The sequence below is a fragment of the Pleurodeles waltl genome, chromosome 7 (assembly GCF_031143425.1).
Source record: "Pleurodeles waltl isolate 20211129_DDA chromosome 7, aPleWal1.hap1.20221129, whole genome shotgun sequence".
Lineage (NCBI taxonomy): Eukaryota > Metazoa > Chordata > Amphibia > Caudata > Salamandridae > Pleurodeles > Pleurodeles waltl.
The window spans coordinates 654,884,252-655,028,430 of NC_090446.1; positions in this window are offsets into that span (position 1 = coordinate 654,884,252).

Sequence of the window (144,179 nt, forward strand, 5' to 3'; positions counted from 1 at the left end):
CATCAATTGCCCCAATGATGTTGAGGATATGTCCCATTACATAGAAGTCATCCTTCACTGTGGCCAAATCCTCCACCTGGGCGAAAACAATGTAGCTGCACTCCAGCACTCTTGTCAGCACTAATGAGAACATTGGCTGTGACATTCTTCCTGCCAAGCCCACTGTCACTTGGAAAGAACCAGTTGTCAAGAAATGGAGCACAGATAAGACTTGCACTAGAGGGGGGATCCTAGTGGGGTGACAGATATCAGATATCAGGTCAGGCTCCAGTTGGGCACACAGCTCTGTGATTGTGGCCCTGTCAAGTCTGTAGGTGAGGATAATGTGCCTGTCCTCCATTGTTACCAAGTCTACCAGGGGTCCGTACATGGGTGAGTGTCTCCATTTCCTATTCATCAGCAGCGGTAGCAATCTATGGGGCGAAAGAGTGAGGAGCCGGTCACAAACTGTACATTGTAGCCACAACAGTACAATGCGTGATGTTAATTTGAAATGTATAAGTGGCATCTGTCCTGTAGGTACAATTGTGAAGTGTGACGCAGTTATAATCCAGGGCCTGGGAAAATAGTTATAAGGGGATTCCCTGGACGAATAAGCGTAGCTCGAACAGGGAAATAACCAATGTAGTAAAAACTACTATAAGAGCTACTCAAATAAACATGAAGATACCATCAACTTCAAGAAAACAACACTATAGTTATAAATAATAATTCCTATATATGACAGACCGATTATAAACTCATGATATCAGGCTGCTGTACTCAAGTAATTAGTCACAGATAAAATGATCCTATTACATGATTTTATATGAATTTGTTATTATTATTATTCAATGATAATACAATCATAAGAAAATATACATTATTTCATGAAAAACAGACAAAGTACCTAAATCAAACATACCACATGCACACTAAACTAAACGAATGAAAAGAGGTGTCTTATCTACAAGTGAAACATGACATCAGTGAAGCTAATCCTAATAACATAATAAAGCTAAAACAATTCTAGATAATAAAGATATATAAATGTAATTTGTTCTAATACATTAATATTGGTAATCTAATACACAAAAAGAAAGACAATGCTGACGTGGTTCTATCGAAGTGGTACAGTGGGGACCAAGGGCCTACGCGCGTTTCGGTGTTTTATGATATTGTGAGCCACCTTCCTCAGGGCCGTTCCCAGTGGTACTTGTTTGGAGCAGACACAGGGCTCCATGCAAAAAAAGTGTTACCTTCATTTTTTCTCTGTTATGAGGGACAGTTACATTAAACATGCTTCATTTGAAATTGGGTCATGTGTAATTCTCCGTCATAAATGCGAGTAGGATATGTATGCCCTATTACTGGTGACATTGCATACTAAGCATTTATGATACAGTTGATGTTTCAGACTTTTCATTAGTAAGTTGGTACAATGACCAAATAATAATTACCATCTAGTCCAAAAGGGCTAGGGATATGAGTGCAGTGGCATAATTACTGAAGTGGATTAGTAAAGTATGAAGACATATGTATCTACTCATCCGGTTGAAGCCATTTGGCAATCCACAACAAAAATATTTGAGTAAATATTGTCAACAGAATAGGTATGTACATGGCGTTTAATACATTGCTAAGCTATTTCAGTACAAATTCCATTCCACATGATATGTGATACAATTGAAATACACTTTAGGTTCTTGAAAGAAGTGTTACCATTGTGAAATGGTCAGACAAAGGAAACAGGCTTTCAGTTCACAGAGATTTTGGTACAACATTTCTGTATTTGCGTACACCCATTGATACCTATGTAACGTTTGGTGAATGTACACAATGCAGAGTATTTGAGCTAGTAAACACAATGTACAGATGTATTTCTGCTTACTGTGAGTTTTAGGGACATAAATTCAGTATTCTAAACAACAAAGCCCTAGAAATTAGAAGTATGAAACAGTTCATGCAGAGAACTAAAAGTGGATAATAGACAAAGACATCCATGATATAGGAACTAGCAGGGGGATTTTCAAGACTGTGAGCAAGTGGTTTGTGGAATTCTACCCTACATGCATGAGCTACTGATGATAAAGAAGCCAGGTTTGGTAGCCTTGAAGCTGGTTAAATATGTAGACTTGGCAAATGTTTTGTGAGCAAAGTTCATGTTTAGTTCTATTTACACAGATACACTCAAACTGTTGTATCTGTGTTTTCAGCATCATCTGGGCAATGTGAAGGTGACATTGGCCCTGTTGGCACGGAAGAAGCTGGGCACTGTGGTTCTGGTGCAGACACCACCAACACCGAGGGACCCCTTGTCACAGAGAGTGAGGGGACTGGCATGGAACCCACCAGAGACTCATCACTATCTTCAGAGGCCTGCACAGGTGACCAGTCCCTGGTGGTGGGGGGCTCTAAAGCAACATTATCACCTGCATCATTGTCCACTACCCACTTTCCCATCTCCACCTTCCCTCTTGCTCTCCCCCCACTTGACATACCCGTTCCCCTAAAAGGGGTGGCGTCACCATAGCTACAGGTACCTCCCCTGCCCTTGTCTCCCAAACTGCAATCAGTGAGGAGGCTATTGACCTCTTGTGTACTATCTCTGTAGGCCAGACTTCACTTCTGAATGCCATTCAGGAGCTTAACGACCAAATGACACAAATACTAGCTTACTTGGATGGCATTTACAGTACCCTGTCTGGCCTACAGAGGTCGTTCCAAGGTCTGGCCTCCTCACTGGCCATAGCGTCCCACCCATCCCAACCTCATGCCCCAACTCCCACCCCTTCCCCATGGAAAATCCCTATTCCCATCCCAATGCATTCACACTTACTCCTTTACACGCACCCCCTCTTACACACACAAGCAGCACATGCACACATAACACCGACACAGCATAAAACACAGACACGCACACACATAAACATACAGACACCACACCCACCACGTAAACGTCCACAACCACTACCAGCACACCTGCAGAAACCACACCCTCCAGCATACAAACATGCACAACCACCACCACACTAGCAGACACCACACCCACCACCACACAAACATGCACAACCACCACATACACACATGTATCAGCACATCCACAGGCACTACAACCCCACACGTAAAAAAATAACATAAAAAAATATAAACAAGTGATGGACGGAATGCTGAACAATGTCAAACATTCACCCCAGTACAGAGATCTGGGCCTAAATCCATCGTTTTTTTGCCACCCATGCCATTCCAGTTTGGACCCAGCTATATGCAAATCAGTCTTGACCCTGTTCCCAGTGGGAACAGTCCAGCCCGAACTGCCAAGCCAGGTCCTCCATGGACTGGAAACAAGCATCCTAGGACTGGTTTCAGGGTACCACTCTTCATCAGCCAGGTTAGCTTGATTCTAGTGGCATGGGGAGCATGGGACAACCACACACACCACCTCTACAGCACACCTATCCATAACCACATACGTCAGACAATACACACACTGTACAGAAATGCCAAACACTCACCTAAACAAGACAACCAGAAAGAAACACAAACCAAAACTTATACCATATACACCAGACCCACAGGCAACAGCACCATCAATAGACACATGTACATAATGCACTGCCACTCCCTCTAACTCCCAACCTGAACTCCCTGCCAACCACCTTACCCATTTTCCCATTTAAGACCTTCTGTTTGCACTGGCCCTGACCCCATTTCACATTCCTCAAACACACCTCCCAAAAATAAACCCACCCCTTCCACACCCCAAACCACCCCTCCCAAACCACAACCCTCCACTCCCAAATCCAAACCCACAACTCCCAAATCCAAACGCACCCTTCCCTAAATCCAAACCCATCTCTCCCAAAACCAAGACTACCCCTGCCAAACCGAAAGACAACCACCCCAAGAAAGATCATGGAGGTGCCTGCTTTCAACCCAATAGACGCCTTTTCCTGAGGAAGTTGTATTTGGCAGTGCACATAGAAGGCAAGCTCTGGGCATGCAACCCAGAACTGGGACTCTTAACAATATTTCTCTGTTATGCTGGCTTGTTGGATTCAATACATATATAGAGAGACATAGCTCAATGTTTGATAAAGAATGTATTGTCTTTAAAATACCTTTGTCCTGGCATTATTTTGGAAATTGTTACTAAATGTTTGCTGATAATGTAATTTCTGCTTAAGTGTGCACCATGCCTGTGGTGTGCCTTAAGTGTTACCCTCATTTCTGACAGTGACTAGCACAGGTTTTATTTTTTTAGATCTTTTTTATGATTTATACATTTGTGATGTACGTGTTATTTTTGGTCAAGCATCCATCATGTTGCTAAGCACTTTCACCGGAATTGCAAATGTTTCTCTTATTTTGCCTAGAGATTTTAGTCATTTAAACCGGAGATCAACCCCTTGTAGCAAAGGCACAAAGCAGACAGGTGTAAATTAAGGCAAATGTGTAAAGCAGTTAGAGGTAACAAATAGGTAAAAACTCAAAGACACAACACAATAGAAATCTCACTCAAATTAATAAAAAAAGAAAACAATTTAGTATTCAAAATAAAACCAAAACGATGATGTAAAGGGAACCCGAGGTATGATCTTTTGTAAAGATTTACGTGAAACAGTGCTAAGAAAAAGTAAAGCTCCAATAATTGTCTATTGTCACAGTTAACCTGGACATAGGTGTGATTTCATGGTAGCCATGATAGAGTGTGAGTTGGATACACTAATAGGTCCACCATGGTGAGAGATTTTTCCTTGGGACTTTTCCCCATACGTACGAAAAAAGGCTTTGTGATTTCCAAATAGCGAATATGTAAAAATTGCTATTAGGGAATCACAAAATGAGATGCACATAGGAGTGTATTCCACTAATAGCGATTCCTACAAATTTACAGTCACAAATAGGAAATAGCTTTTTTGAAAATCAGAAAATTCGAAATAAATCACAATCTAGGCAAAGTTGCATTCTGTATGCAGAATGATAATGTCAGACCAGGAATTTAAGAAATACAGAGTTTGCCAACAACCTAGAAGCCTAGGAAGGTGCTGGAAGGAAGGAACGAGTGTTCACCTTTTGTGGTGGAATGCCTATTCCTGAATTACACCATGTCTAAGGATGATTGGGACAAGTATTCTGGCAGCAGGAAGCACAAAGTCAAATGGAAAAGGAGTTAGAGGTGTTAACCAAACAATGTGTGGCACAGATGGACCAGCTCTTTAGGAAGGCATCATTCTCTGTTCCTGGGTGCCAGAAGAGCAAAATATAGAACAGGATACTGGAGAAGGTGAACTCCGTTGGTGTCACTCAGAAAACCAAACTTAAACTTAAAATCCTGCATCAAAGAGAATGTGGCCGGCTCGATGGCTAAGGGTCGTGGCAGAGGTGGTGCAAGTCAAACAAATTAAGAATGTGAATAGGGATATGCAACCTATATCAAGATCAATACTGCATTTGCAGGCCGTTAGATTGCTGCCATGGAGATCCGCAGCGGATCCGACTCGCAAAATGCATTTCTGCATACCGGAGAGGCTTTTGCACCTCGCAAACGGCGTTTTTCGCTGTTTGCGAGGCGCAAAACCCTTTCTACATCTGGCCCTAAATGTTTTCTAGGGAGAATATGAAAACAACCTTCAAACAGATAAATAGATTTAAACTTTCATTGCTAAGCAAGCTGTTCAGAAATGTCATGCCTACAATCGCAGGCATGGGGGTGAGGCTTTATCAGAGACGGTCTTGAAGACATGGTTACCATTACGCAGAGAGGTAGCTGCAGCAATTACAGTTAGGAAATGCAATAGTTTGGAAATTGTATATGTGAAGTTCTGATTGACTGAAGGGTAGGTAATCAGATTGGCTGTTTCATTAATTTGTATTGGACATTATTTTGACCACTCAGAAATGGTCTCATTGATGAGTCAGCTGCACATGTGCTCCAGGAAGAAGGCTGTTAGATATGGCATGGGAAAGACCTTAGAAATTCTACAGGGAAATCCATCCCGTTTTGGGACTCTGCCCTGTTATTTTTCATTTCATTGAAGCAGGCGCAGATGTAGATCCTTCTCAGTTTCAGATCTCAGACTGAATCTGAGATTCAGGCTAGTCTCAGGTCCCTGAATAGGAAATGTTGACTTCCACTCATACCCATCAAGTGCAGATTTGGGGGTAGATTTACACAAATTTTTCACTGGTTAGTGCCACAAAAGTGATGCTAACCTGCGCAAAATGTTTTTTTTCCTCGTTTACTTTTCAACGCAAAACTTGTTTTGTACTGGAAAGTACCCTAAAGGTAACGCAAAGCAGCACAGAGCACTGCTTTGCATTAATTAGGGCCAAGGGGCATTACATAGGTGGTGCATAGGCGTTCCCATGCAACCACCCATGCCTTTTGACACAAAAACTGTATCTACAAACAATAGTAGACATGATTTTGTGACAAAAGTTAACGCCATTTGAAAGCAGGCGTTAAAAAGGATAAATAATTTCAATCCTCCTTTCTTTTCTGACTTTGCCTTCCAGAACAAAACCTATGCTAGCCTCATGCATGCATCTTTTCACTATGTTGCAAAGGTGTGTGCATGGCGCACAGCAGCTGAAATCAGCCATGGCGCTAGGGAGAGGGAAGGAGAGAACCATATCTCTGTAGGTATGGCGCTCTCCTGCTCCCTCCCTGTAACGCAACCCAGTGCAGCCTTTATGGTCGCTGCGCTGCTTTTCATGCATTCTTTGTAAACCTGGGCTTTAGAAGCTAATGCTTTTGAGCTGCTATCTCAGGCATCGCATTATTTAAAATAATATAAGAAATATCCTGTTCAGCCTTGCAAGAGATAAACACCAAGACAATTGTTTACAAATGTAGCATTATATTCTTCATGACATTTCTAGATTAATTGTGAGATGATCTCAGTCATTTGAAGCTCGGAAGATCAAGTTATAATATTTGTATAACATGAACATAAGGTAGAAATGCACAAATCTCTTGTGTTCTTTTCCCCGTGGCAGTGTTTCCATAGGAACCATCCAGAGAGAGAAAATAACAATCTGTTTATCTTTTCACAGAACATGTACGGTATTGTTCATTTGGACAGTAGGAATATCTTTGCAATGGGCATGTTGACATTCTACACCCACAGCAATGTTCGTAACTAAGTGAACATTCACTGACAAAAACAATAGGTCTGGCTTAATTTGAGTTTTTTACTGGTCTAGCACGAGTATGTCAACCAGACTGGGCAGTGTGCTATGTACAGGGCCACAGCTATCTAAGTGCAGCAGTGCAGTGGCATGCGCATACTGCACTTTAGTTGTGGGGGGGGGAGCAGCCCCATTTTCCGTGCTTGAATGAGGGTCTGTAGCACTTTTGCTAGGTCTCTAGTTTTGTGAGATTTGTAATAATGTGCTTGACAATGGTGCTATAGTGTCCATGCTTTGCCTGTGACAGCTATTTGCTGAACGAGTGGTGAATTAAATGTATCAAAGACGTTTGGTGAAGGAGAGTTGTTCACTTACTTTCAGTGTGATCTTTGGTGATTAATGGTAATGTCCTGGCTATCATTTGGATTACGTTTTTGTTGAAGAAGGTTAGTTAATTTCCTTTGTTTGTTAGCTAGTGGATTGCATGTCAGAATTTCACAGTCAGACTCGTCCCATTGGGTATAGGTGTTCTGATGTCAGGTGCAAACTGGGCGATATTTTTCTAAACAATATTTAGGACACAATCTTTATTTGATAACATATTTTAACTTTAGTATTCTTATACCACACGATGTTGAGAATCAAATGTGGCTCCTCTTGCCCCATGTACCAAGTCCCTTGACCCATCACCCAGAATCAGCTGAGTTTTGCAATGCACACAATACTTGAACATGCATTGGCAAAGCCAACAAGTCTGGAATCCAGCATTCTGGTAAATCTTGTTTTGATTTTTGTTGTTTTTGAAAAACCTTGTTTTTTATTGTTCATGGGCCCTCATCAGTCTATAAAAATAATTTGTTACAGGCATAAATGTGTTTTTGTTCTTAGAAACCATATATTACCATATTGCTCCCTGGCACTAAAGGGGACTACTTTGTGTGTATGTATTCCTTGTGAAAGGGCAGCATGCGGTGCATCGTAGCAAAATCAGTCAATGGCTGAAGTGGACTGTTGCACTTCACCATAATGCATACTGGAGTGAGTGCAATTAAAACATGAATGACACCAACCACAGACTAATGTATGAAGTCTGTCTGAAAATCCCTGTACGTAACTGTGTAATGCACATAGTTTTAGTAAAATCAAAAGATATTAGCTAACACAGACCTGAAAAAGTCAATAAACCCGGTTGCCTCTTACCATTGAGAGAGAAGGAAAGAAGAGGAGAAGGAAGAAAAGAAAGAAAGAAAGCTAGGATAGCTTAATAAAGAACAGTTTCAAATGAAAACAATCCAGTATCCTGCTTAATAGCAGCAGTCTGAAAAGCAAAACAAAAGCATCAACTACACAAAATAGTTTTGCTGCACAGAGTATAAAAGATTACTAGGATGGTTCCTCGAGTATTTTAGGTGCTCATTAAAGGTCCACCAGTCAGTAGAGACCTAAAAACAAGGAAATGTGAACTATTGTGCATATGTAGGTCTTCGTGTTAGGACGCCTGGGGCATTGGACAAAGAAAATGATGCCGCACCTGCAGAATTTGATAAGGGGCCCCTGAGAATCCCATACTCCTCAGATATTAATTGACTTTGGCAGGAATGTGACCCCCTTGAAGGGGATTCCCTGGAGGGTTGGACGCAGCCCGCCCCACCCCTCCTGAGCCAGAAGGGCTGCAAAGTCCTGTGTTTCGCCCCAGGGGATGAGGTGTGGTGTGAACAGTGGGACTGAAATCCAAAGGTGCATATGTGTGGGCCTCCTTGAGGCAAGAACACATAAAAAGTAGGAATGACCTTGTTAGAAATGGGGTTTTTGGTTGGCAGTTAGGTTGCCCTCTGTCCAATCAAGAACCCTCACTCTAGTCAGGGTAAGTCACACACAATCCAAAATCAGCCTGTGCTCACCCTCCGGTAGCTTGGCACGAGCAGTCAGGCTTAACTTAGAAGGCAATGTGTAAAGCATTTGTGCAATAAATCATACAACACCATAGCATAACACCACAAAAATACACCACACAGTATTTAGAAAAATATATAATATTTATCTGGGTATCTTCAGGTCAAAACGATCAAAGATGCAATATGAATTTGTAAAGATATCACTGAAAAGTGATATAAAGTGTCTTAAGTCTTTAGAAAGTAAACAGAGTCTCTTTCAAACACAAAGTACCTGGTTTCTGGTGGAAAATCTCCTCAGAGGGCCACAAAGGAAGAGGTGCGTGGAAAAAGGGTGTGTGCGTCAATTTCTCCCCAGCACACACGGACTTGCGTCGTTATTTTCCACGCGGGGAAGTCGGGCGTCGTTTTCCGGCGCGCGGACAGTCTCTTTCTGTGGGTCGCGGGGATTACCAGTTGTCCCGGGTCTGTGCTGGATTTTCCTGCTTGTTTTCCGGCTGCGCGTCGTTCTGCGGGGCTGCGCGGCGAAGTTTCGATCTCACGGCAGGCGTCGCGTCGATTTCTCCTGCGGAGTCGGGCGGCGTTGTCCTTGCGAGGCCGTGCGTCAAAGTTTTGATCGCACGGCAGGCGTCGCGTCGATTTCTCCTGCGGAGTCGGGCGGCGTTGTCCTTGCGAGGCCGTGTGTCAAAGTTTTGATCTCACGGCAGGCGTCGCGTCGATTTCTCCAGGGAAGTCGGGCGGCGTTGTCCTTGCGAGGCCGTGCGTCAAAGTTTCGGTCGTCCCGAAGGTGTCGCGTTGATCAGCGTCGGTGTGCGGCGTTTTTTCTTGCCGCGGAACAAGCTGTTCGTCGAAAAGTTCGGCGCACGGAGCGTCCAAGAGGAAGAGTGAAGTCTTTTTGGTCCTGAGACTTCAGGGAACAGGAGGCAAGCTCTATCCAAGCCCTTGGAGAGCACTTTTACAGCCAGGCAAGAGTTCAGCAAGGCAGCAGGCCAAGAGCAAGGCAGCAGTCCTTTGTAGAAAAGCAGACAGGTGAGTCCTTTGAGCAGCCAGGCAGTTCTTCTTGGCAGGATGTAGTTTCTGGTTCAGGTTTCTTCTCCAGCAAGTGTCTGATGAGGTAGGGCAGAGGCCCTGTTTTATACTAAGTTGTGCCTTTGAAGTGGGGGTGACTTCAAAGAGTCTCTAAGAAATGCACCAAGTTCCCTTTCAGCTCAATCCTGTCTGCCAGAGTCCCAGTAGGGGGTGTGGCAGTCCTTTGTGTGAGGGCAGGCCCTCCACCCTCCCAGCCCAGGAAGACCCATTCAAAATGCAGATGTATGCAAGTGAGGCTGAGTACCCTGTGTTTGGGGTGTGTCTGAGTGAATGCACAAGGAGCTGTCAACTAAACCTAGCCAGACGTGGATTGAAGGGCACAACAAGTTTTTAGTGCAAAGAAATGCTCACTTTCTAAAAGTGGCATTTCTAGAATAGTAATATTAAATCCGACTTCACCAGTCAGCAGGATTTTGTATTACCATTCTGGCCATACTAAATATGACCTTCCTGCTCCTTTCAGATCAGCAGCTGCCACTTCAACAGTGTATGAGGGCAGCCCCAATGTTAGCCTATGAAAGGAGCAGGCCTCACAGTAGTGCAAAAACGAATTTAGGAGTTTCACACTACCAGGACATATAACTACACAGGTACATGTCCTGCCTTTTACCTACACAGCACCATGCTCTAGGGGTTACCTAGGGCACACATTAGGGATGACTTATATGTAGTAAAAGGGGAGTTCTAGGCTTGGCAAGTACTTTTAAATGCCAAGTCGAAGTGGCAGAGAAACTGCACACACAGGCCTTGCAATGGCAGGCCTGAGACAGGTTTAAGGGGCTACTGAGGTGGGTGGCACAACCAGTGCTGCAGGCCCACTAGTAGCATTTAATCTACCTGCCCTAGGCATATGTAGTGCACTCTACCAGGGACTTACAAGTAAATTAAATAGTCAATCATGGATAAACCAATCAGTAGTACAATTTACCCAGAGAGCATATGCACTTTAGCACTGGTTAGCAGTGGTAAAGTGCCCAGAGGTCAAAAGCCAACAACAACAGGTCAGAAAAAATAGGAGGAAGGAGGCAAAAAGTTTGGGGATGTCCCCGTCAAAAAGCCAGGTCCAACATGACCCCCTACCAGCCTAAAGCCAGGGGAGAACAATCACTATCCTGATGTACTTCCCTGTTTGAGGCGACAGAACAAGGACCCAGGCCCACAACAGCAGGGGCATGCTCCAGTTCTTCGCCTTCCTGACTCCAATTGGATCACTCTGTCCATACTCTCAGGGCCCACTAAGCCAACCCATGGGGAACATTTCTCCTTACCTGCGGATCCCATCTGTGCAGCACCTAACCTTACTTTGCTCACAGATGTATCCCAGGAGCAGGATAGTACCACCATGACCAACACAGTGGTGTTGCCCACTCTACCCCTGGGGTGTGACACTTGTCCCCTCCCCAGGGATAACTCTGTCCACCCGGACAGCAAGCCACAGTGATTACTGACAGCTGCCAGGGATGAGAGCCAGGCCCCTCAAAGCTCTCCAACCACTGTGGCTGTGGAGAGTGGGGGGCGGTAGCCCCAGGTGCTGGGCACCCTTTAACCACTCTCCCTTCCACCAGGTCAGGGATGACAGCCTGAACCTGGTCCTCCCCTCTGGGGCTTTGTACACTCCCTCCTGGAGCGGTACCCCCAGAGTCCAACATGGTCAGGGTGCTTACAGAAGTCACCCTGTACCATTCCTCCACCAGTGCAGGGCTGTTAACCTGCAACTGGCCCTCCAACCTGGGGCTTGTACCTTCAGGTTGGACTAGGGCCCGGGGTGAGGCTTCCCTCCCCCTGCCCTCCCTTCTGGGGTCCAGCACCCTCCAACTAGGAGTGGCCTCCTCAGAAGACAACATGGTGGGGGCACTGTTATCAGTAGCCCCTCCCTCCAGGTCCGGGGGGACACCCTGACCTGGTCTTCCAGCCCAGGGTCTGTACCCTCAGACTGGATCACTGCCTGGCAAACCAGGACTTCCTGGGAGGCACACCTACCCCCCACCAGGTCAGAGTTTAACCTCTGTACCTGACCATTCAACTCAGAGTCACCACCCTGAAGTTGAACAATTGCCTGGCACGCCAGGACTTCCTGGAGGGCACACTGACCATCCACCAGGTCAGAGTTTAACCTCTGAACTTGGCCATTCAACTCAGAGTCACCACCCTGAAGTTGAACAATTGCCTGGCACGCCAGGACTTCCTGGAGGGCACACTGACCCTCCACCAGGTCAGAGTTTAACCTCTGCACTGGGCCATTCAACTCAGAGTCACCACCCTGAAGTTGAACAATTGCCTGGCGCACCAGGACTTTCTGGGAGGCACACCTACCTCCCACCAGGTCAGAGTTTAACCTCTGAGCCTGGTTCCCCAACCCAGGGTCACCACCCTGAGGTTGGGCAATTGCCTGGCACGCCAGGACTTTCTGGGGGGCACACCTACCCCCCACCAGGTCAGAGTTTAACCTCTGAACCTGGTCATCCAACCCAGAGTCAACACCCTGAGGTTGGACAATTGCCTGGCACAGCAGGGCTTCTTGGGAGGCACACCTACCTCCCACCAGGTCAGAGTTTAACCTCTGAACCTGGGTATCCAAGCCAGAGTCACCACCCTGAGGTTGAACAATTGCCTGGCATGCCAGGAATTTCTGGGGGGCACACCTACCCCCCACCAGGTCAGAGTTTAACCTCTGAACCCGGTTATCCAACCCAGAGTCAGCACTCTGAGGTTGAACAATTGCCTGGCACGCCAGGACTTTCTGGGGGGCACACCTACCCCCCACCAGGTCAGAGTTTAACCTCTGAACCCGGTTATCCAACCCAGAGTCAGCACTCTGAGGTTGGACCACTGCCTGGTACACCAGGACTTCCTGGGGGGCACGCCTACCCCACAACAGGTCAGAGCTTATTCCCTGAACCTGGTTAGCCAACCCAGAGTCACCACCCTGAGGTTGAACCATTGCCTGGCAGGCCAGGACTTCCAGGGAGGCACACCTACCTCCCACCAGGTCAGAGTTTAACCTCTGAGCCTGGTTCCCCAACCCAGGGTCATCACCCTGAGGTTGGGCAATTGCCTGGCACGCCAGGACTTTCTGGGGGGCACACCTACCCCCCGCCAGGTCAGAGTTTAACCTCTGAACCTGGTCATCCAACCCAGAGTCAACACCCTGAGGTTGGACAATTGCCTGGCACAGCAGGACTTCTTGGGAGGCACATCTACCTCCCACCAGGTCAGAGTTTAACCTCTGAACCTGGGTATCCAACCCAGAGTCACCACCCTGAGGTTGAATCTTTGCCTGGCATGCCAGGACTTCCTGGGGGGCACTCTCACCCCCCACAAGGGACACACCGTCCCCAAGGGCCACACAAGAGTCTGGTTGGCGTAGGTCTCCCGACCTCTGCCCATCCGGCAGAGTCTGGGTTTCCCCCAAACCAGAAACGGTTTCACCTGGGTCATTCCTGGGGGGCTCTGCTCTCAGAGCTGTCCCCTGACTCTCAAGGTCCTCCACTGGGGTCTGCAACCCCCTCTCAACCCTATGTCTGGACTTCTGCACCCCCTCACTATGAGGGGTACTGCCAGACACCAGAACTGTTGGGATGCTGGCTACAGTCACCCCCCCAAGTTCTTCTGACACTGCGGGGCTTCCCTCAAAAGGTGGCCCTACGGTACAGGCTAGGCTTCCCTCCTGGTGTTCCCTCATGGAACCCTCTAGGACCTGGGACCTACCTGGGACACTACAATCCTTTCCCACCACACTCGGTTGGGAACCACCTAGACCACTCCCTTCAGGAGCACCCCCAAATGCCTCTTCAGACTCTCTGGTACTCACCCAGAAGTCTGCCTCCATTGTAAGCTCCCTGGGGTCAGAGAACTCACACTCCACCTGGTGTTGGCGTAGCTCTGGAAAATAAGGACCAGACATATGCTCTCCAGCAATTACATCACTCTGCCCTTCACATGTATTAACCACAGTACCCTTCACCCAACCACCCAGTAACTCAACCTTGGAAAAGCACTCTACTTCTCCCTCCTGAGACTGGTGAGACAGTATCTGTCTGTCCCTGACACTCAACCCAAACTCTTCTGGGATGTCTCTACACTCTATATCCAGGACGTCCACCAGGGGGGAACCCTTTTCTCTGTCACTCTCTGCTAGAGTCAGTAAAGTGTCCCTCCCCCCAGTAGGAATATGACTCCCTGTGCCAGTTCCCCAATCCTTCTCAGGGACCCTGTGCATAACGGGAACTACCTCATACCCTTGAACCGCCTGGGGTGTGTCAACTCCCTTCTTCAAGTTGGGCACCACATCTCTGGGCTTGTGCCCTTCTTCAGCAGTACTGGATGCAAGATTTTTGCTGCCACCATCTGAACTGGACTCAGCCCTTCCGGCCTCCAGTTTCAGCTCTTTACAGCTCAGCTCTTGAGCTGCAATCTTTTCTTCTTCCAGGGCTAAGAGACTTGCTGCCTCAGCCCTTTCAAGCTGCTCATCTAGCTCTTCTAGACACCGCTCTAGAGCTAGGAGCCATTCATCTCCCACTGGTTCTCTTTCCTCATCTGAGTAGTCTTCCTCCTCATGTGAGCAGTCTTCCTCCTCATGTGAGTAGTCCTCCTCCTCATCTGAGGGGTACTTAGTCATTTGGTTTCTTGCTGCCTCTCTCTCTGCCCATCTTTCCTCCCCCCAGACTATGTAGTGATGGAGCATCTCCGCCTTAGTAGTTCTCCTTGCTACAGGAAGGCCCCATTTTCTGCAAAGCTTCCTTAGGTCAGCCTTAGTGAGGTGGTCCGTACGAACAAAGAATGAGTAGGTACACAATCCCATTTTGATAAGATCTTATCAGCAAAAACCAAGATCCAAAGTCCAAAATATCAATAGTACATCCAGGAGGACATCAGAGAACCAAGAGCCAAAAAAGATGAAAAATCAAGTTGACCTTCAACTGTGGGTAGGTAGTGAAATACTTAGCTACTGTATGTCACTGCACAAACACAAGTCCTATCCTCACCGCTGATCACCAATGTTAGAAATGGGGTTTTTGGTTGGCAGTTAGGTTGCCCTCTGTCCAAGCAAGAACCCTCACTCTAGTCAGGGTAAGTCACACACAATCCAAAATCAGCCTGTGCTCACCCTCCGGTAGCTTGGCACGAGCAGTCAGGCTTAACTTAGAAGGCAATGTGTAAATCATTTGTGCAATAAATCATACAACACCATAGCATAACACCACAAAAATACACCACACAGTATTTAGAAAAATATATAATATTTATCTGGGTATCTTCAGGTCAAAACAATCAAAGATGCAATATGAATTTGTAAAGATGTCACTGAAAAGTGATATAAAGGGCCTGATTCAGACCCTGGCGACCGGTGACCGCCAGGGTCACCGGCCACGGGAGCACCGCCGACAGACCGGCGGTGCTCCAAAGGGCATTCTGACCGCGGCGGTTCTGCCGCGGCCAGAAAGGGTAAACCGGCGGTCTCCCGCCGGTTTACCGCTGCCCTTGGAATCCACCATGGTGGCGCAGCTTGCTGCGCCGCCATGGGGGATTCTGACACCCCCTACCGCCATCCTATTCCTGGCGGTTCGCCCGCCAGGAACAGGATGGCGGTAGGGGGTGCCGTGGGGCCCCTGGGGGCCCCTGCCGTGCCCATGCCAATGGCATGGGCACGGCAGGGGCCCCCGTAAGAGGGCCCCACTGTGTATTTCAGTGTCTGCCTAGCAGACACTGAAATACGCGACGGGTGCAAACTGCACCCGTCGCACATGCCCACTCCGCCGGCTCCATTCGGAGCCGGCTTCCTCGTGGGGAGGGGTTTCCCGCTGGGCTGGCGGGCGGCCTTCTGGCGGTTGCCCGCCAGCCCAGCGGGAAAGCCAGAATGGCCTCCGCGGTCTTTCGACCGCGGAGCGGCCATATGGCGGTTCCCTCCAGGCGGGCGGCGACCGCCGCCCGCCGGGGTCAAAATGACCCCCAAAGTGTCTTAAGTCTTTAGAAAGTAAACAGAGTCTCTTTCAAATACAAAGTACCTGGTTTCTGGTGGAAAATCTCCTCAGAGGGCCACAAAGGAAGAGGTGCGTGGAAAAAGGGTGTGTGCGTTGATTTCTCCCCAGCACACACGGACTTGCGCCGTTATTTTCCACGCGGGGAAGTCGGGCGTCGTTTTCCGGCGCGCCGACAGTCTCTTTCTGTGGGTCGCGGGGATTACCAGATGTCCCGGGTCTGTGCGGGGATTTTCCTGCTTGTTTTCCGGCTGCGCGTCGTTCTGCGGGGCTGCGCGTCGAAGTTTCGATCTCACGGCAGGCGTCGCGTCGATTTCTCCTGCGGAGTCAGGCGGCGTTGTCCTTGCGAGGCCGTGCGTCAAAGTTTTGATCTCACGGCAGGCGTCGCGTCGATTTCTCCTGCGGAGTCGGGCGGCGTTGTCCTTGCGAGGCCGTGCGTCAAAGTTTTGATCTCACAGCAGGCGTCGCGTCGATTTCTCCCGGGAAGTCGGGCGGCGTTGTCCTTGCGAGGCCGTGCGTCAAAGTTTTGGTCGTCCCGAAGGTGTCGCGTTGATCAGCGTCGGTGTGCGGCGTTTTTTCTTGCCGCGGAACAAGCTGTGCGTCGAAAAGTTCGGCGCACGGAGCGTCCAAGAGGAAGAGTGAAGTCTTTTTGGTCCTGAGACTTCAGGGAACAGGAGGCAAGCTCTATCCAAGCCCTTGGAGAGCACTTTTACAGCCAGGCAAGAGTTCAGCAAGGCAGCAGGCCAACAGCAAGGCAGCAGTCCTTTGTAGAAAAGCAGACAGGTGAGTCCTTTGAGCAGCCAGGCAGTTCTTCTTGGCAGGATGTAGTTTCTGGTTCAGGTTTCTTCTCCAGCAAGTGTCTGATGAGGTAGGGCAGAGGCCCTGTTTTATACTAAGTTGTGCCTTTGAAGTGGGGGTGACTTCAAAGAGTCTCTAAGAAATGCACCAAGTTCCCTTTCAGCTCAATCCTGTCTGCCAGAGTCCCAGTAGGGGGTGTGGCAGTCCTTTGTGTGAGGGCAGGCCCTCCACCCTCCCAGCCCAGGAAGACCCATTCAAAATGCAGATGTATGCAAGTGAGGCTGAGTACCCTGTGTTTGGGGTGTGTCTGAGTGAATGCACAAGGAGCTGTCAACTAAACCTAGCCAGACGTGGATTGAAGGGCACAACAAGTTTTTAGTGCAAAGAAATGCTCACTTTCTAAAAGTGGCATTTCTAGAATAGTAATATTAAATCCGACTTCACCAGTCAGCAGGATTTTGTATTACCATTCTGGCCATACTAAATATGACCTTCCTGCTCCTTTCAGATCAGCAGCTGCCACTTCAACAGTGTATGAGGGCAGCCCCAATGTTAGCCTATGAAAGGAGCAGGCCTCACAGTAGTGTAAAAACGAATTTAGGAGTTTCACACTACCAGGACATATAACTACACAGGTACATGTCCTGCCTTTTACCTACACAGCACCCTGCTCTAGGGGTTACCTAGGGCACACATTAGGGATGACTTATATGTAGTAAAAGGGGAGTTCTAGGCTTGGCAAGTACTTTTAAATGCCAAGTCGAAGTGGCAGTGAAACTGCACACACAGGCCTTGCAATGGCAGGCCTGAGACAGGTTTAAGGGGCTACTGAGGTGGGTGGCACAACCAGTGCTGCAGGCCCACTAGTAGCATTTAATCTACCTGCCCTAGGCACATGTAGTGCACTCTACCAGGGATTTACAAGTAAATTAAATAGTCAATCATGGATAAACCAATCAGTAGTACAATTTACCCAGAGAGCATATGCACTTTAGCACTGGTTAGCAGTGGTAATGTGCCCAGAGGTCAAAAGCCAATAACAACAGGTCAGAAAAAATAGGAGGAAGGAGGCAAAAAGTTTGGGGATGTCCCCGTCAAAAAGCCAGGTCCAACAGACCTGAACATAACTGCATAGCTTGCATATAATAAAAGTGGAGGTATATGAAGTACCTCCTTTTCAGATGGTATAGAAGTTTAGTATAGGAATTCTGCAAACGGCAGAGAAGATTGAGAAGATAACTGGGCATACCAAAGTAAGGACCATTCCACTAACACGGTCTTGAAGAAATTACTGTATTTGCTGTGGAACATAGTCAGTGCCCTACCTATAACACAGAGAGAGATGCACATACACAGGATTGTGCTACAGACCTACATAGGTAGCACTCATCCTCCATCATGTAAATGTAATTTAGACTCAAAAGTAAATGTTTGCAAACAACTGCTAACAACTTCTGCACCAATACTGTTCATTAAGGAATTTGCTTTAGCTCATTTATTCCTATGAATGCAAAGGATGAGTCCAGCGTAGTCCTGATCCCCTGATATACCGCTGTAGAAAAATTGTTGTCCAGAGATTTAAATTTTTGATTTGCGATTTTGTATAATCAGAGACATAATTTAGCTTGGGTAGGCATTTTATCTGGACAACATTTTTTAAATTACAGATGTGTTGTATAGATTTCAGGAACAATACTACATTTTGGTGTCCAAACATGGCATTTGGTAGTGAAGTGGTCCTACAGAGACAGGAAATAACTCCTGAGAGCAACTCTTCCACCATTTCCTGAAATGGCGTCTCTATAGTTCTGTATAATGATGTGGATGTGTTTTAGCCATCATATAGGGAATTTATTTTAATATTGTTTTAGATTGATTGATTACTTTATTCGATCGCATAAATATGGATTATAAAAGACACATCAATGAAAATACGTGCACAATAAGAACAATTGAAAGATTTCATAAAAAAGACAACAAATATAAAACCAATTACAGTCAATACCAACAATTCATCCAGAAATGATCCCACAGCCAAGAAAGGTAGGTCCACTGTGGCTCAAATACATGTTCCCCAGATAAAAAAAACATAATTAAAATATCATTGATTTCCGCGTTCGAACGGCTATTATTAAAAGGATCCCAGCATACTGCACATCAAAGAACCCTCCAGCTGTTGGAGGAAAATCAGCACAACTCTACATCTCCTTATCCTTTGGGCTCATAATAAAGGAACTAAGGGCCAGATGTAGCAAAGGGTTTTTCCCATTCTGTGTCAATGGGAAAATGTGTTCGTACATATGGCCATAAATGCTGTTTAGTAAACGCAGTGTGAAATTTACAGAAAAAACTAAGTGAAGTACGGACTGAGGGCAAGTTTCATCACTGGGAAATAATAGAATGTTGGCAGGTGCAAATTGCCCCAAGAGGAAGCATAATTGCCACCTAATGGAGCCTTTTAAAACTATGTAAGCAAAGCCCCTTCCCATGAATTATGAACAAGAACCAAATTAGGGGCTACAGCGGCCACAGTTTGAACAAGGCGAAAATCCCTTATAGATGGTTTCTTACGCTCCACCCTCTCCTGTTGGTCGCCCCTAAAAAAAAAAAAAAAAGATCCTTCAACCATCCTTTATCCCTCTTAGTGATGCTACTGTGGTTAACAAAAATGTGGGGGCATCCTATGGCTGAGTGGTCACACATATGTACCTCATCCATAGACTTTTAAGCCCATGATGACACAAGAGTCAGTCTATAATGATAGTATGATTAACAACTGCCTCTTCATTGAGCCAAATAGAACACCATAGGAATAATGGAGCAGGCTGATTAGATACTCTATATAATCAAGACCACGTTCCTGATGGACAATATAATGGAAAGTGGATGGTAAATGGTGCAAATGGAACTGGGACTCCGAGTCCCTCTCAAGTGTCTTCCTCTCTGGCTCCCTACTCAGCAGGAGCCTGTGACGTGCTTTAGAAGTGCAGGGAGAGGTGTTCAGGCACCTCTCAATGGTCAGGTGGTGGCGCTTCTTTGCAGGAATGGAACTGGGACTCTGAGTCCCTCCTCCCTTGCCCCTCAATGTTGTTTTTGTTTCAGGTGTTTTTGTTTTATAATTGTCTATTTATTTGTTTATCGCAGTTGTAGCACCAACATTAATATTAGCTATTCACACTAATAAGAATAACAGTAATCTTATCACTACCCTTCCCATCCCGACAATCCGCCCAGTTCATATTCAGTAGTATGCCAGTAAATCGATTTCTTGTTCCCCTTGGCCATGAAAGTTCTGGTATCTGCATTGGCAGCCCAACTGGAGGAAAGTGTTCACGTCTGGAGCCCGTATCATCAGGGCCTATGCCTTATCCACCCTATATTGCCCAATTGCCTCATATTCTCTCAAATTTGTTCACACATCCTCATCCTTATATGCCTCTTTTTCCAGCACTCCACAGTATTCCATTCCCATCTCCCACTCTGTGTGTGGGGGGGGATGCCATATCCCCATTTTGATATTGTGTGTGATCTGTGTTCTCACACACTCCCAGCAGTGCCGTTTATGGGGTAAAGTCCAGCGTGTTGCCTGTGGCTTCTTCCCAAAATCTTCCCACTCCCTCCCAGAAGGGACAGGTACGGGGGAAGGTCCAAAGTGTATGCAGGAAGGTGCCCTCCATACCACAGCCTCTGAGGCAATGTGCATCCGCTATTTTGCCTATCGGATGGAGTAGGGTATAAGTACAGTACAATCAGTGGAGAACCTTAATTTGGATCAGTCAGAGGCCAGCTTTAATGGCCACCTCAGCAGGGTGAGCCAGTGCTTCATGCCAGTCCTCCTCATCCAATTCTCCCAGGTCCAGTTCCCATTTGGCCTGTAAGGGCAGAAGAGACGTTTGTGTGTTCCTCATGAAGGTGCCATACATCAGCGAGGTAAGTTTCTCATTTACTTTCCCATCAAGGAGTCTGGTTTCTAGAGGGGATCCTTCCTGTGTTTCAGTGACTGGTGATATGCACGCCCTAAGTGCACGGTGGAGTGCAGCGTATTGCACCCACTGTGTTTCTGGAATCTCTCAAGTTAGTCTTAAATGCGCCAAGGGCACCACTCCATTTGGGTCCCACACGTCCGCCAAGCTGGATAGCCCTATAGCATTCCAACCTGAGAAGCCCTTTAGTGTCACACCTGGCTTTAGCCTGGAACCCTCCAACAATGGCATTTTGGTGGTGAGTCTACATTTTCAGACCATGTCCAACGTTAATCTCTGCCATATCATAACTACTATTTTGGTTGCCGGGCAAATGTTCATTGGTAGTTTGCCACCATTAAGTGAATGCACATAACTATTTTTCCCAAGCGCCAACCTAACCTGTCTAAATGCTCGGTCATCCCATGCCACATGTGCCCATTTGTTTACCACACTAATGTGTTCTGCCTCATAGTATTTTTTAATGTTTGTAGAACTCTCAGAGTGGTCCACTGCCCAGAGTAGGGTGTGAAGCAGGGAGTCCACCTTGCCAAAGAAATGGTCTGGTGGGCTATTTCGTAGGATATACAGAAGGCGCCGTAGCGCCACCATCTTAAACATTGCAGCTTTATTAATAGCGAGAGCGGAAGTGTCTGCCAGTGTCCCACCTCCTGTTCTAATCCTTTTATTTGTGGTTCAAGATTAGCTTTGTAAAACATGGCTGGGTCTGGCTTGATCCACAAGTCTAAGTACTTAAACTGCAGCTTCTCAATGGGAGTCTTGGGTTGCAGTGCCATGTCCCCATTCCCGGAGGAAACAGAAGTTATTTATCCCAGTTTATTGCAAGGCCAGAATGTTCCCCAAATATTTTAAAGATTGCTTCTAGCCTGGGTGTAGATTGGGGCACGTTAGACAGATGTAACAAGATCTCATCTGCATATAGGGAGATATGTTCTTCCTTATCAACTCTACCAGGCCATCCACACATAAGAGGGTCCACCCGCACCCAGGCATTCAGCGCCTCAATGGCAAGCGTGAATAACATCGGGGAGAGTGGGCACCCCTGCCTCTATGAATGGGTATTACCCTCAACAAATGTCCACTGACTTTGACTCTAGTTATCGGGCGGCCATATAAGATTTTGACCCACTGAATATATTTAGGACCGAAGCCCATTTTGGCCAATATCCCAAAGAGGTATGTCCATTCTACTGAGTCGAAGGCCTTGTTTGCATCTTATGATGCAATAGCTCTTCCCGTCAGTGAGTCTACAATCATAGCCATATTATTTTATAATATATGTAAATTCAGTTTGGGCAATCTGCCCGGTATGAATCCTGTTTGATCTGGGTGTACTAGATTGTGTATTACCTCCCTTCGTCTGTTGGCCAACACTTTGGCCAATGTTTTAATGTCGGCATTTAGCAATGGTATGGGTCTGTAAGAGTCCCATTTGTCCAGGAGCATGCCTGTTTTTGGAATCAATATAATTGTTGCATAATGCATGTCCTCCAATAACTGCCCTTCCTGAAAAGCCTGTTGATATGCTGCATGAAGCAGGGCTACCACCCTGTGTCATAATGTCTTGAATACCTCAAGTGGGAGCCAATTTGGGCCTGGGCCTTCCCTGACTTCAAATGTTTCCAGCACAGAGGCTATCTCCTCCACCATTATATCTGAGTCCAAATTCATTGCTTTCTGTCTCTCCTACCTCCTCACAGGACAGTCTTTTATGAAATACAACACCTCTAGGTGAGCGACCCTCAGTTGAGATTTATAAAGCCCGTCCAGGTAGTCTGCAAATACCTCTGCAATGTTTCTACTATCTTTCCCTAAGTCTCCTGCTGCCGTCCTCACCTTCCTAATTGTCATATTTTCTTTTTCCTTGTTCCAGACATGCCAATAATTTCCTGGTCTTGTTTCCCCCTTCGTAAATATGTTTTTACTTTGCTAGATGTGCCGTCTTCACCTCGTTTCTTGTTACCAACTGTTAGTCTGCTCGCTTAAGATCCATGGCATCTTCCCATGAGAGGACTATGCAAGTAGTCCCTTTCTAGACATTTTAGCTCCTCCTCTAAGATAGTCAGCCTTTCTTGCCTTTGCCGTCCATCCCCTATTTCTCTGGTAATGATGGCACCTCGTATCTTAGCATTAAGTCCTCCCACACTATCATTGGGTGTCCACTGAGAGCTGATTTTCTACAAAATAATGTTTAGTTTCTGTATTGAAACCTTTGACCTCCTGTTTGTTAGCGAGGTGCCAGGTTTCCATCCTCCATTGCCCTTTGGGTTTCCAAGTCTTGATGTTGACGACCGCCACCATCGGAGAATGATCGCTAATGCCTCTTGCCTGGTAGTCCACTGATCGAAATCTAGAGTGTGCGTCTCCTGTAGAGAATAAGTAATCTATTCTAGAGTGCATGTTATGTGCCCCTGAATAATAAGAGTACCCTCTATCCCGTGGGTGTAAACATCTTCACAGACCGCAAAGCACCAATGTCTGCGTGAAACTGGCTAGTTTCCCTATGGTAGAGTCCCCCTCCACTTTCTCACTCCCCTGATCCATGATAATATCCATCACCAAATTAAAGTTTCCTCCCCCATCAAGACCAGATCAGGGCTGGTTCGGCCAGCACACCACCCAGTTTCTCAGTGTGCCCAATTGTATCCCTGGAAGGGCATACACTTTAACCAGTGATATCTTTTTCCCTTCCATTTTACCCAGAAGTGCTATGTAGCAGTGTTTGCATCTTCCCATGTGCGTGATATATGAAATGAGAGTAGTTTCCTTATAAGAATCATGACCCCACGTGAGCCCAATGTGTACTGTGCAGAGCCAACCAGTTTGAATCTACAGTGTCCCATGCTTAGGTGTTGCCTTCCCATTAAGTTAGTCTCTTGTAAATATAATATATCCGGTTTAATCCTGTTTGCAGCCAGCTGGGCTAGCCCCTGCTTTTCTCTATTTCGCAGGCCATTGACATTCCATGGTGTCAGTAGTAAGGAGTTTGTTTGTGCCATAGTGGATAATTATAAACTTCCATCTGTGATGATGGGCCTATCTTCCTAAGCAGTCCCTGTGTGCTGGTGCGTGTTGGGTGAAGTGTAGTGCCATAAAAATCTCCCCTGTCCCCCCAACCACCCTCCTCCCTACCGCACTGTGCTATGATTTTAGAACTAACAACCTCCCAAATTCACTGCATGTATACATCCCAATACAACTTTAACAATTAACTCAGTTAGGCTCTCATCCCTGGTGGTTAACTTTCCGCCACGCATGTCAAGCAATCCACTTGAACTCTGCACCCCCTACGGTATCTCTACCTTTTGAGGAGGGCAATGACTTTATCTCCCCTCTCATGCCCCTAATATGTTAGCCCTGACCCTGCTATATATCAGGGGTCCTTCTCTCGAGTTGATCCGCTGTCATGGGTGTTACCACTGGTCTGTCCTCCTCCTTCTGTTCAGTCTGCATCTGCGGGTGCTCTGGGTCGCTGTCTCAATCCGCTATTTCCAGGATCTTCCTTTTCTTTATACTGAGGACATTGGTGTGGTGATGCAACTCTTGAACTGGCTGCAGCTGTGCCACTTTCATCTGTGCCTTTGTGGCGGAGGAGACCGTATTCTTCCGCTGTCCACCTCTGCCCCCAGTCCTTTTGAGGCACTGTTCTCCAAACCGTTCCACCTCGCGTTGCAGCCTGCATGCCCCTCCCGAGCCCCTGGTTACCTCGCCAGTTCCAGGCATCTTGTGTGTCTGTAAACAAGTGGGTCTTTCCTTTGTGTTCACCTCACAATTTGGCTGGGAATAGTAGGGAGTATTTGAGGCCCGCTTGTCGGAGTCTTTTCTTAAAAGGTAAAGATGCACCAAGTTGGGATTGCACTGGGGTTGTATAATCCGGATATATGTGTACATTGAGACCCCCTATGGGCCAAGGGCCATGTTTCCTAGCTGCTTGTAAGATTATGTCTCGGTCCCGAAAGTTCATGAGCCTTTCTATTATTGGGAGCTGGAGGTCCTCCCGGTCTCGGTGGGTACTTTGGGATCCTATGTGCACGCCCTACAGAGAAGAAGCAGGAGGGTTTACCTTGCAGAACCGTCTGTTCCAACCATTTCTCCACAAACAGCTCGATACTTGGTCCCATGGCCTTCTTCGGCTCTCTAACTAATCTCACATTATGGCTCCGGGTCCTGCCATCTGTGCCTTTGATCTATCCCGCTAGTCGTTGTAGTTCTTTGCCCATAGCTGCACATTTCTTGTAAGATCTGCCACTTGTGGCTCGACATTGATGATTTGATCTTCTGTGTCTTTAAATCTGTCCCATAATTTCCACTGGTTGTCTCTGAGGAGTCCCACCTCGCTCATCACTGTAGCTATTTGGCTTTCCAGAGACGTTTGGTGTGCTTGAGTGCTTGTAGAATGGTGGCTGTGTGCGCTGCCAGTTTCGTGCTGTCCTCTGCTCCACTCAGTTTGCCCGGGCCTGGGACCATCACTCTTCCATCTTGGGCGGGACTCTCTGTGCCCCTGATTTCACACCATTTTATAGTTTTCATGCCCCAATATGATTTCTCCTCCTGTTTCAGGTAGCATGCCTTTTGTACCTCTCGGAGTGGGGTTTGTGAGGATCTGCACGGGCTTCTGTCTTCAGGTCGCCTCTCTACAGTCATATACTGGTGATCATGGAATTACTTGTTGCACCCTTAACGGTGAGAGACTTTGTTCTGCACTCTTTTAGGAGAATTATAATGAAGTATGGGCTGTTGAAGGGCACGGGGAGGGAGGAAGCAGTTATTTCCAGTGCCGCTCCCACGGCCCCCATATTGCACCCGCTCCAGTAGATGCTGTGTGGGCTGGCGCCGCAGCTATCCTTTGGGCTCTGTCCTCCTCGTCATGTCCCAGGACCATTGCGTGCCCCTTCTCCACCTCCTGACATGTCTCCCTGTCTCCACCGCGTGCCACGCGGAGATACCAGGGGGTAGCTACCAGGACACTCAGCCCAGCCCCTCGCAGGGATCAGGCATGTCATTGCTCCTGCAAGACAAGCCCGGTGTTCAGCCCCTCCGCCAGCAGTTTATGGGACCCCCGGTTTTCTGCCAGTCAGCACTGCAGATTTGGCAGGGTCCGCAATTGTTTTCATTCAGGATTTTGGGGTCCCCATGGAACCGGGAGCTCGAGAAGGCTACGTCCTATTGCATGGGTGTTCAAGCCAATCCCCCTTTTTGTTTCAGGTTTACGGTTGCTTCAAATTCATAAACATGGGCGAAGCAGGTGGTAGAAGAGGATCTTCTCCTCTTGACATAGTGTTGCTAACTACAAAATCTGAGGACTCCTTCAACAAAGAAACATGTGTCATATGCCAAACTAATCCAAAGGAAAAGCTAACATCAACTGCGGCTGGAAATAAGAGAGTTTGAGATGCTGCAGAAATATACAAGACGAAGTTCACAAAAAATTGCAAATGATGGGTAAAGAGAATCATACATTGTATCATTGTAACATGAAGTGCTACAAGTCGTATACAATGGAAAAAAGTCTGGAAAAAAATAATTTTAAAAAAGCAGAAACCAGTTAATCACAACACGAATTTGAGTCTTCTGAGAAAGCGACGAGGGCTAATCCCAATGCCCATCCACTTAGAAGATCGATGGCTACCCCTTGTTTACCTCCAACAACTGATCAGAAGGCAGAGCATCTTTAATGTGTTATCTGTGGTTTAGCGAGAACAAAGGCTAAAGGGATTGATGAAAGAACAAAGTACAGAGTATGTGAGTCTCAAAGGGCAAAAATGTTTTTATTTGCAGCTAGTTTCTTCCAAGATGAAGATTTCCACAGAGTAGCTGAACAGTGAGATGAATGTATTTGCAGTGGATTTGTATGCGTGTCAGCATACATTCGAAAATATGACTGTACAATGAGCTCCCAGCAGCAACATAACAGCCAGTCTTTAGTTCAGTTTGCACTCTTTGAAAAAGCAAATTCAATTTTAAAGCCACTATTGAGTGCTGAATACGGATTTAGACTCAGTGAGATCAGAGAAACAATGGTTAACATTGTTGAAACTGTATTGATCCATAATAATGAAATTAAGTTTTTTTATGGTGGGAATGTACAATGCTAGAATTTCTTTAATAAACATGTTGACAGAGTTCTTTGTTTCATTCGGCAGCAAGGAAACCCCATTGAAATTACTGAACCTGTGCAACTACACAACTTTTTGACCAAACAATATATGGATAACGATATAAAGACACATCTACTAGACATGTATTGAAGCTATTTGCAGAACGGAAGTAGGAGAGATGTGTACTGAAAGTGAAAAAGCTGTTTGACATTATCACTAAAGCTACACTTCCACACTTTAATTGCCATAGTAAGAGTTTCGTCCAACCAGCCACTTTAAAACAGGTTACAAAAAAACTTTCACAAGCACATAGCAAAAGAAAGGGGTGATTCTATCAAGGACATTCTGTTGCATGATCTTCCAATGAACACATTATTTGATGGAGATGCTGCAACCAAACCAGTGTAGCACAAACTCATACAAGAGCCTGAAAAAAAAGAATTTCAAGTCGAACAGGTGTTCTCATTAAAAGCTGCTGTTGTTGTGGACCATATGTCACAATTGTGAATGGTGAAGAGTTCATCTATGCAAAACTTGAGAGAGGTTTTTCAGAATGTTCTACAGATATCAAAGTCAGTGAGCACCATGCACGAACTGCACATCATCTTTGACAGTCATCTTGAACTATCTGTCAAAGAATGTGAGACAGTCAGACAACTGTCTACAAGTGGAACAATTGACCTTGCCTGCGTCAAAAATTTTACACCTATATCTGTGCAACTTGATAAATTCTGGTCATCAACATCGAACAAGATGAACTTGGAGATGTTAACTCGCCCAAAAATTGCTGATGCTTCAGTGAACACTGAATTTCCAATTATTGCAAGTGGAATAATTGTCAATGAGGAGTTGGTACCTGCAGAGATATATTCAAAGGAATTGACCATATTGTTCAAGAACTTAACAGCAAATTGGAGGAAGCTGACCTTCGTGTTGTGCCACATGCTGAGTGGACTGTTTGAAATGGTTCCAATTGAGTCTTTGTACTGTCAAATGACACAGATTTTATTATTGTGCTACTCAGATTTGTTGCAATTTTCATAAGTGAAGGATTGTCAGAGTTATGGTATATCACGGAACAGTGAAAAAAGACACTTAATCCCACTTCATATTCTGTACAAGAAACTTGACCCAGAGATACTCAGTGTTCTTATCGAGGCACATATTCTTACAAGTGATGAAACTATGAGCAAAATTGGAGCAGAGCTCGGAACTTTAACGGCTGAACCTTTGAAGTTTCTTAAAGCATTTGCTGAGGCAGAAGAAGAATGTGACTTTAAAGACGTAGAAAGATACCTTAAGTTCTGACTGTCACACATTTGACGATCTTTGGTACAGTGCGTTTGAGATATCAGTCCTGCTTAGTTACCTTCCACCAACGTTATTATGTGCATGGACACATTAAAAGAGAGTTCTACTTGATAAACACGAAGATGTTCCTGTTAGCCCAGCGATCTAAGAATAAATTCCCAAGGGAGGCCATTAGCCAGTTCCACTGGAAGTCTAAACATTATGCTATATCCAGTCTGGGCATGATCTGGATGGTTTCACGGGACAACCCATTGACTCTACGCGTGGATAGTCCAGTTGTTGTCTCCCATATCTCACTGTCCATCTCAGCGACCCTGGTGTGCCCCCAATCTCCATTTGAGGAGTCCCTTGGAATTACGAGCCATAAAAGCTATTACCAAAAAGAAAAGTACTCAAAGGTACACTCAGGACAAAAACTTTTAAACAAACGGCCGGAAGGTGAAGTTTAGAGTCAGGCACAGGGTCTCGCTAAACTATTCTGTTGTTACCACCGGATAGTGAAGTCCTCTGTTTTTTTTTTTATTAAACATTCCTTGATGTTTTTGCAGGGTGGCTAGGTGAGTGCCCCACCAACTTCCAAACCCCGCTCCCCCATTCCCTCCATGAGAATTCAGTTTGTCATGCAATATGGAAGTCTGGATAGTTATCAGCTGCTCTCTTCTTCTCTGACTACTGTTTTTGGATGGACCAGAAGGGAGCTACTTCCAGCTCTCCCAGCGTCACAAAGTCATTTGGAGATGCCCAGCAGGCAGAGTATGGCTGTATGGTTGGTTGCTGAATATCCAATGCATGGCACTAGTACTCCCATCAATTTAGCAGAAGTCTGGCATCCATTAGTGACACCAGGACCTACCATGATTCCAATATGATTGTGAACCTAGTAGCCTCCAGAAGAGCACTCCAAAGGGAAGGTATGGGAGGTGCTCTTGCTATGGGAATTGGGCTGCTCAACCCAAGACTATGCAGCAGACCACAGGACTGGAGATGGCTACTCTACCTTCTAGATCTTGGGTATAGGTATGGAGATGACAAGGGAAAGACGATCTGTGCTCAGTACATGTATTCCACTCCCCAGTACTTAGGCCTAGCCAACAATCTTTTCAGTATCTCCCTGTGGTCCAATGTAAAGAGAGTAGGCAGCAGCCCATATTATGACTGGAAAGAGACAACAGTGGGATGGGCTTTGGCTGCAAAGGTTTGGGTTGGGTGAATTGATACTATGGTGTATCCGAAGGTCTCTGGTGCAGGACCCTGCATTTGTTCTCGTAGCAGGTTGTTAAATTAAGGGTGTGGAGCCATAAGAGAAGCCCTTTTCACATAGCAGGCTGTAATATTTTACGTGGTGACTTGCATGTTGCTTTTTTACTGGGGACCCTAAATCACAATACAGATATTATTGTGAGCCCAGGTATCACCTATCAGGACCAAGACTCAGAGGCTCTCTTCCTTAGCTGAAGGTACAGTGAGCCCCGACACACACTGGAAGCAGTAATCTCGAAGCCAAGTGCAGCCAGTGGAAGTTGACACCCAACCCTTTAAGGTTCAGTCCCTGTGCAGTTCTATATTTAAGCACAAATGTAAGAGTCCTGATGTCCAACAATCTGCCTATGAGGAGGAGGATGCCAACGAGGGATCAGGAATGTCATGAGACATTGTGCAGTGGATGACATTGTCAACCTTAATGAAGATGCTTGAAAAAGACAAAAAAGGTCTAAAACCATATTGCTAATTGATGCTAAGGCCCGTCACACCCTACACAAGTGCTCAGAATGTCATCTGGTGTGCTTGGATACACATTTTTACATTTCCCAACCCATTTGGAAGATCACAGCCAACTTCATAATGTGTTGGTGATCGAGAAGCTATTAATCAATTATTGTAACTAGTGGTCACACCGATTGTGCATAAGAAATGCACACCTTGAACATCAGAGCAAAGTCAACCAGCTTGCAGGAACAGAAACACCAAGAAACCTGTGTACAGCACTCAAGATGAAGATGATCCAAAGTAATTGAGAGCTGCTGAGCCTCAATCCTTTGCCAGCTCACCAGTAAGAACCAGGATGTGTTCTGAGGGAGAACATATACCAGGAGCAGCACGCTTCTCCGAAGCATTAGCAGGTATTCATGCTAACTGTGGAGGCTGCATTTGGGTCCACCATTGTACGGATATATGTACATTGTTATCCATCACAAGAAAAGAGGCTTTACCTTTGGTGACTCCTTTCTGAGAATTAAATTAAATCCGAGGGGTCCCAATCAAAAGTTTGTATTGGGAGAGATGCCCTGTGTCACAGGCAGTGTACAAGAAAGGAGAGTTCCCATGTGAGCAAGGAGGATCTGGTGTAGCATTTCCTCTAGTAAGAGAGGTGGAACAGAGTGGAGCTAATTGCTGTAATACCTTTCCCTTAGACATGCTGCTAAAACTGACAGGAACCTCTACAAAGGTTTAGGGACCTGTGAGTCTGGTTTGATTTTAATTGCAGTACCTAGCCTAGGACTAGGTCAAAAGACTGTGTGGGATGCAACCTCTTGAAGGGGATAAAACCTCCCAAAAAGGAGACAGGAGTACCTGGAGCCTTGCTTAATTGGAAGGAAATGGTAGGTTATGCTGTTCTTGTACTTTCACAAAATCAGGTAGAGGTAAAGCCTTTGGTTTGGTTATTGTCAGGACATCACTCATAGTTCACCTCCACTGCATGCACCTCCCCTCAGATGTGGAAGGCCATCTTCATTTCTGCACCACAAGTTGGGCCACATTCCGTCCTTCTTAAGGAGCCAAAGAACACATCCCTGCACCGTGACACTGATTCTACATTGAACCAATGGATTATTTTTTTGGTGATAGCACAAGTTGTTCTCCATAGGTGCATCTTGGCTTTCGTGGATACCTCTGTTGTACTGCTTATGGTCGCCCCTTGAGTTTTGCATCTTCAGTTCCATCATTATGGTACTGCCATGTGTAAATGTTTTATTTTCAATATTCTAGACCTTTGCTTTGCAGAACACTTATATGGTGTACCATCCCTGTTATATATGCAACATTCACAATCGTTTAATGGATCTCTGACAGTCCTCTACATCTCTGGTGTGTTTCTACTCCACTTGCAGTGCATCATTTGCCCTACCCTAACCTTCAGCACATCTATGTACTGTATGGAGTATGTGCCATGAGGACTCTTCTGCAGCATCTCCTGCACCTTTTTTCACTATGATACTTGTCTGAGCTTAATTTGAGCCATAGTTGCACAAGAGAGGGAAATTACACAGATCAGAAGGTCAGATGAAGAGAAAGATAACAAAAACCCACATAAAGGGAGAAAGCAGGAACCTTCAGGAGTGAGATAAAGCGCTAAGGAGTGTTTGGTAGTGGATTAAGGAGGCATGAGGTGGTTTTCAGACTGTCAGTGTCATAGTTGGACTCTTGCTCTAGGCAAGACTGCTGGTTTAGGGATGACAGCACTTTTTTTTGCAGGCGACCAGGCCAATCCTACAACAAGTCACAACTATCGGCCCAACCCTCCCGGCTCACAAGCAGTTCCTCACCAAAAACCCAAACAGCAAAATTTAATTTGTGGCAGCCTTTATGCATGGACTCAAGAGTGAGACATCTCAGGGGATTCATGGTTAAATGGAGGGTACCCTTTTCTCATGTGAGCAACATGTACTGTTCACACATAGGCAATAAAAGAGATGCAGTAACGTTTTCAATAGCCTTTATTAACAAGATTGCAATTTACTGTAGAGTGCATGGGCTGCAATGATTAGGATAATAAACAATGCAAGAAACACAATGGTAAAAACGAGAGTCCTGAATACAAAGACCCCCACCATCTTGCAATAACATAAGATGTAAAAATAGATGTGAAATTAACATATACTCTAGCAGGATGGACCTAATCTCTAACCTAAACAGAGCTACGTGTGTTAAACCTAATCTGCTAGTACCATGTCCATGAGAAAACCTCCCCAACCCAAGTTACCTTGGAATGAAGTCTCTTGATCAGACTCTGTGGTGACATGAAAGCTGGGTCTGCATCAAGGCGATGTGTAGCATAGATAACGTTGATGGCATCTGGTAGGAGCCCCTCTGATAATCATGTCTGTGTGAGATGTATTTATACAGATCTTGTAGGACCCTGCCGCAGGTATGTTCCCAAACAATAGATAAGAAGGCATTCTTGGGGCGGCAATTATAGAAATAATTCCCTGAAAAGGTACATTGTGTTGCTGTCACACAAAAGTGGGAAAGTACATGATATAAATACCTAGTTATTTCAGTTATCTTTGATGCTGATAGGGACGCCTTTACAGAGTGGCACTGATAACATGAAACTAAAACATCTTCCTAACTATAAACATGGCTGCCATTTTGGAAGAAATTATTTAATAAATGTGCAAAAACAGAGCAAGCTAAGTAGGTTAAAAGTCACTAGGTGATGGGGGCACTGGTCTACGAGGCAAAGGCTAAGCTAAACTCCTGATTCCCAGTAAAACAAAATAGTATCCACTACACCAGTTCTGGTATTTCACACAGCGATGTTTAATTGCAGCAACTGCAGGATTTTTAGCAGTGTTTCAGACACAGGTACTCATTCTTTATTAAATTAAGCACTGATTCCTGTGCTCCATAGTGGCTGTATTATATGTGTTGTCAACATTTTACAGGTATATTCCTACAAGCCCCTTACAAGTCAATGCCATTCACATGCTAAAGCTGTATGCTTTGGGCGTTATTGTCAGTCTTCATCTCTGCTTTCATTCTTGTGGCATGATTAATCATATGCCATGTCAACACTTGATGCTTTATGTGTAATTGACACATGAATTAGGAGCGACCAGTATTATGTTATTGGTTTGTATGGTTAGTTTATCATGGCTTTTTTCAGTTAACAAGCTGTAACTAAGTGTGGTGTCTCTTGCATTTTACGTTCTGTCTTTTTCCACAAGCTGCGCATGCTGGATATGTGTGCCCATATTTGGACTATGTTTTGCCCACAAAGGTATGTCATTTTACTGTATGCTTGTGATGTCTATAGACGTAACAAGGCACGGTGCTCTATGTCGGAAAGTGGAGCACTCTGCTGTGACCACACATCTATTTTTGGAATCATCTACTGTTCGGTAAGTTTATGTGATAGTCTCCACGTTTCCCAGTGCCACTTTGCAAACAGGCAGTTGCTGGCTCTGCCTCCTTTCAGAGGTGTAAACTCCTAAAAACCACTCTAGAGCAGCCGATTTACACGTTGGGAGGGGGCATGTTTTTCTGCTTTGCTGCAACCAAGGGAATAGGCCTAGAATGGGATGGGAACAGAGCGGAAATGGAAGCTCATTCAAACATCGAGGAGCCCAGAAGGTAAATGACACTTCTGGGGTGGGAGAATGACACTACACTCCTGCGAATTTCAAGATATGTGGTGCGACCGACCTCAGGTTAAGGGAGCATCTGGTTAAGTAGATTGGTTTCTTTAAATAAACAAGTGCTTGCAGAGAAGCCCTTGTGTCAACGCCTATGAGAGCCGATTCTGCCGTTGAGTGTAGTTTTTTAATTCTATTTCCTATTATGGAGGCAAAAAGTATTCTTTTTGAAGGTCTATGCATTAGCATTGTGCAACAAGGATAAATACTTTTCATTTCTCATCCTTTTTGCTTTTTTCTGTGTGCTGCGTTCTGCAGCACACATAGAAAGAGCAAAATGCCATGAATGATGGTTTACGTGCAGAAAAGTGTTCCTTCGTGCACATAAACAATCAGTCAATAATGACGATTTGCTACTTCTATGTGTGCTGCAATCTGCAACACTCACAGAAGTAACAAATCACCATTGTAGATAGGTTATGTGCAGTAAGTAATTCCTTCCTGCACATAAACAGTCATTCCTTTCAACTCAGGCATGCTTGCACTATGGTGAAGGATGCCTGTGTTGACGCTGGCAGCTAAATTTACCATTTCTGTGGAAAGATTCCCCATTCGTTTGTAAACTTGACAGCATTTCTTAAGACTTTCAAACCAGAGAAAGGGAGACAGTGGTGCACTTTTTTCAGTGTGTATGTAAAATTTCCTGGTGAACTCGAACAGGCACCTCACCATATTCGACTGAAAGCCTCTGACCCAACTATGGGGCATAGTTACAAGAAAGTGGTGCATCAGCACTGATGCACCACTTTTCTTGAGCTCCCCCTGTGCCCCTAACATCACCATCGTAGTGCCGTATTTACAATATGACACACCATGGTGCACATTAGCATACTATCATCTGCATGTTTGACACTATTGTGGTGCATTGGTCGAATAGCACCAAAAATGAAGACGCTAATCCAGCAATGCATGGGGAGGCCTATTGGAAACAATGGGAGCGTCACTTTAACACCTGCCTTGTGCAGCCATTAAAAATGACATGAAAAATAGCACTGAAATCTTGTAAATTTCTCTGCGCCATATTTCTGGGTTTCCTAACGGGGTAACACCCCCCTTGCATACATTATGCCTGGTGCAGGCATAATGTGGCACAAGGGGTTCCAAAGTAGTGCAATGCAAGCATCGTGCTACTTTGTAAATCTGGTGTGGGGAAAAGGCCTCCTTGACGCCGTTTTAGCGTAAAAAAATAAATAAATAAAAACTAGGGCGGTGCAAGGAGGCTCTAGGGGATTGTAAATATGCCCCTGTGTGCCAGAAAACAAATGTATTAGAGGGGTGTAATACCCCAAATACCCTTTCCCCTCCCCCCCCACTCCACGGACCTATAACCCTGGCTTTAATGACTGCCATTTGTCGACGAAATGCGAGTCAATCCTAATTTACAGAGAACTGCACTTAACAAAAATGAATAGTTTATAATGACGCCCCTAATGGAAAATTGTACGTTATTTATAGAACTATTACCGTACTCACTGGCCATTCGGACACTTCCTCGGTGGCTGGCTAGGGGGCTGTTTTCAGTGCAGGGTAGACTACCGCCATGCCAGCCAGCCTCCATGCCTTCATTCTAGGCATTTTTGCCAAGGATGACTTTGATTTGCAGTCTGGCCCTGTGTAGAAAATGTAATTAAGACAAGGGCCGAAACTGGCAGTTGAGGGTTCGTCGACAGTCAGTCATTCAGAGAACACATATTTTTTTCCTGACAGTACAGTACAGTAGGGGTTGGGTGACAACAGCACATTTTCAAGGTGTAAATTGGAGCCGCCATTATGTGTGAGTCCCACAATCTCATTAGCACCTTACTTCTCCATTGGCACGTTTTTTAGCTCATAATGCTCTTTCCATTTTAATTACATCTCTTTGTTCAGGAAGGAGCGCGTGCTCGTCCCATCGTCTGTGCCATTTGGGCGTGTTTTTTATCCCCGTAGTCTGCTGGCTCCATTTTTTGCAGCTACTGTGTGTCTGGCATGCTAATTATGCTATAAACCACCATGGTTGATTCATAGTTTTCCAGAAGGGGTAATCTTCTATGCGTAGAATCAGAATTCCAGTTTCTGAGTGCCTTTCTGAGCTGCTACAAAAAATGCAGATTATTCTAGCTGATAGTTAGAGAGAGCCCTGCTTTTATTAGACAAAGGAGGCGATATTGTGCTGTCTTTTTCCTGCTTTATTTGCACAGCACATTCACAGAAACAATGCATTTCGCACAGTCCTACATTCTTAAGCATAAAACTTTAATATAAAAGAAATAGGATCAACACTAGTAAAAGGTGTGGCCCCAAACAAACATCCTCTTTTCATGGTGTGACATGATTACAGACCTGGGAGGGATCTCAATAAAACGAATAGCAGTAAAAACCCAAGTAACAGCCAAAGTACATTTTCTTTCTTTTTACCACAGACTTCAGTGTAAATGTCTGTCTTGCAATTGTAATCTTTCTTTAGCACTTCGGTCAGGCTTGACCCCCCTCAGGCTGACATTTGATTGGTGGAAATAGGAACTGCAAACAAACAAAACGCCATTAAAAATCGGTCAGGAGGGAGGGAAGTGGGGAGGCAGATATTCACAGATATAGTGGTGGGGCATATTTTGCTTCTTTTGTCTTTACTAAAATCGTAACCATCCCTAACTACCGGCTGGGAGAATCTGCAATTTTAATAGAAGACAGGAGGTCTTCTTACTCAAGTTTAAAGGGTCCTCGGCACATTCATCCAAGCACACTGAATGGAGATTTTATAATGTAGAAATCCTTCACCAATCCTCTGATTTAAGAATATATTCCAGCTTGGACCCGGCACAACAGACCTTAGAAGATATAGCTCCCGGCACTAAATGCACACAAACGTGACCTGTGCCTACCCCCGCCCATGCCATTACCCCCTTCGCCCATGTGCTCAAAGTAGTTCAGAACAATGGTGCAAAAGGTTTCTTGCAATGCTGTAAGTAACTGAGGGGCTGCCGACCTCAACTCTCTTACCTCTATATCTGTTGAGAACATCTTACCACACATAGTTTAGGATGTAGGGGGAAAGAAGAAAACTTAATAGAGGTAGAGGAACTCTTTGTATGACTTGTAATTGTGAAGTGCACCCAAATGGGTGAAAAATGCATAGCAGATACGCCCAAAACACTAACACCAGATACTCTTCTGAAAGAACTCAAACACAACTTCACCTGCTTAGCTGACACTTAAGGGACAGCTTCTCATCCTGCCCCTAAGGATAAAAACTTGGAAAAACCAAATTATCATCCCATAGCTGAGAATATCTAGATTTAGGGGGATTCTCACACATAGGGCCTGATTCCGACCTTGGCGGATGGGATACTCTGTCACAAACGTGACGGATATCCCGTCCACCGTATTACAAGCTACTAATCAGGCCCATATTCTCTTTTAAAATGTTATCTCTATAGGATGCTCATCCACTACCTTAGCCTCAGATTTCTGTTGCCCCGCTGATGACCCCCTGAAACTGAAAATATATAGGTGTTAACTGTCTGGTAGGATTTTTGTACAGTCACAGAACAAAGATTAGCATACAATTTAATTACGTAGTAATAATATTATAAATGCCTCAGAGATCCAACGTTAAGTAACAAGACTAGAGGATGTTTATTTTGGGACTGTACCTATTTATAGTGCTGGTTGTGTTCCTTTTATGTTACTGTTTACCTATTAATAATGCAGGATTGTGGGAAATGTAGTGTTCCTTCAATGTGCTCTATACATAAAGCAGGAAAAGAGATTGCATGAAAGAGCCTCCTGTCCTTGTAATAAAATCATATATCACATCGTCCAATTATTAACTACTTAGAGGTGATACTTTATTCAATCTCAAAATGATAAGGCCCGTAGTTTGCCTCTCCTGGGTTCACACCTGAGATCTGTTGTACACAGGAGCTTTAACGTTTGGGGCTATTGCCTCAAGACGGCTAGGGCTGAAGCACAGCAAGCTGCTTTTCTTGTGGATGTCTCCGAGAGATCCTTTGGGCCCTTGGTATAGTCAGCAATAGGACAAGCGCACAACACTGGAGGAGCAGTTGGATTGGGGTGGAGTCAGTCAGGTATAAGGAGTGATCCTGGGTGCTTGTCTGCATACAGTGTAACTGGTGTTGCAAACAGTTTGGAACAAAAATGCCTACAACTACCTGGCATCATAATAAGCTGCCCCTATATACCTCCGTGGGTAGCGCAGGCCCAGTGTCCTGCCACACCTGCTACTTCTGCCTCACTTGACACTGCGTATAATGCCAATGAATCTGGCCAACCCTTGGCATAGCAAGCGCAATAAAAAAGTGTTTATGGCTTGATAAATAATGCAAATGATCATACCGTTTTTATGCTTGTGTGTTGGAAGGCATTGGAAGTGATAGAGCGGTCCGTGCTAGTAATTTACCGGTACTTTGGACGCTCTTTAGGCCGATGAACCTTTTGACTAAGTGGGACCCTCGACACCCTTAATCAATCAATTTAATACAATCCAATAATCAATAACGGACATAAGCAATGCCCTGATCCACATAACATTTAACAATCAATCCAGAATACATTTCGGCGAACCCTGACCTTCCAGTCAGGAATAACCACACCAGTTTATTCAAAGTTAGTGAATTTATTTCCCTATATTAACAAAGCTAGCACAATATAGATGTGTCTTAACACCAAATGATAAACATATATGAACATTAATAGCTGTCCATAACGGCGAAACAAGTGCAATCTATGTAGCATTTGAATAACAAGGCATTCGATGATAGCAATGCAAATCACTAGAACTATAATCTGTAATGAACTAATTCCATACATTTAGTCAGCATAACAAGATCTCAAATTGCATCGTGCGACAAAAGGAATCCTCGTCTAACCTCAAATTAGCATCGGCATGTGGGACTTCATGCAAAAACAATTTAGCAACATTAATTTGGAAAACTCCTAACTAGGGCTCTTATCAAAATCAGCAGTTGGTTACCTAAAAGAAACACAATGCAATTTTACAATTTCCTGTCATATTTACCAATTAGAATCAGCATTCAAGGAAGTCTTCGTCTCACAGGTACCGTTTCTCGATCAGCATGGGACGGGGCAAAGGGGCAGGGGTGGACGGGGCAATTGCCTCACGGCGGCAAGATAAACTACTACTTCATGCAAGGGACTATTCAAAGTTAAAGTCTCTAGGGTAAGAATCATTTAAGTCTCTTTCTCTCGATTTAGAGAAAGCATCAAAGTCTCTCAAAATGGCGTCGCAGCAAAGTGGGCCATAATAGCTGCAATGTCCTGCAAAATGGCGGGTATCGGGCTGGTAATGGCTGCAAAAGCTGCAAAAGGCTACCTTCTTCTCGTGCACCTGGTTTAAATAGGCAACAGTTCAAATCCAGTAGGGTCTTCCATTGGAGGGTTCATAGGTTAGCTTCAAATTGTCCAATCAAAAACAACAGTTCTCAAGCTTTCGCTTAAGCATACATTATCCTTGGAGACGGGTACGCAAGTTGCAACATTTTATACCAATTAACTCACTTTCAGAGCTTCCATTGTCCGCACCTGCAGATTGACCTTGGAGGAAAGAGAAAATATGCCAGGCTGGCACGAAACCTTAAGATAAGCATGTGAACGATCTCAGTGGAAAAGTACAGCTTCAAGCAAAAATACACGTTTATTAGCACATTAGAAAAATACGAGCCTCTAAACCGTGAGACCAGGCAACTAGGCCGGAGCCTGCACTAAAGTTATGCTAAGCTAAAGCATTTCAAACAAGCAAATCATAGCACACGTTTACGATTATGTCGGATTAGTGCAATTCTAATACATCACGTTATATAAGCACGCTTATAAATGTTGGCAAACTACTCTGAGGGCACATTTTGTCCCCGTACAATCTTTATTAGTTCGGTTAATTGATTATTTCACACTACGTTTATGCGTTAATAAATGTAAAACCTTCGTTTTCTGCTTCATCAATCCATCCTCTGATGACTACTTGTCATCACACCAAATCATGCCCACAAATTTTATTCCATTAAAATTCTGTCAGTTCTCTTTTCCTTTTAATTCCCCTAGTTTTCGCTTTATATTCTTCTGCCATTCTCTTCATTATTTTCTCTTCCTTCCTTCTTCTAATTCTTTCCATAATCATTATTATTCCCCTTTTTATTCCCCAAATTCCAAATATGCAAATTAATACTATTAGTATTCCCTGTATTATTTTTAGCAATATTCCATTCCAAATTCCCCCAATCCAATGTCCCACTGAAGCAAGTCCTTTTCCAACCTTCTCCCACACTCCTGGTTCTTTCAGTTCCTTCAAATCTGCACTCTCTTTTGTTAGATTAGCAAGCATAGTTTTAATCTTCACACTATTGTCTGGAATATACGTACAACAGTGTCGTGCACCAAGCATTCTGCAAACGCCGCCATCCTTTGCTAAAAGAATGTCTAAAGCAAGCCTATTTTGAAGCGTCATAGCTCTTTCCGCTGCAAGTTCAGCATCTATCAGGATTATAGCTCCTGAAAACTTTGTCAACATGTTATCCACTATAGTAGACAACTTTCTTATTTTGATGGAATTCAGCACAACTCCCAACGAAGGAATCATGGCTCCAAATATATCTCCTACCACAGCAGCTGCGGTCTCTCTTTTATGGATACGATGGGATCCAGATGTCTTTTGAATCATCGATAGGTCATCCAGTTGATAAACCTTTGGGAACACTATACCCAAATAACATCTCCCCCACCATCCCTTTGGAAGACGATAATAGGCATTATACCCACAAATGTAATATACCCCTGGAATGACAGGGTCAAGTCCGTTCATCATGAATGTCCATTTGGCCTTAAAGATAAACGTATGTTTACACTCACTCGCTCCTACAAAAATATTGTCATAATAGGATTCACCTCGATATATACAAAATTTCCCTACATGCCAAGCATCTAAAGCTATTCTCCCTTGTGTCTTTATTGCGGCAAAATCATAATTATCTACTGAAGTCCTCTTATGTAGCTCTTTTTCTAATTTCGCATTCATTTGTGCCCTTCTATCATCTGTGCGATCTAAAAAGCTTATTTCTACTGCAGAGAGCGAGCAGGTAAGGTTTTCCCTATGAGCGTGAGCCGTTTCAAAAGGTTGCATTGGCTCGAAAAATTCCCTCATTATTTTAGCATCCCAGTCTTTAGCAATCTGGCTTAGCTGCGCTATTATAGGAACATATGCAAAAGTAACATCATAATTTGAGTAAAAATACTGTATGCTAGTCTGACCATAAAACCTAGACATTACTATACTACATGTAATCCCGTATGTAAGAAGCATGTGGTGATAAGTCACCCCTTCCTTTACTGATGTCGGTATCTGTGTACACACATAACAATCTTTCGCATCCATAGTCTCAACATATTCTGTTAACAAGCGATAGAAAACATTATATGAAAGCTCTTTCTTATCATGCAAGTGCCTCTCATCTAATTCTAATCTTTTCAGTGCAGTTAGTTCAGTGACAGTAACAGGAGCTAAAGTAGAAGCATCAATTCTCTCATCCTCACCCTTTCCAAGCATTGTAAGCACTATTGCCATTATTATTAGTACACATGCAATTACTAAGCCTATACACTCGTATTTACAATACTTCTTTCTACTGTTTTGTGTCATGATCTGTATAGAATCAGAGAGCTGGAAGCACCTGTAAAAGAAACTATTTAGCAATTCAGTTACAAAGCTGAGCGAGCACAATGTTCACACCGTCTTCTTCGAGAGGCCAGTCACTTATCGTTAGCAGCATTTGTTTCAATTCGGCAATAACTCAGTCTTTTATCAGTTCAGCAAAAGTCTCATCCGGTTTAGCAATGTCTCAGCTGGTTGTTTGTATCACGTTAGATTGTAGCAAGCAATGTCATTTATCACCCTTTCAATCAACAGAGTCCATAAAACTTTTCTTTTCTATTGGTATCTCTTCTTCTTCGTTCTCGAGGCTAAGAGATACAAATTCGTCAGTCCAATCGTCATGAACTACATATGCCCATTCAGGACCGGAATACCTTCTGTTCGGTATCCTTTTCCTTTTCAATTTTGCCTCTCTTTTCGATTCTGCCTCACTGGTACTTTCCTCTTTGGCCAAGTCTTTTTCCTCACTTGAGGATGGTACCACGACAGTCACTTCCTTTCTTTTCTCTTTCACTTTTGGCCTTTCTCCGTCATCCAAACTTTCTTTAGTCCTTTCTTTAATGGGTGATATACTTAGTCTTCTCTTTGCACCGTGTCCGTTTGATGGACTTGCAATCTTTTCTGTGGAAGCTTGAACTGTTTCGTTCTGTTCTGCCTTGTCCCCTCCTTCTGGGGAATCAATCACGTTCTCTTTTTCTTTTTCTGTATCGTCTGCTTCTGGGAAAGCCCTCCTCTGATCAGGCTCCCCCTTTCTCGAGCCCTTCGTCACCGTTTCTTTCTTCAGGCTCTTTATCACTTTCAGCTGCTTCAGGTTCCTTGTCACCTTCAGCTGCTTCAGGCTCTTTGCTACCCTCAGCTGCTTCAGGCTCTTTGTCACCTTCAGCTGCTTCGTCGCTGTCTGAACTTTCTCCTTGGTCTCCCCCAAGCGAGTTGGTCTCTTCGTCCTCAGAGAATATCTCTCTCTCTCCCGTTTCTGCCTGTTCGCTTTCAGTTCGGTTTTGCTCTGTCTCAGCACTCAGCACTGTTTTGTCAGGCACTGGCAGTTTTAGCGCTTCAACTTCCTCATCTGTGGGACACAACACTTTCTTTGTGTGACTGGCGTGAATCCAATTGGGAACCCCCGCACACTTCACAGCAGTAGTTGTCGTCAGGATCACTTGGAAAGGGCCTTTCCAACGGGGTTCCAGACACGACTTCCTCACGTGCTTCTTTACCACGACCCAGTCACCTGCTTTCAGTGCGTGTCCTGGACCTTGGATCGGTGGCAAGGTGGTGGCTTCCACCTGGTGAGAGAAAGAGCGAACCACGTCAGCCAGACCCTTGCAGTAGTCTAACACCATATCATCTGTGATATTCAAGAGCGCGTTTGCAGGAACTGCAGGAAGTCTCATAGCCCTGCCCATGAGAATTTCGTGCGGAGACAATCCAGTCTTTCTATCAGGGGTGTTTCTCATTGACATTAGCACTAAGGGCAATGCGTCAGGCCATTTCAAATTTGTCGATGCACATATTTTCGCCATTCTTGATTTCAGTGTACCATTCATCTGCTCCACCAGTCCTGATGCTTCAGGTCGATAGCTACAATGCAGTTTTTGCTCAATGTTCAGCGCTTCGCAAAGTAATTTTATCACCTCGTTATTGAAGTGACTTCCCCTATCTGATTCTAAAGAGATCGGGAATCCGAAACGTGGTATTAACTCCCTCAACAATAGCTTTGCAACTGTAAGGCTGTCATTTCTACGTGTGGGGTATGCCTCAATCCAGTGACTAAAAATGCACACAATCACCAACACATACTTCAAACCCCCATGTACAGGCATCTCAATGAAGTCCATCTGCATTCTACTAAATGGGCCACTGGCTCTGCCAATGTGGCTCGCGTACACAACTGTTCCCTTTCCTGGGTTCATCTGCTGGCAAATGACACATCGATGGCAAACTGCTTCTGCAGCTTGAAGAAATCTGGGGTTAAACCAATCAGTTTTGAACAATCGTATCATGGCATCTCTCCCTAGGTGAGCTTGACCATGATAGAACCGCGCAAGCTGTGATAAGAGACCATTTGGCAAGACAAATTTTCCCTCATTTGAAACCCATAACTCATCTGGTCTTTTTATACATTGTGATTTAATCCAGGAATCTCTTTCATCCTCCCTGACATTATTCTGTAATGCTTTTAGTTCATCTATTGTATCTACGACCTTCAAGGCAAATGCTTCAGCTGGTTCGAGTTCTGGTTCACTGATCGAATTCCATTCATCCCTGAGTAATATACAGTTCAAGGCACAAAATCTTGCAACTTGATCCGCATATGCATTTCCCAGAGAAACATAGTCCTGTCCTTTTGTATGAGCACTACACTTTACCACTGCAACTTCGGTTGGCATTTGAATGGCGTGTAACAATTCCCTTATTCTCTCCCCATTTTTCACTGGGGATCCTGAAGAGGTCAGGAAACCTCTCTGTGACCATAGTTGTCCAAAGTCGTGCACAATCCCAAACCCGTACTGACTATCAGTGTAAATGGTGACTTTCATCAGTGCAGACAATTGACATGCTCTTGTAAGGGCTACAAGTTCTGCTACTTGTGCAGAATAGACTCCTTGAAGCCATCCCGCTTCCAAGACACCTGTTACAGTGCATACAGCATATCCTGCTTTCAAAATTCCCATCCCATCTCTTAGACATGAACCATCAACGAAAACAATTTGGTCATTTTCATCAAGCTTAGTATCCTTAATATCAGGTCGAGATTTGGTGCAAAATTCAGTCACCTGAAGGCAGTCATGCTCGACGTCTTCAGCGTTCTCAATTTCAGCATTTTCTCCAGGAAGCAAGGTTGCTGGATTCAGCGTAGTGCACCTTTTCAGCTGCACATTCGGTGAGCCCAGAATTATCTTTTCATACCTTGTGAGTCTTGCTCCGGTCATGTGCTGCGTTCGGGAGCGGGTCAAAAGTATCTCAACTGAGTGAGGGACCATGACTGTTACTGGGTGTCCCATCACTATTCCTTCACTCTGAGTGAGGCTGATACCAACTGCTGCTACGGCGCGCAAACACCCTGGAAGTGCTGCTTCGACCGGATCCAAAGTAGCTGAAAAATACGCTACTGGTGTGTTTATGCCACCATGGGCTTGAGTCAAGACAGACAAAGAACATGCATCACGTTCATGACAAAACAATGTGAAAGGCTTTATGTAATCAGGCATACCTAAAGCTGGAGCCCTGCACATGCATTCTTTCAATTCAACAAAAGCATCCATCTCATCTCCTTTCAGCTCAATTTGATCCAAGGCATCCTTCTGGGTCAGCTTCAGTAGAGGCTTTGCTAGAGTCGAGAAGTTGGGAATCCACTGACGACAGTAGCCCACCATTCCCAAAAACTTCCTCACCTCCCTCCTTGTCTTTGGTGGACTCATTTGAAGTACACTCGTTATTCTTTCCTTCATTATTCTCCTTGACCCTTTCTCTATCTGGTGACCCAAGTATTTCACTTTCTTCTGACAGAACTGCAATTTGGAAGGGGGCACCTTATGTCCATTCCTTCCCAAATGGTTCAACAGAGCAATGGTATCGGCTGTGCAGCCACTTTCTGTCTTTGATGCAATCAATAAGTCATCGATGTACTGTACTAGGGTTGACTCGAATGGCAATTCTAATGCTTCCAAGTCTTTCTTTAGAATCTGATTGAATATTGACGGTGACTCAGAAAACCCTTGAGGAATGCGACACCAACTGTACACTCTGTCTAAGAATTTGAAACAAAAGAGAAATTGGCTGTCCTCATGAAGAGGCACCGAAAAGAACGCTTGTGACAAGTCAATGACTGAGAACCACTCGGCGTCGCAAGGGACTTGAAACATTATCACAGCTGGGTTTGGTACGACAGGGCAGCATTTGACTATGATGTCATTTATTTTCCTCAAGTCCTGCACGAGTCGGACCTTTCCACTCGGCTTTATTAGTCCCATTATTGGTGAATTACATGGACTGCTTAACACTTCTTTCAGTACTCCCTGTTTTACAAACTCGTCAATGAGTTGGGCAACTTTCATGAGGGTGTCTTGTGCCATGTGGTATTGTGGGGTCTGGGGAAAGGTTGCATTGGGCTTTACAGTCACTTTCACTGGTTCCACTCCTTTCATCAATCCCACCTCTTTCCCTGTCATATCCCACACTTCCCTTCCGACTGTTTCCCGTAATTCAGCTGGGATATCTTCTTCAGTTATCATTGGGAACAGACAAATCAGAGGATAATCTTCATCGACAGTTTCCATCTCATCCCCCTCTGCACTGTCCTCTTCTTCCCCATCACTGCTCGTCTGTATTTTTATTCCCTCTTTCGAACACATAATCGAACAACCCAATTTGCACAACAAGTCTCTCCCTAACAGTGCTATCGGGCTTGAGTCACATACCACAAACTGATGTACCCCTTGATAGTTACCGATGCTGACTGGTACCGGATCTGTTATTGGGTTCGTCAGGTGCCTGTTTGCTACTCCCACCACTTGAACTGTCCTCCCTGAGAGTGGCAAATCTGGTACTTCAATGCTCTTAACAGTTGAACGTGTTGCTCCTGTGTCAACCAAGAATGAGACACGATGACCCATTACTCTTCCCTCCACGTACGGACCCTTTTGATCAACTTCCAAGGATGCTGCAAGCACACAATCTCCTTCTTCTTCTGAACTTTCACTCTCCCATACATTGTTTATTCCACTCTCACTGTGTAATGGGAACTGTTGTACGGTGCCATTTGTACTCATTACCTGACCCGAGACCTGTGGAGGAACCATCACTTGCTGCTGACTCATTGGTGCCAAAGGTATTTGCATTTGCTGATTAGGTACCATGGGTAACTGCTGTTGCATTGGCTGCATTTGCGTCATCTGCATGCGAGGCATCTGCATCTGCTGCGGCTGCATAGGTTGTAATCCCTGCAACTGATTTACGGTCTGAAAATTTGGGGTTGGACCTCTCATTTTCGGTCCCCTCATTGTCTGAAATGCATTGACATCATTGTTTTGCTGACCAACACCTGCACCTTCCTGAACCACCATCGGGCACTCGCGTTTCCAATGACCGACTATCCCGCACACGTGACACGGCATCACCTTCTTCATTGCCTGCACACCATTCACAACAGTGTTCAAATCCGGACCATTATTCACAAAACCTCCTCTGCCTCTGCCTCTCGCCTGTGGCTGAAACGCCATGTTTCCCTGCAACTGCGGCTGCGGTTGCGGTACCTGTTGTTGGAACCCTTGCAACCCTTGCAGACCTTGCAAACCTGTCTGGGCTGCCTTAAGCTGCATCATCATCACCTTCTCTTTCAACCTTTTCTGTTTCACCTCAATTTCGTCGCTACAGTATTTCGCATAATTCAACACTTCGTCAATCGGTTTCGACTGCCAGCAAATCAAATGCGACTTTATCATCTGACTTATCTCTGGTCTCAGCCCTTCCACAAATCTAAACACAAAATGAAGCATGTCCTTCGCCTCTATTGTTTCCGTGCCACTGTAGTTCTTGAACGCCTTCAGCAACCTCTCATAGTAACTATGAATCGATTCTTTAGCCTCTTGGGCAGTTCGATCGATCTTCTGCCAATCCACGTTTTTCGCGGCCACCTTCGTCTTGAAATGCTCAATCACCTTATAGTACAGGCTCATTACCATAGGTGATGGTGCACCCGTATCCCTGTCTCTTTCTGGTTCACTTGTCGGCCAACCTACAGCTCTTTTGCAATCCTCCCACAAATCTGCCGGAACCACAATCTCAAAGAGAGTGTTCAAGCCTTCCCAGAGACATTTTGCAAGCTTCACAAACCTATCAGTCTGTTGATACCATTCAATCGGCTTCTCTCTCAGTTTGGGAAAATCGTCCGTAAAAGACTGAATGTCGCTTCTGTGCCATGGTACATGTATTAATTTTCCCCCTGCTGTCTCCCTCATTGGTAACATGGTTACTGCCTCGCTACTCTGTGGTCTTTTCTCATTGTGCTCTGTAGCACTGTCCCTCCTCTTTTCCTTTCTCTTTACCCATCTGCTTTCCCACTTGTCTAAGCACCTCCACACTTGTGCACTCTGTAGCAGTTCTCTAAGGTGCGCCTTCATGCCTGCTGACCTCATGTGTTCAAAATCCGTGGTCCCAAAATCCAACCTGTAGCTTCTGCTCAAGTGTTTTGTCTTGTCTATGTCAACCCCGTTTTTGTCGGCTATTTCCAGCAAGCTTTTATGTACCTTGTTCACTTCCTTCGTAATCCTGGGACATAGATACCTCAGCTCTTCTTCCGAGTAGGACTCTAACCTATTCACACCCATAGTCCCTTCCACCAATTCTTGTGCTTCCATGTTCAGCCTCATCCTATTCATATAATCTTCTCCCTTCCCACTGGCTGAGCTTTGTGTGGAATTCAGACTGTTGAACCACTGTGTCAGCTGTTGCGCATTCAACCCCATAAGTGTAGCATTTACATCGACTGCCATTGATGGTTGCGGCAACTTTTCAGTGTTCGATGTTAGAGGTATTATCAGTGGGGGACTCGACCTCACCAGTGTTGACTGAGCACATATGGGACTAAACTCCATCAAGGATCCAGATCTAGTTGGCCGAGCCGCTATCGGAGTTATCCCTGGAGTGTTTTCTATGCACCTTCTTTCTGTCCCATTCTGCAGCATTGATCCTTGACTGCTCATACCTAAGTTAGGCTGACTATACAAAGGTACTGGTGGACCCACAGTAATGGGTAGTGATATCGCGTCTGGGTTCTGTCCATTTCCCATGTTCTGAGACATGTTCATTCCCACACTATGGGTCATCATTGCCGGCATGCCCATCTGACTCCCCGTCATCTGAGCATGTGCTGTTCCCCCCTGCGTCTGCTTTTGAGGAATCAAAAACTGGGTTGATTCAGCTTGTGCCATTGTTGGGTTGTGACCATTCTGTCCTCCCATTGCGGCTGGATCTAGAATCATTCCCGTACTGTTGTCGCTGCTGTAATACCTTGGGACCTGCGGCTGATAATTTTCTGCAGGTTTCAACATGGGCACATCTGGATATATTCTCCTAACCTGCGGTATCTGCGTGGTGAACAGTAAACTCGGGTCCTTAGATCCCGATGATGCTCCTGAACTCTGGGTTTCACTGTTCTGTACCGGTGCCGGAGGGGCAGAACTGGTACTTGGACCTTGTCCACTCTCTGCATAAGGTGGTGGACGGTCGTTCAGCAATTGCATTATTAACTCCTCATCCTCTAACTCCTCTTCTCTTCTCAACTTTTCCTCGTCCTCTCTATCCTTGGAACACTTCCTGTCTGTCTTACAGGTAGCTTTCTTACCTGTCTCCTCTTCTTCCTTAGTAATTGCTGGAAATAATTTTATCCCCTGCAATACATCTGACCTCCACGCCTTCTGTGCATTATCCCACCTAGCGTCCGCTAGTGTCTTTTCTACCTTCCTTATCCTGGTCTCGAACTTATTTTGCTGCTGCTGTCTAGCCATTAGTTCCCAAATTGCTAGAGCCTCAAACTGTGCTGGCCTTGGAGGCACCTTGATGTCGTACATCGCGAATCTCAAATTCTCTAGAATCCTTATATTGAATGTCCCATGTATCGGGAACGCTACGCTCCCATGTTTCTCTGTCAGTTTATGCCATTGCTTTAGCCAAAGACACGGAGCTACCCCCTTCTCTTCCATTACAATGTAAGCTGGTGTGCCCTCGGGCGGCGTCTCCTCTCCTACGCTCGCTTTAATGTAAGACTCCCCCTTCATCGCACTCCTAAATGCTTTAAAAAATTTCATTTTCTCGTCTTTTTATTTCACAAAGTTTGTAATCAATAGGTGACTTTAATTCCCGGAATACTCTTCGCTTGCCTTTCCCCTTCCAATCGGGCCCCACGGACTGCGTCCAATCCGTGCGCGACCCTTCTTTGCAACCAACCTATCCCAGCGTGGCTCCTAGTGACGTCACACTCACACACACTGCGGCTGACAAAGCCTCGCGGCTAGTCCTCCTTCACTCAGCTCCTCTCGTAACAACTTCTGGCATGTATCGCGAGCTACCAAAAATATAAAACAGATCTGTCGGTTTACTACAGGAAGGGTAACACAATCGCTTCAGGACCTTAGGGATTTTTCACTAGCCTCGGCAGTTATTCCATCTTTCTCGGTCCCCTCGTTCGCAAGCAAATCTGACCCGCAGACCTACTCTCAACTTGTCAATGATCTATTCTAGTGCACTTAGAATCTTGTCAAAGCCCGAAGTCGAAGTTTCTTTCACTCCCTTACACACGTACCGACTTGTTGACCACGCCCGATCAACCTACTAAACCGCCCAGACCACAACATAAAACAACATACTCTGGAGTCTCTTGACCTCGCAGGGCCCGTCTCAACAACAACAACCACGTGGACCTTTTTATGCACGAAGCGCCACATGCACATAAAGTTCGACGACTTCCCTACTCTCACACTCGGAGTCGCACCTCCGCTATTTCTATGAAGTTCGACGACTTCTCTACTTCTACACTCGGAGTCGCACCTCCGCTATCCTCTAAAAGAAAAAAAATCCTCACAACCTTCTCACACAATCTGCGGCAATAAGCTGTGCAAGCGCAAAACCCTAACTTCACTCATACCATCACTAGTACCGCCAACGCCGATTCCACACCTCCATTCTCTCCATTCGCAAGCTCCGAGATCCCGGGAAAGTCGCGGTGGACTTAGCCCATCATCATTCTGTCAATCTGTTTTACCCAAGAAAAATCTAATTCAACTTCCCGAGTGGGGTCTCAAAATGCGTAACCGTTAATTCAACACCATGTACTCTAAGAGTACGGGGTCCCAAAAGACGAAACCGTCCTCTGCTACCATCTACTGATAGAGCGGTCCGTACTAGTAATTTACCGGTACTTTGGACGCTCTTTAGGCCGATGAACCTTTTGACTAAGTGGGACCCTCGACACCCTTAATCAATCAATTTAATACAATCCAATAATCAATAACGGACATAAGCAATGCCCTGATCCACATAACATTTAACAATCAATCCAGAATACATTTCGGCGAACCCTGACCTTCCAGTCAGGAATAACCACACCAGTTTATTCAAAGTTAGTGAATTTATTTCCCTATATTAACAAAGCTAGCACAATATAGATGTGTCTTAACACCAAATGATAAACATATATGAACATTAATAGCTGTCCATAACGGCGAAACAAGTGCAATCTATGTAGCATTTGAATAACAAGGCATTCGATGATAGCAATGCAAATCACTAGAACTATAATCTGTAATGAACTAATTGCATACATTTAGTCAGCATAACAAGATCTCAAATTGCATCGTGCGACAAAAGGAATCCTCGTCTAACCTCAAATTAGCATCGGCATGTGGGACTTCATGCAAAAACAATTTAGCAACATTAATTTGGAAAACTCCTAACTAGGGCTCTTATCAAAATCAGCAGTTGGTTACCTAAAAGAAACACAATGCAATTTTACAATTTCCTGTCATATTTACCAATTAGAATCAGCATTCAAGGAAGTCTTCGTCTCACAGGTACCGTTTCTCGATCAGCATGGGACGGGGCAAAGGGGCAGGGGTGGACGGGGCAATTGCCTCACGGCGGCAAGATAAACTACTACTTCATGCAAGAGACTAATCAAAGTTAAAGTCTCTAGGGTAAGAATCATTTAAGTCTCTTTCTCTCGATTTAGAGAAAGCATCAAAGTCTCTCAAAATGGCGTCGCAGCAAAGTGGGCCATAATAGCTGCAATGTCCTGCAAAATGGCGGGTATCGGGCTGGTAATGGCTGCAAAAGCTGCAAAAGGCTACCTTCTTCTCGTGCACCTGCTTTAAATAGGCAACAGTTCAAATCCAGTAGGGTCTTCCATTGGAGGGTTCATAGGTTAGCTTCAAATTGTCCAATCAAAAACAACAGTTCTCAAGCTTTCGCTTAAGCATACATTATCCTTGGAGACGGGTACGCAAGTTGCAACATTTTATACCAATTAACTCACTTTCAGAGCTTCCATTGTCCGCACCTGCAGATTGACCTTGGAGGAAAGAGAAAATATGCCAGGCTGGCACGAAACCTTAAGATAAGCATGTGAACGATCTCAGTGGAAAAGTACAGCTTCAAGCAAAAATACACGTTTATTAGCACATTAGAAAAATACGAGCCTCTAAACCGTGAGACCAGGCAACTAGGCCGGAGCCTGAACTAAAGTTATGCTAAGCTAAAGCATTTCAAACAAGCAAATCATAGCACACGTTTATGATTATGTCGGATTAGTGCAATTCTAATACATCACGTTATATAAGCACGCTTATAAATGTTGGCAAACTACTCTGAGGGCACATTTTGTCCCCATACAATCTGTGTTAATAAATATAAAACCTTCGTTTTCTGCTTCATCAGAAGCCACAAATGTTATTCTTTTTTCACTGCTTTGAGCAGGGAATAAGCTGAGTTTCATCTCTCTGGGTTGAGGGCGGGGTGGGGAAGGCTTCTAATTCCCTTCTTTGAGGCCCCTGCACCCTCCGTTACTGAATTGGAGGGATTTTGTTTCTTTATGCTCAAGTATTAATGTTAATAACATGAATGGCAGTTGGCTTTAGATCACTGAGTGGTGCAGTGCTTCAGCCGGGGAACCATGTCACTGCATTAGTTCTCAAACCCCTGCAATCTTACTGAATCCAGAGACATTATTTACGGGCTTTGTGGTGCGGGGAATGCATCACAGGGAAAGGGCAGGAAAGTGCTGTATTTAAAAGAATATAGCACATTCCTGTCCTTTCCCCTGCGCTGGTGTACTTTAGGCAGCCTTTTGCCAACTCAGGCACCCTTGCACTATGGTGCAAGGGCGCCTGCTTTGCATGCAGGATTGTTTTGTGCAGGAAAGAGCACCTTCTGCACAAAAACAATCATGAGAGGCTTTTTCCTCTTTCTATGTGTGCAGCACACATAGAAAGAGGAAAAAACGAGGAGAAATAAACATACTTCTCCTTGTTACGCCTCTCCTGAGTATCTTTTTGGCATATTCTCAGGTTTACAAGTTCTTGTAAATCTGGGAATGTATCAATATACATGGATGTTATGTGGGACATCCACACAACACCCAAGGAAATGCCTCCCTGGCACAGAGAAATGTTATAAGGTGATTTGCGCTGATACATTACTCGAGATTTATGAAGCCACGCATGGCCACAGCAGGTGTGCATGGATTCATAGATCTCACTTAAGTTTTGTGTCACTCGTGCACCATGTTCCCTAGTGCAAGAGCGACACAAACCAGGTCATAAATATGTCCCTAAGTGCGTAAGAGGAAGTCAAGAAGAGAACACTGCAGGCAATCTCTTTTGTAGGCAAGCAGAGGAAAGCTTGCTAAGGCTGCAATGGAGATGGTTTCTCAGAGTCAGAACTGTGTAGATACTATGAGGTCATCTGTGCCTGAAGCAAATAATTTCTCTGAGGTTGCGTCGGAGACTCTGAGGCAACTCTCTGGGTTAGTTGGAGGTGAATACTCCTCTGTGGAAAGAATGGCATGTGACAGCCCTGCGATTCACTTTTGAGATGCACCAGGATATTCGGAGTTCTACTGTTGTCACAAATCTCTAGTCCAGTTGACTGATACTGTACCTAATAGAGGGTACAAAAATGTGGGATGGGTAACAATATGAAGAGGTCGTGGGTGGGATTCAGCGGTAAAGAGTTCTTCACACTTCAAATGAGTTGTATCTTTATCAATGCAGATGATATGCTCCATAAAAAGGCGAGGTTTCAGCTCCTTCCTTGAATTGAGGAAAGAAGGAGCAATTATAATATGTGGTGTTTGCCACCCTAGTTAGCTCAACAAACTGCTTCATGTGGAGCACCAGTTTTGGGATGCTGCTTTGTTTACTACCCATTGTAATCCACTGCACATTGAATGACTCACCTACATATGACTGGTTTGCTTTCAGTGAAGGCTGATCAGTGGTCATTCCAGTCATTATGCCCCGCTATAGGTTTTTGCTCTGTGCTATTTACTCACTGTCTTCAATTCCTGGTCTCTTCAATTTCAACTTCTCAAACTCTAAAGGGACTGAAGGGAGCAAGGGGGCAAACAGTTTAAGGAGCAAGCAGTACCACTTCGTAAATTCTGTCGAGATATAAATGATTCGGCTTCATCTGGACACTCTATGATAAAGTCTAGATCTCCAGGTTCCATTAATGGAATGAGCATGCATTCAAAATGAGGACTTTATTTTTCAGGACATCCACCTTCATCCATAAGGTTTTGCATGATTATTTATTGATTTGCTGAACATCCTTTGCAAACGTTTTGAAATGCAAAGGATATTCCAAGAATCTGTGCCATTTAAGAGAGTACTACAGATCGCACACAAAGACACCACGACTTTCCATTTCTTTAGAACTTTTCTTAGGCCTATAATCATTTGATATATCTATCTTATACTATCATGATGCCTCTTTCCTAACTAAAATTGTGTTTGCGGAGGAAACACCCTGGCCCGTATTTATACTCCGTTTGCGCCGAATTAGCGTTGTTTTTTTCGTCGCAAATTCGGCGCAAAACTAACGCCATATTTATACTTTGGCGTTAGACGCGTCTAGCGCCAAAGTATGGGCAAATAGCGTCATTTTTTTGCGTGAACGCCTTCCTTGCGTTAATGAGATGCAAGGAAGGCGTTCCCGTCTAAAAAAATGACGGCGACGCAAATGCGTCGTATTTATACTCCCGGGCAAAAATCACGCCCGGGAGGTGGCGGGTCAAAAAACCCCGCATTTGCGCCACTATTTAACGCCTGGGTCAGGGTAGGCATTAAGGGGCCTGTGGGCTCAAAATGAGCCCACAGGTGCCCTCCCCTACCCCCAGGGACCCCCCCCTGCCACCCCTGCCCACCCCAGGAGGACACCCAAGGATGGAGGGACCCACCCCAGGGACATTCAGGTAAGTTCAGGTAAGTATAATTTTTTACATTTTTTATTTTTTTTTGGGTGGCAAGGGGGGCCTTATTTGTGCCCCCCTACATGCCACTATGCCCAATGACCATGCCCAGGGGACATAGGTCCCCTGGGCATGGCCATTGGGCAAGGGGGCATGACTCCTGTCTTTACTAAGACAGGAGTCATTTAAATGGCGTCTGGGCGTCGAAAATAATGGCGCAAATCGGGTTGAGGCGATTTTTTTGCCTCAACCTGACTTGCCCCATTTTAAGACGCCCTAACGCCATTTTCCCCCTACGCCGGCGCTGCCTGGTCTACGTGTTTTTTTTCCACGCACACCAGGCAGCGCCGGTCTGCTAGCGCCGGCTAACGCCATTCCATAAATACGGCGCCCGCATGGCGCTTCAGAATGGCGTTAGACGGCGCTAAATTTTTTGACGCTAAACTGCGTTAGCGCAGTTTAGCGTCAAAAAGTATAAATATGGGCCCCTGATTTTTGCACCCCCTCCACAAAAGTAAAATAAACAATGAGGATCATCTCTCATCCTCTCTTCTGTCAGGATATTTTCAAACCCTTGACAGAAAAGGGTTCCAATTCCTACCTGTACTTAAATTAGGTGAAGGGCTTTGACGCATTCATGTATGAGAAGGCGAATAAGGGAATTCTAGGATGGTCGGAGTCTTGCGAAAACAAAGAGCATTTGCTAGCTGGTCTAATCATTTGCCTTGTTCCTTTCTGCCCTTTTATCCTAAAATATCCACGCCTCGCCTTTCTTGCGCGCTCCTTCCTGCTCCTGACTGGGTCAGCGGGAAGGGGCATGGACGTCAATTCACTAATATGCCAGGGGCTGCGGAAGTGACATCACACGTCATTTCGTCTTTACTTTCATTCACACACACATGCTTACATAAACACATATTCACTCATACACACTCTCTTTTACACAAGCACACTCTCACCCACAAGCATGCATACAACATACACTTAAAAGTGTTTTTCACTTACCTCAGCTACCAAGGAGGGTCATATTCCAGCGAACTGTGCTCCATTTTATATTACACTAATAGTGAATAATGTATTATTCTCTATTTGTGTAATAAAAAAACGGATTAAAAATAAGAAAGTGGAGCCCCAAGAACGTCCATAAGGACGAGCTACCCCTGTGTTCCTGGCACTGATTTTGCCACCTCTGAGTCCGCGGGACACAGAGGCAATGCCGGGGGATGCAAGGAGCCAGCTGGGGGTCACAGCTGCGACTCCGGGCGACCTCTAAATGACGTCCATGGGTACTGGACGCTTGAGCTATTTATTTTATTGGTTCCAAATTCGATGCAGTGAAAGAATTGTGTTAGAGCCTTAAAACATGCATCAATTGTCAATAATAACAGCCAGAGCTCATAGGATCTTATATACTTCATTTGTCAGTACCCTATTCTTGTTGCTTGAGGGGCATCCTGGCTTGCACCATTATGGAGGGTAAGGGAGCTGATGATGTTGCTCTTATGTATGGACAAGGATGTGTGCATGCACTCTCCATCCCCTGAACATGGAAGCTTGGTGGTGTTCTACTGCATGTCATGCTGCAGAGTTGGGGACCTGGCTTGGGGTTTTGCAGTACAGCGTGAAAAAGCTGCCCTTTTCCTGTTCATGTAGGATGGTTGTATTCCAGGGCATGCCATGTTGGGTTGTTGGTGAGTGTGCTAGGGCATTTAAGTGCATGTTGGGTGAGGTTTATGTGTACTGATCATGGTGGGTGGCTGGTGCAGCAGTACCTGTGCCAGTTGCCTGTTTCCCTTGTCTGTGGCTTTCTAACCCGAGAACCTCTGTGGATGTTTTCCACTTATGCCTGGACTCTTCAGCTCTGGTGTTCTTACACTTCTGCCCAGGCTAAGACCTGCATATTTTTGGTTTATTCCAGAATTAGCCAGAGAAGCATCATGATTGATTTAGTTACCAGAAAGAAATGGTAAAGAAATTCTTGAGTATAGGATAGGCAATTGCCCGTTTTTAAATGGACCTTTATGCTGTAGTTACCTCTTCCATCCTCATCTATGGACCAAATGGAACTAGGTCACGGGATATGAAGAGATTTGACAAATAACAGTCTTTAGTCAGCCAGAGAGCTCGTGCCTCCTGGATTAGGAGCTTTTAAGTAACCCCATATGCCTCATTTCCTCCATAGGGTATGAATAACGTAACCTAACTTTCTGAACCAAAATGGACAGCGAAACTATTAGTAGAACATATTATACCTGTAGGGATTGTTTCTCACTAAAAGATGGACCTTAAAGCGTAAATGCCTTACTTAAAGTTCGGTGGCAAAGGAAGATCCTGAAAGTTCTCAAATAAGTGTTATGTTCATATAAAATCCGGGCACAGATTTTTCTGTACCACACTGCCCTTACAGTGAAGAACATTCCTCATGTTAGGGTGTATGTCAGAATATTGAGTACACAAATATTTTTAGGGCAAAATAATAAGGCTCAAATGTTGAGGACCCAAATATTGCAAAGTTAAAGGCATATGGAAAAGAATGGATTTACTATTATTAACTCCACATGTATGCAGTGCTAAATTTGTGCTGGTGGTTTCCGGAGCTTAGTACCAGCACTTATTTAACAGGGTGGGGCTATTGAATTTTTCTCCCCTGTGCGATGAGCACAGTAAATATTAAAAATATATGTACCTACCTGTCCTGCCCTCCTCCTTCAGTTCATATACCTGTTCTGCAACCCACAGGCACTGTCTGCATTTCGTGGTGTTTTCAGAACACTTTCAGTCTGCTGTCTCCCCATTTGTCTGGCAGAGCATTAAAGTGTCCTGAGGTGGATTTAAGACCAAGCAGCGTAGTACTCGGCGCTCCTGTGTATCTCTGGTTTAGGAGCAGCGCTTTCAGCACCAGCACTTATTATTCTACAAATTAGACACTACATGTATGTACCTGTAAGATTTATATATTATGTAGGTTCATAAACCTAGAGTGTAGTATATCGAACCCATACTTACTGACATATTTTTACAGTCACTATATTTTGGTCCTCAATATGGATGCCTCAGTATTTTGACCCTCTTTATATTTTGTAGTTGATATTCTCATGGAATACCAAGAGAGTAACTCTCTTGAAACGTTTATGAAGATCCTTGCTTGAAAATGTTTTCAATGATTTTGGGGGTAGCTACACCCAGTGGAGATACCTAGCGTCCCTCTTAATGTGTAAATTTGACATTAGATATCAGGTATCCATTTTGTTTATTTTATTATAATGAGATTTAATATTTGCAACAATATTTGGGATGTTAACAAGCAATTAATAAATATGAAAATTGAAATGAATGTTATGTACCTCTATCTAGGATCACCTTCAGAGCGCAAGTAGTTAGCATTAATCTTGGGTGATCATCAAAATGGTTTGTGCTTGGAAGCTGCACTTAATTAGAGGCTTGCTGCTCGAATACATACAACAGGTTCAGCCCATCCTTATTCGGTTCCTCTTCTTCTCTCTTGTTATTTTGTCCCGAGGGCCTGCTTGAAGGCTGACTCCTAGAGAATATACTAGTGTTGTTTCATATATCCACCAGTCCTGACAATGCATTCTGGGAAGCAGGAACAGGCATGCTGTACCCACCATCCTCTTTCAGGAGGTACACTCTGCCCTGCTCTGATTGGTTGGGTGTTTGAACTCTTTGATTGCACTGAAAATGATTGACAGTGCACTATTGTTCAACTGCCAAAGACTGCGAACATAAGATGGACTCTCACTGTAGCAATTGCAAGACTTACATCAGGTTAGTGCTTCCAGATCATTAAGTTACGTGCTGTCCATTTCTTCAAGGATAACCCTGACACTGCTACTGTACAGACCTTAACTGCAGTGAACCTCCAGCCAGCCCAAGAAGTCCTGAGATTGATATACAGAGGACCAAGAAACCCTCTTCACCTCTCACCAGTGACCAGAGAAAGGCTGCCCAAAAGACATCTACACGTGTAGGGGACAGGAGTGGTTAGGGCTGTCATTTCCTGTGCCAGCACTGTGTTACGTAAACCTTTGTGGGACTTCTACCCTGCTCCTTATCAATATTCACCAATCTCCATCCAGCATGGTGGTAACCACGAGCCTATTTCTGTCATATATAGCTTAAATTTGGGGAGGATTGTCCTTGAGTCATACTAGAGGGGCCCCTACCTTACTGAACCGGGGTCCTGCACTCTTCTGCCTTGAGCACAAGCACATGCTGAAGCTCGAAGATTCATTATGTGGTTCTTGTGGGGTCCCTTTGTGCCTGTGTAACAACACTGAAACCTTTCCCCCTCTGTACCCTCTGTATATGCCTTTGGTTCCAAGTTTTGTGCCTTCTCTATGTGGAGCTGTTCACAAGGTAATGCTAGCACATTTTAAATATACTGCATCCACATATAAAGGTAGTCTTCAGGCCTAACTCTCAGTCAGGAGATGAAGCATGTTTTGTGGAAAAAAGTATGAACACTGACACACTTAATTTTGCCATGTTAGAATCATGGATTTTTTAGCCTCTGGACACATTCATCATATTGTGTTTGCTTGTAATAGCCACAAAGATAGTAATCATCTAATTATCTCGACCCTTATGTTAGGAAGTACTATATTGGATAAGACAATTGCAATGCTGACTGTTATCAGATATGATTATTGTTAGACCTGACAGCCTTAGAGTGGTCACCCCTTACTTATTGCCTGCCTCCCTCCACTTTTTGGACACTTTTTTTGCTGGTTTTAGGACTCTGCACACTTTACCACTGCTAACCAGTGCTGAAGTGCATATGCTCTCTCTGCCTTAAAACATGGCGACATTGGCTTATACCTAATTGGCTTATTTAATCTATTTGTAATTCCCCAGTAAAGGTCCCTACATGTGCCCAGGGCCTGTAGATTAAATGCTAATAGCGGGCCAGCAACACTGATTATGCCACCCACCTAAGTATCCCCTTAACCATGCCTCAGGCCTCCCACTGCAAGGCCTGGGTATGCAGTTTCACTGGCACTTTGACTTGGCATTTAAAAGTACTTGCCAAGCCTTAAACTCCCCTTTTTCTACATGTAAGTCACCCCTAAGGCAGGCCCTAGGTAACTTATAGGGCGGGGTGCTTTGTAGGTAAAAGGCAGGACATATACCTGTGTAGTTATATGTCCTGGTAGTGTAAAACTCCTAAATTCGTTTTATACTGCTGTGAGGCCTGCTCCTTTCAAAGGCTAACACAAGGGTTACCCTCATATACTGTTTGAGTGGTAGATTCTGATCTGAAAGGAGTAATAGTGACATAATTAGTATGGTCAGAATGGTAATACAAAATCCGGCTGACTGGTGAAGTTGGTTTTAATATTACTATTTGAGAGATGCCACTTTTAGATTGTGAGCATTTCTCTGCTCTTGAATCCTTCTGTGCCTTACAATCCACGTCTGGCTGGGTTAGTTGACAACTCCCTTGTACATTTCACTCAGACAGCCGCAAACACAGGATTCCCAGTCACACCTGCCCACATCTGCATACTGAATGGGTCTTCTTGGGCTGGGAGGGTGGAGGGCCTGACACTTACTTGTCGAAGGACAGTGACCTGCCCTCACCCAATGGACTGCGAAACCCCCTTCTAGGACCCTGGCAGACAGGATTGTACTGAAAGGGGACCTTAAGCACTTTAAACCACTCTTTGAAGTCTCCCCCACTTCAAAGGCACATTTGGGTATATAAACTGGGTCCCTGACCCTACAAACTCAGACACTTCTTGACAAGATACCTACTGGGAAAGAAACTCTGAACCAGAACCTACAACCTGCTAAGAGAAGCTGCCTGACTGCCCAAAGGACTCACCTGACAGCTTTGCTGTAAAGGACTGCTGCCTTGCTATTGCCCTGCTGCCTTGCTGCCCTCTGGCTCTGCTGAGAAGTGCCCTCCAAGGGCTTGGATTGAGCTGCCTCCTATTTCCTGAAGTCTCAGGGCCAAAAAGGCTTCACCTCTGCAAAGAACTCCTTGTGTGGTGAAATTTGACGCACAGCCTGCTGGAAACGACGCACAGCCCTCACTACGACGAGAAATTCGCTGCATCACTGAACTGGAATGACGCAGCCCGGCTTCCGGAGAGGAGATCGACGCAGCACCAGCATTGCGACTGGAACTTCGATGCATGGCCCACCGGATCGACGTATCGCTGAGCCAGAATGACGCAGCCTGACTTCCTGCAAGAAGAATCGACGCAGCACCTGCCGTGCGGCAGAAATTCCCCTGCATCGGTCACCAGATCTACGTAGCTCCTGTTACTTCATCCTGCATGCTCAGGAATTCTCCGCTTCGTCCCCGGGGCATCTGAATACTCCGCAACCCGAAGAGGATACAAGTCTGCACACCGGAAATCGACACAAAGCCCTTGCTGCGTGGAAAAGCATTGATGCATCGTCTGTGTGCGCCTGGAGAAACCAACGCACACCTCCCCATTTTCCACGCATCTCCTCCTCTGCGGTCCCATGCAGATAATTTATACGCAAACCAGGTATTTTGCGCTCGCAAGAGACCATTGTTGTTTTAAAGAACTAAAGACTCTGTTTATCATTACAAAAGTGATATTTCAACTTGTATTTATCAAATCATGAGTGTTTTGGACCTTATTCTACTCAGATAAATATTCTATATTTTTCAAAACCTGTGTGGTGTATTTTTGTGGTGTTATATTGTGTTATTGCATGATTTATTGCACAAATACTTTACATATTGCCTTCAAAGTTAAACCTGACTGCTCAGTGTCAAGCTACCCGAGGGTGGGCACAGGATAATTTGGATTGTGTGTGACTTATCCTGTCTAGAGAGAGGATCCATGCTTGGACAGGGGTTAACCTGAATGCCAACCAAAGACCCCATTTCTAACAATTATGAACAGTGAAGCATTCATGACTGAATAGTAATGTGTTGCTTTGTAGCACTTTGTACCCCTTTGCGGCTTGCAGAAGCATATTGTAGAACAGATATCATGCTAGACTGTAGAGGAGTGAACAGTATTGTATTTGTTGTGACACCCATGTGGGGAGCACTTTGGTGTCCTGCATGAGGGGCAATAGAGGTGTTTTTATCTTATTTCGCAGTCCAGCGCTTGCAATGTGAAAGAGTGACAAACAGGGGAGTAGCTATCATTAGTGCAGGAGGTGCAGTGGCACTGGGGCCCAGAGCCCTCAGGAGCCCATTGAACCCTGATAATTGCTGCATTTTGCTACTCCAACAGCAGTCAAAGAGGCCATTTTCTTTGCTTGCACCAGGGTCCATGGTACCTTTACTACACAACTACTCGCAAATGTGTAATGGTTTTAGCTGGTGGTTATAGTTTACTCTGCAGCCTCCTAGTTATATTTATTTATTTTTTATATTTATTTATTTATTTAGTTGTATTTTCCAAACACATTTTCAATGCTGACCTCAGCATTTGGCTTAAAGAGTTTGAATGGCCTTGTAAATCTGGGAAGGGAAAGAACAGGCACAAACTGAAGGGAGGGGGACGAGACAAAGATAGAAATCTTACTGATGGACTGTGTTAAAAGTGATCCCCTATGTGACAATGAGATGCCTTTGTTTGAAGTAAACAGGACTGACTGCTTTACAGTCATCCGTTATGTCACTATGTAGTGTCTCGAGTGATATAGGACATTAATGTAGTCAGGTCCTGTAAAGATGGTGTATATACGAGCCCGCAGTTGCGCCAGCTGCGTGTGACAGATCTCTTGGGACATAGTTTTCTTATTCAAATATTTGTGTTCAGTGTCACATCTCAATCTCTTGCCCTGTGTATGGTGGTTATTACTCGCAGGCCTCATGTCATTCCTTCCACTGTGGTCCCTTTCTGCCTCATTCAGTTAGGCCTGAACCATTGAACCTCCTGTGTGTGTTACTATGCAAGTGTCATATAGTTTGCACCATCAGATATCACATGCCCTTTTAGGGTAGTCATGATTCCACTGTAAATCATTAAATTGTACCATCATGCACTTGGGTTCCTTTGTACTTATTGTTGTCAATCACTGTTTGCACCTGCAGTCTCTTAAGCCATGCCTGTTTGTATGTAACATGTGACTTTCCCAGGTTCCTTTGGAGGCCTCCACATGAAGCACGTGTCCTTCTGGATTGCTCTTGGCTTCCTGTATAAAAAGTCCCTCTGAACTTTCATCGGGGCTTGGCCTTGTACCTGTATCTGGACCCTCACAAGCTTCTGTCAAGTCCTGCGCAAGCAGTTTCCTTGCACACTTCTCCTGAGTCACTTGGATCTCCTGTGCTCCTTTTCAGTGCAACTTTCGCCCCTTCACTCATCTCCCTAGGCACCCGGACCTTCCTCTCTTGTTCCTGCGCATCCTTGTGTCTGCACCATCTGCAAAGCCTTCCGGAAACCACCGGACATTCCAGTCTTTTAGGTCCTTTCTGGTGACTCTGAGATCTTGATTCCTATGAACCTTCCAGTGTCTCCCTCCATGAACTACTATTCTGCCTCTTCTCTAACTTCTAGCAATGACCCAACTCCTACCTCTGAATTCCTGGAAAGTACTTTCCAGGTTAAGTACTTGCCCTCAGGTTAGGGTGCACTCATTTTTAGTAGTCATTGCAGGTCTGTCTTTTATCTCCTTACTTCTGTCTCTGGACTCTTTCTCCTACTCTTGGTGTTCTGAATGGTTTTGCTCGTGGAATAGAGACTGTCTCCTGGAACAACCTATACCTCTAATTTATGTACTGAGCCCGATTGTGTTTTCTAGCATATTTTGGATCTGTTTACGACTCCAACCTTGGACTGAATGTTACTGGGTTTCTAGTATACCTTAAGAGTGTTTATAACTCTAAACCTTGGACCGAGCAATATTCTGTTTTTAGTATATCTTGGGAGTGCCTGCGACTCCAAACTGTGTGCCCAAAGTAATCTTGTTTCTCGATTGTCTTGGAGTGTCTCTTAACTAAAATCCATGTTCCAGCACAACTTTGGAAGTATAAGTGATTCCAACCTTGTGACTTGAAGCAATTTTGTTTCATGTTTTGTCATGTTTTCAAGTGTAAGTCAATGTACAGAGTTTAATCCTGGGAGTGTCGATAAGTCCAACCTTGTATCAAGAACAATTCTGCTTCGGGTGAATCTGCATAATTGAGTTCTGACCTATGTATAGTGCGCAACCTTGAGAGAGTCTGTATCCAAACCTTGTGTAATTCTGAATGTAAACCATTTTCAAAAGTAACAAAGTCGCAAACACACCTTGAGAGTGCTCTAGCTTATGTGGCTAGAGAAACCTGGTTTTCAATTTCCTTGTGAATGTCTTTGTTTCCAAAATGTGTACAGAGTGCTGGTTCTGGAGTGCTATTAACTCCAGTCTATGTTCTGAGTTTTCTGTGGAGAGACTCAACTCTACCTAGTACTCCCAGTTCTTCTTCGAGAGTTCCAGTAGACTCCAATAGAGTATTTGGTGGATTTGCTCCCATGTTATGATTATTTAAGAAACCTATAAGTGTGAAATACGGAAAGTATTGCATTGTGAACTGTGTAGAGAATATATGCACAGGTGGTAACTGCCTTTTCTTGTTGTTTCCACTGCATTGCATTTTCACAATAACTAGAAGTGCTAACTTACATATATCCATCTTTGAGTAAATCCGAAGGTCAAGAAGTGGGGACCCTGTTAAGCAGAGTAGGACCATCCCAGAGCGGAAACAGTACCACAAGTTTTCTCATTTGTAATTTTGTCCGTTTCCCCCTCCCTGCTTCTGGAGTTCGGTGAGTACTACGAGATCTATTCCCTGGGCTCACCTTCCTCTAGATTTGGGAGTGGGGGCCTAACATTGGCTCAAGAGTCATCACCGTGGCAGGAACCAGGTGAGTGCATGAGATTCAGTGGTTTGTTAAGCCAGAATGAAACAAGATTTATCTTGTAGCATGTCTAAAAGAAGTTCCTGATTTCTGCAGATATTCTGTCATGGCTACCAGGTTTTAGAAGTGTTATATAGCATGTACTGATTGCAGTCTGCTTTTTAATCCTCCTGTGATGATAATTCCTGTGCTTTAGCCAACCTGCCTGCAAAGAGTTACTGTTGGGCGGTGGATCCTTGTATGAATTTGTAGTGCCATAGCTTATAATCTGTTTGTGTGGCTGTTGTACAAAATGCATTTATGGCATTTAGCCAGCAGAGTGTCGTAATGTGATTTACTAGGTTATATGGGTTTGATCATGGACGTTCAATTATCTGGGGTATTTTTTCCATGAACAGCAAAGTTTTTACTTCCTTCCTGAACTTCAAGTGATTGTTTATGGTTTGAAATTTGGCTGGGAAGGAATACCATAGGTTACTGTGCTATTACTGAAATCAAGAATCCTCTTATGGAATTTTTCGAGTTGCTAAGCTTGAGCATACAGGGAGTGCAGAATTATTAGGCAAGTTGTATTTTCGAGGATTAATTTTATTATTGAACAACAACCATGTTCTCAATGAACCCAAAAAACTCATCAATATCAAAGCTGAATATTTTTGGAAGTAGTTTTTAGTTTGTTTTTAGTTTTAGCTATGTTAGGGGGATATCTGTGTGTGCAGGTGACTATTACTGTGCATAATTATTAGGCAACTTAACAAAAAAAAATATATACCCATTTCAATTATTTATTATTACCAGTGAAACCAATATAACATCTCAACATTCACAAATATACATTTCTGACATTCAAAAACAAAACAAAAACAAATCAGTGACCAATATAGCCACCTTTCTTTGCAAGGACACTCAAAAGCCTGCCATCCATGGATTCTGTCAGTGTTTTGATCTGTTCACCATCAACATTGCGTGCAGCAGCAACCACAGCCTCCCAGACACTGTTCAGAGAGGTGTACTGTTTTCCCTCCTTGTAAATCTCACATTTGATGATGGACCACAGGTTCTCAATGGGGTTCAGATCAGGTGAACAAGGAGGCCATGTCATTAGATTTCCTTCTTTTATACCCTTTCTTGCCAGCCACGCTGTGGAGTACTTGGACGCGTGTGATGGAGCATTGTCCTGCATGAAAATCATGTTTTTCTTGAAGGATGCAGACTTCTTCCTGTACCACTGCTTGAAGAAGGTGTCTTCCAGGAACTGGCAGTAGGACTGGGAGTTGAGCTTGACTCCATCCTCAACCCGAAAAGGCCCCACAAGCTCATCTTTGATGATACCAGCCCAAACCAGTACTCCACCTCCACCTTGCTGGCGTCTGAGTCGGACTGGAGCTCTCTGCCCTTTACCAATCCAGCCACGGGCCCATCCATCTGGCCCATCAAGACTCACTCTCATTTCATCAGTCCATAAAACCTTAGAAAAATCAGTCTTGAGATATTTCTTGGCCCAGTCTTGACGTTTCAGCTTGTGTGTCTTGTTCAGTGGTGGTCGTCTTTCAGCCTTTCTTACCTTGGCCATGTCTCTGAGTATTGCACACCTTGTGCTTTTGGGCACTCCAGTGATGTTGCAGCTCTGAAATATGGCCAAACTGGTGGCAAGTGGCATCGTGGCAGCTGCACGCTTGACTTTTCTCAGTTCATGGGCAGTTATTTTGCGCCTTGGTTTTTCCACACGCTTCTTGCGACCCTGTTGACTATTTTGAATGAAACGCTTGATTGTTCGATGATCACGCTTCAGAAGCTTTGCAATTTTAAGAGAGCTGCATCCCTCTGCAAGATATCTCACTATTTTTGACTTTTCTGAGCCTGTCAAGTCCTTCTTTTGACCCATTTTGCCAAAGGAAAGGAAGTTGCCTAATAATTATGCACACCTGATATAGGGTGTTGATGTCATTAGACCACACCCCTTCTCATTACAGAGATGCACATCACCTAATATGCTTAATTGGTAGTAGGCTTTCGAGCCTATACAGCTTGGAGTAAGACAACATGCATAAAGAGGATGATGTGGTCAAAATACTCATTTGCCTAATAATTCTGCACTCCCTGTAATGTCCCTTTTTAGGTTGCAGCCTACCAGACAGCGCAGCTTTCTGGTTTGTGAAATCTTGGGAAGTTTCAGAAAGTTCACCTGCGAATGCATTTTGCCCATTGCTTGCCATTGGTTTAGAGGTTTGCAACTCACGTTTTCTGGGTTTCTATTTGCTGGCTTTATTTGCTTAAGTCTCCCCAGCTCGAGTTTGGACCTGCCATGCTAAAACTATGTTTACAGTATACTTGCATGAACTTACTTTTCATAATAAACAGGCCTGTAAATCTTATCCCATCACATTTGCAAGGCATTTAAAGAATGAGATGGAATGTCAAGCTGTGTCTTTAGGGAGCCCGGTGTTTATTTTGCTTTTTGCTGACTTGAGAGTGTTTACAGGAAAAAAGGAATGCATTGTACTTTGTTCATGGAGTCAGCTTGTCCCTATTTTAATTGTATTTTATGTATAGCCATCTCAAAAGGTATCTTGTTCTTCAGCTCACAAAACATTTGCCTTTTATTCTTGGGACATGAAGTTCATCATTGGTATTGCCAGGATGGGTGGAAACAGGAACGTTTCTAAACTCATTTTTTGAAACTATGAGGCAATTTATGCTGTTTATGGCACATTCACCGTTAAGTAACACAATTTAACAATGCTTGGTTTTCACTTTGATGTTTAAAGCATATGCTTTATTTATGACATCTGTGGTTCTGTGGCAACTCGTTTTGAAAAGTTGGATGAGTTTAAAGACAAATTTTATAACAGCCTTTATGTTTCTGTTTAGTTACGCAATAATTATGTATTCCATATTCAACAGTGCCTAGTATGTACTACTAAATAAGCAGCCACAAGGGCAGTTACCTTGCAAGCAATATTGCCATGATTTGAATGGTGCAGCAGGTGCAGTGGCAAAGGGGCCAAAGGCTCTAGGAAACCCACTGAACACTGAATATTGCTATATTTAACTAGTGACACAAGTGCAGTTATCTTGCAGGCACTAGCTACATTATTTGAATGGTGCAGTGGGTGTAGGGACACAGGGATCATAAGCTCTAGGAAACCCACTGAACACCGATTATTGCTATATTTTACTAATAGACAAGCAGTAACAAGTGCATTTAACTTGCAGCCACTAGCGCCTTGATTTGAATGGTGCAGCAGGTACGGTGACACTGGGGCAAAAAGTTCTAGGAAACCCACTGAACACCAATTATTGCTATATTTTACTTGTAAACAAGGAGACACAAGTGCGGTTGCCGTGCAGGCACTAGAGCCATGATTTGAATTGTGTAGCGGGTGAAGTGGCACAGGGGTCAAAAGCTCTAGGTAACCCACTGATCACCGATTATTGCTATCTTTTACTAATAAACAAGCAGTCGCAAGTGCAGTTACTTTGCAGACACTAGGAGCATGATTTGAATGGGGCAAAAGGTGCAGTGGCCCAGGAGCCAATTGATTTGAATGGTGCAGCAGGTGCAGTGTCACAGTGGCCATAGGTCTAGGAAACCCAATGAACACCAATTATCGCTATATTTTACCACTAAACAAGAAGTCACAAGTTCAGTTACCTTCCAGGCACTAGGGCCATGATTTGAATGGTGTAGCAGGTGCAGTGGCACCAGGGCCAAAACCTCTAGTTAACCCAGTGAACACCGAATATTGCTATCTTTAACTAGCAAACAAGCAGTCACAAGTGCAGTTACCTTGCAGGCAGGCAATGGGGGCATGATTTGAATGGTGCAGCAGGTGCAGTGACAGAGGGGGCCATAAACTCTAGATAACCCACTGAACACCGATTATTGCTATCTTTTACTAGAAAACAAGCAGTCACAAGTGCAGTTACCTTGCAGGCACTAAGGCCATCATTTGAATGGTTCAGCAGGTGCAGTGACACAGGGATCAAAAGCTCTACGTAACCCACTGAACACTGAATATTGCTATATTTAACTAGTGAACAAGCAGTCACAAGTCCACTTGCCTTGCAGATACTACGGCCATGATTTGAATGGTGGAGCAGGTGCAGTGGCCTAGGGTCCAGTAGGTCTAGGAAACCCAGTGAACAGCGATTATTGCTATATTTTACTACTACCGTCAGCGCAGAATGAGCTATTGCCAATAACTCCCATCTCCCTTGTGACTGTCTGCTGTCCCAGTGCTACCTGTGGTGCAGTGCGAGCACTGCCTCCTCCACTGCCGCGCTTCCTCACCCTTCCTCTCTTCCCTCATGTGCTTCCTCCCTCGCAAGCTTCCTTTTCTCATCTCCTAGGACCAGGAGCGGCTCGCAGGGCTTTGTCGGGGAGGGGTGAGCAGGGTTGCGGGGGGGTCTGAGGTGCTGGAGAACATTCATAAAAAAATACAAAATTGCTTACCTGCTTTGCTCCCCTGGTGCTCCTCTCACGTCGCTGCTGCAGGCACATGCTCCCAACCTGCCCTGCACCAATCCTGACTCTGCTCAGAGCACCATCAGGATTTACTGGGAGCACCCAGGCAGACTGGGAGCCTGTGCAGGCTCTCTCCAGCCCAGCAACTGTGTTTCTGGGCTGGGGAGAGCCTTGTGCACATGTGTGTTTAGCCGGCCCGAGACGGCCGGCCAATTACATGCATTCTGAGGGGAGTGCACAGTGCACTCCCCTCTGCTTGTCTACCCTAATGCCCCGCCCCTTTTACATGGAAAGGATAATAAATAGTTTATTATCCTTTCCTTGTAAAAGGATTTGCAGTGGTTGCTGCTGGCAGGGAGGCGACGCTCCTCCACCCAAATGGAGGAGCTGTGCCTGCCTAGGACACTGGCAAACCTTAAAAGTGTACGGATCATTTTTTTTTCCAGTACAGGCAGCTTTTATTAAAAAAACTCTTAGAAATTCCATTAAGTATTTTAGTGCCTTATAAGAGCACCAGTTGTATTGCAAAAATACACTTTTTTATGAAACTGGGGAGATTACATAATTTGGCCGGGATCACAGGATTCTGAGCCAACGCCAAGACTCAAACCTGAGTCCCCAAGTCGGCAGCTCTATCTGTTACATCAAATCTTTATTATAGTCATCTGCAACATGTACAAAAACATTGATAAAGACAATAGATTTTGCACAGGCAAAAACTATAGACTTTGCCAATGCTTGTTCATTATTATTACAAATAATATGATCTTGAAATACATACATTGAGGATGTGCACTGTACGATTTTACTAAAATGTCATCTATGTAGAATCGCAAACCAGGCTATCCAAAGGGTGCACATAACTGACTTGCCTCTTAGTTCACTATTGGCATTGTCAGGGTGGATGAAAGTATGAACGTTTCAAAATTCATGTTTGAAAACTATTCCTTAAAAAAATACTTGCACTGAGTTAGTCTGATGTACTACTACTACTACTATGATGACACAATTCTGCATGTGAGTAAAATACTTTTTTGCAAATTTTGAGGAGACTTTTTCATATTTTAAATGTTTTTTGCAGAATGGCTTTAAAAATGAAGGTGGCCCAAAAGTTAATTGTGCAGGACACACAACCTAGTTACTGCCTTTATTTCACGTCCGTTAACTTGTAAATAAACGGTTGCCTGTTTGGAACAGGGGGCTGCATGCAAAGGGCAAGAGTGTGCTTGCTGCCCCCAGACTACAGATCTACAGGGATGTTAAAGTATGGATTATACAGCAGCACTGGCTTCAGTTCAGCAGAGCTGCAAGTAAAAAAAAACTCTTTAAAGCAGCCAATGCTGGCTGTGTCATAAAGTTTTTTATCTTTACTTTCAGTCATTTGCAACATGGCTAAAAAGCATTGGCAAAGCCAATAGGCCCTGCATGAGCAAGACTTATTGGCTTTGCCAATGCTTGTTTATAACACGGCCGGAACATCATTTGTAATTTTCCATAGACTGCTTTGTGAACATTATAAAGTGCTTTAAAAACAGAGCTTTTTTGCCATAGGTATCCACTATAATTCTTGAACCGTCCCAAAGCTGTAATTTAGGAATTGGCAGAAGCATCATTCCTTCAACTATTTAACAGAACTATCGAGAGGCAGGTTTACACTGGGCGAGACGGAAAGTGCTGACAGTACTGGGGAAAAGTGTGCTCTATTGTGAAGGGGTCTTACTTTTGGAGGTGCGTTAAGTGTAACTGAACTGCTGAATCTGAAAAATACAGCAAAGGACTGCCTGTGTTCTCAGACATGGGCTCCCATTAGAAATCCAGTAAAGGTCTGTGACATGTGACTGCAGATTACTTGTTTTTTCTGAGCAAAACAGGTTTGGTGGATAGGAAGTATGAGAATGAGACTGTAGTTTCTGCTGCTCAGGTAGGCGAGTCTCTAGACAGGTAATTTCCTTTGTGTGTCTGATTTAAGCTACAGGAATACTAAATGACAGCCAAATGAATGGGGTGGCCCCTCCATTAAGGCGAGGGAGTGTTGCCTCCTGCCAGAGCGGCAGCTTCAAAACCTTTATAAGGAAACAATAATAAACAGTGTTTATCATTGTTTCCCTGTAAAGGAGCAGGGACACGGGGGTGACGAGCACTCAGGGGGAATGCACAGCACCCCTGCTCTGTGCGCATGTATGTTTGGCCAGCTCTCTAGGGCTGACCAAACACACATGCGCAGTAGGCTCTCTCCAGCCAGCAACACAGTTGCCGGGCAGGAGAGAGCCTGCTCAGGCTCCCAGTCTGCCTGGGAGCACCCTGACTGTGCGCTCCCAGCCAATCCCAACGTTGCTCTGTGCAGAGTCAGGATTGGCTGCAAGGCAGGGTGGGAGCCTGTGCCTGCTTAAAAGAAGCAGATGGAGCAGTGCGGCAGCAGCGAGCAAGGTAAGTGCTTATTATTTTTTTTATTTAATTTTTATTCCCACCGTAACCCCGCCGCTGCACGCCGCCCTACCTTTTCGCGCGCAGCGAGCCGTGACTGCTGATTAAACCTTTTGTGCTTCTTTGTGCCTATGTTTTGGCTGCTCCAGGTTGGAGGCGGGCTCAGTGCCACCTGCCCTGAGAAGACTTAACACCAGTTCACTAAAATAGGCTCTGCACTCCTTCATCCTGTCCTGAATATTGGAGAGAAAAGGTGGTACCATCTCAAGCACATACATTTAAAATATAAAATTCAGGTTATGTCCATCAGATTTTATGGGCAAGCCATGTTTAAATTGTATTTACTCGTGGGTGGTCATAGTGTGTGTGCATGCTTGGGATCTCATGGAGAATGGTGGTATTATAACAGATGCAAATATTGATGTTTTCTTCTACAGTTTTGCAGGCTATCTCATAAATTCTCCACGATATTCTGAAAAACCCTGCATGAAAAATTACCTTGACTTAAAACTTCTGATTGTTGACTCGCCTTTCTTTCATACAAATCTCTCCTCTCCATGGCCCACTCTTAGCCACATGTATGTTTTGCCTTAACCCCCATTATTGTACCTGTGCAGATTACCCTCACCTCATTTCAGAGACCACAACCTCTGCTTTAAAAGTAATACCCCTTATTTCTAACAATACCTAGTTTACTGTAGCTCATCTATGAATACCGCCGACCAATGCATAAATTCACAAGCCCACCCCCTGACAAAAGATGACAATAAACTCCTGTTATTTTAATCTACAGCACAGAAACTGGAATAAAAGCACACCATGCTTTCCTTAAGAGCTCAAGACTAATCCCAACAACCAAAAATGACCAAAAACCTACTAACCCTGTGATCCGGAGAAATGTGCTGCCTGGCGTAAAACACAACAGCACTTCATATGGTATTGTAGGTGCTATGTAACTACAATCACAATAGGAGCACAATATATAACTCACACTAATATCATAACTCTCAACAGTTGGGAAGTTGATTGCAGAATGCAGATCATACTGGGTGCATAATAATACCTTTTTACTGTTTGACACACTTATATTCATGTATGACAATACTACCAAAGGGTTCATCACACAGTACTGTAGCAGTCCCAGCAAATAAACCACCCATCAGCAGCTGAACCAGCATGGAATACCTAAAGAGATCTACTGCATGCTGCTGGACAGTGGAGGATTTTATTTAGTCCACCACTGCAGGTCAAACTAGCTACATACTATGACTGTTTCTTTACATCACAAAATGACAGATATGGGACGATAATTACTAGGTTCATATCATCATATCTCTCCACCATTTCTCCCTTTAACCCATGCCTGCTCAAGATCATTACCTTCAAACAAAATACCTCAGAATGGGCAACCCAATGTGGCAACCAGTTAAGTGAACTATGAACATAACAAACACGATAAATGGACTTGCAGGGCTGCTCAATGCTGCCAGCTTACTGAAATCCATAAACTCCATGCCTATATCATTCACTTCTTCATGCATCAGACTACTAAGCACTGCATCCAATAACCAAATCTTGGTAGTCACATGACAAGAAAACACTTAACTACATAAGATCAAAAAAGACAACACTTTTCGAACCACCCACCATACATGATTTAGCACTGTAGAACTGAAGGCTTGAAGGCATCATAGGGCAGGGATTCTGTGTCTGGCAGGTTTCAGCATTCTGTGATCATTCAGCACCATTGGAGAGGGTTAGGCGGGACCCGAGTGGGGGCAGGACAGAGCTGCGTTGGCAACTCGAGCCTCACATATTTTTACCAGCTGGATTTTTTAGACAGTAACTCTGACCTTGGGCAAAATCTGGGTACAGGAATTCTAGGCCATTTATAATTGGGCAGAGCAGCCAGCTTCACAAGAATACTGCTACATTCAACTTATACCCAGGGTCCAAGTAATGAATTCACTACCACATTGTTTATATGGTTCATAACGGGTTTCTAAGTCAGCTTCCAAGTAGTAAGGCAAGCCCAAGCTCACAACTGCTAGATCTGGAGAGGAGGTGTGCTCCTAGAAACTAATCTCCTAGAACGGGCTGTAGTGTTAATGTTTACTCATTGAAGACTGCATGTTCATTGACAATTTACTTTATCGCCACCTGCATTGATGGCTGAGTTGTCAAGTGACAGGTCTTTCATGGATGCTGATTCATCAAAATACCAGGGTAGCTGAGGTGACATGGTATGCCCTTTCAGTGTTGAACAGGCCTTTCTGGCACTGCCAGATGGACCAGCTTGGACTGGCAAGCATGTGGGCCATTTTTTTCCTGTGAAATGACCAATAAAAACAGCCCATAAACTACCTGAAAGGCCTTTCCAGTATTGACTAGTATTGCTACTCCAGTACTAGGAACCACATACTGTTGTGTCATATACTTCATTCCTGACCTTCAGCGCTCACCACTACTCCAGTACCGGGTCCCACATGCAGCTCTGCAATACACTACAGAGCTGACTTACAGCACCCATGCACTGATGTTTGACTACCAAGACAACTTGCCTTTGCCAGACATATAGATCATTGCCTTTAGCATCCCCCACCTACTGCTTTTCCAGAACAGGTACACACATGCAGATATATGCACACCACCCACTGGCATTCCAGTACTGGGAGACACATGAGCTAACCCATCCTCTTCATTACTAACCCACAACCAATACTGGATTGCACCAGCAGTGCTACACCAAACCACAGTCCTGGCATGCAGGCTTCACCCATTGCTCTTCCTATGTTGGGACCCATATGCAACTATGTCATACATCTCAGTCCTGACATGCAGACCCTACCAACTGCTATTGCATTAATAGGACACACATGTAGCTCTACTGTACTCCTCAATCCTAACATGCAGCAGCTAGCAGAAGCACTGAGAGCTACAAGCAACTCTGTCGTATACCTCATCAACACATATACCAGTGTGTCCTATTCCATTCACCCACCAACCTGACCTACTGCCCCAAAACAATCTTGTGGGTCTCTAAAAATTTGATTTCTTCTTTTTAGGTAAACTTGCATGTAAACTTTATCTGTTTTTCTTGGTGGCTCGTATGCCACGAATGAGAACCATCTTGAATGAAAATGAAGTGACTAAAAATATCTGAAATATGAAATATGGTATTTTAAGAACATAGAGCTATAGTTCTCAAATGTTGTGCAAAGTAATCCAGCAACCAATTTTCTGTTCTATGTTGTGTAAGAGAAAATGAGCAGGGAAGTGCCATATCTAGGAAGATATGGCACTGTTCGGCTTTCTCTCCAGCGCTGGTGCACAATCAGCCTGCCTAGTGACACACACACTGGTGTTTGTGTCATGTCTAGCTTAGGTTTTGAATTGGAAGGATGTCCTTCCAGTACACAATATCATGCCTAGACAAATTATAAAACTTTTCTCACTTTGGATTTGTGTTGCATAGTGCAGCACCAAGTTATATTAGGAAAAGATTATCGAAATAAAAATGTTTCTCCTTGATAATGAAAATGTGAAAACAGCAATATTTTTTTTATGCAAGTCTACTTTTTTATTCAATAGGGATTTGTGTGGAAAACACATGGATGGTTGCATGAGAACGCCCATGTACAGCCCATGGTCCCTACCCTTGATGCAAAGTAAAGCTAAGCAGAGCTAGGCACTGCTTTAAGTGTACTTTGAGGCAACTTTCCAATGTAAAACAAGTTTTGCGCTGCAGAGTACATTTCGAATAAACATTTTACACTGATTTGAGTCACTTTTGAAACGCAAAGCTGGAGTACAATGTTAGTAAGTATACTGTAAATATTTAACTCACAGTGACTGTGTGCAGGAATGTGTGTCATGGCAGCAGGTTTCCCACAAGAAAAATAAGTGTTTGAGCAGCAGTGGAACCCTTCTTGACCAAGTCTTTCTCCTGTGCAGTCCAGAGTGGCATACAACATCAATGCTGAAAACCTGCAGGGGAAGGCACATTCATGTGTTCTTGAGGCTGCCTTGGGCCTAGGAAGCCCCAACACTGTGTTGGTAGGTGATACTTTTGGCTGATCAGGCTGAGTTGAGACAGTTGCAAGCTGCAACTGTTACAATCCAGTTCTGCAAGCACCTGTTTTCTGCAACTCGGGAGCATTTTGCACAGCACACTGTCCTTGTTGCTGTGATTATGGTGCTGCCCGCCCCCCCCTCTGTGGCCAGGGGTCGCAAGGGCAGTGTCAGGGGTTGAATGGGCAGTGCCGGGGGTTCGCATTTGCGACCCCTAGCGACATCCCAAAGACGTCCATGAGTACTGTTATCCACTAAGTTTCAGGGAAGGAACAGAGGCCCCAGCAGCACCATCATTCAGCCGCTCCATTCAGGCCAATGCCTATGGAATATGTTAGATATGGAAGTCTGAAAGGCTCCTCAGGAGGGGGGCGCATTATTTTGCATCAGGCCATTTCTATGGTTCCATTAAGTGCACTTACTAAGGATGACATATCTGGTATAATTTTAAATATTATTTATTATCCTCACAGATTTCTGATGAGGGTATTTTCAGGAGTTTGCAGGTTGGACAAAGTCTTTTGTTCATTTGATGTTACTGTTCTGGGAATTAATTTGGCTTTGGAAAAGAAACATTAACAGGGAACAAAACACTGTAGCAATTTATTACTGGAAATATTTGTTTTGAGCAGCTGGTAATTTTGCTAGGAATCCAGTTCAATTATCACAACTTCAGAATGGTAAACCTAGAAATATTTTAGTATCAAGCTGTCATATGCTCTACATCATTGCCAAAATTCAAGGAAGATTTTAAATGGACGCTTTGAAGTGTATCCAATTTGTTTTCCAAAAATTCCGACACCTGTTTGCCTCATCTGTTTGGCACTATGATTTCTATTTTTGTGTGCTGCTCAAATTCAAACATGGAAACTGAAGTCATACACTCCATTAGCTTGTGAAAGACAGTAAGACAGAATACATCAATTATCCCCAAGTAACACATGTTTCACGGCAACGGGTTTTGCGACTAACAATTTATACCAAAAAGGTAAGATTACAAGCATTGGCAAAGCCTGTAGTTTTCACCTATGCCAATGCTATTGCTTTGTCAATGTCTTTTGCCATATTGTACAACAGCATTGCTGTGCAGCATGTCTAAAAGTAAAGCTAGAGAGAATGCGCTAAGATGCGGCTAGTGCTGGTGCTGCGTCATAGTGCTTTTGTTTTTCAGGTGGGATGGGGGTGGAACAAACAAACAAGGTCAAGGGAAGGGGTGGGAGCATTGGCAAGCAAACAGAAAAGGGAGAAGTGGAGGTATGGAAGACCAAAGCAAGCAACAACCTGGGCACATCACAGAGTAGTGGTCGGTGGGGGCGGAAGAAGCAACACGGAGAAGAAGTGTGTGGGAGGGCAAGAAGCAGCATGAAGAAGGGGTGGCTGTGAGGCAGAAGAAGCACCTCTGATGTGCTGGAGGGGAGAGGAAGAAGATATAGGGCACACTGCGCCACCAGAGCATCATTTTTTTATGCTCCAGTGGCACACTGTGCCAACCCATATTTACAACCATTTAATCACAGCGTGAGCTGTAGATGGATACTAATTAGGAGGAATCAATCTGTGCTTGTTCCATGCTCCGATGAAAGAAAGGGAAGTGACGCCCTGCACACACTAGCCATTTAGGGTGCAGCAACGAAGAGTGACAGTGAAGCCAATAAATAGTAAGCAATGGGCGGGCTCCAAGCACTGTCGGAAGGCAAGAGCTAACACTGAAGGTAAGCAATGAATTCTTCCTGTAAGTAGGAGAAGCAGATGGGGAGAGCATGAAGGCAAGGAGCGATAACATGCAGAGACCAGAGAAAAGGGTTGTAGCTATCATTAGTGCACAAGGGGCAGTGGCACTGGGGTCTAGTTATTTGTGTCTTTTACCACCAAAACCATACGTAAAGAGAGGGCATTTTTCGTGTTCGCATTGTGGACTATGCAGTCTTCCTATGCAGCTGTTGGTTAACAAAGACAGAAAAAGACCAAACAACGAAGGTCAATGTAACACTAGACTGAGACTAAGGTCTCCATTCCCAAAGCCTACACAAAAGGAGAAACATCTACATTTCACTTGGAAATGTCGCATCTATTGTTACCGATATTCTACAAAACATGCAGATTTCCAAGATTCGTTAAGTGAAACCAGGAGAAGAAGTAGTGGATGTTCCCAGGGGAAAATGACAAGAGTGGTGAAGAAAATGTAAGGCAACCTATGATACAAATGGTTCAGTGAGTATATAAAAGTTTTCTATGCTTTCCACACACTGCCCTCATGGGTAAACGTAAGCCCTGATTACCCATGTGGAATTGGTGCAGAAAGTGAATGGAATCCCCACATTTCCAGATAGTGTGTGTAGTAAGGGAAGAAGTATACCCTACGAAAAATTATTTTTAGGATTTAGAAAATTTCATAATCCTGCAAATGCTGAAGTAGGGTTGGAAAAAAATCAAGGCTTACATACTTAAGTATCGCAGACTATTGGTTCTCTTTCTGTGCACCGTATCAGGTGTGTATGATCTGTTACTGCACATGGTAGGCGTTCCAGGATTGTGTGGCAGAAAATTATAATGGATATTAGGGTTTCAGAGATTTTTAATAGTAAAACGACATTTGCCATTTCTAAGGTTGCTAGTGTACAAAGATAGAAGACGCAAGTTGTTTTTGTCAGAGGCTGATAACAATACATTGTGGTTGATTACAGTATGACATTTCTTTCATAAACAGATGTAGGCCGATATTTATATTTTTTTACACAAAACTGCGCTAACCCAGTTTTTCATCACAAAGTTTAGTGCTGGCTTGCGCCATTCTAGACCGCCAGCCGGGCGCCAAATTTAAGGAATGGCGCAAACCAGCCCTAAGCTTGAGCTAGCATTAAAAAAAAAGCCAATAGCCAGATGGGGTTTGGCGGTATGGGAAAAGGAGTTTGTGCATCAGAAAATGCTGCTAACCAGCATAGCGTCATTTTCGAACGCACAACCACCCAAAAATGAATCCTGTCATAGTAAAGACAGAAGTCATGCCCACCACCCCAATGGCCAGCACAGGGGACCAGTGTCCCCTGGGCATGACCATTACACCCAGTGCCAGAAAGGGGGCCCCATGTAAGGGGCTCCCAATAACACATACAAAAAATAAAATAAACTGACCTTAATCGCCTGGGATGGGGTCTCCCATCCTCTGTTCTCTCCCTTGTGTGGGTGGGGGTGTTCCTGGGGCTTGGGGTGGCACCTGTGGGCCCATTCCATGGTGTTTTGCCATGGAAATAGGTCCACAGATACCTTAATGCCTAGTATGACCCAGCTGTTAAATAATGGCGCTAAGCAGGCTTAGCATCATTATTTGTGTCTGACTCCCCCCCCAGCTGTATGTTGTTTTTGTACGGGGGGATACATATGGCACTAAGGGCTTAGCGTAATTTTTTGAATGGGAAGGCCTATCTTGCATCTCATTGATGCAAGGTGGGTTCACACATCCAAAAAATGATGCAAACTCCAATATTTTGACGCTAGACAGGTCTAACATCAAAATATAAATATGGAGTTAAGTTTGTGGCATCTTAGCGTCAAAAAAATTGAGCTAACACAGTGCAAGCAGAGTATAAATATGCACCGTAATTTTTCTGAATGAGCACAGAGAAATGGCATGATCTCTAAAATCTCTTAATTACAGAGTTGTAGGGGGTCTGTATCGACACACTGAGGCGAGTAATCAATTGATGGTGGAAGGTAGTTTGAATTGGTGCCTGGTTGCTTCAGAAACAATCTGGGTTACAGAATTACTTGTACATTATTGCACTGCATCTAGTTTGTTAGCAGTGATTAAAATCCTCTGCTGAGGGCGTTAACTGCCGTTACGTGCTCCCGAGCAATTAAATGCCTGAGTCGAATGGGAGCATACATAATGAGAAGGGCAATTAACATCTGTAATTAGTAGGCAGCAGGTGGGCAATAGGGCTATTAGATCTGTCCTCATAATCTTACCACAGACAGATGGGTATGTTCTCTGTCTCTGTCTCCCACATGTCCCTTCCACAGAACCTTGAATGCATGAAAACAAGAGTAGTTGATGCCAGCATAGCAAGCATTGTAATTGGGTGAGAACATGTTGGCACTAAACATGATGTTAATCTCCAAATCGTTGATGGGGCACTTGGGTTGGGTCAGACCTCCATTGGAGCTGCATGGAAGATGTATCTAGATACATGCATTTATTTAACTATACATATTTGGAAATAACATAAATGTAATATCCTCCGTGTAGAGACAGTGATTGGCCTTGCATACTGGGACATTTGTGGCGTTAAATGTCCAACACTGTGGTATTCGTATGGGAATATCCTCTGCTATAAAAACAATAAAATAAATACATTGATTACTTGCCAACTGCATGCACTTTCGGATTGCCTGCATAATGCCTAGTACCCGCTGTGTGAAAAGTGTGCTGCCTCGTTCAAAGTGGATAGATTGCTAGTGCTCCTGTGTTCAAAATGTCAGGGAAATAGTGTGGATGAGAGACAGAGACAAGGAGTTAAGAAATCAGGAGAGGTTGGAGGCGTGGTCACTGAGACAAGCGGACAGGAAGGAGGAGGCCTGCCTGTATGTCCACTTGAACATGCAGTTCTTGACACCAACTCCATGTAGCTTCCAGGTTGTATGTTCTGTCTGCCTCTTTTCTTAACCCTTTCAACTGTGCTCCCTCCATCCCTTTTCTGATCCTATCCCACGTGCTAGCGCCACAGGAAGCCGAATGATCCTATCTGTGACTTCCTGCACATCTCCTGCTGCACATCGGAAGACATTGCGCTGCACCACACACCTGCAGAGGATGTCTGCCTATCCATTAAAGTGATAAATCTCTTTGGGCCCTAGGTGGTGTCTGGGTGCTGCGCCTTTGGGCAATGCTGACCCCTACCCTGTTGCCTATTGGTATTTCAAAGGCTCCACTTAAATGCTAACACGTGTGTGGAATGTGTCCCGACATGTAGTAGAGCTGCAGGATACAAGTCGTAGGTGCATACTTTCCCATCATGTGCACTTGCCTCGGATCTTTCTACAGGGAGTGCAGAATTATTAGGCAAATGAGTATTTTGACCACATCATCCTCTTTCTGCATGTTGTCTTACTCCAAGCTGTATAGGCTCGAAAGCCTACTACCAATTAAGCATATTAGGTGATGTGCATCTCTGTAATGAGAAGGGGTGTGGTCTAATGACATCAACACACTATATCAGGTGTGCATAATTATTAGGCAACTTCCTTTCCTTTGGCAAAATGGGTCAAAAGAAGGACTTGACAGGCTCAGAAAAGTCAAAAATAGTGAGATATCTTGCAGAGGGATGCAGCACTCTTAAAATTGCAAAGCTTCTGAAGCGTGATCATCGAACAATCAAGCGTTTCATTCAAAATAGTCAACAGGGTCGCAAGAAGCGTGTGGAAAAACCAAGGCGCAAAATAACTGCCCATGAACTGAGAAAAGTCAAGCGTGCAGCTGCCACAATGCCACTTGCCACCAGTTTGGCCATATTTCAGAGCTGCAACATCACTGGAGTGCCCAAAAGCACAAGGTGTGCAATACTCAGAGACATGGCCAAGGTAAGAAAGGCTGAAAGACGACCACCACTGAACAAGACACACAAGCTGAAATGTCAAGACTGGGCCAAGAAATATCTCAAGACTGATTTTCTAAGGTTTTATGGACTGATGAAATGAGAGTGAGTCTTGATGGGCCAGATGGATGGGCCCGTGGCTGGATTGGTAAAGGGCAGAGAGCTCCAGTCCGACTCAGACGCCAGCAAGGTGGAGGTGGAGTACTGGTTTGGGCTGGTATCATCAAAGATGAGCTTGTGGGGCCTTTTCGGGTTGAGGATGGAGTCAAGCTCAACTCCCAGTCCTACTGCCAGTTCCTGGTAGACACCTTCTTCAAGCATTGGTACAGGAAGAAGTCTGCATCCTTCAAGAAAAACATGATTTTCATGCAGGACAATGCTCTATCACTCGCGTCCAAGTACTCCACAGCGTGGCTGGCAAGAAAGGGTATAAAAGAAGGAAATCTAATGACATGGCCTCCTTGTTCACCTGATCTGAACCCCATTGAGAACCTGTGGTCCATCATCAAATGTGAGATTTACAAGGAGGGAAAACAGTACACCTCTCTGAACAGTGTCTGGGAGGCTGTGGTTGCTGCTGCACGCAATGTTGATGGTGAACAGATCAAAACACTGACAGAATCCATGGATGGCAGGCTTTTGAGTGTCCTTGCAAAGAAAGGTGGCTATATTGGTCACTGATTTGATTTTGTTTTGTTTTTGAATGTCAGAAATGTATATTTGTGAATGTTGAGATGTTATATTGGTTTCACTGGTAATAATAAATAATTGAAATGGGTATATATTTGTTTTTTGTTAAGTTGCCTAATAATTATGCACAGTAATAGTCACCTGCACACACAGATATCCCCCTAACATAGCTAAAACTAAAAACAAACTAAAAACTACTTCCAAAAATATTCAGCTTTGATATTAATGAGTTTTTTGGGTTCATTGAGAACATGGTTGTTGTTCAATAATAAAATTAATCCTCAAAAATACAACTTGCCTAATAATTCTGAACTCCCTGTATTAACCTTCACTGCATATACATGTATGTAGATGTTGAAAGACATTCCAGTTTTCACATGTAGTTTCTGCCAGTCAATATATCAGACATGCAATAAATGTGTTTAAATTTAAATGGTCGAAGTTTAAGTGCGCAAATGTCACGATATTGCTTGTCTGTTTCATCAGTGCTTGCACTAATTGTTGCCCAGTTTGGTCTGTAAATCCCTGCTTATTGTGGAACTTACACACGTACATAGGAGTACTTCCATACAGTACATTCATTGCTGATCTGCGTTCTTCATTTTCAGTCACGTCAAGAATGTTCAATATATTTCCATTTTCTTGAGAACTTCAAAATGCAGGAAGAAAGTGCATCCCTAGTCATGACTGCACATTAGGCCATGTCAATACTTGTGAAGTGCACATCTATTTCACTAACAAATACTGTGCCAGTGCTCTTTACGTCCGTTGATCTCTCGACAGAGGACGAATGGAAATCCAATAAGTTCCCAATCACATGCAGGATTCCTAGGTCTTATGCAGATGTGCAGTGGCAGCGCATAATGATGACAGTATAGGATTGGCTCCCAGGAGAGCACAGCATTGCAGCCTGCGATTTAACACCGTCAAGGGTCCTGGCTCCCTCATCCCTCCCAGCTTAACTAATTACATCTAAAAGACTCTTGACCCTCGCAGGCCTTTACAATGTACGCAATAAGGAAGGGACTGTTAACAGAACTAATCGTTAGCTAACTCTCCTGAGAGCTCCTGTTGGGACCCTCTTAGCCCTTAATGAAAAGGCAGCAGTGGCGTCCTTCTTTCATTATATCGCTAACAGGCATTCCGTGTTCTTAAGATCTGACTAGTCTCAAGATGTAGCTCGAAGGTAAGGCGGTGTTGTTAAGTGAGAAGAGTTGAGGCCGCTGAGTGGATGAATGATGGAAGCCCACGGGCAATGGAATCTCCTTTGCTGGGTTAGCTAAAGTCTTAAATTGATGGTGCACAGAGGTTGGTTCAAACCTTCACTGGTGCTCCATGGGAGACACATGTATGGATGCCATAAGTACATGCACATGTTTTTAAATATACATACTTGGAAACACATACATTCAGTGTCATCTAATGCTGAGACAGTGCTTTGACATGCAGAGAATATCACTTGGGGTATCTCCTTTTCAACGCAGTGAAACCATTGTAGGCTCTGTTTGTGCCTGTTGTAATAATGACAGCAATGTGATATTCACAAAATAACATGAACGTTTGTAGAGCTCACGTGATTTCCGAAATTCAGGCCCATATTTATACTTTTTTAGCGCCGCTTTTCGACGCAAATTCGGCGCAAACTTACAAAATACAATTGTATTTTGTAAGTCTGCGCCGAATTTGCGTCGAAAAGCGATGCAAATGCAGCGCTAAAAAAGTAAAAAAATGGGCTTCAGTGTTTGAGATGTGTGCTACATTGGATCCAAATAGATAGGAAGCTGGTGCCCAGGGCCAAAAAAGACCAAGAGAAGGAGTGGAAAGAACGGAGACACAGAGGGGCATATTTATACTCTGTTTGTGCCGAATGTGCGTCAAAAATTTTGACGCACAATCGGCGCAAACCGTGCACCATATTTAAACTTTGAAGCCCGAGCCCCCGGACGTCAAAATTCCTCCGTGTGCGTCATTTTTTGGATGCCGGAAACCGCCTTGCGTTAATGACATGTAAGGTAGGCGTTCCCACCCAAAAAATGACTTTAAGGCCTGTGCACCTTAGTTATATTCCTGCGTCATTTTGACGCACAGGAGGGGCGGGGCTTGAAAAATGGCGCGCAGCCTGATGTGCGCAGTTTTTTAACACCTGGGTGAGGGCAGGCATTAAGGGACCTGTGGGCTCACTTCCAAGGTCTCTGACCATGGAAGGAGTTCAGAGGTGTCCTTCCCTGCCCCCAGGGACACACCCTCGCCAACCCCTGGAGGACACCCATGGATGGGGGTACCCATCCCAGGTAAGTACAGGTAAGTTGAGGTAAGTATTTTATTTTTTTTAAGTGGCATAGGGGGCCTAATTTGGGCCCCCCTACATGCCACTGTGCCCAATGACCATGCCCAGGGGCCAGAAGTCCCCTGGGCAGGGCCATTGGGCAAGGAGGCATGACTCCTGTCTTTGCTAAGACAGGAGTCATTTAAATGGGAGTTGCGCGTCAAAAAATGGCACAAGTCCGGTTTGAGGCATTATTTTTGCCTCAAAGCTGACTTGCACCATTTTTTGATGCACAACCCCCATTTTCCCCTACGCCGGTGCTGCCTGGTTTGAGTTATTTTTTTTTACTCTGACCAGTCCGCAGCGCCGGCTAGCGTCATTCCTTAAATAAGGCACCCGCATGGGGCGTAGGAATGGCGTTAGCCGGCGGTAAAGTTTTTGGCGCAAACCAGCACCCGCACTGGTTTGCGTCAAAAAGTATAAATATGGGCCAGAGTTAGGGAAACCGTAGAAGTATGATGTTTGACCTACATCTACGTGCAGACTTTTACCCCACCACACGCAATCCATATAGCCTGTTAATGTTGGCATTGCAAATGACATTTGCATCCTTGTAGCTGTGGCCCATATTTATACTTTTCTCGAGCTGCATTTGCTTCATTTTTTGATGCAAAAGCGGCGCAAACTTACAAAATATATTGTAGTTTGTAAGTTTGCGCCACTTTGTCGTAAAAAAGCAGAGCAAATGTGGCGCTATGTGCTTCAGATGCCTTTCCCATCCTGCTGCTTTTTCTTACCATCGACTACAGTGCACCTCTTAAACTACAGCCCATTCACTCCTCGGTGACCTCTCAAACGTGTCCTAACGAGGTTGGCCCTCTATCCACGAATAATCTATCGCCTTTTCATATCATTAGGCACTGGTAGGGTGCTGCCTTTTTGGGCAAGGCTGTGCCCTGATGATAGAGAAGAAGGTGCCACTGACTGTGACTCATTGGCTTTCAGATTTTTTTGGTTAATTATATATTTCCCTGTGAAATCCTCCACAGTGGATGGTACTGCTGTGCATGGTATTTAGGTAGGTGTGAATATTCTGCTTCAATGACTCTGCCAGAGATCTTCCCGTGAAATTCACTACATGCACATATATGTAAGCATTAAAGGTCATTCTAATTTGCATATCTAATTTCAGACCCACAATTTGTTATGTAATATTCTTAGAGTGTAGCATTAAGGGTCTAAATGGTCCATGGTAACTTAGATAGGGATCTGCAAGGATGGATGCAAGACACTTCCCTGTATTGCGACTTTCACACACACAGGCTCTTTGGACCCGAAAGAGTGACTTTTAAGACCCACTTTTATAACAGTTTCTCACCTAGAAAAAGCCCCAGGTGCGCATGTGTTGGCTGTGAGTTATGTGTAACACCATACAAAAAACATGGGTGACCACGAGAATAATAAAACATTTCACCAGAAAATGACGATTTATGGACTCCAATACTCCTCCTTTCCTTGAAAGTTTAGAAATATATAACAAAAGGGACCAACCTATTTCCTTACTATTGATTATTAATTGCACGTTTAATAAATTAGCCTACGTTTCGCCGAATGGGATTTATGTGCATGAATTGCGCTTGTATTGCGTCATATTAGCATATGTGAGAATATTTTCCATTTCGTTCCTGATTCCCTGATTTGGTGAAAAGTAGTTAAATGCAAAGGAATACTTTCATGGAACGCATGATGCATGTATCCCGTATGTAAGCAATCCAGTACTGTCCCAGTCTTGTGCGTGGAATCTAGGTTTGAGGCGCAGGTCTGTGGTGGGAATGGCAAACGATGATACTGTAGGACTAGCTCCAAGAAGAGGCAAGTATCCCAGACTGCGGTTTACCACTATTGAGAGCTATGGCTGTCTCATGCCACTATCTTAATTACTTGTTTTCCAGATATCACTGAATGTGTCGAAAATGCTGTACACCTGGCTAATAGTTTGTGCAAGCTGGAGGTGGGACTCTCACCCAGTCATTAAAAGGCAGGAGCAGACAGACTTCCGCCATTTTATTGGTAATAGCCCTTCTGTTTTCAAGTGTTTTTTTTTCACGTGGTCCGGACAGTCCTGCTGCGCGGCTCAAAGCAATGGTAAGTATCTACAGCTGGCGCCACATAATTTACCCCGTCAACAGGGGGCCCTTCTATAGAGATAGATGCCTGCGTCTAGCTGCTGCCACCATGGTAGTTCCGTTCTCCGCGATTTTGCGATCGGATCTAAATGTAAGAAAAGTGCTTGCACAAGGACATTGATCACACGCAGCAAACAAACATCATGAAGAATAAGGGCAATGGAAAAGAAGGTTGAGGGCCTCACTTTCTCAATGATAAACAGTCAAATAGGCTGCTGATGTAGTCATTTGTCAACAGATAATGGCAGTAAATTGTGATTCTAGGGAATGCAATCTTCTGATGTATTATTGCACCGTGGGCCAAATAAATTAAGGGGCATATTTATACTCTGTTTGCGCCGAATTAGCGTCGTTTTTTTCGACGCAAATTCGGCGCAAAACTAACGCCATATTTATACTTTGGCGTTAGACGCGTCTAGCGCCAAAGTATTGGCAAATAGCGTAATTTTTTTGCGTGAACGCCTTCCTTGCGTTAATGAGATGCAAGGAAGGCGTTCCCGTCTAAAAAAATGACGGCGACGCAAATGCGTCGTATTTATACTCCCGGGCAAAAATCACGCCCGGGAGGTGGCGGGTCAAAAAAACCCGCATTTGCGCCACTATTTAACGCCTGGGTCAGGGTAGGCGTTAAGGGGCCTGTGGGCTCAAAATGAGCCCACAGGTGCCCTCCCCTGCCCCCAGGGACCCCCCCTGCCACCCCTGCCCACCCCAGGAGGACACCCAAGGATGGAGGGACCCACCCCAGGGACATTCAGGTAAGTTCAGGTAAGTATAATTTTTTATTTTTGTTAAATTTTTTGGGTGGCATAGGGGGGCCTTATTTGTGCCCCCCTACATGCCACTATGCCCAATGACCATGCCCAGGGGACATAAGTCCCCTGGGCATGGCCATTGGGCAAGGGGGCATGACTCCTGTCTTTACTAAGACAGGAGTCATTTAAATGGCGTCTGGGCGTCGCAAAAAAATGGCGCAAATCGGGTTGAGGCGATTTTTTTGCCTCAACCTGACTTGCCCCATTTTAAGACGCCCTAACGCCATTTTCCCCCTACGCCGGCGCTGCCTGGTCTACGTGGTTTTTTTCCACGCACACCAGCCAGCGCCGGTCTGCTTGCGCCGGCTAACGCCATTCCATAAATACGGCGCCCGCATGGCGCTTCAGAATGGCGTTAGACGGCGCTAAATTTTTTGACGCTAAACTGCGTTAGCGCAGTTTAGCGTCAAAAAGTATAAATATGGGCCTAAATGCTTCAGCTTCATGTTTAGGAGCCAAAATGTTTATTCCTCGGGAGTCAAACCATTAGGTATCAGTTTAATAGAGATACCTTGACTGTATGACAGTGCTGGGACCTGTTCCACATATGGCATTCAGTAGGGTAGCAAGGATGCCATGGGCACTGGTACAAGCAAGGAAACAAGTGACTGCACCCGTCTGTAAGGGGATGGCTGGGGGTCCATGGGATCCCCTTCCCCCCTCCAGAGGGCTGCCATAAGAGGGAGCATTGACAACTTCTTTGCCTCTGTGCTAGCGTCTATAATATGGCACGGGCGTAGAGGCACAGGGATTACCTCATTGCATGGGGACTCTGGTGATAGCGCTGGTGCTGTATGTGCACCAGCACTATCTGTATCACAGAAAGGGCCGCGCAAGTGTCTGCGGCCCTTTCTGTAATATCAAAGTGCCCCGGGGGCATGAAAAGCGGGCACACATGCCCAATACTGCCCCGAGGCTCCTTCCATAATAAAGCCCCAGGATTTCTTTTCTCCTCAGTCCGTACCCTGAACTTTTTGAACCGCATTTCAGATTTTAAGCTCAGAATCAAAAAGTGACTTAGAACTTTATTAATGCTAGCCTGACATTGCCCTGAGTGAGTGAGCATCCAGAAGGAGTCAAGCCCACACATGTGGGAGTGCCACATTTGCATGAGTGTTTTCAGAGTGTGATTGGGGCAAGGAGGCAGATTTGTTTAGAGAAAGTGGTGCAGGTCCGTATTTTTGTTACACATTTTCAGAGATATTTTTGGCTAGAGGTCTGGAAGCTGCTCTACAATGAAATTTGTGAAATTATCTAATAACTCTACGACTGCCAGAAAACATGGGGACATTACTGATATGTATCATCAACCAAATGTATGTGTTCATAAAAAAATCAAGAAAATAATTTGTCTGGTGGAAACACAGGCTCCTTGGAAGGCACATTTTTTCCCATTACAGAATTAGTTGAAAGTTATGCACCCAGTGCCAAAACTCCCCAATCTTATGCCAGAAGAAAGGATGCATTTACCCACAAAGGGAAATGTGCCAAAGGGAGCCAGACCATTTTAGGGTCGAGCGCCCGAAGCACTCTGGCCCATATTTATACCTTTTGACGCAAACCAGCGCTGGCTAACGCCATTCCTACGTGCCATGCGGGCGCCTCATTTAAGGAATGACGTTAGCCGGCGCTGTGGACTGGTCAGAGTAAAAACAAATGACTCAAACCAGGCAGCGCCGGCGTAGGGGAAAATGGGGGTTGTGCGTCAAAAAATGGGGCAGTCAGGTTTGAGGCAAAAATCATGCCTCAAATCGGACTTGCACCACTTGCACCAATTTTTGACGCACAACCCCCATTGAAATGACTCCTGTCTTAGCAAAGACAGGAGTCATGCTCCCTTGCCCAATGGCCATGGTCTTCTGTCCCCTGGGCATGGTCATTCGGCACAGTGGCATGTAGGGGGGGCCAAATTAGGCCCCCCCTATGCCACTTAAAAAAAAAAAATACTTACCTCAACTTACCTGTACTTACAAGTATGGGTCCCCCCATCGATGGGTGTCCTTCAGGGGTGGGCGAGGGTGGCAGGGGGTGTCCCTGGGGGCAGGGAAGGGCACCTCTTCACTCCTTTCATGGTCAAAGACCATGGAAGTGAGCCCACAGGTCCCTTAACACCTGCCCTCACCCAGGAGTTAAAAAACGGTGCACATCAGGCTGTGCGCCATTTTTTAAGGCCCGCACCCTCCTGTGCGACAAAATGGCGCAGGATTATAAATAAGGAGCACAGGCCTTAAAGTCATTTTTTGGGCTAGAACGTCCAACTTTGCATGTCATTAACGCAAGGCGGTTTCCCGCATCCAAAAAATGATGCACACAGAGGAATTTTGACGTCCGCGGGCTCGGGAGTCAAAGTTTAAATATGGTGCACGGTTTGCACTGAATGTGCGTCAAAATTTTTGACGCACATTGGTCGCAAGCAGAGTATAAATATGCCCCTCTGTCTCTGTTGTTATCTCTCTACGGGCTTGTTACCATGCCCATCACTTTGGTTGGATTGTGGGCTTGCTTTTTTAAATTCGTCTGATTTGATTAGTGAAAGGCATGCATACATCGTGCCTTTTCTGGTGTTTAGCCTTCCTCAAGCGCACCGGCCAACCACTGAAAACGTACGAGGCTCTATGTTTTCCGTATGGTTTCTGGACTACTTTTTCCTCTTTTGTTTCATAGGTAGCGTGATCTTGCTGGGCAGTAGTCATGCGCTTTGCATGACATCGATCCTGTTACATAGATAATTGCACTTTTGCTGGTTATATGGATAATTGCACTTTTGCCAATACATTTCACTGCAAGCTGACTTCTGTTTCCTTTTGTGTGTTTGCTTCGCAGCCGTCAGCTCGCTTATGTGAAACTATTTATCTTTTCATTTTCAGTTTATGTGACAAGAAAAGTCCAGCTAGGAGTTTACAATGCTAATAGCTCTAACTCAAGCAAACGCGAGGCCCATTGCATTGTAAATGCTTGTTTGAATTCCAACCCACATTTTGGAGAATAAGTCATCTGGTATGTTACTCGCACTTTCTGGCCCTACAGTAACCAAACTGATAAATCATATAAACAAACCTTGCTCAGTAAACAAGGCGCTTTTACACGTTCATGTGGATCCAAACACATTGATTTCAGGAATCCATCATGCGCTGCACCAAGAGCCGGCCTTTATCATGGGCGAGCTGGGCCCAAGGCGCCAATATTCTGAGTGGCGCATGAAGCTGTGTGCATTAAGGTTATGCCAGCAGCTGCACCCATATCTTACTTCAGCCTTGCCCTTGTCCCTGCCTGTTTGTTCTGTCTGATTTGCAAATTTAAATTGGTTTTAGATCTTCATTATCATACCACTGGTGATATTTTTAACACCCTTGAGCCCCCTTCCTTGCCCTCCTTTCATCCTCTGAACCCTGTTGACACAAATCAACAAAACCATCATCTGCATGAGGCTGCTAGGCTATCAGTGATTTGGATGAGCTGCGGGAGCTCCTGGGATGTTTGTGTTCAGGGGCCTGTCACTGCTCCAGTTACAGATGGGTGAACACAAAAGGGACCCCTTTCTGCCTAATTTAATTCATGACCATCAGCAAGGGTGCCAAATTTCTCTCCACCCATGCCAAGGGCACTATCTTAGCAAAGGCCGGCTATGTATTCACTGCTAAGAATGAATCAGCCATAACACACTGAAACAGCCCACGTTCACGTTTTCTTATCACTTTCATAAGGGTCCAATGAGGATCGGACTGGGACATCAAAATAAAAGTGACCCCTCTTAGCAAATTAGACAGCTAAAAAAGTGGCCCACATTTGGAAATGAGGTCAGTTTTGATCATGTAAAGCCACGCCCTACAGGTATTTTAAAAGGTATGGGAGATTGCTTGGATTTGTATTACCTGCAAACAATGTTAGGAGAATGTTAGTGGCAATACTTGGAAAATCAACAGTTAAAGCAGGGCCACATGACCATAAAACCGGCCCAAAAATTAACAAACCGGCCCGCATATTAATCTGTCAGACCATGCCATCGGGCACTGCCTCATTGCCCTAAAGGCCCGTCCGACCATGGGTCCAATGTGTAAACCAAATTGCACACACGCAGCATCTTAAGCATGGAGGGCATGGAAGAATGAATTAATGGTAAATTTATACATATTATTGTGTATGGTACTGTAAACATCAACACTTATAAGCAGAGGTCTTGCCCAAAGCAAGGGAGTGCCAGTACTCCCGCTGGCCTGTGTTTCTAGCAACCTCCTCCAGCTGCTTTCCTTCCATTCAATGATTACCCAAGGGACAGAGTGGGTCTCCTCTTGCTTTTGTCCTTTCCCCACGCTTCAGTTCCTGGGAAGGAGTACATTTGTAGGGATTATGATGTCTTTGTACACAGGTTCAACATTTTAGCTGGTGATTGCAAGTAGGGCCATAGACCGCTGATTTTTGGGAACTAGCACTTATTGTGACTCATTGGACCAGAGCAAGAGAGGGACAAATACACAAGGGGATGGAATAAAAACATCCAAAACTGTGACGAAGGCAGAAAGCGGGGGCATAAAACAACCTCAAAGAGTCAGATAAAGAGGCATCGAGGTGAAATCAAAAGTATGCAACCCCCAGTGTTGTGCACTACCAACGTTTGATAGCACCTGCTGCTGGCTACTGAGAAAAATTATGGGTCCAGCAGTTGTTTTATTATATTTTTTTATTATTTGTGTTATAAATTAAGCATGCTGCAAGCTGACGCTCCAGACAGACTGAATTTTCACTGATCTGTGTGGCTGAAGACTATTGGTATCACCCATTGTCTTTATCAGCATCCCTACAGCTCCCTAATGTCCATTAGTGAAAAGGGTTGCGGCGCGTGCTCTGGACGTTTCACAGCTTCTTCAGCTTTATGATCAGTGTGCTTTGCCACCACTACCTGTTAGCCCATTTGAGAGTGAATTACTGACTTGTTTTAGTTCTGAAAAGGTGCAGTGTTAAACTCTTGTTGCACTCACACAATTTGCATTATTGGCTCTGTTTCTGCTTACGACTGTAGTTATGCACTGCATATAACTCCACAGGCCTACAAGTGCATCATTGGGCCCCACTTCTCAGGGTATATAGAGTATGGTTTCTATCGTACTGTAGTGTATTGCAGAATTTATATAGTGCTTACTACCTCTATGTGGGAAACAGAAGCACGTTCCTATATGAGTAGCATGCTAAGGCGTGTAGGGTGTGTAGGTGGAAGGATGTTGTCTTTGTTTTGATCCTTTGTGCAAACTATTTCTATGCCATGCATGACCACCGAAGTGCAGTAATCGTGTTAGGGGAGGCAGCATGAAGCAGTGTGTTTGATAATGAAGTGTGAGAATTAAACACACAGTTTCATGGTTTTCAATACACTGGTAGCTTGTTTTACTCTGCAGGTCCCTTTATGGTGTTTTATATGATATAGTCTGGTAAACTGGTTACTGAACTGGGTTGCGCTGGGTGGCCCAATCTGATTTTTTGTGTATAGTGTGGCCCTGAGCTGGCATGGCTGGAGGGAGAAAGCAGTGTAGTGATCTGTTCAGATGGCCATTTTTATTACCGTTTCATACCAGAGTGCCTTTGTGAGATGTAAAGTAGTTGTTTGTTTAGATATTTGGAATATTTGGGACCTATAGTGGTAGACCATATTAAAGTCTTCAAAATTGTCCATCAATGTGTGGGCAGCCCACACAGCAGATATGTTGTATGTAAACTTAAGAGGTATACATTACAATTTGTTGCTGACTACTGCGTACTATGGTTTTAGTATTATTGTGGGCAATAACTGTTAAATATACCAGTACATAACTATATAATGTCACAGGCAACTATAGGCCAGCCCTTTTGAGTTTACTTGCCTATTGTAAGCAGTTTGCTGGTTGAGTTTGCAATCTGTGGGTTGTAAGCTGAGGACTGCGCTTATGGGTGCAACTGTTTCTGGGCTTTATTGCTGGGATGTGTGTGGGGTAATTATCTAGGACAAAGTTATGTTTCCACCTATCTTCTGAAGAGCACATTCTCACAACAGCTTCTGATAGTGTCTAGTAGTGAGTTCCAGAGCTTGGTGACTTGTACTGATTGAGCAGTGCCTCCTACAGATTGCCTATGTATGGTGGTACGATGATAAGTGGTGCAAGCCAGGAGCTGAGTGCTTTGTTTGGTTTGTATTGTTCAAATTTAACTTGTAGATACAGTGGTCCATTTCCTTTGGAGGCTTTGAAGACAATGCAGAGTGCCTTGAGCACTGCCCTTCCAGCTATAAGTAGCCAGTGGAGTGATTGCAGGACTGGAGTCATGAATTCTCTTGAGGGAAAGAAGAGAAGAAGCCTGGTGGCAAAATTTTGGATGAGTCCAATTTTGACTATGATGAATGCGGGTACACCAAGGTGTAGGCTGATGGCATAGTCAAGTCTGCAGATCATGAGTGTAAGGATGGCTTGCATGTTATGTTGGTATGCAAGGTATTGGAAGATGCAAAGTATGTTTTAGTTGCATAGAAGGCACCCTGTGATGTTAGGGTCATGTGGTATCAAGTATACATCTGAATTTATAGTTACTACTAGGTTTCTAACTTTCCTTGATGTTGGAGGGGCTTAAAGTTCCTAATACCATAGCGGTCGGCTGGTACTTTTTCTATTGTCCACAGGTCATAATCCCTGTGTTTGAGGTAATAAGCTTTGGATTGTTAATCATAAACCATGCGTTTATGGCATGGAGGAAGTCATGAAGTTGTGAATTGTAGAGGCCTTCAGGACTATCAATTTTTATTAATGATTTGGGTGTTATCTGAGTAGTAGTAACAAGTGAAGATGCATGCTTTAATCAGAATCGTTAAGGGGGTTAGGTAGATGTTGAATAATAAAGGTGATATGATGGACTCCTGAGGAATGCTACAGTAATGTTCATGAGGAGGTGACGTGAAAAGGAATAGGCAGGTTACACTGTGTCTGTCTGTGAGAAAAGAAGCATTTCCATTTTAGAGAATTTTCCTTGATTCCAAGATTATTGAGTCTTTGCAGTAGAGTGTGGTGGTTGACAGTGTCAAATGAATCTGATAAATCTAGAAGTAACAAGACAGCTACTCCATTTTAAAACACTGTGAGTTTTAGATCATCCGAGATCAATATGATGGGTGACTGTCTGGCGATGCCTGGTCTGACATCGTTCTGTTGGTCTGCCAATAAGCCATATTGCTTTGGGAAAGTTAGAGAGTTGAGTAAACATTGCTCTCTCAAAAGTTTTTTTCTAAAAATTTCCCATTTGACATAGGCCTATAGTTTGTTGGGTCAGCTGGGTGGAGATTTTTCTTTCTGAGCAGAGGTCTAATGTAGGATGGTTTTCAGCTCAGGTAGGAATGAACCTAGTTCCAGAGACTTGTTGAGTAAGTATCTGGCTACCTCCCCTGCACGGGGTAAACAAAAGATATCTTTAACAAAAAATTGGTGGTGCTGGATTTGAAGCTGATCCTGATGGTCTGGCTGCAATTATAATATCGAGGAAATATTTTTGTGACCAGGTATTAAAAGTATGCATTGATGGATGATTATTGGTGTCTCTTTCTGTGGTGGTTAGGTTTTGCACTATTGTTGTGTTGTCCTTGTTTTCCTTAGAATAATTTAAAATCATTTTTATTGTTTAGATCAATTCACTGGAGATTGTGTCAAAAAAGTCTTGTGATTGTGGTGTTTCTGTGTTTAGGCACTCTGAGATGCAAATGTCTGTAAAACTGGTATGGAATTCTTTAGAATGGCAGTCTGCTTTCGTTATGTGTGTGGAGTAGTGGTGTCTTTTTGTGGTCTGTTGGCTCTTATGTATCCTCCTTTGTAGTGCTGTAGCATGCTTTTGTTTGTTTCACCTTTTGATTTCCTCCATTTCAGTTGTAGTTTATGTTTGTTATTCTTTTTATGTTTTCCCTATCCCATGTGTTTTTCTTTTTGGGGGCATCTTGTCCAGTGCAGTGGAGATCCAATTGTAGATGTATATATCTTCTGACCTCATGCTTATTGGAGTTCTGTCCAGGTAGGTGCTAAGGAGCCGGAAGTCTATTTTTTCATTGTCTGCACAAGAGTTTGTTTTTGTTGGTTTTTGTTGACTTTGAAGTGTTGTTATTGTTATTTGTATAGATCCTGAAAGTGACGATGTTGTGTTCACTCCAGCTTACAGGAGAGCTGTCTTTAACTATGGCTTATCCTAGTGGTGCAAATATCACATCTTCTCTGTGTTCTGCATAGTCAGTTGGGCCAGAAACTATTTGTTGTAAATTGAATGCTTCAAGGTTTTCATTTCTGTGGTTGCGGTTAGATTGTTCTTGTTGAATCATATGTTGAGGTCTCTTAGAAGGTATAGATTTGGGTGGTCCAGACAGTATGTCTGATCTTATTTTCCTCCTCTCAGTGAAAAACGTTTCTTTTGTTTTCACATGGCAATGAGTGGTATTTCTTGAAGCTAACAATGTTATAGTTTTTTTCTTTAACATGTTTTCCGTTGTGCTAGGACTAGATCTGAGTTTTACCTTTAGGGGGTGCCTGACCTCAGCTGCTACATGCTTGCCTTTTTAATTTACTATAATACCATCCATTGTCTTCCCAATTGTGGCAATCTCTCATTCAAATTCCCTGATGCATCTTGTTCTACACTACAGCTCTAGTAACAAATGTTTAGTTGCCCAGTCTTTTTTAAACCAACTATCCCTAGAGAGTTTCCCAATCTAACAGCACCTCGCATCCTCAGCCACATATGCTTTTTGCCACTTCTCTGCTACAATACTGTCACGTTTGCATGTTTGCAGTCATCTTATGTGTAGTACACAAATTAGAGGCACAACAATAGTGGTTGCATTCATTCTACTATCAAGATCGACTTAATTCTCAACTCCACATACTGAGCTATCTTGTATTATATGCACAAAATGCAAAAATAAATTTGTATGACTTACTAAGTAAGGTGTGACCCATGTTTATTTGGTGCAATGCCCTTAGCCATTCCCGTAATAGTGAACATGCCATCAGAATTCTTGGACCAGAATTACCATCACGTGTTTTTGGCAACATTATAAAACACAAGGTGATATATATGTGTATTTATATGTGTGTGTACTTTATTTTTTTACTATTTCAGCCAGCTCTCTTCATCCTTTGTCCAGCTGTTGTGTCATTATCATTTCCTTCTGCCAACTACGGCATAAAGCCTGGCGCAGTGGTTAAGCCCGCTTCAGCCATTGCCTATCTTTCTTGTAAGTGATGGCATCCTGCTCTTTCACAGGGAGCACTTCCATGCAAAGTAGTTCCCGTCACTACCAGGGACGGGTATGGCAAACGGTGATTTGTAAGGTCAAAAATATTTGCGTTTTTAGCCAATGTGTAGCTTCTATGTCACTGAAGACTGGGCTGTTCCTCAAAATAAAGTTTCTAAAAATCATGTCAAACAAAACAAGTATTGACAAAACCTAAAGGCAAGCGGGCAATGGCTTTGCTAGTGCTTGTTTGATAAAGCATGTAACAATGGGTACTGATTAAAATCAGAATACTTAGATTCTGTTTAACCTATTTCAAATACATTTTTGATATAACTTTGGGAAATGGTGAGAGTTGTTGGATTTATGTGATTCAGTTGCTACACCGGTTCCCTTATAATCATTGGTCTACTGCATAGGATTTGCATTATTAATTGCACAATTTGCAGATTTCACAAAAAGATTGCATTTAGCGCAAATAGATGGAAATAAATACTGTCAGAGAATGTACTACGTAATTTGCATTTTCGAATCCATAGTTAAGATAACCTTACTGCATAATTTGGTCATCCATGCAGTATAATCCTAGTAGCACTGACAATGTGAAAGCTCAGCCAAGTTGTTTGAGGGCTATCATTATGTTAATGAAATCTGTATTTTTTAGGCAACTGTGAAATAGTTTCCATATTTCTCAATGGCCTGTGATGCTATATAGGCATACCACTGAAGTTTGTGCAAAAAAAGCACCAAACATGTAATCTACATATATATGTGTAGGGGTCTGTCTGTCTACTGCTCAAATATTCTACTGTGTTGCCAGTGGTGTTAAGTGTTATGATGCTCCCCCTGCAAATTGTGAATAGGGTACTCATAGTCTACCAAATTTCACTAATATTCATTGGCCTTGGGGTGAATGGTGACCCCTAAAGGGTTGTGGCCCACTGCACCACAGGGGCTGCAGGGGCCTCTTCTTCCCCCCCTGTGTTGCAATAATTCCAAAGTGCTGCTTAAGAATGCAAATGATAAAAAAAATCTTTTTATATTATGCTGCTGTGCAATTTAATGGTGATTAACCTACAGGCCATGTAAGAAATATAGGCCCTCATTACAACATTGGCGGAATTGACCATCTACCGCCACGGTGGCAGCCAACATACCATCGCCGTGGCTACCAGCCGCCCACCCGCATTATGACCATAGACAGAATTCCGCCAGAAGACTGGTGGAATACCATTGACGGTCATGGTGGCAGCACCACACCAGCAAAACACTGCCGACCGTATCATGAGCAATGATACGGCCTGTCGGTGTTTTGCTGGCGGTCGCGGCTGCTGGCAGCAGCATCGCGTCCCATCTCCTGCCAGAGGACCCCCTCCAAGCAGGTAAGTCGGGTTCTCCGACAGGAGAGGGGGTTGGGGGTGGTGTGTGCGTGTGTGGGGGCGTTGTGTGTGTGTGTGTGGGGTGTGTGTCTTTTTTGTATGCATGCATGCGGGTGTGAGTCTCGTTGAATGAGTACGTGAATGACTGAATGTGAGCGTACCTGTATGCTGTGTGTTGTGAATGCGTGTGTGTGACAATGTATGTTGGTGTGTGTTGCGGTGTGTGGGTATGTATGTGTGCATGCGTGGGTGGATGTGGGCATGTGTGTGTGTGAGTGTGTATGTGTGCACGTGTGGGTGTGTAAATGTGCGGGGGCAGGAGAGGGAGGGGGGGAGGACTCTGGGGAGGGTGTTGGATGTGGGGGAGACCCCTATTACTGCCAGGGAAGGAATTCTCTGGCACTGATAGTGCCTACCGCCATGGTTTTCGTGGCGGTACGCTTGCCACGAAAACCATGGCGGTAGGTGGGGTCATAATCCCGAGGGCGGGATTTGCGCCCACCTGGCTGGAGACAGAAGTCTCCAGCCCAGCGGCCATTACCACCCTGGCAGACGGAGTGGTACATTGGTGGTTTGGCTTGAGCCAACCGCCAATGTCATAATTTGGGAAAAGGTACCGCCAGCCTGTTGGCAGTCCCTTTCCCCAAATTACTGCTGATCTTCAGGGTCGTAATAAGGGCCATAGTCTGAATTGGATTGGCACGGTTCAAAATTGGAATTGAAGAGCAATGCTGCCAATATTATATTACTGTTACTCAGCTATACTGGAAACTTCTCACCTGTGCCAGTTATGCCACTAATGTAGCCACTGTTTTTGGCTGCTACTCATTTATGTCAAGAGGCTACTTAATAATTCTAGTGGTCCAGCCTGCTACATTTTGGCTGCTGCACGGTTATGCGATGATGCTCACTTACTCCAGGAGTGCTGCTAAATTATGTAATCATAATTGATAATATAGCAAAAGAGCTACAAATTACACAAGTGGTGCTGCTCATCTCCAAAAAGGGATGTTGCTCAGTTTCAGTGTTGATCAGCTGTTCCGATTGTGTAATTCCTTTATGCCAGTAAAGTGCAAAATTATCCAGGGGAATTCTCAACCATGCTCAATGTGCCACTGAATTGTGCTACTTGTTCCATCCAATAAAGCATGTGTGCCACTCAATTGCAAATTCATTTTAAATACGTCCACACCACACAATCACACCTCATAAAGACATAACGGGTGAGATCGTAGGTAAGCTCACAGTCAGGCATTCCAACTAAAATAATAATGTTCTTTCGTATATGCTTCAATTGTGCCATCAGTGCAATGCCATCCATCCATGTTCCCAGGCTATTCATTTATAGAGAGCTGTAAAAGAATGCCAACAAGACACTTAGGCCCTCATTCTGACCTTGGCGGGCGGCGGAGGCCGCCCGCCAAAGTCCCGCCGTCAGGTTACCGTTCCGCGGTCGAAAGACCGCGGCGGTAATTCTGACTTTCCCGCTGGGCTGGCGGGCGGTCGCCTTCAGACCGCCAGCCAGCCCAGCGGGAAAGAGGCTTCCACGATGAAGCCGGCTCGGAATCGAGCCGGCGGAGTGGAAGCTGTGCGACGGGTGCAGTTGCACCCGTCGCGTATTTCACTGTCTGCACAGCAGACAGTGAAATACATGTAGGGGCCCTCTTACGGGGGGCCCTGCAATGCCCATGCCAGTGGCATGGGCACTGCAGGGGCCCCCAGGGGCCCCGCGACCCCCCCTACCGCCATCCGGATCTCGGCGGTCCGACCGCCGGGATCTGGATGGCGGTAGTGGGGGTCGGAATCCCCGCGGCGGTGCAGCAAGCTGCGCCGCCGCGGAGGATTCAATGGGGCCGCGGTACACTGGCGAGACCCCGCCAGTGGTGCCGGTCCGACCGCGGCTTTACCGCCGCGGTCGGAATCCCCATTGGAGCACCGCCGGCCTGTCGGCGGTGCTCCCGCGGTCCTCCGCCCTGGCGGTCAAAGACCGCCAGGGTCAGAATGAGGGCCTTAGTTTTGCTAATTGCTTAATACACTTTTACTAGGAAGTTCGCTCTTTTATACCAGAGATACTGCTAAGTCATGGCAATATGCTACACATTTTCAAATGGTGTTGCTTAACTAAGCCAGCGAGGAAAACAGAAAAGAACACTTGCATTAATCTTAGCCACTGATAATTAATGGAAGCTACATTTAAGCCAATCGTGGTTTTGCTTACTGAGGTAGAAGGTACCAACTGTATGCAAATACATTTTACCATCACCCCCAGCTCACCTCTAACTCCTAGACTAAAGAGGCCACAAAATTATTTAACATGTCTTGGGCCTTATCAGTGAGGAACAGATTCAGTCATGTGGCAAAGCAAGCATTCAACCAACGTGTCAGCGTCCCCTCCAGACCTAAACCATTTCGCTAAGAAAAACAAAAACGGAATAAACGCAATACATTAAACCATCTCAGCCACTGGAATTAACTCTATTTTGCATTTTAATAGAGTGTTCTTGTTCACTGCGCCACAAGTGACAGAAATCAACTATAGGCAAATCAGTCTTGGCCCACTCCTACAGGGACCGACTAACCTGCACTGCTTGACCTCATGACCTTCTAATGGGTACAAGCAAAACCCCGCTTATCTGCGGTTGCTCTTGTTCCTGTTTAGGGGAGATGCGGCCATTGAACCAAGGCTTTGCACAGTGTTGGTTCCATTCTGAAATGGCGCAGTCAAGGTAAAATTGTTGGTATGGATTGTGTTCTGATCATTTCCAGTGCTACGGATTATGTCAAATATTTCCCTGTGTGTGTCATTTTTTGATGTCTGCATCGGTCGCCCTAAATTAGTTGGATAAGCACAGATGTGGCTCCACTTTGTATAACTAACTGTAAAAGTATATATGGCTTAGCAATTCAAGCTATGTATCCTTTGGGACCAGAAACAAATGTAATTTGCATATAATTTGCTCCCTTAGGTCGTAACACAAGTTGCTAGAAAACGTAATGTCTGAACTACTAGCAGGGAGGAGGGAGAATCAGAACAAGAAATAGAACGCGGGCAGCTGCTGTTCCCCTTCTGTTGCAAGTAGTGCTATTTTTTAAGCACAAAATAAATGCATTCTCGTATCCATTTTGGACACAAGGGTGCATTTTGCGCTGAGATGATAACACTGAATGCCACATTACTCTTCTTGTGTAATGACACGTAATTTCCCTGACGTTTTGCATAATTACGTGGGGAGAAACTACTTAAATTTCGCATCCCCCTAATTATTACTCATGGTCCTATGCCTATTTTTAGTGAGTAATAGGAATCACATGTTCTGAGTTATCTGTATGCTTTTGGGGGTTTTTCTTGAGTGTATGATCTTCAGTATCTCTGCCTCACATGTAAGTGATGGTTGAAGATTTCGGGTGGTAATGGGGATGCGATCACTCATGTTTCTGCGATTTTTTTAATGTAGAGGACATGGGGAATAAACCTCTAGGTACAGGCTTACCCTCCTGGATTTTAATGATACAGGCTGCACCGAGCTCTTGGACAGTGCATGTTTGTGCGGGAAACTCTTTACTCACAAGTGACTTTTAGAGCTGGCCAAATATAATGAGCATTGGAGTACTAGTCTGCTACCCCCTGTTTTTTTTGCGCTTGTGATGGATTTATTGGTTGGTTGTGCCATTTATGAGTTGATGCATAGCCAATAGGTTGCTGAAGGTCTAGCAATCAAATGCGTCTTTAAGTTTTGAATATAATAAATGGCTGGTTCCCCTTAACAAGGCGTGAACATTTAAAATCACGAAAATTGCCTGCCCCCCAAAAAACACAAGAGGGGTCGTACAGTTGTTAGTTTTGTGACCATTGTGGGGTTTTGTGGCACAATGACTTAGCCAATAGTACTACAATCTATTTTACTTTAAGCCTTTTTTTTCAAGTGGGCTTGAATACAGGTTCAGCAATACTGAAGACGATGTCCCTTTGAAAAGGGCCCGGACCAGAAATAAACGTCATTAGAGAAGATCCTCTATGGGATGAAACACCCACTATATAGGGAAAGATGAAAAATTCGAATTTATTTCCAAACTAATGTAGAACCGTTGTACTGCAGAAGTACACAATGTATTGGTTTGTGAACGATGGCGTTACCCCAGTAACTGTCAGTTAATGCAAAATTTATGTTGAAACTGCATGGTCCAAGCTGTGGGAAAGGATGAGACGTGACGAAAGGAGATTTATTTTAATGATGTGGCCAAGGTGCATGGAAGAAAATTCATTGTGCACCCTGGGTCAATGATAAAGTTCCTGGAGTGTGCAGTGTTGTAAAAAATGCATCTCTCCCTCAGGCAACGACTGATAGCCATGCCAGCGCGCTGTGCTGTCTGGGGATGGGCGTGACCTGTTGGCAGAATCGTGGCATGAAGCAATGACTCATCAAAAACGAACCATCTGAGAGCTTGGCTTCTGTTCTTCCCATTCATTAATGGTCTTCTATTTCTCACCTCAATGGAGTGAAAAGAGAAATCCATTATCACAGATTAAATAGGCCGCGCTGAGGGATAAGAGAGAGATGAAAATAATAGTTGATTGCGACTGCACAATCACATAACCTTCGGATGGGAGGGAAAGAAAGCAGATTACAAATAGTGCTGTCATCACAGACGCACAGGAGAGCACGTACACACCTATAACAAGCACTTGGAATGCAATGGGTCACCCGTTTGCTCGAGTTACATCTATAAACATTGTAAATTCCTAACTGGACTTTTCTTGCCACATAAATTGAAAATGAAAAGTAAAACAGTTGACATAAGCGAGCCAATTCAAAATGCCAGGGCCATCATGATTGTGAGCAAGGAGAGACACAAAAGGAAAGTCCGCTCACAGTCAAACGTATTGGCAAAGATGCAATTATCCATGTAACGAGATCGATGCCAAGGCGGTAACAAAATCTCTCCAAGGAGGAACAAACGTGAAGCATTTACCAACAATGAGAAAGGATTTTTGAAAGGCAAGACCATGAACGAGTGATAGTGATGGGTGTGTGGTGGGTGTGGTTAAAAGCCCACAGATAGATTACAATACGTCAGAGCGCTTGCTCGCTCAACCTAAAAATGGACACGCGTGCACACAGACAAATAATATCAGCGTGCATTCTGAAGTAGGCACAAAAAGGGACAGAATAGAGAAATATCTTTCTAGTGGAGGAAGCCATCGAAAAGCAATAGGGCCTCACTAGTAGACATATTAGCTAAAAGACATCCCATAAACATCTGTGTAACCTCTGTTATGAAGATACCTCACAATGATAGACTCCCCTATAGGATGTATTTAACTTAAAAAGACGTTTCTCCTCTACATTAAGAGAATACTCCTTTGTTTTAAAGGAAGGAGTTTAATATCAATGCCACCTTAGGGCATCCTCTGTGGTTTATGTAGTTCCTTATACAAACTGATTCGGACTAGCCTATTGGGCAATGAGGCATTGCCTGATGGGGTGATCTCACAGGTCAGTGTGTGGGCTGGGTTTTTAGCAGTTTGTGGGCCACTTTATGGCCAGATGAGGAAGTTTTTATTGTTGTTTTCCCTGATATTAGAACAAACATTGCCTGCAGCAAACACAAATTCACGTTGTCTCCCATACCTTGCAAAATTTCCTATAAAGTGTGTCTTTACAAGTTCAAAACTGGCCTGATTTGCAAATGTGTGCCACTTTTATAGCTACTTAGTTTGCTAATAGGAGACACTTTTGCTTTGGGGCCCAGCCTATTTTTTGTCCCAGTCCAACACTGTATGCAAGCTACATAAACACAGTGCATTGTAGGTCAAGCATAGCAGCGCGCAAGCGCTGCTTTTCCGACGTGTTGGTATCTATGTGGGCCTTTAACCACTCCCACCCCACGCCCATCACTTTCACTCGTTCATGGGCTTGCCTTTCAAAAATCCTTTATTGACATTGGTAAATGATTTATGTTTGTCCCGCCTTGGGGCGGTTTGGTTACCACCTTGGTTACCGGCCCTGTTACATGGATAATTGCACGATTGCAGATACGTTTGACTGCAAGCAAACTTCTTTTTCCTTTTTTGTCTCTCCTTCGCGCTCATGCACATGGCAGCTGTGGGCTTTGAATTGGCTTGCTTATGTCAATTATTTTACTTTTTATTTACAATTTATGTAGCAAGAAATGTCCAGGTAGGAATTTACAACGCTAATAGCTCTAACCCGAGCAATCACAAGACCTATTGCATTGCAAATGCTTGTATTGGATTATAGGAAGGAAGGATGCATTCACATTAATCAAGGCCGAAAGCCTGAGCAGAAACTTAAAGCAACTTTAAAAATACCAGGTTCAGTCTATTCCTTTTAAGCAAAAGGAAGCCAATATTAGCACAGGGGTTCCCTACCTAAGCCCATCTTAGACTCTTGAGGGCTCTCAGAATGCTAGCTTTTCTGTTTATGTAAAAAACTCTAAGATCCAGAACACCTGAGGGCTAACTATGGAAGTCATACCCTTATAAGTTCTATATAAACAGTCGATAGATGGCTGTTTAAGTCCTGCTCCTCGAAGATGTTTATACATCGAAGATGTATGTTTAATGTTCAGACAAGTGGATGGTGACTTAAAAGCCCTTACAGTTATGGGTTGAGCACCAGAAGAAGTGAAAACTGAGGACAGCAGACCCAACCCATTAGTACACAGACAATATCTGCCCACATTGAGCTTGGATGCTTGTTGGCAGAGAATCTCTGTTAGGCTTTTGAAGAATTTTATGAATACCGGTCAATGTACGAGATCTTAAGGGAAAGAATTGAATGGAATGTGCCTTCAGAGGGCTAAGTGATCTCCACAGAACGTTTGTAGAGTATGGGGTGGAGCTTATGCATATTTTAAGAGGCCAATCTTGGGTGACTGGTCGTGTGATATGGGAGCAAAAAATCAGCAGAATGGTTTGCTGAATAGTCACGCAAAGCACTATGTACAATGCAAAACCATAATAATGCAGTCTAATAATCTTGGGTCGAGAGTAAGAATGGCTCCGCATATTTTGGCAAAATTGCTTACATGGCTGTTTCCTATAACATAGACCAATTTGATGATGGTCACATTGCAATATTTAAATCTATTGCAAATTAGTTATTCATCGAAACTTTAGTCTTTTCCTACTGCTCATTTCAAGGTTCATGATCAATGGAAAATGAATGAAAATACCTCAATAAAGAAATGTTATAAAAGACAATAAGAAGGGCCATATATTTCTGTGCAGACTAGAACTTGTTGGTGGATTTGGTTAGATCAGCACAAAGAATATCAGTGCATTATTAATTTCTGGAGATGACAATTTTAAACACAAGTCGATAGAGCATGACAGCAGCAGAGTTGTCGAACCCTCTGTATCTGTTGATAGGGCGAATAATCAGTTTTTAGTCACATTGGTGAACTAAAGAATATTTTTTTTTTTGCGTAGAGTGGTATGTTGTTAATTATCCTTAGATACAAAAAGGTGACATCCATAGAAGGGGACGAGTTAATTGAAAAAGAAAAAAGGATCACCATGCCTTAGCAGCATGGTAACTGCTTCTAAAGGATTGAGGCATAGCCAGCTGTTCCACATCCTGTGGTGATCGGCAGTGAGACTTGTGTTGACATTGTGCCAATACCCCAGGTCCTTAGGGGCACAAATGTGAATATGAAATTGATTTGCAGGAAGATGACGGTCAGTGCAGTGGATATCTAAGATTGTAGCTTGAGATACCATTTGGATACTGATCAAACATCAGTTGCAGGGCCAAACCCTGGGAGACCCGCAATAAACATTGGTAATCCCTTATAAACTTCTGTTTCTCCTGGTCAGTACAGCTTCGAATCATGGCAAAAATACCTTATTGCATTGAAGCACTTACATAGCACTTACTAACCCAATCTGGAGCCCTGAATTACTTGATTTCACAGACTTTCTCCATGTGGTATAGGAGAAAAGGTTAGTGAATCCTGTCAAATATGGTTCAGAGGCTAACAATGATTGGCACAGGACTGTACCTTCTTAATGGAACAGTGATCAGCTACCTAATTCTCACTAGTAAGGATTTATTATTCCCCTCCAATCCCCCCTCAGAACATGTCTAAACGTTCATCTGGAGGTCACTAAAGATGTATTATTGGCATAGATGATCAAAAAGTTCAGTGGCTACTATCATTTTTAAAATAATAACCATTCTTGGGAGACCAGAGAATGGTCATCAGATTGCCAGTGTCATTGTTGCACTGCTTTTATGAGAAGTGCTGTCAGTATGGCTTATTTTAGATTCTGCACAACCTTACGCGACACAGTGGAGACAATTAAATGATGTGGGATGGCAACAACAGTAGCATTAGTAGCCCATTAGTAGTCGTAAACCTTTCAAATCTTCAGACTTGCACAAAGTGCAGAAGGGGATGGTACTGAATTCAAGAAATGAGAGCGTGGTCAAAAGCATGTAGTTAGTGCTTGGTTATTTGAATGTACTTAGAGGTGGAGCACAAGGAACCCTTTGCGGCAAGTTGGATCTGGACTAGACTCTGTTTAAGGAAGACTTTGGTATCCAAATGCTTAAGTGCTTAAGTGTTGACATGAGTTACTGATTGCAGCGGATCTGACTGATAGGAGAGGTACAGTGCTATGCTGAACACCGCAGTCTCCTCCCTAATATTATTCTGCTCACTGAAAGGCTATGGATAGGCATGGGAGTTGATCACGGTTGAGTGAATGCTTCATGTTCGAGGACGCTTTCTTCTTGAGATGTTTTTAAAAACAGCGATTTTCTGAACTTCCTGTCACAGTCAATGTTTTAAGGAAGGCCTGATCTTCCCTCACAGGAGCAGAGAGCCTTAGATCAGTGTGCACCAGTGCTTAATTTGTGCATGTTGTTTCTGGTGCTGAGCACCAGCACTTATTTTTGAGGGCCGGGGCTTATTCTTCTGCCTCAAGCATTTGCTGAGAGCAAAAGACACATGTGGGACAGACGGAGGGAGGGAAAAACGAAAAAGCGTCACAATGGGAGAAAGCAGAAAGCTGCAAGAGTGAGCTGAAGGGGCAGGGAGTGGCTTTATATGGATTGAAGAGGCCCGAGGTGGCTTCAGGATTACGCTGCCTCAGTATTCCGTGTTCAAACATTTAATTGCTGCAGCTGTGAATTTAAGAGGAGGGCTGTGGGCATCGGCACCTTTTTACTTACAAATTAAGCACTGGTGTGCACAGAGTCTTGGAAAGAAAAGCTTGCAGATATGAGAGAAAGCCCTGGAGAGGGTTCCAGGAGCAGGAATATTAAGTCCAAGGAGAATGCCTACTACTCTAATAAAAAAAATGGGTATTATGATTGCCTGGCTGCAGATATTGGTTAAATCTATTGATTGAAACTGAACATGGATTGAACAGGTGTGGAGTGTTAGGTAACTGTAACACTGGCTTACCTTACATGTTAAAAGTATTATTAAGTAGGCATGTTCTGTTTCTCATTTCTGATCCTAGGCCCTTCATTGTTATCTAATGTGGCAGTTGAAAATGGAGGCTGGTGTGGATAGTTGTACTGAAGACAGGACTGCAATAAAGTTACACTTGTGCAAAACTCTGTTGCCGTGAGTGTATAGCAGATTTGGTGATGATTTACTGTGGCTCTGGCAAAGAACACAAAGGCGAGTGGAAAATGAGGAAATTCAAAACATTTTTGGAAACGTACCAACATGAGGAGGCTTTCTTTGTAGTTTTTGTTAGCCTTTGGATTACCACAGAAGCAAAGCAGTAATCTTTAACCAGTGGCGGCCGGCAGCTTTAGGAGGGAGGGGGTAGGGCGGGACGCACACACACACACTCACACACACACTCATTCTTTCACACACAGACACGCACGCACGCACCTCCATTAACAACACTCATACCATTCAAACATGCACGCACGCACCAAACATTCATTTTAAATCACACACACTCATTCTTTGACACACGCACGCACATCCATTAACAACATTTATACCATTCAAACATGCACGCATGCACCAAACGTTCATTTTTAAAGATTCTTTCACACAAGCACGCACGCGCATCCATTAACAACACTCATAACACTCAAACATGCACGCGCACACCAAACATTCAATTTAAAACATCACACACATACACACACACACACATTTACCTTCAGCCTCCAGGTCCCAGGAGGGTTGGGACTGCTGCCTTCCTTCATTAGGTCAGCCAGTGAGGGAAGGCAGCAGTCCCAGCCTCGTCACAGAGTGGGATGGGGTCAGTGAGACTGCTGACCCCACCCCACTCTGTGACAAAGTGTTACTTATTGACACTGAACCTGGGCACTTTAGGGCTTAAACCTGATGCACCCAGGGAGAGTGTCAATTGGTGACGCTTTCCCCGTCACCCACGGGAGGGCCTGGAGGCACCTTTGCTGAGCTGAGGAGGTCATGCCCATAGGAGCTGTGACCTCCTCAGCCCAGCAAAGTTCAGCTCAGGCAGCCAGGAGTGTGCGCAAATCGCGCATGTCTGCTCCTGGCTGCCTGAGCTGAACATGGAGAGTGTCTGTCAGGCTGACCTTTGTTCAGCCTGACAGACACTCTTCATGAGGGGCAAAAGGTGGAGGGGGCGTGGACCCTCCGCCCTAAAGGACGGGCCGCCACTGTCTTTAACATTTGCTTACTAGTATCTTAGTGAGTCTGGGCAGTTGCACGTGGAGTTGGGACTGCAAGCCTGTGCTCGAAAAACAGACAATTGCTGGAATTCTCAGTTAGAGCGAGTGACAAGCACCAATAGATGCCTTTACCACAGCATCTGCATAATGACATGTAGGAGAACGTCATTGCACGCCTGTCATTGGAAAGTGCACATCATTGCCTAAGGCCACATTGCATTATTTTACTTGCAGCCATATTGGAGTGGCCACTCTTCAAGTTAACATCATCAACTGACGAATTATACTGAAAGTTAAGTGCCTGCTAACTGTGGGATTGCCAATTGTGGGATAGCAATTGATAACAGGGCATCGCACTGCTGTGTAATTTGTACAAGTGTCCAGATAATATGCTAAGAACTGCTATTGGAGGTATTTATACACTATGACAGTGGTTTCCAACCTTTTGACTTCTGTGGACCCCCATTTTATCAATACAGGATCCCGGGGACCCCCACTGAATCATTATTAGAACCCGGGGAATATTTTATCAATTCTATTTTCACTTCTGAGCAAGGACACCTACGCATAAAATAACATATTCCTTTATTTCTAGGGCCAGTTAGGCTAAAAGTTTGCAATCATATCGAAATTGGCCAGGGAAGGGGCCCGCATGTCTCCCATGGAACTGTAGTGGGATACAGGCGATGGGGGTTCCTGGGACGGAGATCGGCATGGGGGGGTGGACCTCCCAACCCATGGAATTGTAGTTGGCCCTGTGGAGTGGGGTTCCCGGGGCCGAAATCTGACCGACCACGTAGGCCATTAACCCAATGAGGTAGCACTTACTAACTAACCATTAGAAAGCGCTCCGCTAGATAGACATTATGTGCAAACTGTGGACTCTTATTGGTTAAACAAGCAGGTGAGCTTCAGTTCTGGCAATGATGGTCATTTCACAGAAATTAGACCTCAACAGAAAGCACTTACAAAGGTAAATGTGACCGGTGCCCCAGTTGAAGCTTCACTTCCAGAAAGGACAAACAATCCTAACTTCCAGACTTGACGAAGGCAAAGCAAGTGTGCTCTGTTACTCAGAGATTCCATTTTGAAAAATGATTTGAAATCCTTTGTTGAGGTGAATGCATCTTTCATCTATTGGCGCGTAATCAGACCCACTATCACACCCAGACAGACACTCTCACACCCAGAGATACCCTCTCACACCTATTCTTACACCCAGAGAGACAGGCCCTGTGGTCAACTCCCACTGCGCATTTCCAAAGGCCATGCACAGCACTAGGTGGGGTGGTTAGGGGGCCTAGCATGGCCAAAGGCGGTGTGCGGTGGTGGTTGGATCAACGTATAGTAATGAAAATTACTTAGGGGTCATTTTGACCTCGGCGGTCTTTTGTCAAGACCGCCGAGGGACCGCCGTGCTGAAGACCGCCAGTGGTGGCGGTTTTCTGCTCGGCGTATTATGACTGTTGGCAGCCCTCCGTCCTTTTTCGGACGGAGAGCCACCAACAGCCATACTGGCGGTCGGCGGGGAAGTGGAGGTCACGTCCTGTGATTTGGCATGGCGGTGTTCTGTTGACGGTGTGGTGTCGGCGGAGCAGCCCCCAAGGATCCCGTCCCCTCCCGGAGGATCAACGGACCAGGTAAGTTGATCGTCCGTTAGGGGAGGGGGGTAGGGGGCTGTTGTGTGTTGTGTGCGTGTATGGGGGTGTTCGTCTGTGTATGTAGAGGGGGTGTGTGAGTGCGTGTATGCTTGCAGGGGTGTTGTGTGTTTGGAAATGAGTGCATGTATGTCTGTAGGTATGTCTGTATGGATGTGTGCGTGTATGTTTGAATGTGGATGTGCGTGTCTGTGTGTGTGGCTGTTGGCATGTATGTCGGTGTGTGTGCGTGTATGTGTTTTGGTGGTGCCTGCGTGCGTGTCGGGTGTGTATGTGTGTTGTGATGTTGGGGGTAGGGGTGGGGAGGGGGGTCCTGCCACCTTTGGGGGGTGGCAGGGGTGGTGGGGGGTGTAGGGGAGGGAGTCGGGTGGGGTAGACCCCTATCAGTGCTAGGGAAGGAATTCCCTGGCACCGATAGTGCTTACCGCCATGGATTTCATGGTGGTTCCAAACCGCATGAAATCCATGGAGGTTAGCCGGGTCCAAATACCGCCGGCGGTATAGTGACGACTGCCGGGCTGGAGACCCAGGTCTCCAGCCCAGTGGTCGTCTCCGCCCTGGCAGGCGGAACGGAGAAGAGGCGGATGACCATGGTGGTAACCGCCATGGTCATAATTGCAAAAATGTGACCGCCAGGTTGTTGGAGGTCTTACCGCCGCTTCTCCGCTGTCCGCCAGGGTCATAATGACCCCCTGAATGTTTTTTAAAAAAACAGAGAAATTCACTGTACAAAGCAAAGGTTGCAGGGATGTCATAGTTAAGAAATAGAATAAAAAAGCCTTAGAAATTCACTTAAAAAACCGAAGGTTACACAGACATTGTAGTTAAATTCTGAATTTACTGTAAAAAAAAACTGTAACTCGCGACCTAAGATAACTATAACTCGTGCCCGCAACATGCACTGCTAATTACTCAAGATATTACAGCACTCATGACAACTTTTATAACTCTAATAAAAATATAAATGAAACATTAAAAGTCAAATTATTGGCACGGGCGGGAGTTATAGTTACATTAGTCCTCAAGTTATATCCCATAACAAGATGGAAGAAAGAGAGAGATAGTTTGTTAGTGCTTTGTCTCTGCATAAATTGACTTCAAATCGTCACACCAGCAAGATGTTTGCTACAAATGCTATAGTTATGTTTTGATGCAAAGCAGAAAAGAGTGTGTTCTGGTGTACTGATAAATCTCTTAGACTGTCATTCAAAACGTTGAATGTTCAAATCCTGGTATCTCATGACAGTGTGCCTGTTTATTTACTTGTGTTTTTAATGTTAAATGTTGCTAGTGATGCAACATTTACATCATTTTCCCATGAATAATCTTTAGTTTAAATGTCATAGATGTGTCATAGATATGCTCAGTAAGGAGTCACCTGCAGCCTAATGGTTAAGGTCTCAGAACCTCACACAGAAGGTTAATAGTTCCAGTCTAGGTGTATAAAATTATTTTAAACTTCAAATATTTAAGGTACATACAGAAAGGTGATCTCACTCTTTTTAGTTGTCAAATATATATTTGTTCAATTTGTCAGAACATTTCTCTTTGTAAGTGCTGAGGAGTTGGGCGGTTATAGGAGGCCCTGTGGCCAACCTCTGCCACGCAGAGCCTATGCATGGTGTGCGGTTGGATGGTTGTAGGGTGTTGGCCGTAGGGTGTTTGGATTAACGTACAGTAATGAAGATAACTTGTGCCCTGAGGTAACTATAACTCACGTCCTTGAAAAGCACAGTTTTCTAATCAATAATGTTACTGAAAATGTTGCAGTGATATTATCAATGATGTTATCAAAGATGTCATCAGTGCTGTAATATCTGGGGTAATTAGCAGTGCATGGTGAGTGCACATGTTAGTGTTGCCTTAGTGCACAAGTTATAGTTACTTGAAATAACTCGAACTATAACAGCTGAATTTCAATGGTTTTGTACATTTAAAATGTTAGCCTAACTATAATGTCCCTATATCCTTTGGTTTCTTAAATAAAGTTCTATGTTTTTTTAATTCTATTTCATAACTATAATGTCCCTGTAACCTTTGTTTTTTTCAGTGAGTTTCTAGGTTTTTTATAACGTAAAGTAGATGGTATGCTATGTTGGGTCTTATGTGGCAAAAAGGTGAGTTGCAATTCAATGGATGAGCCCCAGAACCCAAACTAGGGAAGCATGGCAGAGGGAAATGATAGAGTGGGTGGGACGGAAGAGAGGCATCTACTGAGAATGAGGAAGGATGAAAAAGCGCCAGGTATCCTTAGGGCATGAGCTGCTAGGACACAAGCACTAATAGCAGACACAACCCAGGCCCAGGAGGGTACAGAGTCACAGGCTGAAGAGGGCAATCAAAGTGCAGAGGTGTGCAAGAATGGCAGAGAAACATGTGATATATTTTCTGGGCATGGAGGGCTTATCTCCTGGGCGGGGTACTTTTCTTGAGGTAAGACTGGTGGTGGTAAGAGTATTCCCTATGGAAGCGGGGGAGAGGAAGGTTGGGAGGGAGGTGTTGTATAACTGTTACTGTGGCTTTTGTTCGCTATTTTTTTCTGAGGATGGGTGGAGGTTCATTGAATGGTAACTGCAAGGGGCTGATGATTAATTGGATTTGTTATGTGATTACTTGTTACTGTTGAACCAAATGCTAACAAAGAAAGATTTAAAAAAAAAGTTTTTGTGTCAACATAATGGACCACAGCAGTTGCATCTTCATGGATAGATTTAAACTTCTAAATATTAACAAGTTATTGTCTAAAACTAGACAATGGTTTTCTACCATAGATTGGGCTGCAGCATACCCCCAGATACCATTCTGTACTAAAGGCTGAAGGTTGCCAACTTTTAGTACGCCAGTGGGGTGGTATACATTTTTAAAATTCTCATTTGTTTTTTGTCGGCTTCTGACACTGTGTTGCACAGCACCCTCATCTGCAAACTCCACAACTCCAGAGTAAACTCCACAACTCCAGAGTACAAGGAGCAGCCATGAGAAGGATCACTTCCATCCTCTCTGATAGAACCCAGTGAGTCAGAATCCCACTGTACACCTTTGAATCAAAGAACCTCGTTTCTAGAGTTCCTCAAGGATCTTCCATTAGCCTGACTCTTTTCAACATATATATGGCACCTCTCACCCATGTCATAAGAGCTTACACAACCAATGTTGTCTCCTTTGCTTATGACGCACAGCTCATCCTCTCCCTCACAGACAATAACAACACCACTAGGACCAGGGTACTCCTCCTGGTGACAGCCAAATTGGGACCCACTTCCACTCACACAGATCACGCTAGAAACCTCAGAATCACCCTGGATCAAACAATCAATGAGGGGTTTGTAAAGCGCGACTACTCACTCGTAAGGGTCTCAAGGTGCTGGGGGGCTACTGATCTGACTAGGAGCTGTGGTTCAGTCGAAGAGCCAGGTCTTGAGTTCCTTCCTGAATTTAGGCAAAGACAGAGATAGCCTGAGTTGGAGGGGCAGGGTGTTCCATGTTTTTGTAGCGAGGTAGGAAAAAGCCCAAAATTACCAAACATGTGAACGCAGTAATCTTTTCCTGCTTCTTCTTACTAGGAATGCTTCCCAAGATCTTTAAGTGTCTCTCAACCACCACAAGATGCATGGCTACCCGGACCCTCATAACCAGCAGAATTTCACATTATTGATGCTTTCAGAAAGAACCACTGTGTTAGATAGAGAGAGACATTAGCATGTACTTTGGGCTAAGAACATTACTCACCACATGGGGTCTGTATGGGCTTCAGCTAGGATCAAGAGAATGTCTGTGAGATTGAACGCTTATAATTATGAAGCGTAGTATATGCATGGGATAATAAATGAGGTGGCTGTGTTTTTCTTTTAAGCGGGATACAAACACCAGCAAAGGACGGACTAAGCAATGAGTAGGAAAATTATAATGTGGTATGTCTGAAGAGTAAAGAAATGTGTGGAATCAGTGAGGACAAATGGAAGAATGGATACAAACAAAATGGAAAGCTGAAACAATCTAAGAGATCCACAAAGGAAAGGTGGCCTTCAAATAAATATTAAGAAAATGGTTTGATTAGTTTTTAGCAAGTGAGGATGAGCTGTCTGTTGACAAAAGTTTGATATTGCAAATCAGACAAGTAGTTCCTCCAGGAAGAGTAAGGGTAAGATCCGAGAAATAGTGCATGGGGGACATCGGGGTATTAGGAAGCACAAGAGAATACTCAAGAGTGTGTGTGTGTGGCCTAGTATAGTAAGGTGGTATGGAGGAAAGTAAGAAATTGCATGGACGATGAGAAATATGACAAAGGTCAGGTTGTATTTAGGCCAGTTCCCCGGAGGGAGTCTTCATGAGTGTGCGATTGCTTTGATGTTGACGCTGTGCACATCATGTATGTTGTGATACTTATAACTCATGTATGCCTATTTGTCCCATCTTTCCAGGTTCCTTAATCAAAATATTCCCTATTATGAGCTACCAAGTATTTAAGGATTAGGTAGGTGTTTTCGGTCCTGAAGAATCGCACTAGATCAATTTTTTGACTACTAGAGAGAAACATGTTGACCAAGATGCAAGAGTAGTACAGGGGATCCTGTGTCTACTTTCACTAACCTCTATATTGCAAGACTTAGTGACTACCAAGAACATAATTTCTTGATTTTTTAGGGGAGTTTAGACATTGTTCTATTTTCTCCCTGATTTATGTTTTTAATTATGTCAGAGGTCAAATATCTAATTAAACTGTATTGTACCTCTAGTCATTTTTAACTGATTTTCTTTTTTCATACCAATCCAGTACTCATTTTTGACCGGCTTATCAATATCTGCAAAAGATCTCCGGCAAAGAGCCCCCCTGCGGGCCCGTCAGGCATTGCAGCGCCGGCCTGACGAGGAGTAGAGCCCTATGATGAAGCATGTCACCAAATGGTGAGTGAGGGCTCTTGCTTCAAAGATTTTGGCTCCTAGGGACCTGTGATTTCTGGGTACATTTTGTGTGTTGGAACTGTGTATATACTTTTTTTGATTTATAGGTTTATTGGGAGATCTATACACAGGACCAGGACGTTATTTCCGAAACTCCCGTTATATGCTGTGCCCCCCGTTTTGATATTATTAGAGGATGCTTTTACCCCTGTGATAAAAAGGAAGACAAAGAAAAGGAAGAGGAAATTGGACTAGAAGTACAATTTTAAAATGTTTATGTATTTCAAATATTTCCTGATGCTTCGCTTGGGAAGTAATAATGTCAGGTGCCTGGGTAATGATGTGAAATGTTAATCAGTTTTTGACTTTTTGAGAATGCAAAAATTAGACTTAATGTTTTTACAGGAATGTGCTATTCCAGAACATTCTATGGACAAAAAATTGCAGCAAATGTAGACCTGTGGCCCTTCAATCTGGTCAGACTGTAATTCCAATCGAAATTCAGGGATAGGCATTTTATTTTGCAGTTCTGACTTTACTATTCACAAGGTACAACATGTGGTTAAAGGAGACTATGGCCCTCATTCCGACCCTGGCGGTTTTATACCGCCAGGGTGGAGGGCAGAGGAAGCACCGCCAACAGGCTGGCGGTGCTTCCCGGGCCATTCTGACCGCGGCGGTAAAGCCGCGGTCAGAAAAGGGGAACCAGCGGTTTCCCGCCGGTTTTCCCCTGGCCCAGGGAATCCTCCATTGCGGCGCTGCTTGCAGCGCCGCCATGGGGATTCCGACCCCCTTCCCGCCAGCCTGTTCCTGGTGTAAGCTGGCGGGAACGGGTGTGGTGGGGCCCCTGGGGCCCCACAAAGATTTTCAGTGTCTGCTTTGCAGACACTGAAAATCGCGACGGGTGCCACTGCACCCGTCGCACCCCTGCAAATCCGCCGGCTCCATTCGGAGCCGGCTTCCTCTTCGCAGGGGCTTTCCCGCTGGGCCGGCGGGCGAACTTTTGGAGATCGCCCGCCGGCCCAGCGGGAAAGTCGGAATGACCCTCGCGGTCTTGTGACCGCGGAGCGGTCTTCGGCTGCCCGCCAAAGTCGGAATGACCCCCAATGTGTGGATGGTACATGGAAGGATTTACACCTCATTAATGCATACTGCCCTACATCATTGTCCTGCAGAAAGAATGTATTGAGCTTCCTGACTCAGCTCCTTTTATGTAACAGGAATGTTTTTCTAGGAGGTGATTTTAACTGTTTACTGGATGTGAAAGACAGATCCTCTTCTTCTGCAGTATACCTTGACAGTAGTTCGGACTCACTGAATAGTATAATTTCCGATTTTCATTTATAGGATGCTACAGAGTGCTTCATCCTAATGATCCAGGATACACTTGGGTTAGTTCTAACTCTCCCACTAAGTCTCTCATTGATTTTATCTTTGCAAGTCCCTCTGAAAAGATAGTTTCAGCTACTTTCATTCCGGTTTTCTTTTCAGATCATTACCTCATTTAAGTTGGCGTTTCCATAGCATAGATACCTCTTAGAGGGAAAGGGCTCTGGAAACTAAATATTGTTTTGCTCAATGACAAGGTTTCCTGGGATAGGTTTAGTTACCATTACCGGAATTGTCAGTCCCTGAAAATTATTTTCCCCTCAATCAGTGAGTGGTGGGAGGACATTAAGATTCATATTCGGTCCTTTTTTATTCGGGAGGGAATTAGAGTAGCTAGAGACAGACTGTGCAGAATCAACCATTTGAAAATCTGGCTCCAGAATTTGTCCAAGCTGTTGGAGTACAGTTTTGATATACATGCAGACATTCTATTGTGCAAGCAGAGGATATCCTCATTGTACAATGGTTTTACTAAAGGTTTGATTCTCCCCAGTAGGGTTCAGTTCCTGGAGGAAAATGAGACTTGCTCTAGGTTTTTCTTTCTTAAAGCTAGGGCTACTGGGAGAATTATAGATGCAATGCTGGACTCCCAAGGTACCAAACATACCACTACTGAAGGTATCCGAGACAGTGTGCATGATTTCTGTAGAGATTTATATGGGCCCAAAGTTTCAGACAATGCAACTGGGAATTTTTTCTTGCAACATCTGCAGTTGTCTTTGTCTGAAGAGGATAAGGTAGATCTTGAAGGGGATTTGGTACTTGCAGACTTTAAAAGGCTATGCTCAGCTTGCCTAAGGGGAGATCCCCCGGTTCAGACGGCATACCTGTAGAGTTCTATGCTACGTTTTGGGACTTAGTGGGCTCTGACTTGCTTGAAGTCTTGAGGGAAGGATTGCTCCCCAATTCCTAGAGAGGTGGTTGCATAAAACGTATCTTTAAGAAGAAAGGTGATAGAGCTGATGTTAAAAACTGGCGTCCATTCAGCCTTCTTAATGTAGACTTTAAATTATTGTCTAAAACTTTGTTCCTTCGGTTGCGGCCTGTTGTTTCCACAGTCATTGAATCAGACCAAACGTGTGGCATACCTGGGTGTAAGATATCTGACAATTTATGTTTAGTTATGGATGTGTTATCATATGTGAAAGACCGTGGGTTATCTGTGTGTTTGCTGAACTTGGATCAGGAAAAGGCTTTTGATAGGTTAAACCACTCTTTTATGTTTAAGGTTTTAGAACATTTGAATTTTGGTCCAAATTTTATGTCCTGGATTACTTTATTGTATTCCCATTGTTACAGCAAGGCCATGGTCAATGGCATGTTGACTGCCTCTTTTCCTGTTTTGTCAGGAGTACGACAGGAATGTCCTTTGTCCCCCCCTCTTGTTCATTTTGGCCATCAAACCTTTTCTTGCAACTCTGAAGGCTGATACGCTGATTGAAGGGATCTCTGTCCCTGGAGGTAGGGGGGTTTCTGTCACTGCCTCTGCTTATATGGACGATGTCCCTGTTTTTTGTTTGGATAATATTTCCATCCGCCAGGTTTTATGGTATTGCAGTAAGTTTTCCTTTGCATCCTCATTAAGGATTAACCTGGCAAAGAGTGAGTGCTTGTATGTGAACTGGAAGGAAGATAAGATGGATTGGGACCTTAAGGTAGTTCAAGATTGCGTCAAAGTTCTTGGTCTGTTCTTTGGTGAGGGTGGTAGTTTGCAGAGCTGGTCAGAAGGCATGTCCAGGTGAAGCAGAAGATTGCACTTTGAGGTCTGCAGTTGCTTACTATGACTGGTAAAATTCTTGTTACAAAGGCAGAATTTCCATCGAGCCTTCTGTATATTTCAGTGGTTTACCCCATTCCCCGATCCTGCCTTACACTCCTACAAAGGTGGATTTTTCAGTTCATTTGGGGAGGAAAGCTCAAACTAGTGGCTCGTGTGACCATGTTTAAACCTGTGGTGTTGGGTGGCAAGAGTGCTCCAAACATTGGTCTCACTTTTCAATCTTTGTTTAATTGCAACATGATCAAAGAGAGTATTTGTCTGGATATGAAAGTAAGAAAGTGGTCTTTTTTTGCCAGTTTTCGGTTGAATTTTCTGGTGTGCAGAACATAGGGCATGGTTGTATCTAACAGCAGGCCTCATTCAGAATCCTGCCCATTTGCTTACTTTTATGCCAGGAAATTCATTAGGATTTACAATTTGCACAGGATTCCTTTGGGCCTGATCTCACCTAGGCTCATTCTCAAATCTGTTACTGGGGACCAGCAGCAGGTACCAGCCACTGGGTTTTCAGATCTGACTTTTAAGGCCATTTGGGAAAATGTTTCTGTACGGTACCTGCATAATATCCATTGTGACCTGGCATGGTGCACAGTACATGGTTGCCAACCTCTCCGCCTTTTCTTGTTTAAGAGAAGATGTTCTAGGGCCCCCTTTTGTGTCAGGAAGGGTTGTTTGGCAGGACAATCCTGTGGCCACCTTTTTTGGTACTGCCCCATGGCACAAAAGATGTGGGCTTTGGGGGAAGTACGACTTTCTTCCCTAAATTCTGATGTGGTTTTGTCTAGACAGGGTGTGATATTTGGTCTGTGTGTTTCCTGCTCTCCATGTCAGAAATATTTGATCGTTGTGAATTGCTTGAAGGATGCTTTGTGGAGGGCTAGAAATCTTCTGCTTTTCAAAGGTGTTGATCTCCCCCCAAAGGTGATCTATGCTCTGGGTCATTCTTTGGTCCACGATTACATGTGTACAGACATATTCCAGAAGGGCAAGGTGTCTAAATACTTGGAATGGTGTTGGAGTGATCATGGGTGATGGATGGTTTTTATGTTGTTGTTTTTTTCAATCACAGGAGTTGCTGTGTTCTTTGGGATTGTTCTTTATGTTTGGCTTCTTTCTTTTATCCGATTGATTTTACATTTTCATGCTTTTAGTATCTTTTAATTCTGAATGCATTACCATCTAGATGTTAACCTGGTGTTGGCCTTGGCACAGTGTGCGGTTGTTTACCTGGTCAAATGTCGTGCCACCTGAAACATGGATTGGCTACCATGTATTCTGTCTTTTTATAGTTGAATAAAGGTTTTGAAACTTTAAAAAAACAAGTCCCAGTATGCCTGTTTCTGGATCAGGGAGGGCCAGGCCTGGCAGTTCAGGCTGATCTGTTCCCATGGGGAACAGGGTCAAGACTGATTTGCATATGACTGGGTCCAAACTGGAATGGCATGGCAAGCAAAAAAACTCATAAATTGAACCCAAATCTGTGAATGTTTAATTAGCTCTGCATTCCGTTCATCATCTGTTGTTTTTGCATTTGTCACCCCAAGTGGGAAGGGTATGCCCAGACGTGGGTCCCGTCCTTGCTATGCCACAAGACTCAATCTAGCCTGGCTGATGAAGGGTGACACTATGAAAATGGTCCTAGAATGCTTGTTTTTGGTTCAGGGGGACCTGGCCTGGCAGTTTGGGCTAGATTTTCCCATGGGGAACAGGGTCAAGACTGATTTGCATATGGCTGGGTCCAAACTGGAATGGCATGTCAAGAAAAAAAGTGATGGATTAAACCCAGATCTGTGAGTGGGGGTGTATGTTTGATTTGCTCTGCATTCCGTCCATCATCTGTTGTTTTTGCATTTGTCACCCCAAGTGGGAAGGGTATGCCCAGACGTGGGTCCCTTGCTTGCTATACCACCAGATTCAAGATAGCCTGGCTGATAAAGGGTGATACCATGAAACCAGTCCCAGGATGCTTATTTCTGGTTCAGGGAGGACATGGCCTGTCAGTTCGGGCTGGGTGAAGACAGATTTGCATATGGTTGGGTCCAAATTGGAATGGCACAAAACAAATGCTGGATTGAACCCAGATCTGTGACTGGAGGTGAATGTTTGATTTTCTCTGCATTCCATCCATCATCTGTTGTATTTGCAGTATTTTAAATATGGTACATACATGGTGGTGGTAGGGGGTGCTAAAGGAAGCAAAACAAGTGTTTTCTTAAATATGCCCCTTTGTGTTTTATGAATTGATGATAGAGCATGGCATTTGTGTCAGTTGTCCAGATGCTGTGAAGTAAAAGATGGACATTACATTGACTTTGGAAAAGGACATAACTTGACAGATGAGGAGGTAAGTGTTGGTGGTGAGTCTGCCAAAGTGTCTGGAGTTATGAGAAGGTTGGGATGGAGGAATGTGAAGCGAAGAAGACTGAGTGATTTACCTGTGAACTTGACTTAGCTTTATGGGGGTCATTCTGACCCCGGCGGTCATGGACCGCCGGGGCCAGGGTTGGCGGGAGCACCGCCAACAGGCTGGCGGTGCCCCGCAGGGCATTCTGACCGCGGCGGTTTGGCCGCGGTCAGAAGTGGAAAACCGGCGGTCTCCCGACGGTTTTCCGCTGCCCTTAAGAATCCTCCATGGCGGCGCAGCGGGATTCTGACAGCCCATACCGCCATCCTGTTCCTGGCGGTTCGCCCGCCAGGAACAGGATGGCGGTATGGGTTGTCGTGGGGCCCCTGGGGGCCCCTGCAGTGCCCATGCCAATGGCATGGGCACTGCAGGGGCCCCCGTAAGAGGGCCCCACTTTGTATTTCCGTGTCTGCTTTGCAGACACTGAAATACGCGACGGGTGCCACTGCACCCGTCGCACCTTCCCACTCCGCCGGCTCAATTCTGAGCCGCCGTCCTCGTGGGAAGGGTGTTTTGCACTGGGCTGGCGGGCGGCCTTTTGGCGGTCGCCCGCCAGCCCAGTGCAAAACCCAAAATACCCTCAGCGGTCTTTCGACCGCGGAGCGGTATTTTGGAGGGGGGAACTCTGGCGAGCGGCCTCCGCCGCCCGCCAGGGTGAGAATCACCCCCTATGTTTCTTACACCACTGTATTTAGTGGATATAGTTTATTTCTGCCATCCTGTTGCTTGTTTGATTATTCCATTACTTTCGCATTTTATGCTTAAAAAGTTATTTTTAATTCGTTTTAATTATTTTTAACAGAGAAAATGTGTGTGGCATATTTTGCCTTACATATGAGTAGTATTATTAGGTATGTATTTTCTGTATTCTAAACGATGATTCCAATTCCTCCATCACATGTACTGGGCAGTTGAGGCTGGAGCGTGACATGAATGGTTGTATGGAAGCCTGCAATGAAGTTCCACTTAATCGAAACCTTTCTGCCACGAGTGAAGTGGTACATAACAGAAGCTACTGACATTGCGCTGTATTGATGTGAGGAGGCAAGCAAACGTGCCCGGAGAGGTGGCAGTGTTATGTGGTGGACAAAGAGTGAGAGGAAGGGACAAATTAGGGAACATGAGAGAGGGAGCCAGAGAGCAAAAAAGAGAGAGAGGGGAAAAATAGGACAGAAAAAGAGAGTAATAAAGAGTGAGTGAGAGAGAAAAAGACATGGAGAATGCAACAACATGTGATGACACATTTTTTGTCCAAAATGTGCAAAATTAATCTACACATGAATTCTCATGAGTACACTGACATGAACGTTTGCAGTTAAAACAAATGTACTACTACCTGTTAAAGTTCATTTTCCTGGCATATGCTAACTAAGCCTCAGTTAAGCCTCTGCAACATCTTGTCTACAATGAATGTTGTGGTGTCTTTGATATCATGCGTGTTAAGACCCTTGTGGTCCTGGGTGGACTCTAGAAAGGAATTACATAATATGATGGGAGGTGTTAAGGTGTGGTTTTGAAAGCTATGACGCAATGTGTAAGGAGCGCTATAGTATGTTGAAGAATAAATATGTCTATTACAGAGCTCTATGTGTGGCGTATTCACTGCATGCTCCCGGGCTGGAGAAGATGCTGCAGATGACACAGCATCATGTTTAGTCTATGTTTACTTCCTGCTGTACACAGTCATGCAAGATATGGATTTGTTTACTTCTGAATGACACAGTTCTTGAAGAAGGGATCTAGGTTTGTTGCATGTTTCCGAAGGACCTTCCGCTTGCTTGTGGTACTGCATTCGGTCACTGTTTTTATGTAACAAGTTTGTTCTGACACCTCCAGATGCCATTAGGTTAGAGAGGGCAGAAATAAATATTTATGTAGTGGGTTAGTGCTTGAGAGGTAAGGATACGTGACATTTTATATTTCTGTAACCTGATTATTTTAAAACAACACATTGAGTGTGCAGTTCTAATGTGCCTCTATGCAGAAAATGGCAGAGCCAGATATTTTTCTTATGCTATTAGGAATGCTGTTCAATTTCTCATTGATTTTGCTGTACATTTGGAATTTAGCACTTTTCTGATTTTTGTCAATATTTTGTATTATTGTGCATTGATAGCTTTTATGGCAATGGACTTCTATGTAACTCAGCAGCTTCTCCCTTCCATTATTTCTGTATTGTCTTTTTGAATTTTGTAATAAGCGTTTGTGTTTTATTACATTCCACCCTAGATCTCACTTTTGGAGTCAGTACTTTCTTTATTGACTGTATTTTGAAATGCAGTTCTGTACCTTGTATCTGGGACACATTCTTTTATGAACTTGAGGTTAACACTGCCCATGATCCACCCAACCCCTGGGTGTGCTACTGAGCTGTCATTTCTGAGGGATACAGCACTTGGACACATGAGGGAGAGAGACAGAGAGAAGGGGGGGAAGTGGTGTTAAAGTGTGCACAAGATGTTTTTTCTCTAGTGTAATTCCTTGACTGTTCTCACCATGATGTGGATAAATAGGAGATTTTGCTTCCATTTGGGAGTTCCATTAACTCTTTGAGAGTGATGTGAGCCTATGGAGCTGGATTGAGTAATTTAAATATTCAGAGCGTGCCAATGTGAAAAATATTATTGTGTAAATGGAGGATGGTGTAAACCACAAACGAGGCAGGCTGACACAAGTCATTCCAGGTCTTCAAGTAAACTCTCTTCTGGGTACAGGACCTCTGAGAAGAACCACACCAAGCTCAGTCAGTGCCTCACCTAGTGAAGTAGTGATGTAATTGCAAATCTGTGAGGGGCCTTGTTCTATACCACAAGACATATAGTGACTGGTAGGCAGCTGCTGACCTTTAAAAATGGTGTGGCATAATCCTTGGCGGGAATTCCAAAGGAATTTTTCTTGTGGGGCTCTCTCACACTTTCATGCACTTAGTTGACTGTCTCACTTGGACTCACTCATTCTCAGTTGGTCTCACTAGTTCACGCAGTCTCACTCATTCTACTCTGGCCCACTCTGTCTCACTAAGTCCTAATCATTCTCACTCAGTCCTACTTATTCTCACTCATTCTGAATTATACACAGTAACACAGTGACACTCATTTACACTCACTGTTATTCTCCCTCACTCGCTCACATTCATTCTCACACATACTGGCCCTAACTGTCACTCATTCTAACTCACTGACTCATTCCTTCACTGACTTTCTCTCACTTTAACTCACACACATAGTCACACATACATGCTCACAGTGCTGGGACTTCACCAGCTCTGAACAGTATCTCTGTTGGCTGGCCCAGGCACCTTCATGCACCTCTGCCAGCAGTCAAACAATGTCACTAACTACCTGAGTTTGTTGCTGGACCCGAAGTGGGGCTCCATTTTATTTTTATTATATCAAGAGTGAACAATTATTCACTCTTGATACAATAAAAATGGACCACAAAACAAGGAGAGCATAGTATAGCTGTGGAGCCGATAAAGGAGAGCTGCCACTGGTCCTGGGACACCTATCAATCAAACCAATCAATCCACTCTAAAATCCATCCTTTCACATATCCACCCCCCTTCCATCCATCCGTTCTTCCATCCATTCAAGCATGCATCCATCCTTTTGCTCATCCATCCACCCTTACGCTCCATCTATCTATTCTTTTACTCCATCCATCTATCCATCATCCTCCCCTTGGCTCTTCCATCTATCCACCCTTTCACCTAGCCATCAATCCTTACACCCATCCTTCAGCCTCCGTCCTTTCCATCAATCATTTTATACATCCCTCCAGTCACCCTTTCACTCAGCCATCCATCCTTTCACTCACTCATCCATTTTTTCATACATCCATCAATTCACGCTTTCCCTCCTCCATCATCTATCTATCCTTTCATCCAGACATCCATCTACCCTGCCTTTCACTCATCCATCCATTGTTTTACTCATCCATCTTTACATACATCCTTCCAGTCACCCATCCTTCTGCTCATTCATCCATACTTTTACTCCATCTATCATCCATTCACTCATCCATCCACTTACCCTTACACTCACCCATCAGTTCTTTTGCTCATTATTCCATCCATCAATCCATTCATCCACTCATCCTTCCATCCACTCAGCCAACCATCCTTTCAGTCACTTACTCACCCATCTATCTATCTATCCATCATTCATCCAGCCATCCATCCATCAATCCATCCTTTCATTCATCCAGTGATCCATTCATCCATCCACTCTTCCATCCTTTTACCCTTCAACTCATCCATCCATCCATCTTTTCACTCATTCTACCATCCATCCTTTCTTTCATCACCCATCAACCCATCCTTTAAATCTATCCATCCATCTATCCACCGATCCATCCACCTACCCTCCCTTTCACTCAAACACAATCCCTGCCTTTCACTCTTTCATTCTTACATCTATCCTTTCACTCATTCATCCATGCATCGATCTGTCCGCTATTCTATCTATCCATCCATCCATCCTTCTTTTCACTCACATACCCTCCCAAGTTAATTATGAGGTTTGAGTGCCAAGCTGCAGAGAGAAGAGACCCATCAAGAACCACCCACCACTGTAGCTGCTACAGGTGAGGGGGATTGATAATGCCTCAGATGCAGGCAGAAGCAAAACTGCATACTTACCGCTTAGTCCACTAGTGAAATTGTTGTCCACAGCTGGTTACTTCCCACTCTTGGGCCTCTCTGGTCAAGATAAGGAGCAGTCTGTTGGGCTCAGCTCCATAACGTTTTCTCAAAGCGGAATCAAATACAGTACTAAACATGTGTTACTGCAAGGAGAACAGCCACCTGCACCCATACTACAACCTGCCCCTCTGTGATGATCAACAAATTGTTGCACCCACTCCCTTCTTGTCCTCATCGGCCTACCCCACTCTCAGCCACTGAAATGAATGAAGCATTGTAACTTCTTCTAGAGCCACTGTTCACGCACCCCAAAGCAACTGGATCAATTGCTTTCTAAGTCAGCACTCTCTCCTATGATGTCACTGCTGTAGCTTGTGCTTGCAGGTCGAAGAAAACCTCATCCGGCTGGCACTTGCAGTAGGACATGGGCAAAGTTGTCTCAGAGCAGTGATTTATTTTCAGCTGCTTTGTGTTTATTTCCCTGTTCTTGCCTCTCCCTGGAATAATTCACGGTTTGGGTAGTGAAAGTAAATTTTACTGCATCAGTTCTGTGTGTCTTTTAATGTGGAAAAGACTACCCTGCATACATTACTCTTGGCACAGGTATTATGTGTTCAGACCAGGCATTAGGATTGATGCAGGGCTTTTAACATAGGACTCTCCTCTGTGTTCTGATGCATTGCTGTAGTTGTGTTAGTATTACAACACAACTCCAACAATTCATCACGTTAGTGCCAACAGATGCGTTAGAATTTCTAATACGTCTGTGAAAACTTGCACCATGGAGCTCTGTATTGTAAAAACAGCACATCCATGGAGTCATTAGGGCATTTGCGGCAGGCGCAAGAAATCTGACGCATCAATGCCGATGCATGAGTCCCTTAGTTCCTCAGTATTCGATCCTCAATATTCTTCAGGTCGATATTAAGTAGCGCCGGCACCGAAAAAGTGATGTGGTTAGAGTGACACTGAGGGCCTCATTTACAAGCCCCATTGCAGCATACAGCACCACCGGAGAATTATGTTTTAGCACTCTGGTGACGCAGTGTGCTGGCCCATATTTTCAAAGCCAAGCAAAGCCACATTGTGTGGCTTTTCATGGCTTTGTTAAAATGGGCCCTTGTCACATATAACTGCGTGAAAGGGGCATTCAATGAGTCTTGCTGTGGGTGTTCCCATTCAACACCCACGGAATCTGACACATTCACAGATTTGAAAGGCTGAGAATGCATCAGATTCCTACGCCACCTCAGGGGTGGCATTCCTTAGGGGTGGCATTAAAGTGGAACAATGTGGAGAAATAACATTATTTCTCCCTGTTTATTCCTCTTTCTATGTGTGCTGCAATCTTCAGCACACATAGAGAGAGGAAAATGCCATTAATGATTGTTTACATGCAGGAAGGTGTCCCTTCCTGCACATAAACAATGAGCCCTTCAACAATGACACCCTTGCACCATGGCGCAAGTGTTCCTGTGTTGGCGCTAGGCAGCAGTTTGAGCACCAGTGCAGAGGAAATTAAAGGGGTGCATCATTTTTCTGTAAATACAACGTATCCGTTCACTTTCAAAATGACGCAGCGCGGTGCAGCAAGCTGGCTTACAGCTCCACGCTGCAGCATTTCTTTGTAAATGAGCCCCTGAATTTCTTGTGCACTGAAGCTGACAAGAGAATGGATGATTCATGAGTGAGGATTGCTGAACCACAGGTGAAGATAAATATATTTTCTTGTTAGAAGAGCACCTGTACACGAGTGTGCCAATGTATAAGGAGACCCCATTAAAAAGGGGCATTAAACGTTTTGCAAAGTGTATGTTTGCACTTCGATTGATATCGGATTTTGTTTTATAAACCCTACATCTAATGCTTGGTGTGCTCAGGCCTGTATGTGGAAGGCACAGCTGCCTTTTGGTGTTGCATTGCGAAGGTACCTGTCTTTATATATGTTGAGAAACTGCAGTATTAGCTATAAACTAATATATGACAGTCATTTCTGAAGAAGAACTAATAAAATATTTTAATATCCAAATATGTGAAGCTCAATAGAATGCAAGTTCCACTTTTCCAAACATGTAGCACAATGAGGTCATGGTTGTGCGTACAGTATAACTGCTAGGCCAGCTTCTACAATCCCTCAGTATGTAAAGCACAATAGCCCGACCAGTATTCGCAATGTCCTTGTATGTGAAATATCATCGCCCATCCAGGTTTCATAATATTACAGAATGTACAATATCTTAAACAGGCTAATTTACATAACGTCCCAATATGAAAATCACCATTGCCAGGCCAGCTTTCATGATCTCACAGTTTATAAAGCACCATATGTAGACTATTTTTCACATTGTTTCTGCGTGTTATGTTACACACCTTAGCCAGTTCATTATTAGCCCCACATTCAAAGAACCATAAAGAGACTCATTTTCACAGTGCCACAGTAGGTAAAGTTTTTTATTCCTGCACATGCTGTTTGGTGTAGTCGTGTTCACCTCATGATTATTTTTTATTTCTAGCTGTTACGACACTGTAACGGGGCACCACTGATGCTGGTTATTATTGATATCAGCATTCCTGGTGCTTTTGTGCACTTACGTTGAGTATCAATTAGTTCTCTCATGGCACCTATATGAGGGCCATTTATTCTCCTATTTGCTGTTCTCAACACCTGTGGAGGATTTGCTCCATGCTATTTGACATGTTTTGGTTGAATTACGTAGCTTCTAGCTTCATCACAGGCAAGCAATGGGTTGTCGTGATGATCATCCTTTTATGTGCATAGGATCGAAACTTCGTTGACTAAAAGCACTCAGGCACCAGTTGTTGATTGTAATTTGACAAAGGGTGTAGCAGTGTTTGTTAGGCTGTGACTTGGAATTGTTTATTGTGTCACACAATTTTCTGCCTGTGCTTCTTTTGATGCAAGTTTAATTTGCCCTACAGGGGTTTTCCCCTGAACATTTATTCTGAATTTGATATTGTATAATACATGTGATTTTAACTGCAGATTCAAGATCAGCTAGGCATTATTATTTTGTTCCCGATGTTTGTGTTTTTTCTATTTCATTGTCAGTTAGGGACATCTTTTCCCTTAATATATAAGTATCCTCGGCCCCTGCTTATCTTTGAGTTCACTTGTGTTTTGTAATAATTATACAGTATGTAAAGCAGCAAATGCAGGACATTATCCATATTTGCTAATGCACCACCCCTGGGCCAGTATTCATAACACCCCAATGTGCAAACCACCTTCCTCCAATCAGCATCCCCAATGCCCCAATGTGTAAGGCTCTTTCCATTCCTTAGGCCAACATCCACAATGCTCTAGTATATAAAGTACCATACCTACAACGAGTTGCAATGCCCTAGTATATGAAGTACTGCCATTTGTCAAGTTTCCAGAATGCCCCGGCATGTAAATCAACAAGACACGGTCAATAGCTCCATTGCCCCAGCATGCACTGCTCTGTACCTGTGCAGACTCTGCATTGTGCCTTTATGGTAATCAACACAATTAAAATAGCCAATATCTGCAATGACTTAGCATGTAAATCACTGAACCTGTGCCAGAATCAATTATGTCCAAACATGTAAAGTAGCAACAACAGACTCATATTTTCAAATCCACAAATACATGTATGAGTAATGTTAGACCTGACATGCCTTAGGGTGGTCACCCCTAACTTTTTGCCTGCCTCCCTCCACTTTTTGGACTCTGTTTTTGCTGGCTTTTAGACTCTGCGCACTTTACCACTGCTAACCAGTGCTAAAGTGCATATGCTCTCTCCCTTTAAACATGGTAACTTTGGATCATACCCAATTGGACTATTTAATCTACTTATAAGTCCCTAGTAATGTGCACTGTATGTGCCTAGGGCCTGTATATTAAATGCTACTAGTGGGCCTGCAGCACTGGTTATGCCACCCACTCAAGTATCCCCTTTACCTTGTTCCAGGCCTGCCATTGCAAGGCCTGTGTGTGCAGTTTCACTGCCGATTCGACTTAGCATTTAAAAGTATTTGCCAAGCCTAAAACTACACTTTTTCTACACATGTCACCTCTAATGTGTGCCTTAGGTAACCCCTAGAGCAGGGTGCTGTGTGGGTAAAAGGCAGGACATGTACCTGTGTAGTTTACATATCCTGGTAGTGTAAAACCCCTAAATTAATTTTTACACTACTGTGAGGCCTGCTCCCTTCATAGGCTAACATTGGGGCTGCCGTCATACATTATTGAAGTGGTAGCTGCTGATCTGAAAGGAGCAGGAAGGTCATATTTAGTATGGCAAGAATGGTAATACAAAATCCTGCTGACTGGTGAAGTTGGATTCAATATTACTATTCTAGAAATGCCACTTTTAGAAAGTGACCATTTCTTTGCACTTAAATCTTTCTGTGCCTTACAATCCACGTCTGGATGGGTTTAGTTGACAGCTCCTTGTGCATTCACTCAGACACACCCCAAACACAGGATACTCAGCCTCACTTGCATACATTTGCATTTTGAATGGTTCTTCCTGGGCTGGGAGGGTGGAGGGCCTACTCTGACACAAAGGACTGCCACACCCCCTACTGGGACCCTGGCAGACAGGATTGAACTGAAAGGGGACCTGGTGCACTATTAAGCCACTCTTTGAAGTCTCCCCCACTTCAAAGGCACATTTGGGTATAAAATAGGGCCTCTGCCCTACCAGCTCAGACACTTGCTGGAGAAGAAACCTGAACCAGAACCTGCATCCTGCCAAGAAGAACTGCCTGGCTGCTCAAAGGACTCACCTGACTGCTTTCTACAAAGGACTGCTGCCTTGCTGAACTCTTGCCTTGCTGCAGAAGTGCTCTCCAAGGGCTTGGATAGAGCTTGCCTCCTGTTCCCTGAAGTCACAGGACCAAAAAGACTTCCAACTGGACTCCTTGTGCGCTGAAAAATTCGACACACAGCTTGCTCCGCGGTGAAAAATTCACTGCATGTCGATCCGGAAAGACACCGCTTGACCCCGCTAGGAAAAGATCGATGTAACGCCTGCAGTGCGACCGGAACTTCGACGCACGGCCCGCCTGGACAACGCTGCCCAACTTCCAGAGAGGAAATCGACGCAACGCCCACCGGAACGACGCGCAGCCGGATAACAAGCCCAGGATTCCACGCACAGACATCTGGTAATCCCGCGACCCACAGAAGGAGACTGCCCGCGCGCCGGAAAACGATGCGCGTCTTCCCCGTGTGAAAAATAATGACGCAAGTCTGTGTGTGAAGGGACCGAACCGCCGCACACACCATTTTTCCACGCATCTCCTCCTCTGCGGCCCTTTGCAGAGATTTTCCACTCCAAACTAGGTACTTTGTGCTTGAAAGAGACTTTATTTGCTTTTTAAAAACCTAAGACACTTTGGCCCATATTTATACTTTTTGACGCAAAACTGCGCTAACGCAGTTTTGCGTCAAAAACATTTGCGCCGTCTAACGCCATTTTGAAGCGCCATGCGGGCGTCAAATTTATACTTTGACGTACGGCGGCGCAACCAACAGGTGGGAGTCATTATTTCGTGACGCACACAGCGTCGGTCTGTCGTAAAGGAAACCAACGTAAATGCGACGCACATCACTGTGGGTCGATTTACAACAGCGCAATTGTGAAAACGCTGTTTTTTTTCACGCTATTGCGTTAAATTTTTGCGCGAAAACTGCCCTTTCAGCAGAGGAGAGCCAAAATGGATCCCAGATGCCCCAACAGACCCCAGGAGGATGAGAGCAGACCAGGAACCAGCCAGGAGGATCCATACAGGAACCAGGACATTTAAAAAAAAAAAAGAAAATGTCGCTTCAGTGAAGAGGAGCAGGAAATCCTGGTGAAAGAGGTGACGGAACACCAGCACCAACTTTTCATCTCCTCAAAATTGCCACTCAGTAGGAGAGAGGCCATCTGGAAACAAATAGTGGACAAGATCAACAGTGTGGCTGAAGAACGCCGCACAGTCACTGATTGTAAGAAACGCTGGCATGACTGCAAACGTAGGACAAAAGAGAAAATGGCCAGGAACAGGAAGGCAGCAATGCAGACTGGAGGGGGGAGTCCAGCACAACAGGAGGCCCTGGACCACATGGAGGAGATGGTCGCAGCCGTCATCCCGGAGGAGATCGTCACAGGGATTCAAGGACTGGACAGCGCAGACTACCACGACACAACGCACATGCAGGGTAAGTCGCATGGGGAATTAAAATGCAATAATGGGGACTGTAAGCAGGGGGGGGGATACCTACTACACAATGCATGTAAGTTAGCACATATATGAAGTGGCATGGGTAAAGGGGCATGGCAGGGGGGCATGCCCAGTACTGACCGAAGCTGGGGCACGACAAAATACAGCAACAACAACAGTCCCATGGGGACATCCTGTAATTACAACAAGAGAGCCAAGGGAAAGCAGTGACAGGTGGGAAGGCCACTACCTCAAATCCACATCCAGGCACTTGTATTGCAAAATCTATTCTACATCAACTAGGTCCCTATCTGTAATGCAGTAGCAAAAACAACAACTGCAATGTAACTGCCACAACAGTTGACAATAACACCTCTCATCTCTGTGCAGCTATAGTACCAAATGGCAGGAACCCCCCCTGGAACATACATACCTAAATTAGGGGGTGAGGATGACATCCGCAACTACTCCTAGAAATAAGACAAAGGTACCAGTACACTCAAATGCCGAATGTCCATACCTGACACATACATAAGCCTAAGTAACCAGCAATAGGAGCCACACAGCACTAACGACACACACATGCTGCATACGTCAGGGTCCCTCACGTGCCTGGCTAACAAGGCTACATCACTAATGTCATACTGCTCAGACAACAACATTCAGGCAACTGGGCACTGAAACACACCTGCACAGTCTGAAAAACAAATAGGACATTCATACGATAAACAGGCCAATCCAGTAAGACACACATGACCCAACATCATCTTCAAACATCAGCAATGTTTACATCCATACCACATCCTAACATTGACATGCATAGGTAATGCCACGTAACATGTACAGTTCATGCAATGTGAATAAAAAGTGTATGGGGCAGGGCCTGAGAGGCAAGTGTGCTAGCAGGGCAGTCACAACACCCACAGTCAGTCAAAGTGTATTGTGGCAAGTGAAACGTATACATTGCGCATTAGCTTCAGGCTTTAGGCCTTTGTGCATCTTACCCTGAATGTACTTATACTCATTTGCTCACATCTAAGAGCCTCAGAGCACTTTGCACTAAATGATTCTCATTGCCCTTCCTATCAGTTAATGTAGCAAATAGCCAGTCTTAAGGTGTGGTCAATTAGTCAAATCACACTGTTTTGCCTACTTCTGCACTGGAGTTTGCCAGAACATATTCACTCTGTGCCCCAGTCAAGGATACAGTCTGGTACGTTGCTGATAGATGTGGTAGGGGTTAAGGATTGGCATTCCTGCGTAGGGAAACTTTGTCATCACCATGACATATGACTTTTAAAATCACTTCCTTGTCCCAAGACACGCAAGAGGGAGTTTCCAAACAGAAAATCACAACTAGATGCTGCCTGCCTTGCTGCTGATGCACAACCAGATCACAGCCCATTCCTCTGATATGAGGGATGATGTCTCCCCTGTGATTCAGACAGGCAAGCTCCAAACTTAACATGCTGTGCTATACATAGAACAAGCAGAGGGAGAGTAGAAACTGTTAGGCACCATGACAGCTGTGTACTAATGTATTACTCTCCTGCGGACTATTTCAATTCTAACAGTGTGTATTGTTTGGGTTATTGGGGCTCACACCTAAATTTCTACAAGTCAGTTGTACAATGAAACTTCATATTAAACAAATACTGTCTTTGTCATTTGTGTATGGGAACATACCGGAAAAGACATAATTGTGTAGGATCTGAGTGACCACGACTTCCCTGAGAAGTTCCAAAGATGTCATGCGCTCGGATGTCTAAACATTCCTTTGATGTGGGAGACCAGAGGCACTGCTAGTTAGTCTGAGCAAAATGAAATATCTGGGTGACAGAGTTATTTACAAGTGGGTCAAACTTAGTCCCCCACACCATTAGCTATCCTGCTGCTTATAAAGCCAAGAATCACATGTAGGATAATGAGAGCCCACCCAACAAAATGTCCCTCCATAACAATAGTTAAACACCGAGGGAGGAGTAGGACAAAAAAAAGCCTATTCCTAAATTATTACAAAGCAACACCTAGAGGCGACCTGGCAGACATGTCTGATAGCTCCATATCATACATGTGACACACAGGTGGGCCATAGGCCTACAACAATGCCCTATGACGGACAGCAGATACCAAGACAAACACAGAGTACAAAGTTAAGGCATCCAAAGGCTTCTATCTTAGTGCAAAATTGTCACAACACAGACACACTAATTGTACCCTGTTTCATTGCAGAGGAACACGGATCTCCTGCTGATATGCCTGTCCATGAGTTCCCTGATGACATGGATGACGAGACCATCAACCTCCCACAAGAGACCATTCAAATGGTCCTTGAAAGCCTCCAAACCCCACCTTCAGTCACAAGGAGGAGCACAGAAGAAGCAGCCACCACAGGAGAACCACCCGCCACCCCAATTGTAAGACCTGCCAGCTCCAACACAGCTGAGGACTCTGACGACACTGGCACCAGCTTTGAAAGAACAGTCGTTGGGGTCCAGCGGGAGCTGACCAAGGAGGTGCGGGTGGGGATGCAAACTATGGCAGCCAGCCTTGAGGGGGTGCGTTCGTGCATGTTGTCAACTGCAGATCAGGCAGCTGCAATGCAAGCACGAACATCGCTCTTGGAGGAACTTTTAAAAACACAGAAGGAAATCTGCACAGCTGTCATCCAGTTGACACAACAACTCCAACTGCAAGCCAGTCAACGTGTGCACGAATGCAACATAGAACCCCTCAGGGCCGACCTGGCTGCCTACCATTGTGATGTGGCTGCCATTCTGAAAAACCAGCAGGCCCTCCTTGCTGCAGTACTGCCCTTCATTACTCGACAGGGAGCAGCCCCCGGGATGTCTGCCTCCATGTCTTCTAACACTGAGGTGTGTGTTGCCCCTTCACAACCAACAACAACAAGGACACACCAGGCAACACACACATCAGAAGAAGAAGACATGGAACAGATTACATTCACACGCAAGAGTACCCGGAAGCCCTAGTCCCTGCACCATGGCCTACTCTGACCAAGGTCCTACGTTTTGACACATGCCAGTCTCACTACAACTACACTCAATGACTGTTCGGCAATCCACTGTATGACTTGTCCCTATTGCCAGTGAATGTCTCTCTCCTACTATTTGGCAATTCCTGTTCCTCTGCACTGTCTGTGACATCACCCCAGCATGTCAGGAGCATCATCCACACCCCGTCTGTAGGATCACCATGTAAGAATGCACCAGAACGGACTCAGCTAACATTGTGAATGGACATTTTGCACTACACCACCTATAAATAAATATCACTTGCACACCTATTGTGTCTCTGTGTTATTTCACACTTCAAATGTGCAGTACATAACTCCAAAGTGGCTGTGTGGCAACCATGTAGATTCTCTATACTACTGTCCTGATTTCATGTATACTGAAACATCTGTGCATCGGCCAGGATTGCATCATAGCCTTACTATACTGAGGAAAATAACTGATGAAGGGACTAAGCACACACAATCATGCTGTGTTGGACAGAATGATGCACCATCTATAGCTATTCTAGACAACTAATGGTGGCTGAGAAATGTAGGCACCATGCAATACTAAAATTAGAAATAATGCTGTAAAATGTAAGGAATCATAAACAAATTACACTGCATCAATCACCCTTACGGCGTATACTTCCATGAAGGAAAGTCATGCTGAATCAGTACACACATGATGTAGGTCAGCAATGACAGCAACAAGACAAGAGTGTGAACAAATCCTCATCTACAAAGATCTCCCTGAACTTCACACTGCTGTCCGACCTATCTATTTACCTACAATAACAAGTCTGGAAGCACTCTTTGTGAAGTAGGATACAAGCCAACCCAAAACCTTGATGATCAATGCACACTACCAATGGTGGGTCTCCCACATGGTGGATACTTACCAAGTTAGCACACGGGTAGCTGGCATGTTAAACCTCAATAGCCTGGGGATAGCGAGCATAGGACACAAATGTCATACTAAAACATTCTGCTACACTGATGTCAAGGCCATGATAATGTAGCACCTAACGCATCATGTAAAGGGTTAACTAAATTTTTATTTCAAAGAAGTAATAAAAGAGGCAACTAAGGGAAAGGTAAACCTACACTAATCTAACCTGACTACTACTAACCCCCAACTGTCCCTAACTAACCTAAGCTAAACTTACTCTACACATGTAACGAAACGATCTAAACATCAACCCCCCACCCACCATTATGAGACAAGACACATGCAGGACAACACTTACTAACCTACACACATACTATACTATCCTAAACAAACATATATTTTTTTGGTATTTTTTATTTTTTTATTTATTTAAACAGGAATCCCAACATTGCCCCCCACCCACCCACCCACACAAAAATAGAAGATAGAAAGAATAAGGACCCCCCACCCTCTTACCTAACACTAACTAAGCTAATTACCTACACTTATCCTATAACTAACCCCCCAAACCCAACTAACAGTATAAAATAGGAAAGAGGTGAGAGGGGAGGGGTAAAAGTTCAGGAGGGCAAAAGTACTACAGATTTGCCCTCCGTAGTGTGCGCCTGATGGAGCGCACCTTCTTTTTGACCTCATTCATGTTCTCCGTCAGGTTGTCCACCTTTCTAATCAACTTGTCCAATTTTCGGGACAATGCCTGGAAGGCCGCTGGGTCGATAGGAGGGTCAGTGCTGGTTTGCGTGCCGGTGGAGGTGGATGTTGTGGCAGGAGTTGTGTGGCCACGGGACAGTCCTGCTCCCACCACACGGCTGGGTCCAGGTCTGGAGGAAGATGCTTGGTCCGTTGCTGGGTCCACTTGGGCAGACCTGGTGGATGTAGTGTCGGTGGTTGTTGGTGGCACCGTTGGGGGAGCCTGTGGTGTGGCCTACCACGCCCCGGAGGCCCGATCTGAATGGTACTTGCGGGCCATCCTCCGATACCCACACTGCACCTGCAGGATGTGCCTGTATCTCATCGCACGGCGCTCAAAATGGTTGCGATCAGCGGCACTCAGGTTTGCAGCTGTGAAGAGAAAAGGCAAATATTTAGCTTTGGATTTGCAGTGGGTGGAATACCACAATGGGTCATTTGTCCATTACTAGAAATGTATTGGTTGCAGCAATTGTTACAACATAGTTCACGGAAAGGCTCAGAGGAAGTACATGTGAAGCATGCATACGTAAGGGCATATCACACCTCGCATATCCATGTCTCTACATGATGTATGACATCACCCTAAACTACTCATCCAAATCATACCTAAGGCATTTGACATTATGGCACCACCTCTTCCGCATACTGACTTCACTACATATGTCATTCTATGTGATAACAATCACACTCCTCACTCAATGGCATTTGGAATTAGTAGTGTGCTAAGATTGAACCCCTGGCCCAGAATCATATGTCCACACTAGGGGCCAGATGTAGGAATTTGGAAAATGCAACTAGCAATTTGCAATGCAGAACGGTGTCTCTGACACCGTCTGCGAGTCGCTATGGGGTCCCTAAGACCCACCTCATGAACATCAATGATGTGCGTTCCAAGTTGCGCCACCTTAGCGACTATGGGCACTCACGGGGATGGAGGCCTGCTGGGAACAGCAGACCTCCATGGACGTGACTGCTTTTAAATAAAGCAGGTTATTTTTCCCCAAGTGTAGGCCGTTTACCTGAAAGGAAAATGAGCTGCAATTAGTTAAAAATCACAACAAATTCAATCTTGGATCATTTCACGGTAATTAGTGGTCCCTTAGACCACTGGCTGTTTTGTGCTGGATTATTTTGGTCCACTCACAAAGGTGAAGGGTTACAATGGGGACCCCTTCCAGTTAGCAAGTGGGTTACCATCCACTTCAAGTGGATGATAACAGCGACTCACTTTGCAACCACGTACTCGGTTGCAAATGGGATTGCCTACCACTGTGAGTTGCAAGTAGGTCTGGTAAACCCCTTAATATTTTGCAATTTGAAAAGCATTTTGCTAATATGTTCATGACCACCAAATACAATTTGGAATCGTAAACAGACGTTTGCAACTCACAAACAGAAATGTATGCCATTTGCAACGTGTAGACATTTTGCTACATCTGGCCCTAGGTACTCACTCAAGTCACAAAAGGTGTCAAGTACGTGTAACATACTGGTTGCTACAGTCCTAGGTACCCTGTTTCACAGTAACATCCCAGTCTTTGTGGGTGGTGTGGGAAGAACAACCAACAATCCCATGTTCAATGCACACCCTGGAGTGTTTAGAAAGTTCCACAAGTATGTGCCTTCATACACAACACCTATGAAGGGCTAGCAACACGTTGTAGTCAGCCAAACATTGTCACATCCCAGGTCCACACATGTCAAAATGATATGACTTAGGCCAACATGACATACTATCAGTGAGGCATGTTTTACAACACACACAGAGGAGGTAGAACACCCATTCTGATGATTCCACAGAACACCTAGGCCATTGCACTCAAGTCACACACACTTCTAGTTCACCTTGTGGAAGTACATGCCCCCGGAAGATCCGACCTACAGTGTACACAGTCCATCCTCAACTAGGAAGAAGCACTTGTCATCAAAGCCATGTGCCTAAGCTATCTGGGAGACCGTCAGTCTGATATGCAGACTCAGTTCATGGCAAGTCCCTGACCAAGTCTAACATTGACCAGTGTATTCCAAATGAGTCATACCATTCCCCATTTCCGCACAACTGGAATGACCTACAGACCCTCAAACTGAGAGATGGCTAGGTATTTCTTTACAGAAACAGAAGTCCTATTTGATATCACACTAAAACAACAATGCCAATGAACGGCGAGCGCATCAAATCATGAATTCTCTTGAACACACAGTAATCCATCATGCTTCTTTACCAAACAATGAAAATGGCACTCAGGCGACACTCACTGTAGGTATCGGGGTCGTCAAAATGTGCCACCTCTCCCACGGTGTACGGGGCTGGTCCACCTGTAAAGCATGAAAGGAAGAATATACTCAGACTGGGTGAACTGACAAATAATTTCAGTTACAATGACACTGTGTGAATATGACATGGTAATGATAGACTTTCAGACATGCTCATACTGCATGGATGACTTTGTATTCAACATTATCATTGGATGAGTCTCCTGCTACAGTGACAGACCCCACTACACACATGCAGTGGCCAGGACAGTCATGTGTCGGCCAAGTTAATCCTCCATTAGTATGCCCCACCAATAATGTTATCCATACATCTCAGCATGTGCATCCCAGAGAGACATTCCAAAACTGGTTCCATGAGGACTGCATGACCCCTCACAATCAAACAGGCTAGGTGGACATGTTCAACACACAGCAACCACACACACATGTGACATATGTGTGGACAACATAACTAACTTCATGTGACGTGAAGCCAACACACATGTATAGCATCATCATGGGTATCTAATTTTCTGTCTAGCTATGGCGTCTACATATGTAGGTATGTTGTTTCAACATGACTTACTCACTGGCCATTATGACCAGTAGAGTACAAATAGAGCCGTTCACGTGTTGCTTTTCTGACACAAATGCAACACTACATTACATACAGCTACAGGCATCTGGTATGTGTTGCAAAAATGAGCCATCGGACTGGTAGCATTGGTCTTCATACACATTCTGCAACAAATACACATTAGGGCACATATGTATACCTTTGTAGCGCATCATTTGCATCATTTTGTTACGCAGAGAGGGGGCTACTTAGCAAAATACAGATAGAAGTTGCAATTTTCTGCTGTTCTTGCGTGTAAATGTTTTGCAAAAATGGGGATATATGTGTATAACCATGGGCCTAGGTTTACCTAGCATTACACACAGTCTGCTACTTATTTAGCAGATTGGGTAACAATCATCACATGTTCCCACACAGATTTCTAATTTTCCCATGTAATTGATTTGTACTCACCAACATGGCCACCAATCCGGAGTCCCAGGTGGTCCAGCAGGTCCTGTTCCCTGGTGATCAGATCTGCCCAGCGGTGCTTGAGTTGATGGACATTTCGCATGCTCCCGTAGACCCGGACCAGGTGATGGCGCACCTTCTCCCACCGGATTTTCCTAGCCTCCGTGTGATACCCCTGTATCACACGGCCCCCAGCCTCCAGCATCAGTGGGAGGAAATGGCTAACTAGCCATATGAATCCCCCCAATTCATCTTCACCCATCCTGGACAGGCGAGGCCTACCTGACATATTTAGAGCTCTAAAAATGGTCAAATGAAATATGAAAGTAAAAGTGGGAAATGGGGAAAGGTAGAGGTGTGAAAGAAAAAGAAAAAGTAGAAAAATAGCCCAACTAACCCCCCAAACTATGCTACCCACAACAGACTCCCACAGACAATACAAACTATCACAGGAATAGACAAAACAAGACTAAACAGACAGAGACAATGTTATACAACAAGAATAGATTGACAAAAAGACAAAATACAAGGGACACAGGACACAAAAGCAGTAAAACACAGGACAACACCTTTCACACAACCACACAGTCTAGATAAATCTGAGACTGCAAAGTGAAAGTGAAAGTTAACTCCCAGTACAGATTTGGTAAACAGGATATCCTATTACATCACTTCCTGCATAAAATGGCCGCCGTTTTTATTTTCCCGTTATGCGTCATATTTTCACGCATACACAATTGTGCGTCATTTTTTTTTTACGCATTACATTGCACATGATGCCGAGTCAAAAAATATGATATGAATATTAATATTTTTTATTGTACATGAGATGACCAACATATTGTCCATGTAGCGTCAATTTTACCACGCATACATCATGGGCGTCATTTTTTTTCCACGTACAGTAGTGCACATGATGCGGAGTCAAAAAATATGATATGAATATTAATATTTTTTAATGTACATGAGATGACCAACATATTGTCCATGTAGCGTCAATTTTACCACGCATACATCATGGGCGTAATTTTTTTTCCACGTACAGTAGTGCACATGATGCAGAGTCAAAAAAATTGATGATGTAAATTATACTTTGAAGGCGAAATATTAAGACACTTTTGGATACATTTGTATTTGACTCTGCATTGTGTGCACTCATGTACGTGAACAAATTATGACGCCCATGCTGTATGCGTAGAATATGGAGCAAATTTTTCCTTATGTCTTCATGTTTTTACCTTTGGAAAGGTGATTTGTCATGGTCAAACGGTGCGATGTGATACACATTTGTGTTTGGATATGACACATGTCCGCTGTTTTATGTGTAGAAGGCATTCACACTGTAATGTTTTGGATACGTTAACTAATGTATTGACCATATTTGTCAACATATTTGGGTTAATTGCTGATGGCTATTTTGAAATGATGGATGGGATACCATGATGTATTCCTTCTCCAAAATGTGTCCACAATTATGATGGTGATGCTTTTATCTGTAGTCCTAACAGGGAGTGGAAGAGTCACTTACAGTTTTTATGGGGCTAACCATGTCCCATTATGATTTTATGTTTCAGATTTGTGTTGGACTTATGACATGTAGGCCACACATGTGCCTTATGCATGTGTTTAGTTCACAAGTACATGATTCTTGTATGTTTTGGGGGCGGTAGAGGTGGACTTAGGCCCCCAGCACCCTAGGATTTGACCATCCAGAATAGCTACTGCATCCATGGAGTATATTTATTATATCATGGCAAACCTGCAGCAGCAGGCTAATGTAAGGCCATATGGTATGAATGACTGTTGACCATTCATTCATCTCATTAGCCCATTTGACGTTTGCAGTAATGATGAATTGGAGCAAACTTGCATACCATTTTCAAAGGACTATGTTTGCAAGACTCTCAGCGTTCCCGATGTGATAATGAGAATAATTTTGTTGTTGTCTGTGTCCCTTTCTGCATAAACTGGTTTAGTGGCATGTTACAATCTTCCTGCTAGGTTCAAACTGGGACACAACTGTGATGGTCTACTTTCAAATATTAGGTTGATTGTATGACATATGTGTACATGTGTGTGGGAATGTGGATCCACTATCACCTGTCTGGGTGTATGTTGTCACTGTGACTTCAAGGTCTCCTCCTGAGTTAGTGGCAGCTGATGTTGTACCAATTGTGTATTGCTCATATCACACACTTGAGAGAAGCCATTGATGATATGGTCACGTACACATGGATGGTCCCACCCTGTCTCTGAACACGTGTGATGTGACTTTCAAATGATCTCCAATTTTGGGCTGGATGAGAGACTGTTTCAGTTGTTTGGATCCGGCATGTGTAATTGCCACATTTGTACTCCTGTTGGGCTCTGTGTATGGTAATGTATCATGTCACATCCTACCCTCTGTGCATACATTTGTGATCTTTTTTTTTTGGTGTGATGATTGTTATAGCATTCTTGCTCAATGAGACGACATTCATCTTCAGCAATTTCAAAATAAAGGTGGTCAGAAATGAATAGGCCAAAGCATGATGTGGTGTCTCTTATCTGTGTTTATTTACAAGTGTGGAATACAAGTGATTATAATAAATTATGAAAAAAAATTATTGACAAGCTGTTGGCGCCTACGCACTCCTGCTGCCGTGTTAGGTTGTTCCCCCTCCTGTTGCAGGCCAGCATCCTCCTCTTCGTCATCCTCAGGCATGTCTGGGTCCGGTTCAAGGAGGGGAATGTTCCTTTTTACACAAATATTGTGTAATATGGCACAAGTGAGTATGATCTTACAGACCATCTCTGGGGAATAGAGTAGGCTACCACCAGTGATGTCAAGGCAGCGGAACCTTGACTTTAGGATCCCAAAGGTCTGCTCCACAATGCTGCGTGTCCTCTTGTGGGCGTCATTGTATGCCCGCTCAGCAGCAGTATTTGGGTTCCCATATGGTGTCATTATCCAAGGCTGGATGCCATACCCCTGATCAGCTGAAAGAGAAACACAGAATGGTATCAATTAGATGTAGGAGGCACTGTTGTACGTATCTTTGATGGCAGTAGTTGTGTTGTGTTGTCTGTGACTATTTTGTGTACTAATGTGACAACCTATGGTTGTTGGTGAAAACTTTGGCATTGTTTTTTTTCCTTGGCTGAGCAAGTGTTTGTTGGCTAACTGTTTGTCAGCAGGATGTATTGGTTTCTCCAGTACAGTGTGCCCTCCCTTGCATTGTGACTTGTGATACAGGTGTCCGTGTGTCCTCACTGGGGGTGTGATGATAGTTCCATGCAGAGTTGAAACATGAAAGTGTATTAGAAACGTTCATATGAACATACCCAGGCCATCCCATCCCTTTAAACTTATGCATTGTATTAGTGTACAGGTTATTGTGAGCCTTCAAATTTGCAAGGTGACATTTAGGCAACCACAGTCATTAATGTCTTCACACTAAGCTGTAGAGTAAATTCCAATGTGTGAGAGGTTCAATGGTGACTTGTGAAACATGGCTAGTGATGTGAGTACCTCAGTGTGTTCCTGTCTAGGTGTTGCTATTGTGGTGTATGTGTTGTTTATCCTAGAGGGTTTCTGGGCAGTGTGTATATGAGTTTGTTTTTTGTCCTTACCAACAAGTAGTCCATTGCCATACCGTCCATCCTGGAAGTGTTGGTTGATGGTGCAGTGACGGAAGATGAATGCGTCATGTACACTCCCAGGATATTTAGCCACAATGTTGCTGATCAGTCCTTGGTGATCGACTATGGCCTGCACGTTGATTGAATGTGTGTGCTTCCTGTTGCGGTAGAGGTGTTCACTCGCAGCAGGTGGCACAAGGCGTACGTGTGTGCAGTCGATTGCACCAAGGACGTGCGGAAAGCCACTGATGGCGTAGAACCCCTGTTTAGTTTCCTGCCTCTTCTGCACTGTGTTAGGAAAGCAGATGTGGCGGGGTGTCAGGCGAATGATGGCATCCAGTACTTTGGGTAAAAAGGCGGAGAATGATGGTTGTGATATTCCACCAACCAGGGCACCAGTTGTCTGAAAGGAGCCACTTGCCAGCAGGTGAAGTACGGCAAGCAGCTTTGTTTCTGTTGGGATAGTGCGTGGAGTCACTAAAGTGGGGGCCAATTGCTGTTCAATATTTGTCAGCAGCTGCTGAATGGCCTGCCAGTTCAACCGGTACCTCTGGATGATGTCCCGTTCCCTGAGGCCATGCAGGGTTGTTCTTGGGCGGAATATCCTCTCCTGCCTTCTGCGCTGTCTTTGGGGTCCCTGCTGTTGTTGTTGTAGCTGCTGTTGTTGCTGCAGGGCTCTGCGTCTACGTGCACGCTGAAGAAAAAGCACCTCCATGTCTCCCTGTTGCTGCTCTGCTGCTCTGCTGCTCTGTTGTTTGTTCTCTGTGTTCTGATTAAGTACAGGTGTGTTTGCCCCATTTTAACGCCTGCCCTGACCCAGGCATTAAAATTTCACGATATTCGTGCTGTGCGCCATTTTTTTGCGCCACCTGCCGCGCGGGAGTGATTTTTGCCCTGAAGCATAAATACGACGCAACGCTGTGTGCGTCGGTTTTTGGACGGGAACGCCTACCCTGCATGTCATTAACGCAGGGCGGGGTGCCGCTTCCAAAAACTGGCGCTTATAGCGCCATTTTCCTTGTGCGCCGGCTCGGGCGTCAGGGTTTAAATATGAGGCAACGTTTGCGCTGAAAGTGCGTCAAAATTTTTGACACACATTCGGCGCAAACGGAGTATAAATATGCCCCTTTATATCACTTTTCAGTGATATCTCTACAATTTCATATTGCATCTTTTATCATTTTGATCTACAATTACCCAGATAAATATTATATATTTTTCTAAACACTGTGTGGCGTATTGTTGTGGTGCTATATTGTGTTATTGTATGATTTATTGCACAAATACTTTACACATTGCCTTCTAAGTTAAGCCTGACTGCTCAGTGCCAAGCTACCAGAGGGTGGGCACAGGATAATTTGGATTGTGTGTGACTTGCCCTGACTAGAGTGAGGGTCCTTGCTTGGACAGGGGGTAACCTGACTGCCAACCAAAGACTCCATTTCTAACAAGTAATATAAAGCAATATCTTAAAATTAGTGTTCCCAAACACTATAAGGTTCCTGAAGTCCTCAACTAACAACACCATCTCCTGTACAACATGATCAGGTGCAGGCTGGCTTGCACTTCAGCAAATGCCTTGCCTGCACTTGCACAATGTAGAAAGCATAACAATTTCACTGGTCAAATTTGACAGATGATGGAGGCACCTGGCTAATGTCAAATTTTGGGTGAAGGGCTTCATCGCCAGAAGGGCCCAAGTGCAGGTGGGGTTTGCTGTAT